The 144,179-nt window shown below is 50.7% G+C and overlaps 1 protein-coding gene across 2 annotated transcripts; it reads right to left on the reverse strand.

The window, feature by feature from the left end:
- Positions 1-362: 362 nt before the first annotated feature.
- On the reverse strand, positions 363-96,167 carry NRBP1 (nuclear receptor binding protein 1). 2 transcript variants are annotated; one of them, XM_077291986.1, is made up of 19 exons: positions 95,958-96,093; positions 94,239-94,462; positions 89,924-90,046; positions 86,889-86,990; positions 84,573-84,662; positions 84,433-84,473; positions 20,317-20,411; positions 16,273-16,296; positions 12,245-12,328; positions 12,060-12,118; positions 11,826-11,924; positions 11,452-11,584; positions 8,851-8,953; positions 8,728-8,778; positions 8,377-8,512; positions 8,246-8,299; positions 1,667-1,730; positions 1,536-1,591; positions 363-1,461 (listed from the first exon to the last, which is right to left on the reverse strand). In XM_077291986.1, exons 2-19 carry the CDS (start codon positions 94,428-94,430, stop codon positions 1,363-1,365), a joined length of 1,605 nt encoding a protein of 534 aa, XP_077148101.1. In that variant the 5' UTR covers positions 94,431-94,462; positions 95,958-96,093; the 3' UTR covers positions 363-1,362. The 2 variants fall into 2 exon arrangements, with proteins under 2 accessions (XP_077148101.1, XP_077148102.1); XM_077291987.1 differs by lacking the exon at positions 16,273-16,296 and having other exon boundaries at positions 95,958-96,167.
- Between the last annotated feature and the right edge of the window lie 48,012 nt (positions 96,168-144,179).

Raw genomic sequence — 144,179 nt, forward strand, 5'->3', positions numbered from 1 at the left:
GGTCATTTTCAGTTGCCGGCAACACCTTGTATATTAATTTGGAAATCACTGGGTTAACCGTGAAGGATCAATTTAAATCCTCCCTCAACACCGTCTACTCCACCACTGCGCAGAACGCCGTCTCCTCCACCACGGCGCAGAACGCCGTCTCCTCCATCACTGCGCAGAACGCCGTCTCCTCCACCACTGCGCAGAACGCCGTCTCCTCCATCACTGCGCAGAACGCCGTCCCCTCCACCACTGCGCAGAACGCCGTCCCCTCCACCACTGCGCAGAACGCCGTCCCCTCCACCACTGCGCAGAACGCCGTCCCCTCCACCACTGCGTGGATTTTCATGAAAACTCTGACAATTTTCAGCAGGTAAATAGAACAAATGTCAACTTTATTTACAGGGAAAACAAAAAAATAAAAAGTTATTAGTTACACATAAAAATGACGACACAAAGAAATACAGGTTAGGTTGATAGTGTGCAAAGCTCTAGAGCGCCGTCTCCATCGCACGGCTAGGCTGGGGTCCAGCAGCGGTCGCCGTCGTGTACCCTCCCTGCACTAGGACCGCCGCTCTGACAGTGGACACTGATGACCCCAGAGACGACACCACATAATACGATCCGTGTCCTCCCATGGAGAGGTCTCCGACCTCCGCCAGTCACCAGCGTCCTTAGCGGTACGACGCTGGACCCGCCACGGCTGTAAACACTACACATGAAGCTCGAGCACTAGGAGGCTGCAGCCAGTGACAGCGGCTGCATGAAAAGCATGACAAGGCAGGAAGCCATGGTCCCCCGTCCTCTGCTGCGCAGCAAAATATGATTGTCCCACCACCCACAGAGAGCAGACAGCAGAGTGCGGCTAACCCTCCAGAACATGGCACTTCCCCATCAGATACATTACTCACACACCGCCAAATCCGCAAGGACGGCCATTCTGTGTGACTAACAGACAACTACTGCGTAAACCGTGTCTAGCCTGGACATGCCAGAGAGCTCAGTCGCACCACTCTCGACCTCTGCAACCAGCCCAAGCAGTCCAAGGAGCTTAACCAAACTGACATCTGCCAAGTTTGTCCTAAAACTGCAGAAATGCCGCTGTGACACTCTGTGTGTGGCCACGATAGCCCCATGTCTGTGACCAGTCCACCATTGATCTCTGCGTCCATCCAGAAGAGTCCAGAGCCGGCAACCAGATGAGCTGCTGTGTCTGGCTAGGACAGTCCAGAGACGTCTACATTGGGGTTTGGCATCTTCCTGCATCCCGTACTGTTCCTGGCTGCAGGGAGGTGGAAATGTTGACAGAGGAGGACGATATTCCTGCTGCAGCGCGGTTTGCGTAGCTGTCCAGCCGGCTGATACTACTAATTGCTATGATGACACCGTAACAGCCATCGCATTCCCATTCCGAGCAAAGAAGAATTTACTGAAGGCTTCTTCAAGTAGACCGGCGAGTCGGCTCTGGTCGGCCTGAAAAATGAAGACAAGATTAGCACCGGGGGCGTTGCACAGTCCTGTACGGACTCCATAGACGGGGCCCTCACCTCACTGACAAAGCCCAGCTGCACCAGCTCCATGGCCAGGTCTGGGATGTGCTCATCTAAAAAGAAATGCGAAAATCATGATCACAGTGGCCAACCCTACAGAACAACCCTGCCCTCAGCTCCATACTCACTAGGTAACACGTCACAGCTCAAGTGTCTATTCAGCTTATCCTCCAGCTTCAGTAGCAACGTCACCTGAGGAGCAAAACCAGATATCACCGACTATAAAAGAAGATGGAGGAGGTAGTGGACAAAGCAGAGGGCGAGAGGAAGGAAGGTCTGCAGAGGACAACAGGTGGCGTGCAAGGAGGCAAGAGCCAGGAGGAGGACGAGAAGAGCCGGGAGGCTGGACACAGTGTGAGAGGAGGGAAGGTCTGCAGAGAAGATGGAAGAGGAAAGGTCTGCAGCGAAGATGGAGGAGGAAGGGGACAAAGCAGAGGGCGAGAGGAAGGAAGGTCTGCAGAGAAGATGGAGGAGGAAGCAGACAAAGCAGAGGGTGAGAGGAAGGAAGGTCTGCAGAGGACAACAGGTGGCGTGAAAGGAGGCAAGAGCCAGGAGGAGGACAAGAAGAGTCGGGAGGCTGAACACCGTGTGAGAGGAGGGAAGGTCTGCAGAGAAGATGGAGGAGGAAGCGGACAGAACTGTGGGCGAGAGGAGGAAAGGTCTGCAGAGGAGAACAGGTGGCGTGAAAGGAGGCAAGAGCCAGGAGGATGACGAGAAGAGCCGGGAGGCTGGACACAGTGTGAGAGGAGGGAAGGTCTGCAGAGAAGATGGAGGAGGAAGAGGACAAAGCAGAGGGTGAGAGGAGGGAAGGTCTGCAGAGAAGATGGAGGAGGAAGCGGACAGATCAGAGGGCGAGAGGAAGGAAGGCCTGCAGAGGAGAACAGGTGGCGTGAAAGGAGGCAAGAGCCAGGAGGAGGACGAGAAGAGCCAGGAGTCTGAACACAGTGTGAGAGGAGGGAAGGTCTGCAGAGAAGATGGAGGAGGTAGTGGACAAAGCAGAGGGCGAGAGGAAGGAAGGTCTGCAGAGGACAACAGGTGGCGTGAAAGGAGGCAAGAGCCAGGAGGAGGACGAGAAGAGCCGGGAGGCTGGACACAGTGTGAGAGGAGGGAAGGTCTGCAGAGAAGATGGAAGAGGAAAGGTCTGCAGCGAAGATGAAGGAGGAAGGGGACAAAGCAGAGGGCGAGAGGAAGGAAGGTCTGCAGAGAAGATGGAGGAGGAAGCAGACAAAGCAGAGGGTGAGAGGAAGGAAGGTCTGCAGAGGACAACAGGTGGCGTGAAAGGAGGCAAGAGCTAGGAGGAGGACGAGAAGAGCCCAGAGGCTGGACAAAGTGTGAGAGGAGGGAAGGTCTGCAGAGAAGATGGAGGAGGAAGCGGACAAAGCAGAGGGCGAGAGGAAGGAAGGTCTGCAGAGGAGAACAGGTGGCGTGAAAGGAGGCAAGAGCCAGGAGGACGAGAAGAGCCGGGAGGCTGGACACAGTGTGAGAGGAGGGAAGGTCCGCAGAGAAGATGGAAGAGGAAACGTCTGCAGAGAAGATGGAGGAGGTAGTGGACAAAGCAGAGGGCAAGAGGAAGGAAGGTCTGCAGAGGACAACAGGTGGCGTGAAAGGAGGCAAGAGCCAGGAGGAAGACGAGAAGAGCCGGGAGGCTGGACACAGTGTGAGAGGAGGGAAGGTCTGCAGAGAAGATGGAAGAGGAAAGGTCTGCAGAGAAGATGGAGGAGGAAGGGGACAAAGCAGAGGGCGAGAGGAAGGAAGGTCTGCAGAGGACAACAGGTGGCGTGAAAGGAGGCAAGAGCCAGGAGGAGGACGAGAAGAGCCAGGAGTCTGGACACAGTGTGAGAGGAGGGAAGGTCTGCAGAGAAGATGGAAGAGGAAACGTCTGCAGAGAAGATGGAGGAGGTAGTGGACAAAGCAGAGGGCGAGAGGAAGGAAGGTCTGCAGAGGACAACAGGTGGCGTGAAAGGAGGCAAGAGCCAGGAGGAGGACGAGAAGAGCCAGGAGTCTGGACACAGTGTGAGAGGAGGGAAGGTCTGCAGAGAAGATGGAGGAGGAAGAGGACAAAGCAGAGGGCGAGAGGAAGGAAGGTCTGCAGAGGAGAACAGGTGGCGTGAAAGAAGGCAAGAGCCAGGAGGAGGACGAGAAGAGCCGGGAGGCTGGACACAGTGTGAGAGGAGGGAAGGTCTGCAGAGAAGATGGAGGAGGAAGCGGACAAAGCAGAGGGTGAGAGGAAGGAAGGTCTGCAGATGAGAACAGGTGGCGTGAAAGGAGGCAAGAGCCAGGAGGAGGACGAGAAGAGCCGGGAGGCTGGACACAGTGTAAGAGGAGGGAAGGTCTGCAGAGAAGATGGAAGAGGAAAGGTCTGCAGTGAAGATGGAGGAGGAAGGGGACAAAGCAGAGGGTGAGAGGAAGGAAGGTCTGCAGAGAAGATGGAGGAGGAAGCAGACAAAGCAGAGGGCGAGAGGAAGGAAGGTCTGCAGAGGACAACAGGTGGCGTGAAAGGAGGCAAGAGCCAGGAGGAGGACGAGAAGAGCCGGGAGGCTGGACACAGTGTGAGAGGAGGGAAGGTCCGCAGAGAAGATGGAAGAGGAAACGTCTGCAGAGAAGATGGAGGAGGTAGTGGACAAAGCAGAGGGCAAGAGGAAGGAAGGTCTGCAGAGGACAACAGGTGGCGTGAAAGGAGGCAAGAGCCAGGAGGAAGACGAGAAGAGCCGGGAGGCTGGACACAGTGTCAGAGGAGGGAAGGTCTGCAGAGAAGATGGAAGAGGAAAGGTCTGCAGAGAAGATGGAGGAGGAAGGGGACAAAGCAGAGGGCGAGAGGAAGGAAGGTCTGCAGAGGACAACAGGTGGCGTGAAAGAAGGCAAGAGCCAGGAGGAGGAAGAGAAGAGCCGGGAGGCTGGACACAGTGTAAGAGGAGGGAAGGTCTGCAGAGAAGATGGAGGAGGAAAGGTCTGCAGAGATGATGGAGGAGGAAGCGGACAAAACAGAGGGCGAGAGGAAGGAAGGTCTGCAGAGGAGAACAGGTGGCGTGAAAGGAGGCAAGAGCCAGGAGGAGGACGAGAAGAGCAGGGAGGTTGGACACCGTGTGAGAGGAGGGAAGGTCTGCAGAGAAGATGGAGGAGGAAGCGGACAAAGCAGAGGGCGAGAGGAAGGAAGGTCTGCAGAGGAGAACAGGTGGCGTGAAAGGAGGCAAGAGCCAGGAGGAGGACGAGAAGAGCCGGGAGGCTGGACACAGTGTGAGAGGAGGGAAGGTCCGCAGAGAAGATGGAAGAGGAAACGTCTGCAGAGAAGATGGAGGAGGTAGTGGACAAAGCAGAGGGCAAGAGGAAGGAAGGTCTGCAGAGGACAACAGGTGGCGTGAAAGGAGGCAAGAGCCAGGAGGAAGACGAGAAGAGCCGGGAGGCTGGACACAGTGTGAGAGGAGGGAAGGTCTGCAGAGAAGATGGAAGAGGAAAGGTCTGCAGAGAAGATGGAGGAGGAAGTGGGAAGAATTGTGGGTGAGAGGAGGAAAGGTCTGCAGAGGAGCTCCAGGATGAAGCAGGCAGAACACAGAATGAGAAGAAGAAAGGTCTGCAGAGGAGAAGAACAGGTGAGGTGAAAGGAGGCAAGAGCCAGGAGGAGGAGGTGAAGAGCAGGCGGGAAGGTCTACGGAGATGACTGGCAAACAAAATATGGTGGAAAAGTGTGGAGAGTGGGGGCAGTAATATATAGAAGAGTAGATAATCTCTGGAGGGTGAGGGCAGTAGTATATAGGGGTGTAAACATCTGTGGAGGGTGAGGGCAGTAGTATATAGGGGTGTAGACATCTGTGGAGGGTGAGGGCAGTAGTATATAGGGGTGTAGACATCTGTGGAGGGTGAGGGCAGTAGTATATAGGGGTGTAGACATCTGTGGAGGGTGAGGGCAGTAGTATATAGGGGTGTAAACGTCTGTGGAGGGTGAAGGCAGTAGTATATAGGGGTGTAAACATCTGTGGAGGGTGAGGGCAGTAGTATATAGGGGTGTAGACATCTGTGGAGGGTGAGGGCAGTAGTATATAGGGGTGTAAACGTCTGTGGAGGGTGAGGGCAGTAGTATATAGGGGTGTAAACATCTGTGGAGGGTGAGGGCAGTAGTATGTAGGGGTGTAGACGTCGCCTGTGAAGGCCATGGTGGGGGCAGTAGTATGTAGGGGTGTAGACATCTGTGGAGGGTGAGGGCAGTAGTATGTAGGGGTGTAGACATCGCCTGTGAAGGCCATGGTGGGGGCAGTAGTATATAGGGGTGTAAACGTCTGTGGAGAGTGAGGGCAGCAGTATGTAGGGGTGTAGACATCGCCTGTGAAGGCCATGGTGGGGGCAGTAGTATATAGGGGTGTAGACATCGCCTGTAGAGGGTGGGGGCAGTAGTATATAGGGGTGTAGACATCTGTGGAGGGTGAGGGCAGTAGTATGTAGGGGTGTAGACATCGCCTGTGAAGGCCATGGTGGGGGCAGTAGTATATAGGGGTGTAAACATCTGTGGAGGGTGAGGGCAGCAGTATGTAGGGGTGTAGACATCGCCTGTGAAGGCCATGGTGGGGGCAGTAGTATGTAGGGGTGTAGACCGCCTGTGAAGGCCATGGTGGGGGCAGTAGTATATAGGGGTGTAGACATCGGTGGAGGGTGAGGGCAGTAGTATGTAGGGGTGTAGACATCTGTGGAGGGTGAGGGCAGTAGTATGTAGGGGTGTAGACATCGCCTGTGAAGGCCATGGTGGGGGCAGTAGTATGTAGGGGTGTAGACCGCCTGTGAAGGCCATGGTGGGGGCAGTAGTATGTAGGGGTGTAGACCGCCTGTGAAGGCCATGGTGGGGGCAGTAGTATGTAGGGGTGTAGACATCGCCTGTAGAGGGTGGGGGCAGTAGTATATAGGGGTGTAGACATCGCCTGTGAAGGCCATGGTGGGGGCAGTAGTATGTAGGGGTGTAGACATCGCCTGTGAAGGCCATGGTGGGGGCAGTAGTATATAGGGGTGTAGACATCGCCTGTAGAGGGTGGGGGCAGTAGTATATAGGGGTGTAGACATCGCCTGTGAAGGCCATGGTGGGGGCAGTAGTATGTAGGGGTGTAGACATCGCCTGTGAAGGCCATGGTGGGGGCAGTAGTATGTAGGGGTGTAGACCGCCTGTGAAGGCCATGGTGGGGGCAGTAGTATGTAGGGGTGTAGACCGCCTGTGAAGGCCATGGTGGGGGCAGTAGTATGTAGGGGTGTAGACATCGCCTGTGAAGGCCATGGTGGGGGCAGTAGTATGTAGGGGTGTAGACATCGCCTGTGAAGGCCATGGTGGGGGCAGTAGTATGTAGGGGTGTAGACCGCCTGTGAAGGCCATGGTGAGGGCAGTAGTATGTAGGGGTGTAGACATCGCCTGTGAAGGCCATGGTGGGGGCAGTAGTATGTAGGGGTGTAGACCGCCTGTGAAGGCCATGGTGAGGGCAGTAGTATGTAGGGGTGTAGACATCGCCTGTGAAGGCCATGGTGGGGGCAGTAGTATGTAGGGGTGTAGACATCGCCTGTGAAGGCCATGGTGGGGGCAGTAGTATGTAGGGGTGTAGACCGCCTGTGAAGGCCATGGTGAGGGCAGTAGTATGTAGGGGTGTAGACATCGCCTGTGAAGGCCATGGTGGGGGCAGTAGTATATAGGGGTGTAGACATCGCCTGTGAAGGCCATGGTGGGGGCAGTAGTATATAGGGGTGTAGACATCGCCTGTAGAGGGTGGGGGCAGTAGTATATAGGGGTGTAGACATCGCCTGTAGAGGGTGAGGGCAGTAGTATGTAGGGGTGTAGACCGCCTGTGAAGGCCATGGTGGGGACAGCAGTATGTAGGGGTGTAGACCGCCTGTGAAGGCCATGGTGGGGGCAGTAGTATGTAGGGGTGTAGACATCGCCTGTGAAGGCCATGGTGGGGGCAGTAGTATATAGGGGTGTAGACATCGCCTGTAGAGGGTGGGGGCAGTAGTATATAGGGGTGTAGACATCGCCTGTGAAGGCCATGGTGGGGGCAGTAGTATGTAGGGGTGTAGACATCGCCTGTGAAGGCCATGGTGGGGGCAGTAGTATATAGGGGTGTAGACCGCCTGTGAAGGCCATGGTGGGGGCAGTAGTATGTAGGGGTGTAGACCGCCTGTGAAGGCCATGGTGGGGGCAGTAGTATGTAGGGGTGTAGACCGCCTGTGAAGGCCATGGTGGGGGCAGTAGTATGTAGGGGTGTAGACCGCCTGTGAAGGCCATGGTGGGGGCAGTAGTATGTAGGGGTGTAGACATCGCCTGTGAAGGCCATGGTGGGGGCAGTAGTATGTAGGGGTGTAGACCGCCTGTGAAGGCCATGGTGGGGGCAGTAGTATGTAGGGGTGTAGACCGCCTGTGAAGGCCATGGTGGGGGCAGTAGTATGTAGGGGTGTAGACATCGCCTGTGAAGGCCATGGTGGGGGCAGTAGTATGTAGGGGTGTAGACCGCCTGTGAAGGCCATGGTGGGGGCAGTAGTATGTAGGGGTGTAGACATCGCCTGTGAAGGCCATGGTGGGGGCAGTAGTATATAGGGGTGTAGACATCGGTGGAGGGTGAGGGCAGTAGTATGTAGGGGTGTAGACATCGCCTGTGAAGGCCATGGTGGGGGCAGTAGTATGTAGGGGTGTAGACCGCCTGTGAAGGCCATGGTGGGGGTAGTAGTTGCACTGCACACAGTCTTACATGGGTCTTGGCTCCTTCGTCCACAGACTCGATGTTGCACTGCATCTGCACCACCTGCACAGCACAACGATAGAGTGTCAGCTCTGAGGATCACGCCAACCACCGCTCTAACTATGAAACCTACAACTCGCCTTCCGTGTCTCCAACTCAGCCGGTTCGGGAGTTGGGGTCTTCACAGAGGGAGGAACGACGGGGGATTTAACCACTTCCTGTTGTGGCTGCTGAGGTCGAGGAATTCCAAATGCGGTCAGGGGGTAAATGCCATTTCTACAGGACAGGAAATAAATCTGTGACCCACTACAACTCCCAGCCGACTCTCCCCTGATCTCCGTCAGCATAGCTTTCTCTGGCTGCGACGGACTACGACACCCAGCTGGCCTATGGCTAATACTCTTGCATTCCTACCTAAGGTGTGATCCCAGCTGTGGTGGACTACAACACCCAGCTAACCCCCGATCTTCTCTGAGCGATTAACTTCTCACCTGACATCTTCTAGAAACTTGTCCAGCTCCAGAGCCGGGGACTGAGAGAACCTGAGGAACAGAGAGAAGTGACACCCAGTGGACGGGAGGATGGAAGCAGGCATCATGGCTGACAATACTCACATCATCTGCACACCAACACGGTCACAGTGATTGATTTCAGCCAAGACGGCGCTCATATCCCGGTTCTTCGTCATTTCTTCTAAGGCGTTTTCAGGTATCATGTCTGTAGGAGGAGAAGACACTGCAGACCCGAACACCAGGAAAAAGGCCAGGCACAGGGCAAACGAGCAAGCCACAACTCAGAGAGCATGAGGGAAGACGAGCGAGTCATGGTAGAAGGGGGAACAGGGAAGACGAGTGAGCCACGACCAAGTAGGCGGGAAGACGAGTGAGCCATGGTAGAAGGGGGAACAGGGAAGACGAGTGAGCCGCAACCAAGACGGCGAAGGGGAGGGAAGACGAGTGAGCCACGACCAAGACGCGGGAAGACGAGTGAGCCACGGTAGAAGGGGAAACAGGGAAGACGAGCGAGCCACGGTAGAAGGGGAAACAGGGAAGACGAGTGAGCCACGACCAAGACGGCGGGAAGACGAGTGAGCCATGGTAGAAGGGGAAACAGGGAAGACAAGCAAGCCGCAACCAAGACGGCGAAGGGGAGGGAAGACGAGCGAGCCACAGCCAAGACGGCGGGAAGACGAATGAGCCACGGTAGAAGGGGAAACAGGGAAGACGAGCGAGCCACGGTAGAAGGGGAAACGGAAGACGAGTGAGCCACGACCAAGACGGAAAAAGGGGAGGGAAGACGAGCGAGCCACGGTAGAAGGGGAAACAGGGAAGACGAGCGAGCCACGGTAGAAGGGGAAACGGAAGACGAGTGAGCAGCGACCAAGACGGAAAAAGGGGAGGGAAGACGAGCGAGCCACGGTAGAAGGGGAAACAGGGAAGACGAGCGAGCCACGGTAGAAGGGGAAACGGAAGACGAGTGAGCCACGACCAAGACGGCGGGAAGACGAGTGAGCCATGGTAGAAGGGGAAACAGGGAAGACGAGCGAGCCGCAACCAAGACGGCGAAGGGGAGGGAAGACGAGTGAGCCACGACCAAGACGGCGGGAAGACGAGTGAGCCACGGTAGAAGGGGAAACAGGGAAGACGAGCGAGCCACGGTAGAAGGGGAAACAGGGAAGACGAGTGAGCAGCGACCAAGACGGCGAAGGGGAGGGAAGACGAGCGAGCCACGGTAGAAGGGGAAACAGGGAAGACGAGTGAGCAGCGACCAAGACGGCGAAGGGGAGGGAAGACGAGAGAGCCACGGTAGAAGGGGAAACAGGGAAGACGAGCAAGCCACGGTAGAAGGGGAAACAGGGAAGACGAGTGAGCAGCGACCAAGACGGCGAAGGGGAGGGAAGACGAGTGAGCCACGGTCCAAGGGGAAACAGGGAAGACGAGTGAGCCGCAACCAAGACGGCGAAGGGGAGGGAAGAAGAGTGAGCCACGGTAGAAGGGGAAACAGGGAAGACGAGTGAACCATGACTAAGACACGGCTAAGGGGAGGGAAGATTAATGAGCCATAGTAGAAGAGGGAACAGGGAAGATGAGCGAGCCATGACTAGAAGGGAAAAAAGAAAATCAAGAGACAGCTTACAAGGAAGTGAGAGAAGACGAGCGAGCCACGAGTAAGAAAGGTCTAAGGGGAGGGAAGACGAGCGAGCCATGGCAGAAGGGGTAACAGGGAAGACGAGTGAGTCACGACAGACTGAGGGGGAGAAAAGACGAGTAAGCTACAAATCACAAAGGAGTTAGAGAAGACGAGCGAGCCATGACTAAGACAGGGCTAAGGGGAGGGAAGATGAGTAAGCCATGGTAGAAGGGGAAATGAGTGAGCCACGACTAAGACAGGTTTAAGGGGAGGGAAGACGAGCGAGACACGGTAGAAAGGGGAACATGGTAGACAAGTGAGCCATGGTAGAAGGGGAAACAGGGAAGATGAGTGAGCCACGACTCATAGGGGGAAGAAAAGCTCACAGCTCACATGGCGGTGGTGGGGGGACGACGAGTGAGCCACGGCTCGCATGAGGGTTGGGGGGATGGAGGGAGGATAGTTGAGCCATGACACACATGGGGGGAGGGAAGATGAGCAAGCCTATAAGGCAAGGGGGGGTGGGGGGGAGGTGGCGAAAGAAAATGAGCGATCCACGAGTCAGGGGAAGGGAAGACAAGTGATTCAAGACTCAGACAAAAAAGACGAGCGATCCTTGTTGGACAGGTGTAGGGCCTAGGTAGATGAACATACCGTGGCTCAGATGGAAGGAAACAAGCGAGTCCTGGCTGACAGGGGGAGGGAAGGCAAACAAGCCATGACACATGGGGGAAGGGAGGGGAAGATGAGCGATCCATGAAGGATGGGAGTAGTGCGGCCATGGTTCAGATGGAGGGGGTATATAGAGAAGCTGAGCGAGCCACAGCTCAGATGATGGTGGGGGTGCAGAGGAAGAGTCACAGCAACCACAGCACAGATGGGGAAATGAGACAAAGGACCGCTGGTTAAGACAGGACGCAGTGGAGGAGACACACGTGTCACAGTTCAGACAGTGGTAAGGGGAAGGAGACGCAGGAACCACAGCTCAGACGGGGCTCGGGGGAAAAGGCACAGGAACCACGGCTCAGACAGAGGAGTGTGTGAGGAGACGTACAGGCCACGATTCAGGGTGGCAGTCTACTCACGCTGATGAGCCACAATACAATGAGCTGCCAGTAGCTTCAGAGACGGCACCTCAAACAGAGCCTGGTGGAAGAGTAGCTCCCGGGCAGTGGGACGTTTACTTGGGTCCATCTCCAAACACTTCTGGATGAATTCCTACCATAAAGTGACACGTAGATGAGGTCACAATGCCAAGAAGGCACCTTGTAGATATCACAACATGCAGACAGCTGGGGACGTCATCTTCCAGTTACCATACAACCAGCACATGGAGGAATGGCGTACTGTCACCAGAGCCGGCGGCTGTCCCAGTGAACACCCCAACAATCCCTACAGACCTCCAAATTCATCATAAGACCATGCACGGGAACATGTGGACACTCATGGGGATACTCACCCTCTGTAGGGGGTCCTCCAAAGATTGGATCGCATTGTTTATAGCCTCCTGGGGGACGAACGACGACTCTCCATTTCCTTGGATCTCTAGAACTGCCATCTGCAGACACAAAGGTCACAGTTACGAGTAGCACCGTACACACACAGTATCAGTGTCAGTGGAAATTATATCTACAGCAACACCTATCAGACTGCTCAGGATACCAGCAACTCTGCCCCCCAGCCATCATCTCACCTCCAGGGCACACATCCCGAATGAGTAGATGTCCACAGCGGTTGTCACATTTGTCACTTCTGTAACAGAAGAGACATCAGTCACAATGCTGAATATGACCTCATCGACCTGACATCCCAGAACCGGACTGAGCCCCAAACTCCCACCACAATATCACATGCTGAGCTTGCCCAATGACCAGTTACCTCCATATTCAGGTGCAAAAAAGTGCAGGTTCTTCTGCTCCTCCCGACAGGTCTTCACGTGGTTGTTGATTGTGTCTGGTGCCACTGGAAAAAGGAATAAAAGATCTCAAACACCACCCACAACTAGCAGCACAGAAGAAACGCAAAGGCATCGAGGAATGAGAACCCAGAAGAGTCAGCCCGGGAGACCGATATCATCACTGCCCCCTCGCAGCCATCAGGCAACTAATCACAGTCCACAAACATACACTACCCTACCAGAGGGTAAAAATCACTGAACAGCAAGGTAACCAAAGGGGAACTACAAGTAGCTAAGCATCACAGCTGACAAGAAGACCATAAGGTCACTGTGTGGCTACAGGACACACAGGAAGTCCGAGATAGCAAACTGAAGACATGTGAAGACCACTTGTGTCCATTGTGATCATGAGGCGACCAGGTGGGGTCACCACAGAGACGTGAGGCCCTAAATGGTGAGTGACGTTTTCTATAGATTACACGTGGTCACTAAAGGGCCACAGATATGAAGCCCTTAATGGTCACTGACGTCACCCAAAGACAACTCATGCTCATTATGGCCATGATAAACTGCTGGTTGATCATCATACATGTGCAGGTCCTGTAGGCAATCACTGTGGGATCACCGCCTGCTGATAATTGGCATTGTAAAGTTACAGAAAATCTTGTGTCTGGGATAAAGTCAGACCATGGGGCATCCGCATCTCCGAGCAGAAGCCTTCCCCAGTAACCACCTTGGAGCAGAATTCAAATATGAAAAAAGGACAATAGTGGAATGCGATGACGAGAGGTGACCGCCACGTAGCATTAATGTCCTGCCTGTTGGAGCAGACACGTGTGAATGACACGGGCTGCGCCTCGTAATGCTGAGAGGAGGTGACCAGAGAAAGGAATGAGAAATCCTGAGCAAACCCAAGAGCGAAGAGATTCTGGATCAACGTAATACTCAACGAACAAGTGTATGTGACCAGCAGAGAAGCACTGACGGCACAGCACCGGTGAGGCGATACCAGGCAGTAGGTGCTGTTGCCCCCTACATCATGAAGGTCAGCAACAGCTTCACAGTCAAACCTCATTATCCATAATCAAAGGTCTTCTGGAATCCAAACTAGGTCTACTCAGAAGTCAAAGTCACTGAAGAATTCACACCCCAACCTGGAGAACAAAATAATGGGGTAAGAAAACCTCCACAGGAGAACCAACCACTACTCCAATCATCAGGAGACCAATGTCTGGAGCATCTCAACCTGAGCAACCCTAAAATACAAACTCGATGAGCTGATGCTTCCCTTCCATGTCTCCTAACAGTTGTCGCTCTGGAGGCCTGACCACCATCCATCCATTGAAGGTGCCAGTGCAAAATATGGAGGCCACAGCAATTCCCCATGTGCACTGTGTGATACAAACAAGTCCCAGCATATAGCTGCAATCAATCATTCACCCCACTGTACATGCGGGTTATCAGTAACATTTCTAAACTTTCTGCAAAGAAACAATGAACAACAATGTAAATCTCTGATCACCAGTAATATAACAGAGGGTTCTCCAAATTCACCACAAATGCCAGCATTACTGACTGATGAGGCCTCAAGATTATTCATCTTTTCACGAACGACCCTTTTGGCTACGCATCACATTGGCAGCAGGTTACAACAGCCAGATTCCTAAGGAATTTCAGTCCAGTCCTTGTAGACAGATCACTAATATTAAAGGTTTTGCTGCAGCTACCTTCTTCACATCTCAAAGATTTACTATGGGATTCGAGTCAGACGACCGATGGCCCCTCCAGAATCTTCCAGGACTTCTCCCATGCCTTAGTGGACTGGGAGGTGCTGGGATCATTGTCTTGTTGGAAGGCCTAATGATGCCTGAGCTTCAGCTTCACACAGAAGGCAAAACATTCTCGTAGGATTTTACTGTAGACATCGCCGAGCCTCCATCATACTTCACTGTAGACATCACAGAGTCCCCACCGTGCTTCACTGTAGTCATTAATAAGCCCCCGCCCTGTTTCACTGTAGACAGAGTCCCCACCGTGCTTCACTGTAGACAGAGTCCTCACTGTGCTTTACTGTAGTCATTAATAAGCCTCCGCCGTGCTTCACAGTAGACAGAGTCCTCACTGTGCTTTACTGTAGACATCAAAGAGTCCCCACCGTGCTTCACTGTAGACATTAATAAGCCCCCGCCTTGTTTCACTGTAGACAGAGTCCCCACTGTGCTTCACTGTAGACAGAGACCTCACTGTGCTTTACTGTAGTCATTAATAAGCCCCCGCTGTGTTTCACTGTAGACATCAGAGTCCTCGCCATGCTTCACTGTAGACAGAGTCCTCACTGTGCTTTACTGTAGACATCAGAGTCCCCACCGTGCTTCACTGTAGACCAGGGGGAGACCTCGAGGGCCTCAAACCATGCGTGTTTTCAAGATTTCCTTCTCATTGCACAAGGTGCTGGAATCATTCTGTGCAGGTGATTAAATGATCACCTGTGCAATACAAGGAAATCCTGAAAACATGACCTGTTTGCAGCCCTTGAGGAATGCAGTTTGACACCCCTGCTGTAGACATCACAGAGTCCCCACCATGCTTCACTGTAGTCATTAATTAGCCCCCACCGTGCTTCACTCCTCATCTTGGCATGCTTAGCATGTCAATCTCCGCAAGGAGAAACGATACTTACTGTAGACATCACAGAGTCCCAGCCATGCTTTACAAGACATCACCGATTCCCAACCGTGCTTCTTTGTGGACATCACCGCGCCCCTTTCATGCTTCACTGTAGTCATTACCAAGACTCTGACGTGCTTCTCTGTAGAAATCACCGAGCCCAACCATATGTCTGGAAATTTCCGGTGATTTGTTAACAGAACAGAATCCCAGAACTTCTGTGGTTGTGTCTCGGATTTGAGCACTTTGGAGGTGACTTTTCCTGAGCTTTTGGGTGTATGTTTTGGTATTCACTGCCACAAAATCTTCTCCAGGTCTTCAGAAGTCCCTGGAGTGTTTTTGAGCACCTGCAGGAATCTGGTGGCAACCAATGACAGCTTTCTGTCTATCACATCCAGGTAGTCTAGCCGGTGTTCCTGCGGCTTTGTGCAAGGAGCTCTTCTCTTACAAGCTGGGATTTTCAGCGAGCTGGAGATGATTACCCATGAGGAGGAGAGTAAGGTTCCACAAGCTGGTGCCTGGCGATGCTTCACGTCAGCAGGTCCCACCAGTGGTCTGCTAAGTACTAATCAGGCTGGTCATGAAGGGGGAAATCATGGTGAGACTGCCGCAGTCAGTAAAGAGGCAATCCATGGAGATTTGTGACCAGCGATTTACATTATTTGTGTTTTATTTCAAACAGCAGAAAGATTGTACATTTTAGTAATAAACCGAAATGACAACGTGACTGACTGCAGCCGTGGATGGTGGGATTTACCCCTCACTGGCGTTGACTTTTCAGAAACAATCAATGATATTCGGACATGGTAGCCGTCTGGACGTCGTTTACTGCAGAATCTGCTCTGCTAATGTGCAGCCATGAGGTGACCACCATTACCTGAGAGCGAGCCTCCAGCAGGGTCCGCAGAGATCTCACCCCCCACCCATCCATTCCCCAGCACAGAGCATCGATAAGCAAGCAGCGGAGGGTGAGCATCAGAGCCCCCCACCCACAATCCCTGCAGAGGAGGTGGAAATGCAATGAAGATGAGAAAGGGTTAAAGAGAAGCCATCTATGGGGACATGCACACATGGAGGGGCTCCTACATGCTACGGAGCTACAAAACTCAGCAGCAAACAAACCCGGAAAGGCGGCCGAGCTCCTGACCGGCCAAGCCAGAGAGAGGAAAAGGGTATGCGGCCTCGTACAAGCGATCCCACCGCCCGGAGCTGCAATCACCCATGTAACCAGGATGGTCAGGAGGGAAGCCGCACTCCAGGTGGTCACATGGGCGAGTGCCACAAGCTGAACACAGATACAATGCAACAACAGAAACATCACAGAGCTGAAGAGTCGTCTCACCATTAGCAAAAATCCTATGAAAGACTGGTGTGGAGACAGAGCGGCCGAAGCAGGAGATAAAACGAGACAAGTCAATGAGTGGATGGAACGGCTGGGGGTGGAGGGAGCACGTCATAAATACAGGAGGTGGGACATGCACCGCCGCGCTCACACCAACCCGCCAGCCACGGGGTACCGCTGCACCCACGCACACACACGGGACCGCTGCACCCGTGCACACACACGGGACCGCTGCACCCGTGCACACACACATGGGACCGCTGGGACCGCTGCACCCGCGCGCACACACATGGGACCGCTGCACCCGCGCACACACATGGGACCGCTGCACCCGCGCACACACATGGGACCGCTGCACCCGCGCACACACACGGGACCGCTGCACCCGCGCACACACACGGTACCGCTGCACCCGCGCACACACACGGGACCGCTGCACCCGTGCACACACACGGGACCGCTGCACCCGTGCACACACATGGGACCGCTGCACCCGCGCACACACATGGGACCGCTGCATCCGCGCGCACACACATGGGACCGCTGCACCCGCGCACACACACATGGGACCGCTGCACCCGCGCACACACACATGGGACCGCTGCACCCGCGCACACACACATGGGACCGCTGCACCCGCGCACACACATGGGACCGCTGCACCCGCGCGCACACACATGGGACCGCTGCACCCGCGCGCACACACATGGGACCGCTGCACCCGCGCGCACACACATGGGACCGCTGCACCCGCGCACACACATGGGACCGCTGCACCCGCGCACACACATGGGACCGCTGCACCCGCGCACACACATGGGACCGCTGCACCCGCGCACACACATGGGACCGCTGCACCCGCGCACACACATGGGACCGCTGCACCCGCGCACACACATGGGACCGCTGCACCCGCGCACACACGGGGATCGCTGTACCTGTACAAACACACTGGGCCCGGGGACCGCTGCACCCGCGCGCACACACACGGGACCACTGCACCCGCACGCACACACACACACACACACACACACACACACGGAACCGCTGCACCCGGGCACACACACTGGGCCCGGGGACCGCTGCACCCGCGCACACACGGGGATCGCTGCACCTGTGCAAAAACACACGGGGACTGCTGCACCCATGCACCTGTACAAACACACTGGACCCGGAGAACGCTGCACCCGTACAAACACACTGGGCCAGGGGACCGCTGCACCCGTACAAACACACTGGGCCCGCTGCACCCGTACAAACACACTGGGACCGCTGCACCCGCACAAACACACTGGGCCAGGGGACCGCTGCACCCGCGCACACACACGGGGACCACTGCACCCGTACAAACACACTGGGACCGCTGCACCCGCACAAACACACTGGGCCCGGGGACCGCTGCACCCGCGCACACACACGGGGACCACTGCACCCGTACAAACACACTGGGACCGCTGCACCCGCACAAACACACTGGGCCCGGGGACCGCTGCACCCGCGCACACACACGGGGACCACTGCACCTGTACAAACACACTGGGACCGCTGCACCCGCGCACGCGCACACACACGGCCCGGGGACCGCTGCACCTGTACAAACACACTGGGCCTAGGGACTGCTGCACCCGTGCACACAAACGGGGACGACGGACCGCTGCACCTGTACAAACAAACTGGGCCCGGGGACCGCTGCACCCGTCCACCTGTACAAACAAACTGGGCCCGGGGACCGCTGCACCCGTCCACCTGTACAAACACACTGGGCCCGGGGACCGCTGCACCCGTCCACCTGTACAAACACACTGGGCCCGGGGACCGCTGCACCCGTCCACCTGTACAAACACACTGGGCTCGGGGACCGCTGCACCCGTCCACCTGTACAAACACACTGGGCCCGGGAACCTCTGCACCCGGGAACCTCTGCACCCATGCGCGCACACACACAGGGACCACGGACCGCTGCACCTGTACAAACACACAAAGGGACCGCCTCATCCATGCACACACTGGGCCAGTGGACCGCTACACCCGTGCACCTGTACAAACACACTGGGCCCGGGGACCGCTGCACCCGTGCACACACACGGGGACCACGGACCGCTGCACCTGTACAAACACACTGGGCCCAGGGACCGCTGTACCTGTGGAAATTTGCTGGGCCCAGAGACTGCTGCACCTGTGCACCCGTCCGAGTACCGCTGCACCTGTGCACGCACACACGGGGCCCGGGGACCGCTGCACCTGTGCACGCACACACGGGGCCGGGGGACCGCTGCACCTGTGAGCACACACACGGGGCCCGGGGACCGCTGCACCTGTGCGCGCACACACACACACACACACACACACGGGGCCCATGGACCGCTGCACCTGGGCACAGAAATGGGAAAAGCTCCACATGTGCAAACATACTGGGCCCAGGGACGACTGCACCTGCGCACGCGCACACACAGGAACCGAGAACCATTGCACTTGTGAACAAATGCACAGGGCAGCTACACTCCTTCCAATCACCCTAGATAACAGCTAACACTCCTCCTTCCAGGAATAGCAGCACTAACTCCTTCCACCAGTAGATGCAGTGGCACACACAACTTCTAATCCTCCCCCCAGGAGCGGCAGCAGCACACACTCCTTCTAATCCTCCCCCGAGGAGCGGCAGCAGCACACACTCCTTCTAATCCTCCCCCGAGGAGCGGCAGCAGCACACACTCCTTCTAATCCTCCCCCCAGGAGCGGCAGCAGCACACACTCCTTCTAATCCTCCCCCCAGGAGCGGCAGCAGCACACACGCCTTCTAATCCTCCCCCGAGGAGCGGCAGCAGCACACACTCCTTCTAATCCTCCCCCCAGGAGCGGCAGCAGCACACACTCCTTCTAATCCTCCCCCCAGGAGCGGCAGCAGCACACACGCCTTCTAATCCTCCCCCGAGGAGCGGCAGCAGCACACACTCCTTCTAATCCTCCCCCCAGGAGCGGCAGCAGCACACACTCCTTCTAATCCTCCCCCGAGGAGCGGCAGCAGCACACACTCCTTCTAATCCTCCCCCGAGGAGCGGCAGCAGCACACACTCCTTCTAATCCTCCCCCCAGGAGCGGCAGCAGCACACACGCCTTCTAATCCTCCCCCGAGGAGCGGCAGCAGCACACACTCCTTCTAATCCTCCCCCCAGGAGCGGCAGCAGCACACACTCCTTCTAATCCTCCCCCGAGGAGCGGCAGCAGCACACACTCCTTCTAATCCTCCCCTGAGGAGCGGCAGCAGAACACACTCCTTCTAATCCTCCCCCCAGGAGCAGCAGCGGCACACACTCCTTCTAATCCTCCCCCCCAGGAGTGACGGCAGCAGCACACACTCCTTCTAATCCCCCCCCCCCCCCCAGGAGTGGCAGCGGCACACACTCCTTCTAATCCTCCCCCCAGGAGCAGCAGCGGCACACACTCCTTCTAATCCTCCCCCCCAGGAGTGACGGCAGCAGCACACACTCCTTCTAATCCCCCCCCCCCCAGGAGTGGCAGCGGCACACACTCCTCCTAATCCTCCCCCCAGGAGCGGCAGCGGCACACACTCCTAATCCTCCCCCCTGGAGCAGCAGCGGCACACACTCCTTCTAATCCTCCCCCCCAGGAGTGACAGCAGCAGCACACACCTTCCCTCCCCCCCAGGAGTGACAGCAGCAGACTCACGTCGCCTCAGCAGTGACGGCAGCACGCACACACTCCAATTTCTGGAAGGCAGCACACACTCCTCCCCTCAGCAGCACACACACACACTCCACTCACTGACAGCAGCACACACACACACACTCCACTTTGACGGCAGCACACTCTGGCAGGTGCGGACATACACGAGGTTGGAGGAGCTCAGGTTAGTGTCTGTGTCCTCAGTGCCCTGCTCTATTTTTTCCTTCTATCTCATCGCCCATTTATTGCAACATACAAGTGTTGTTAATCCCGGCAGCTACAAAGCAGATATTAGTATTACTGCCTGGCAGATGGACAGCAGGTGTGAGCTGCCGCCACCGACAGTGAGCGGAGACTTACCGGAGCCAATCTTGATGAGTCCATTATGCTGAATGAAGATGGTGTCACAGGTCAGATTTCCATGGATGATTGGAGGGTCACACGAGTGGAGGTAACTGTGGGAAAAAAAGAGACACAAAGCTTACCACCTATACACCCTCACAGCTGAGCACAGGGTGGTACACAGCGACTGACACCCCCGACTGTAATAGTATAATACTACACCCAGCACAGGTCACCATCTACTACTATAACCTACACACCCTCACAGCGGAGCACAGGGTGGTACACAGCGACTGACACCGCCGACTGTAATAGTATAATACTACACCCAGCACAGGTCACCATCTACTACTATAACCTATACACCCTCACAGCTGAGCACAGCGTGGTACACAGCGACTGACACCTCCGACTGTAATAGTATAATACTACACCCAGCACAGGTCACCATCTACTACTATAACCTATACACCCTCACAGCTGAGCACAGCGTGGTACACAGCGACTGACACCTCCGACTGTAATAGTATAATACTACACCCAGCACAGGTCACCATCTACTACTATAACCTACACACCCTCACAGCTGAGCACAGGGTGGTACACAGCGACTGACACCCCCGACTGTAATAGTATAATACTACACCCAGCACAGGTCACCATCTACTACTATAACCTACACACCCTCACAGCTGAGCACAGCGTGGTACACAGCGACTGACACCCCCGACTGTAATAGTATAATACTACACCCAGCACAGGTCACCATCTACTACTATAACCTATACACCCTCACAGCTGAGCACAGCGTGGTACACAGCGACTGACACCCCCGACAACAGTATAATACTACACCCAGCACAGGTCACCATCTACTACTATAACCTACACACCCTCACAGCTGAGCACAGGGTGGTACACAGCGACTGACACCCCCGACTGTAATAGTATAATACTACACCCAGCACAGGTCACCATCTACTACTATAACCTACACACCCTCACAGCTGAGCACAGCGTGGTACACAGCGACTGACACCCCCGACTGTAATAGTATAATACTACACCCAGCACAGGTCACCATCTACTACTATAACCTACACACCCTCACAGCTGAGCACAGCGTGGTACACAGCGACTGACACCTCCGACTGTAATAGTATAATACTACACCCAGCACAGGTCACCATCTACTACTATAACCTACACACCCTCACAGCTGAGCACAGCGTGGTACACAGCGACTGACACCCCCGACTGTAATAGTATAATACTACACCCAGCACAGGTCACCATCTACTACTATAACCTACACACCCTCACAGCTGAGCACAGGGTGGTACACAGCGACTGACACCTCCGACTGTAATAGTATAATACTACACCCAGCACAGGTCACCATCTACTACTATAACCTACACACCCTCACAGCTGAGCACAGCGTGGTACACAGCGACTGACACCCCCGACTATAATAGTATAATACTACACCCAGCACAGGTCACCATCTACTACTATAACCTATACACCCTCACAGCTGAGCACAGGGTGGTACACAGCGACTGACACCCCCGACTATAATAGTATAATACTACACCCAGCACAGGTCACCATCTACTACTATAACCTACACACCCTCACATCTGAGCACAGGGTGGTACACAGCGACTGACACCCCCGACTGTAATAGTATAATACTACACCCAGCACAGGTCACCATCTACTACTATAACCTACACACCCTCACAGCTGAGCACAGGGTGGTACACAGCGACTGACATCCCCGACTGTAATAGTATAATACTACACCCAGCACAGGTCACCATCTACTACTATAACCTACACACCCTCACAGCTGAGTACAGGGTGGTACACAGCGACTGACACCCCCGACTGTAATAGTATAATACTACACCCAGCACAGGTCACCATCTACTACTATAACCTACACACCCTCACAGCTGAGCACAGCGTGGTACACAGCGACTGACACCCCCGACTGTAATAGTATAATACTACACCCAGCACAGGTCACCATCTACTACTATAACCTACACACCCTCACAGCTGAGCACAGCGTGGTACACAGCGACTGACACCTCCGACTGTAATAGTATAATACTACACCCAGCACAGATCACCATCTACTACTATAACCTACACACCCTCACAGCTGAGCACAGCGTGGTACACAGCGACTGACACCCCCGACTGTAATAGTATAATACTACACCCAGCACAGATCACCATCTACTACTATAACCTACACACCCTCACAGCTGAGCACAGGGTGGTACACAGCGACTGACACCCCCGACTGTAATAGTATAATACTACACCCAGCACAGGTCACCATCTACTACTATAACCTACACACCCTCACAGCTGAGCACAGGGTGGTACACAGCGACTGACACCCCCGACTGTAATAGTATAATACTACACCCAGCACAGGTCACCATCTACTACTATAACCTACACACCCTCACAGCTGAGCACAGCGTGGTACACAGCGACTGACACCTCCGACTGTAATAGTATAATACTACACCCAGCACAGGTCACCATCTACTACTATAACCTACACACCCTCACAGCTGAGCACAGCGTGGTACACAGCGACTGACACCCCCGACTGTAATAGTATAATACTACACCCAGCACAGGTCACCATCTACTACTATAACCTACACACCCTCACAGCTGAGCACAGCGTGGTACACAGCGACTGACACCCCCGACTGTAATAGTATAATACTACACCCAGCACAGGTCACCATCTACTACTATAACCTACACACCCTCACAGCTGAGCACAGCGTGGTACACAGCGACTGACACCCCCGACTGTAATAGTATAATACTACACCCAGCACAGGTCACCATCTACTACTATAACCTACACACCCTCACAGCTGAGCACAGGGTGGTACACAACGACTGACACCCCCGACTGTAATAGTATAATACTACACCCAGCACAGGTCACCATCTACTACTATAGCCTATACACCCTCACAGCTGAGCACAGGGTGGTACACAGCGACTGACACCCCCGACTGTAATAGTATAATACTACACCCAGCACAGGTCACCATCTACTACTATAACCTACACACCCTCACAGCTGAGCACAGCGTGGTACACAGCGACTGACACCTCCGACTGTAATAGTATAATACTACACCCAGCACAGGTCACCATCTACTACTATAGCCTATACACCCTCACAGCTGAGCACAGCGTGGTACACAGCGACTGACACCCCCGACTGTAATAGTATAATACTGCCCCCAGCACAGGTCACCATCTACTACTATAACCTACACACCCTCACAGCTGAGCACAGCGTGGTACACAGCGACTGACACCCCCGACTGTAATAGTATAATACTACACCCAGCACAGGTCACCATCTACTACTATAACCTACACACCCTCACAGCTGAGCACAGCGTGGTACACAGCGACTGACACCCCCGACTGTAATAGTATAATACTACACCCAGCACAGGTCACCATCTACTACTATAACCTACACACCCTCACAGCTGAGCACAGGGTGGTACACAGCGACTGACACCCCCGACTGTAATAGTATAATACTACACCCAGCACAGGTCACCATCTACTACTATAACCTACACACCCTCACAGCTGAGCACAGCGTGGTACACAGCGACTGACACCTCCGACTAATATTATAATACTACACCCAGCACAGGTCACCATCTACTACTATAACCTACACACCCTCACAGCTGAGCACAGCGTGGTACACAGCGACTGACACCCCCGACTGTAATAGTATAATACTACACCCAGCACAGGTCACCATCTACTACTATAGCCTATACACCCTCACAGCTGAGCACAGGGTGGTACACAGCGACTGACACCCCCGACTGTAATAGTATAATACTACACCCAGCACAGGTCACCATCTACTACTATAACCTACACACCCTCACAGCTGAGCACAGCGTGGTACACAGCGACTGACACCCCCGACTGTAATAGTATAATACTACACCCAGCACAGGTCACCATCTACTACTATAACCTATACACCCTCACAGCTGAGCACAGCGTGGTACACAGCGACTGACACCCCCGACTGTAATAGTATAATACTACACCCAGCACAGGTCACCATCTACTACTATAGCCTACACACCCTCACAGCTGAGCACAGCGTGGTACACAGCGACTGACACCTCCGACTGTAATAGTATAATACTACACCCAGCACAGGTCACCATCTACTACTATAACCTATACACCCTCACAGCTGAGCACAGGGTGGTACACAGGGACTGACACCCCCGACTGTAATAGTATAATACTACACCCAGCACAGGTCACCATCTACTACTATAACCTACACACCCTCACAGCTGAGCACAGGGTGGTACACAGCGACTGACACCCCCGACTGTAATAGTATAATACTACACCCAGCACAGGTCACCATCTACTACTATAACCTATACACCCTCACAGCTGAGCACAGCGTGGTACACAGCGACTGACACCCCCGACTGTAATAGTATAATACTACACCCAGCACAGGTCACCATCTACTACTATAACCTACACACCCTCACAGCTGAGCACAGGGTGGTACACAGCGACTGACACCCCCGACTGTAATAGTATAATACTGCACCCAGCACAGGTCACCATCTACTACTATAACCTACACACCCTCACAGCTGAGCACAGGGTGGTACACAGCGACTGACACCTCCGACTGTAATAGTATAATACTACACCCAGCACAGGTCACCATCTACTACTATAGCCTACACACCCTCACAGCTGAGCACAGGGTGGTACACAGCGACTGACACCTCCGACTGTAATAGTATAATACTACACCCAGCACAGGTCACCATCTACTACTATAACCTATACACCCTCACAGCTGAGTACAGCGTGGTACACAGCGACTGACACCCCCGACTGTAATAGTATAATACTACACCCAGCACAGGTCACCATCTACTACTATAACCTACACACCCTCACAGCTGAGCACAGGGTGGTACACAGCAACCGACACCCCCGACTGTAATAGTATAATACTACACCCAGCACAGGTCACCATCTACTACTATAACCTATACACCCTCACAGCTGAGCACAGGGTGGTACACAGCGACTGACACCCCCGACTGTAATAGTATAATACTACACCCAGCACAAGTCACCATTTACTACTATAACCTACACACCCTCACAGCTGAGCACAGGGTGGTACACAGCGACTGACACCCCCGACTGTAATAGTATAATACTACACCCAGCACAGGTCACCATCTACTACTATAACCTACACACCCTCACAGCTGAGCACAGGGTGGTACACAGCGACTGACACCCCCGACTGTAATAGTATAATACTACACCCAGCACAGGTCACCATCTACTACTATAGCCTATACACCCTCACAGCTGAGCACAGCGTGGTACACAGCGACTGACACTTCCGACTGTAATAGTATAATACTACACCCAGCACAGGTCACCATCTACTACTATAACCTACACACCCTCACAGCTGAGCACAGGGTGGTACACAGCGACTGACACCCCCGACTGTAATAGTATAATACTACACCCAGCACAGGTCACCATCTACTACTATAGCCTATACACCCTCACAGCTGAGTACAGCGTGGTACACAGCGACTGACACCCCCGACTGTAATAGTATAATACTACACCCAGCACAGGTCACCATCTACTACTATAACCTACACACCCTCACAGCTGAGCACAGCGTGGTACACAGCGACTGACACCCCCGACTGTAATAGTATAATACTACACCCAGCACAGGTCACCATCTACTACTATAACCTACACACCCTCACAGCTGAGCACAGCGTGGTACACAGCGACTGACACCCCCGACTGTAATAGTATAATACTACACCCAGCACAGGTCACCATCTACTACTATAACCTACACACCCTCACAACTGAGCACAGGGTAGTAGACCACGACTGACACCCCCGACTGTAATAGTATAATACTACACCCAGCACAGGTCACCATCTACTACTATAACCTACACACCCTCACAGCTGAGCACAGGGTGGTACACAGCGACTGACACCCCCGACTGTAATAGTATAATACTACACCCAGCACAGGTCACCATCTACTACTATAACCTACACACCCTCACAGCTGAGCACAGGGTGGTACACAGCGACTGACACCCCCGACTGTAATAGTATAATACTACACCCAGCACAGATCACCGTCTACTACTATAACCTACACACCCTCACAGCTGAGCACAGGGTGGTACACAGCGACTGACACCCCCGACTGTAATAGTATAATACTACACCCAGCACAGGTCACCATCTACTACTATAACCTACACACCCTCACAGCTGAGCACAGGGTGGTACACAGCGACTGACACCCCCGACTGTAATAGTATAATACTACACCCAGCACAGGTCACCATCTACTACTATAACCTACACACCCTCACAGCTGAGTACAGGGTGGTACACAGCGACTGACACCCCCGACTGTAATAGTATAATACTACACCCAGCACAGGTCACCATCTACTACTATAGCCTATACACCCTCACAGCTGAGCACAGCGTGGTACACAGCGACTGACACTTCCGACTGTAATAGTATAATACTACACCCAGCACAGGTCACCATCTACTACTATAACCTACACACCCTCACAGCTGAGCACAGCGTGGTACACAGCGACTGACACCTCCGACTGTAATAGTATAATACTACACCCAGCACAGGTCACCATCTACTACTATAACCTACACACCCTCACAGCTGAGCACAGGGTGGTACACAGCGACTGACACCCCCGACTGTAATAGTATAATACTACACCCAGCACAGGTCACCATCTACTACTATAACCTATACACCCTCACAGCTGAGCACAGCGTGGTACACAGCGACTGACACCCCCGACTGTAATAGTATAATACTACACCCAGCACAGGTCACCATCTACTACTATAACCTATACACCCTCACAGCTGAGCACAGGGTGGTACACAGCGACTGACACCCCCGACTGTAATAGTATAATACTACACCCAGCACAGGTCACCATCTACTACTATAACCTACACACCCTCACAGCTGAGCACAGCGTGGTACACAGCGACTGACACCCCCGACTGTAATAGTATAATACTACACCCAGCACAGGTCACCATCTACTACTATAACCTACACACCCTCACAGCTGAGCACAGCGTGGTACACAGCGACTGACACCCCCGACTGTAATAGTATAATACTACACCCAGCACAGGTCACCATCTACTACTATAACCTACACACCCTCACAGCTGAGCACAGGGTAGTAGACCACGACTGACACCCCCGACTGTAATAGTATAATACTACACCCAGCACAGGTCACCATCTACTACTATAACCTACACACCCTCACAGCTGAGCACAGCGTGGTACACAGCGACTGACACCTCCGACTGTAATAGTATAATACTACACCCAGCACAGGTCACCATCTACTACTATAACCTACACACCCTCACAGCTGAGCACAGGGTGGTACACAGCGACTGACACCTCCGACTGTAATAGTATAATACTACATCCAGCACAGGTCACCATCTACTACTATAACCTACACACCCTCACAGCTGAGCACAGGGTAGTAGACCACGACTGACACCCCCGACTGTAATAGTATAATACTACACCCAGCACAGGTCACCATCTACTACTATAGCCTATACACCCTTACAGCTGAGCACAGGGTGGTACACAGCGACTGACACCCCCGACTGTAATAGTATAATACTACACCCAGCACAGATCACCATCTACTACTATAACCTATACACCCTCACAGCTGAGCACAGCGTGGTACACAGCGACTGACACCCCCGACTGTAATAGTATAATACTACACCCAGCACAAGTCACCATCTACTACTATAACCTACACACCCTCCCAGCTGAGCACAGCGTGGTACACAGCGACTGACACCTCCGACTGTAATAGTATAATACTACACCCAGCACAGGTCACCATCTACTACTATAACCTACACACCCTCACAGCTGAGCACAGGGTGGTACACAGCGACTGACACCCCCGACTGTAATATTATAATACTACACCCAGCACAGGTCACCATCTACTACTATAGCCTACACACCCTCACAGCTGAGCACAGGGTGGTACACAGCGACCGACACCCCCGACTGTAATAGTATAATACTACACCCAGCACAGGTCACCATCTACTACTATAACCTACACACCCTCACAGCTGAGCACAGGGTGGTACACAGCGACTGACACCCCCGACTGTAATAGTATAATACTACACCCAGCACAGGTCACCATCTACTACTATAACCTACACACCCTCACAGCTGAGCACAGGGTGGTACACAGCGACTGACACCCCCGACTGTAATAGTATAATACTACACCCAGCACAGGTCACCATCTACTACTATAACCTACACACCCTCACAGCTGAGCACAGGGTGGTACACAGCGACTGACACCTCCGACTGTAATAGTATAATACTACACCCAGCACAGGTCACCATCTACTACTATAACCTACACACCCTCACAGCTGAGCACAGGGTGGTACACAGCGACTGACACCCCCGACTGTAATAGTATAATACTACACCCAGCACAGATCACCATCTACTACTATAACCTACACACCCTCACAGCTGAGCACAGCGTGGTACACAGCGACTGACACCCCCGACTGTAATAGTATAATACTACACCCAGCACAGGTCACCATCTACTACTATAACCTACACACCCTCACAGCTGAGCACAGGGTGGTACACAGCGACTGACACCTCCGACTGTAATAGTATAATACTACACCCAGCACAGGTCACCATCTACTACTATAACCTACACACCCTCACAGCTGAGCACAGGGTGGTACACAGCAACTGACACCCCCGACTGTAATATTATAATACTACACCCAGCACAAGTCACCATCTACTACTATAACCTACACACCCTCACAGCTGAGCACAGGGAGGTACACAGCGACTGACACCCCCGACTGTAATAGTATAATACTACACCCAGCACATGTCACCATCTACTACTATAACCTATACACCCTCACAGCTGAGCACAGGGTGGTACACAGCGACTGACACCTCCGACTGTAATAGTATAATACTACACCCAGCACAGGTCACCATCTACTACTATAACCTATACACCCTCACAGCTGAGCACAGCGTGGTACACAGCGACTGACACCCCCGACTGTAATAGTATAATACTGCCCCCAGCACAGGTCACCATCTACTACTATAACCTACACACCCTCACAGCTGAGCACAGGGTGGTACACAGCGACTGACACCCCCGACTGTAATAGTATAATACTACACCCAGCACAGGTCACCATCTACTACTATAACCTACACACCCTCACAGCTGAGTACAGGGTGGTACACAGAGACTGACACCGACTGTAATAGTATAATACTACACCCAGCACAGGTCACCATCTACTACTATAACCTATACACCCTCACAGCTGAGCACAGGGTGGTACACAGCGACTGACACCCCCGACTGTAATAGTATAATACTACACCCAGCACAGGTCACCATCTACTACTATAACCTACACACCCTCACAGCTGAGCACAGCGTGGTACACAGCGACTGACACCCCCGACTGTAGTAGTATAATACTACACCCAGCACAGGTCACCATCTACTACTATAACCTACACACCCTCACAGCTGAGCACAGGGTGGTACACAGCGACTGACACCCCCGACTGTAATAGTATAATACTACACCCAGCACAGGTCACCATCTACTACTATAACCTATACACCCTCACAGCTGAGCACAGGGTGGTACACAGCGACTGACACCCCCGACTGTAATAGTATAATACTACACCCAGCACAGGTCACCATCTACTACTATAACCTACACACCCTCACAGCTGAGCACAGGGTGGTACACAGCGACTGACACCCCCGACTGTAATAGTATAATACTACACCCAGCACAGGTCACCATCTACTACTATAACCTACACACCCTCACAGCTGAGCACAGCGTGGTACACAGCGACTGACACCCCCGACTGTAATAGTATAATACTACACCCAGCACAGGTCACCATCTACTACTATAACCTACACACCCTCACAGCTGAGCACAGGGTGGTACACAGCGACTGACACCCCCGACTGTAATAGTATAATACTACACCCAGCACAGGTCACCATCTACTACTATAACCTACACACCCTCACAGCTGAGCACAGGGTGGTACACAGCGACTGACACCTCCGACTGTAATAGTATAATACTACACCCAGCACAGGTCACCATCTACTACTATAACCTATACACCCTCACAGCTGAGCACAGGGTGGTACACAGCGACTGACACCCCCGACTGTAATAGTATAATACTACACCCAGCACAGGTCACCATCTACTACTATAGCCTACACACCCTCACAGCTGAGCACAGGGTGGTACACAGCGACCGACACCCCCGACTGTAATAGTATAATACTACACCCAGCACAGGTCACCATCTACTACTATAACCTACACACCCTCACAGCTGAGCACAGCGTGGTACACAGCGACTGACACCCCCGACTGTAATAGTATAATACTACACCCAGCACAGGTCACCATCTACTACTATAACCTACACACCCTCACAGCTGAGCACAGGGTGGTACACAGCGACTGACACCCCCGACTGTAATAGTATAATACTACACCCAGCACAGGTCACCATCTACTACTATAACCTACACACCCTCACAGCTGAGCACAGCGTGGTACACAGCGACTGACACCTCCGACTGTAATATTATAATACTACACCCAGCACAGGTCACCATCTACTACTATAACCTACACACCCTCACAGCTGAGCACAGGGTGGTACACAGCGACTGACACCTCCGACTGTAATAGTATAATACTACACCCAGCACAGGTCACCATCTACTACTATAACCTACACACCCTCACAGCTGAGCACAGGGTGGTACACAGAGACTGACACCGACTGTAATAGTATAATACTACACCCAGCACAGGTCACCATCTACTACTATAACCTATACACCCTCACAGCTGAGCACAGGGTGGTACACAGCGACTGACACCCCCGACTGTAATAGTATAATACTACACCCAGCACAGGTCACCATCTACTACTATAGCCTATACACCCTCACAGCTGAGCACAGCGTGGTACACAGCAACTGACACCTCCGACTGTAATATTATAATACTACACCCAGCACAGGTCACCATCTACTACTATAACCTACACACCCTCACAGCTGAGCACAGGGTGGTACACAGCGACTGACACCCCCGACTGTAATATTATAATACTGCCCCCAGCACAGGTCACCATCTACTACTATAACCTATACACCCTCACAGCTGAGCACAGCGTGGTACACAGCGACTGACACCTCCGACTGTAATAGTATAATACTACACCCAGCACAGGTCACCATCTTCTACTATAGCCTATACACCCTCACAGCTGAGCACAGCGTGGTACACAGCAACTGACACCTCCGACTGTAATATTATAATACTACACCCAGCACAGGTCACCATCTACTACTATAACCTACACACCCTCACAGCTGAGCACAGGGTGGTACACAGCGACTGACACCCCCGACTGTAATATTATAATACTGCCCCCAGCACAGGTCACCATCTACTACTATAACCTATACACCCTCACAGCTGAGCACAGGGTGGTACACAGCGACTGACACCCCCGACTGTAATAGTATAATACTACACCCAGCACAGGTCACCATCTACTACTATAGCCTATACACCCTCACAGCTGAGCACAGCGTGGTACACAGCAACTGACACCTCCGACTGTAATATTATAATACTACACCCAGCACAGGTCACCATCTACTACTATAACCTACACACCCTCACAGCTGAGCACAGGGTGGTACACAGCGACTGACACCCCCGACTGTAATATTATAATACTGCCCCCAGCACAGGTCACCATCTACTACTATAACCTATACACCCTCACAGCTGAGCACAGCGTGGTACACAGCGACTGACACCTCCGACTGTAATAGTATAATACTACACCCAGCACAGGTCACCATCTTCTACTATAACCTACACACCCTCACAGCTGAGCACAGCGTGGTACACAGCGACTGACACCCCCGACTGTAATATTATAATACTACACCCAGCACAGGTCACCATCTACTACTATAACCTACACACCCTCACAGCTGAGCACAGGGTGGTACACAGCGACTGACACCCCCGACTGTAATAGTATAATACTACACCCAGCACAGACCACCATCTACTACTATAACCTATACACCCTCACAGCTGAGCACAGCGTGGTACACAGCGACTGACACCCCCGACTGTAATAGTATAATACTACACCCAGCACAGGTCACCATCTACTACTATAACCTACACACCCTCACAGCTGAGCACAGCATGGTACACAGCGACTGACACCTCCGACTGTAATATTATAATACTACACCCAGCACAGGTCACCATCTACTACTATAACCTACACACCCTCACAGCTGAGCACAGGGTGGTACACAGCGACTGACACCCCCGACTGTAATAGTATAATACTGCCCCCAGCACAGGTCACCATCTACTACTATAACCTATACACCCTCACAGCTGAGCACAGGGTGGTACACAGCGACTGACACCCCCGACTGTAATAGTATAATACTACACCCAGCACAGGTCACCATCTACTACTATAGCCTATACACCCTCACAGCTGAGCACAGCGTGGTACACAGCAACTGACACCTCCGACTGTAATATTATAATACTACACCCAGCACAGGTCACCATCTACTACTATAACCTACACACCCTCACAGCTGAGCACAGGGTGGTACACAGCGACTGACACCCCCGACTGTAATATTATAATACTGCCCCCAGCACAGGTCACCATCTACTACTATAACCTATACACCCTCACAGCTGAGCACAGCGTGGTACACAGCGACTGACACCTCCGACTGTAATAGTATAATACTACACCCAGCACAGGTCACCATCTTCTACTATAACCTACACACCCTCACAGCTGAGCACAGCGTGGTACACAGCGACTGACACCCCCGACTGTAATATTACAATACTACACCCAGCACAGGTCACCATCTACTACTATAACCTACACACCCTCACAGCTGAGCACAGGGTGGTACACAGCGACTGACACCCCCGACTGTAATAGTATAATACTACACCCAGCACAGACCACCATCTACTACTATAACCTATACACCCTCACAGCTGAGCACAGCGTGGTACACAGCGACTGACACCCCCGACTGTAATAGTATAATACTACACCCAGCACAGATCACCATCTACTACTATAACCTACACACCCTCACAGCTGAGCACAGGGTGGTACACAGCGACTGACACCCCCGACTGTAATAGTATAATACTACACCCAGCACAGGTCACCATCTACTACTATAACCTATACACCCTCACAGCTGAGCACAGCGTGGTACACAGCGACTGACACCCCCGACTGTAATAGTATAATACTACACCCAGCACAGGTCACCATCTACTACTATAACCTATACACCCTCACAGCTGAGCACAGGGTGGTACACAGCGACTGACACCCCCGACTGTAATAGTATAATACTACACCCAGCACAGGTCACCATCTACTACTATAACCTACACACCCTCACAGCTGAGCACAGCGTGGTACACAGCGACTGACACCCCCGACTGTAATAGTATAATACTACACCCAGCACAGGTCACCATCTACTACTATAACCTATACACCCTCACAGCTGAGCACAGGGTGGTACACAGCGACTGACACCCCCGACTGTAATAGTATAATACTACACCCAGCACAGGTCACCATCTACTACTATAGCCTACACACCCTCACAGCTGAGCACAGGGTGGTACACAGCGACTGACACCTCCGACTGTAATAGTATAATACTACACCCAGCACAGGTCACCATCTACTACTATAACCTATACACCCTCACAGCTGAGCACAGCGTGGTACACAGCGACTGACACCCCCGACTGTAATAGTATAATACTACACCCAGCACAGGTCACCATCTACTACTATAACCTACACACCCTCACAGCTGAGCACAGGGTGGTACACAGCGACTGAAACCCCCGACTGTAATAGTATAATACTACACCCAGCACAGGTCACCATCTACTACTATAACCTACACACCCTCACAGCTGAGCACAGGGTGGTACACAGCGACTGACACCCCCGACTGTAATAGTATAATACTACACCCAGCACAGGTCACCATCTACTACAATAACCTACACACCCTCACAGCTGAGCACAGGGTGGTACACAGCGACTGACACCCCCGACTGTAATAGTATAATACTACACCCAGCACAGGTCACCATCTACTACTATAACCTACACACCCTCACAGCTGAGCACCGGGTGGTACACAGCGACCGACACCTCCGACTGTAATAGTATAATACTACACCCAGCACAGGTCACCATCTACTACTATAGCCTACACACCCTCACAGCTGAGCACAGCGTGGTACACAGCGACCGATACCCCCGACTGTAATAGTATAATACTACACCCAGCACAGGTCACCATCTACTACTATAGCCTACACACCCTCACAGCTGAGCACAGCGTGGTACACAGCGACTGACACCCCCGACTGTAATAGTATAATACTACACCCAGCACAGGTCACCATCTACTACTATAGCCTATACACCCTCACAGCTGAGCACAAAGTGGTACACAGCGACTGACACCTCCGACTGTAATAGTATAATACTACACCCAGCACAAGTCACCATCTACTACTATAACCTATACACCCTCACAGCTGAGCACAGGGTGGTACACAGCGACTGACACCTCCGACTGTAATAGTATAATACTACACCCAGGACAGGTCACCATCTACTACTATAACCTATACACCCTCACAGCTGAGCACAGGGTGGTACACAGCGACCGACACCCCCGACTGTAATAGTATAATACTACACCCAGCACAGGTCACCATCTACTACTATAACCTACACACCCTCACAGCTGAGCACAGGGTGGTACACAGCGACCGACACCCCCGACTGTAATAGTATATTACTACACCCAGCACAGATCACCATCTACTACTATAACCTACACACCCTCACAGCTGAGCACAGGGTGGTACACAGCGACTGACACCCCCGACTGTAATAGTATAATACTACACCCAGCACAGGTCACCATCTACTACTATAACCTACACACCCTCACAGCTGAGCACAGCGTGGTACACAGCGACTGACACCCCCGACTGTAATAGTATAATACTACACCCAGCACAGGTCACCATCTACTACTATAGCCTATACACCCTCACAGCTGAGCACAGCGTGGTACACAGCGACTGACACCCCCGACTGTAATAGTATAATACTACACCCAGCACAGGTCACCATCTACTACTATAGCCTATACACCCTCACAGCTGAGCACAAAGTGGTACACAGCGACTGACACCCCCGACTGTAATAGTATAATACTACACCCAGCACAGGTCACCATCTACTACTATAGCCTATACACCCTCACAGCTGAGCACAAAGTGGTACACAGCGACTGACACCCCCGACTGTAATAGTATAATACTACACCCAGCACAGGTCACCATCTACTACTATAACCTATACACCCTCACAGCTGAGCACAGCGTGGTACACAGCGACTGACACCCCCGACTGTAATAGTATAATACTACACCCAGCACCGGTCACCATCTACTACTATAGCCTATACACCCTCACAGCTGAGCACAGGGTGGTACACAGCGACTGACACCCCCGACTGTAATAGTATAATACTACACCCAGCACAGGTCACCATCTACTACTATAGCCTATACACCCTCACAGCTGAGCACAAAGTGGTACACAGCGACTGACACCTCCGACTGTAATAGTATAATACTACACCCAGCACAAGTCACCATCTACTACTATAACCTACACACCCTCACAGCTGAGCACAGGGTGGTACACAGCGACTGACACCTCCGACTGTAATAGTATAATACTACACCCAGCACAGGTCACCATCTACTACTATAACCTATACACCCTCACAGCTGAGCACAGGGTGGTACACAGCGACTGACACCCCCGACTGTAATAGTATAATACTACACCCAGCACAGGTCACCATCTACTACTATAGCCTATACACCCTCACAGCTGAGCACAAAGTGGTACACAGCGACTGACACCTCCGACTGTAATAGTATAATACTACACCCAGCACAAGTCACCATCTACTACTATAACCTACACACCCTCACAGCTGAGCACAGGGTGGTACACAGCGACTGACACCTCCGACTGTAATAGTATAATACTACACCCAGCACAGGTCACCATCTACTACTATAACCTATACACCCTCACAGCTGAGCACAGGGTGGTACACAGCGACTGACACCCCCGACTGTAATAGTATAATACTACACCTAGCACAGGTCACCATCTACTACTATAACCTATACACCCTCACAGCTGAGCACAGGGTGGTACACAGCGACTGACACCCCCGACTGTAATAGTATAATACTACACCCAGCACAGATCACCATCTACTACTATAACCTACACACCCTCACAGCTGAGCACAGGGTGGTACACAGCGACTGACACCCCCGACTGTAATAGTATAATACTACACCCAGCACAGGTCACCATCTACTACTATAACCTACACACCCTCACAGCTGAGCACAGGGTGGTACACAGCGACTGACACCCCCGACTGTAATAGTATAATACTACACCCAGCACAGGTCACCATCTACTACTATAACCTACACACCCTCACAGCTGAGCACAGGGTGGTACACAGCGACTGACACCCCCGACTGTAATAGTATAATACTACACCCAGCACAGGTCACCATCTACTACTATAACCTACACACCCTCACAGCTGAGCACAGGGTGGTACACAGCGACTGACACCGACTGTAATAGTATAATACTGCACCCAGCACAGGTCACCATCTACTACTATAACCTACACACCCTCACAGCTGAGCACAGCGTGGTACACAGCGACTGACACCTCCGACTGTAATAGTATAATACTACACCCAGAACAGGTCACCATCTACTACTATAACCTACACACCCTCACAGCTGAGCACAGGGTGGTACACAGCGACTGACACCCCCGACTGTAATAGTATAATACTACACCCAGCACAGGTCACCATCTACTACTATAGCCTATACACCCTCACAGCTGAGCACAGGGTGGTACACAGCGACTGACACCCCCGACTGTAATAGTATAATACTACACCCAGCACAGGTCACCATCTACTACTATAACCTACACACCCTCACAGCTGAGCACAGCGTGGTACACAGCGACTGACACCCCCGACTGTAATAGTATAATACTACACCCAGCACAGGTCACCATCTACTACTATGGCCTACACACCCTCACAGCTGAGCACAGCGTGGTACACAGCGACTGACACCTCCGACTGTAATATTATAATACTACACCCAGCACAGGTCACCATCTACTACTATAGCCTATACACCCTCACAGCTGAGCACAGCGTGGTACACAGCGACTGACACCTCCGACTGTAATATTATAATACTACACCCAGCACAGATCACCATCTACTACTATAACCTACACACCCTCACAGCTGAGCACAGCGTGGTACACAGCGACTGACACCTCCGACTGTAATAGTATAATACTACACCCAGCACAGATCACCATCTACTACTATAACCTACACACCCTCACAGCTGAGCACAGCGTGGTACACAGCGACTGACACCTCCGACTGTAATATTATAATACTACACCCAGCACAGATCACCATCTACTACTATAACCTACACACTCTCACAGCTGAGCACAGCGTGGTACACAGCGACTGACACCTCCGACTGTAATAGTATAATACTACACCCAGCACAGGTCACCATCTACTACTATAACCTACACACCCTCACAGCTGAGCACAGGGTGGTACACAGCGACTGACACCCCCGACTGTAATAGTATAATACTACACCCAGCACAGGTCACCATCTACTACTATAACCTACACACCCTCACAGCTGAGCACAGGGTGGTACACAGCGACTGACACCCCCGACTGTAATAGTATAATACTACACCCAGCACAGGTCACCATCTACTACTATAGCCTATACACCCTCACAGCTGAGCACAGGGTGGTACACAGCGACTGACACCTCCGACTGTAATATTATAATACTACACCCAGCACAGGTCACCATCTACTACTATAACCTACACACCCTCACAGCTGAGCACAGGGTGGTACACAGCGACTGACACCCCCGACTGTAATAGTATAATACTACACCCAGCACAGGTCACCATCTACTACTATAACCTACACACCCTCACAGCTGAGCACAGCGTGGTACACAGCGACTGACACCCCCGACTGTAATAGTATAATACTACACCCAGCACAAGTCACCATCTACTACTATAACCTACACACCCTCACAGCTGAGCACAGCGTGGTACACAGCGACTGACACCCCCGACTGTAATAGTATAATACTACACCCAGCACAGGTCACCATCTACTACTATAACCTATACACCCTCACAGCTGAGCACAGGGTGGTACACAGCGACTGACACCCCCGACTGTAATAGTATAATACTACACCCAGCACAGGTCACCATCTACTACTATAACCTACACACCCTCACAGCTGAGCACAGCGTGGTACACAGCGACTGACACCGACTGTAATAGTATAATACTACACCCAGCACAGGTCACCATCTACTACTATAGCCTATACACCCTCACAGCTGAGCACAGCGTGGTACACAGCGACTGACACCCGTGACTGTAATAGTATAATACTACACCCAGCACAGGTCACCATCTACTACTATAACCTACACACCCTCACAGCTGAGCACAGCGTGGTACACAGCGACTGACACCCCCGACTGTAATAGTATAATACTACACCCAGCACAGGTCACCATCTACTGCTATAACCTACACACCCTCACAGCTGAGCACAGCGTGATACACAGCGACTGACACCTCCGACTGTAATAGTATAATACTACACCCAGCACAGGTCACCATCTACTACTATAGCCTACACACCCTCACAGCTGAGCACAGCGTGGTACACAGCGACCAACACCCCCGACTGTAATAGTATAATACTACACCCAGCACAGGTCACCATCTACTACTATAACCTATACACCCTCACAGCTGAGCACAGCGTGGTACACAGCGACTGACACCCCCGACTGTAATAGTATAATACTACACCCAGCACAGGTCACCATCTACTACTATAACCTACACACCCTCACAGCTGAGCACAGCGTGGTACACAGCGACTGACACCCCCGACTGTAATAGTATAATACTACACCCAGCACAGGTCACCATCTACTACTATAGCCTATACACCCTCACAGCTGAGCACAACGTGGTACACAGCGACTGACACCCCCGACTGTAATAGTATAATACTACACCGAGCACAGGTCACCATCTACTACTATAACCTACACACCCTCACAGCTGAGCACAGCGTGGTACACAGCGACTGACACCTCCGACTGTAATAGTATAATACTACACCCAGCACAGGTCACCATCTACTACTATAACCTACACACCCTCACAGCTGAGCACAGGGTGGTACACAGCGACTGACACCCCCGACTGTAATAGTATAATACTACACCCAGCACAGGTCACCATCTACTACTATAACCTACACACCCTCACAGCTGAGCACAGGGTGGTACACAGCGACTGACACCTCCGACTGTAATAGAATAATACTACACCCAGCACAGGTCACCATCTACTACTATAGCCTATACACCCTCACAGCTGAGCACAGGGTGGTACACAGCGACTGACACCCCCGACTGTAATAGTATAATACTACACCCAGCACAGGTCACCATCTACTACTATAACCTACACACCCTCACAGCTGAGCACAGCGTGGTACACAGCGACTGACACCCCCGACTGTAATAGTATAATACTGCCCCCAGCACAGGTCACCATCTACTACTATAACCTACACACCCTCACAGCTGAGCACAGGGTGGTACACAGCGACTGACACCCCCGACTGTAATAGTATAATACTACACCCAGCACAGGTCACCATCTACTACTATAACCTACACACCCTCACAGCTGAGCACAGCGTGGTACACAGCGACTGACACCTCCGACTGTAATAGTATAATACTACACCCAGCACAGGTCACCATCTACTACTATAACCTACACACCCTCACAGCTGAGCACAGGGTGGTACACAGCGACTGACACCCCCGACTGTAATAGTATAATACTACACCCAGCACAGGTCACCATCTACTACTATAACCTATACACCCTCACAGCTGAGCACAGCGTGGTACACAGCGACTGACACCCCCGACTGTAATAGTATAATACTGCACCCAGCACAGGTCACCATCTACTACTATAGCCTATACACCCTCACAGCTGAGCACAGGGTGGTACACAGCGACTGACATCCCCGACTGTAATAGTATAATACTACACCCAGCACAGGTCACCATCTACTACTATAACCTACACACCCTCACAGCTGAGCACAGCGTGGTACACAGCGACTGACACCGACTGTAATAGTATAATACTACACCCAGCACAGGTCACCATCTACTACTATAACCTACACACCCTCACAGCTGAGCACAGCGTGGTACACAGCGACTGACACCGACTGTAATAGTATAATACTACACCCAGCACAGGTCACCATCTACTACTATAGCCTATACACCCTCACAGCTGAGCACAGCGTGGTACACAGCGACTGACACCCGTGACTGTAATAGTATAATACTACACCCAGCACAGGTCACCATCTACTACTATAACCTACACACCCTCACAGCTGAGCACAGCGTGGTACACAGCGACTGACACCCCCGACTGTAATAGTATAATACTACACCCAGCACAGGTCACCATCTACTACTATAACCTACACACCCTCACAGCTGAGCACAGGGTGGTACACAGCGACTGACACCCCCGACTGTAATAGTATAATACTACACCCAGCACAGGTCACCATCTACTACTATAACCTATACACCCTCACAGCTGAGCACAGCGTGGTACACAGCGACTGACACCCCCGACTGTAATAGTATAATACTACACCCAGCACAGGTCACCATCTACTACTATAACCTATACACCCTCACAGCTGAGCACAGGGTGGTACACAGCGACTGACACCCCCGACTGTAATAGTATAATACTACACCCAGCACAGGTCACCATCTACTACTATAACCTATACACCCTCACAGCTGAGCACAGGGTGGTACACAGCGACTGACACCCCCGACTAATAGTATAATACTACACCCAGCACAGGTCACCATCTACTACTATAGCCTATACACCCTCACAGCTGAGCACAACGTGGTACACAGCGACTGACACCCCCGACTGTAATAGTATAATACTACACCGAGCACAGGTCACCATCTACTACTATAACCTATACACCCTCACAGCTGAGCACAGCGTGGTACACAGCGACTGACACCTCCGACTGTAATAGTATAATACTACACCCAGCACAGGTCACCATCTACTACTATAACCTACACACCCTCACAGCTGAGCACAGCGTGGTACACAGCGACTGACACCCCCGACTGTAATAGTATAATACTACACCCAGCACAGGTCACCATCTACTACTATAACCTACACACCCTCACAGCTGAGCACAGGGTGGTACACAGCGACTGACACCCCCGACTAATAGTATAATACTACACCCAGCACAGGTCACCATCTACTACTATAGCCTATACACCCTCACAGCTGAGCACAACGTGGTACACAGCGACTGACACCCCCGACTGTAATAGTATAATACTACACCGAGCACAGGTCACCATCTACTACTATAACCTACACACCCTCACAGCTGAGCACAGCGTGGTACACAGCGACTGACACCTCCGACTGTAATAGTATAATACTACACCCAGCACAGGTCACCATCTACTACTATAACCTACACACCCTCACAGCTGAGCACAGCGTGGTACACAGCGACTGACACCCCCGACTGTAATAGTATAATACTACACCCAGCACAGGTCACCATCTACTACTATAGCCTATACACCCTCACAGCTGAGCACAGGGTGGTACACAGCGACTGACACCCCCGACTGTAATAGTATAATACTACACCCAGCACAGGTCACCATCTACTACTATAACCTACACACCCTCACAGCTGAGCACAGCGTGGTACACAGCGACTGACACCTCCGACTGTAATAGTATAATACTACACCCAGCACAGGTCACCATCTACTACTATAACCTATACACCCTCACAGCTGAGCACAGCGTGGTACACAGCGACTGACACCTCCGACTGTAATAGTATAATACTACACCCAGCACAGATCACCATCTACTACTATAGCCTATACACCCTCACAGCTGAGCACAGCGTGGTACACAGCGACTGACACCCCCGACTAATAGTATAATACTACACCCAGCACAGGTCACCATCTACTACTATAACCTACACACCCTCACAGCGTGGTACACAGCGACTGACACCCCCGACTGTAATAGTATAATACTACACCGAGCACAGGTCACCATCTACTACTATAACCTACACACCCTCACAGCTGAGCACAGCGTGGTACACAGCGACTGACACCCCCGACTGTAATAGTATAATACTACACCCAGCACAGGTCACCATCTACTACTATAACCTACACACCCTCACAGCTGAGTACAGGGTGGTACACAGCGACTGACACCTCCGACTGTAATAGTATAATACTACACCCAGCACAGGTCACCATCTACTACTATAACCTATACACCCTCACAGCTGAGCACAGGGTGGTACACAGCGACTGACACCCCCGACTGTAATAGTATAATACTACACCCAGCACAGGTCACCATCTACTACTATAACCTACACACCCTCACAGCTGAGCACAGCGTGGTACACAGCGACTGACACCTCCGACTGTAATAGTATAATACTACACCCAGCACAGATCACCATCTACTACTATAGCCTATACACCCTCACAGCTGAGCACAGCGTGGTACACAGCGACTGACACCTCCGACTGTAATAGTATAATACTACACCCAGCACAGGTCACCATCTACTACTATAACCTACACACCCTCACAGCTGAGCACAGCGTGGTACACAGCGACTGACACCCCCGACTGTAATATTATAATACTACACCCAGCACAGGTCACCATCTACTACTATAACCTACACACCCTCACAGCGTGGTACACAGCGACTGACACCCCCGACTGTAATAGTATAATACTACACCGAGCACAGGTCACCATCTACTACTATAACCTACACACCCTCACAGCGTGGTACACAGCGACTGACACCCCCGACTGTAATAGTATAATACTACACCCAGCACAGGTCACCATCTACTACTATAACCTACACACCCTCACAGCTGGGCACAGCGTGGTACACAGCGACTGACACCCCCGACTGTAATAGTATAATACTATACCCAGCACAGGTCACCATCTACTACTATAACCTACACACCCTCACAGCTGAGCACAGGGTGGTACACAGCGACTGACACCCCCGACTGTAATAGTATAATACTACACCCAGCACAGGTCACCATCTACTACTATAACCTACACACCCTCACAGCTGAGCACAGCGTGGTACACAGCGACTGACACCCCCGACTGTAATAGTATAATACTACACCCAGCACAGGTCACCATCTACTACAATAACCTATACACCCTCACAGCTGAGCACAGCGTGGTACACAGCGACTGACACCTCCGACTGTAATAGTATAATACTACACCCAGCACAGGTCACCATCTACTACAATAACCTATACACCCTCACAGCTGAGCACAGCGTGGTACACAGCGACTGACATCCCCGACTGTAATAGTATAATACTACACCCAGCACAGGTCACCATCTACTACTATAATCTACACACCCTCACAGCTGAGCACAGGGTGGTACACAGCGACTGACACCGCCGACTGTAATAGTATAATACTACACCCAGCACAGGTCACCATCTACTACTATAACCTACACACCCTCACAGCTGAGCACAGCGTGGTACACAGCGACTGACACCCCCGACTGTAATAGTATAATACTACACCCAGCACAGGTCACCATCTACTACTATAACCTACACACCCTCACAGCTGAGCACAGCGTGGTACACAGCGACTGACACCCCCGACTGTAATAGTATAATACTACACCCAGCACAGGTCACCATCTACTACTATAACCTATACACCCTCACAGCTGAGCACAGCGTGGTACACAGCGACTGACACCCCCGACTGTAATAGTATAATACTACACCCAGCACAGGTCACCATCTACTACTATAACCTATACACCCTCACAGCTGAGCACAGGGTGGTACACAGCGACTGACACCCCCGACTGTAATAGTATAATACTACACCCAGCACAGGTCACCATCTACTACTATAACCTACACACCCTCACAGCTGAGCACAGCGTGGTACACAGCGACTGACACCCCCGACTGTAATAGTATAATACTACACCCAGCACAGGTCACCATCTACTACTATAACCTACACACCCTCACAGCTGAGTACAGGGTGGTACACAGCGACTGACACCGCCGACTGTAATAGTATAATACTACACCCAGCACAGGTCACCATCTACTACTATAACCTACACACCCTCACAGCTGAGCACAGGGTGGTACACAGCGACTGACACCCCCGACTGTAATAGTATAATACTACACCCAGCACAGGTCACCATCTTCTACTATAACCTATACACCCTCACAGCTGAGTACAGGGTGGTACACAGCGACTGACACCTCCGACAACAGTATAATACTACACCCAGCACAGGTCACCATCTACTACTATAACCTACACACCCTCACAGCTGAGCACAGGGTGGTACACAGCGACTGACACCTCCGACTGTAATAGTATAATACTACACCCAGCACAGGTCACCATCTACTACTATAACCTACACACCCTCACAGCTGAGCACAGGGTGGTACACAGCGACTGACACCTCCGACTGTAATAGTATAATACTACACCCAGCACAGGTCACCATCTACTACTATAGCCTACACACCCTCACAGCTGAGCACAGCGTGGTACACAGCGACTGACACCTCCGACTGTAATAGTATAATACTACACCCAGCACAGGTCACCATCTACTACTATAACCTATACACCCTCACAGCTGAGCACAGGGTGGTACACAGCGACTGACACCCCCAACTGTAATAGTATAATACTACACCCAGCACAGGTCACCATCTACTACTATAACCTACACACCCTCACAGCTGAGCACAGCGTGGTACACAGCGACTGACACCTCCGACTGTAATAGTATAATACTACACCCAGCACAGATCACCATCTACTACTATAACCTACACACCCTCACAGCTGAGCACAGCGTGGTACACAGCGACTGACACCCCCGACTGTAATAGTATAATACTACACCCAGCACAGGTCACCATCTACTACTATAACCTACACACCCTCACAGCTGAGCACAGGGTGGTACACAGCGACTGACACCCCCGACTGTAATAGTATAATACTACACCCAGCACAGGTCACCATCTACTACTATAACCTACACACCCTCACAGCTGAGCACAGGGTGGTACACAGCGACTGACACCTCCGACTGTAATAGTATAATACTACACCCAGCACAGGTCACCATCTACTACTATAACCTACACACCCTCACAGCTGAGCACAGGGTGGTACACAGCGACTGACACCCCCGACTGTAATAGTATAATACTACACCCAGCACAGGTCACCATCTACTACTATAACCTACACACCCTCACAGCTGAGCACAGCGTGGTACACAGCGACTGACACCCCCGACTGTAATAGTATAATACTACACCCAGCACAGGTCACCATCTACTACTATAACCTATACACCCTCACAGCTGAGCACAGGGTGGTACACAGCGACCGACACCCCCGACTGTAATAGTATAATACTACACCCAGCACAGGTCACCATCTACTACTATAACCTATACACCCTCACAGCTGGGCACAGCGTGGTACACAGCGACTGACACCCCCGACTGTAATAGTATAATACTACACCCAGCACAGGTCACCATCTACTACTATAGCCTATACACCCTCACAGCTGAGCACAGGGTGGTACACAGCGACTGACACCCCCGACTGTAATAGTATAATACTACACCCAGCACAGGTCACCATCTACTACTATAACCTACACACCCTCACAGCTGAGCACAGGGTGGTACACAGCGACTGACACCCCCGACTGTAATAGTATAATACTACACCCAGCACAGGTCACCATCTACTACTATAACCTACACACCCTCACAGCTGAGCACAGCGTGGTACACAGCGACTGACACCCCCGACTGTAATAGTATAATACTACACCCAGCACAGGTCACCATCTACTACTATAACCTACACACCCTCACAGCTGAGCACAGGGTGGTACACAGCGACTGACACCCCCGACTGTAATAGTATAATACTACACCCAGCACAGGTCACCATCTACTACTATAGCCTATACACCCTCACAGCTGAGCACAGCGTGGTACACAGCGACTGACACCTCCGACTGTAATAGTATAATACTACACCCAGCACAGGTCACCATCTACTACAATAACCTATACACCCTCACAGCTGAGCACAGCGTGGTACACAGCGACTGACATCCCCGACTGTAATAGTATAATACTACACCCAGCACAGGTCACCATCTACTACTATAATCTACACACCCTCACAGCTGAGCACAGGGTGGTACACAGCGACTGACACCGCCGACTGTAATAGTATAATACTACACCCAGCACAGGTCACCATCTACTACTATAACCTACACACCCTCACAGCTGAGCACAGCGTGGTACACAGCGACTGACACCCCCGACTGTAATAGTATAATACTACACCCAGCACAGGTCACCATCTACTACTATAACCTACACACCCTCACAGCTGAGCACAGCGTGGTACACAGCGACTGACACCCCCGACTGTAATAGTATAATACTACACCCAGCACAGGTCACCATCTACTACTATAACCTATACACCCTCACAGCTGAGCACAGCGTGGTACACAGCGACTGACACCCCCGACTGTAATAGTATAATACTACACCCAGCACAGGTCACCATCTACTACTATAACCTATACACCCTCACAGCTGAGCACAGGGTGGTACACAGCGACTGACACCCCCGACTGTAATAGTATAATACTACACCCAGCACAGGTCACCATCTACTACTATAACCTACACACCCTCACAGCTGAGCACAGCGTGGTACACAGCGACTGACACCCCCGACTGTAATAGTATAATACTACACCCAGCACAGGTCACCATCTACTACTATAACCTACACACCCTCACAGCTGAGTACAGGGTGGTACACAGCGACTGACACCGCCGACTGTAATAGTATAATACTACACCCAGCACAGGTCACCATCTACTACTATAACCTACACACCCTCACAGCTGAGCACAGGGTGGTACACAGCGACTGACACCCCCGACTGTAATAGTATAATACTACACCCAGCACAGGTCACCATCTTCTACTATAACCTATACACCCTCACAGCTGAGTACAGGGTGGTACACAGCGACTGACACCTCCGACAACAGTATAATACTACACCCAGCACAGGTCACCATCTACTACTATAACCTACACACCCTCACAGCTGAGCACAGGGTGGTACACAGCGACCGACACCCCCGACTGTAATAGTATAATACTACACCCAGCACAGGTCACCATCTACTACTATAACCTATACACCCTCACAGCTGGGCACAGCGTGGTACACAGCGACTGACACCCCCGACTGTAATAGTATAATACTACACCCAGCACAGGTCACCATCTACTACTATAGCCTACACACCCTCACAGCTGAGCACAGGGTGGTACACAGCGACTGACACCCCCGACTGTAATAGTATAATACTACACCCAGCACAGGTCACCATCTACTACTATAACCTACACACCCTCACAGCTGAGCACAGCGTGGTACACAGCGACTGACACCCCCGACTGTAATAGTATAATACTACACCCAGCACAGGTCACCATCTACTACTATAACCTACACACCCTCACAGCTGAGCACAGCGTGGTACACAGCAACTGACACCGACTGTAATAGTATAATACTACACCCAGCACAGGTCACCATCTACTACTATAACCTACACACCCTCACAGCTGAGCACAGGGTGGTACACAGCGACTGACACCCCCGACTGTAATAGTATAATACTACACCCAGCACAGGTCACCATCTACTACTATAACCTACACACCCTCACAGCTGAGCACAGGGTGGTACACAGCGACTGACACCCCCGACTGTAATAGTATAATACTACACCCAGCACAAGTCACCATCTACTACTATAACCTACACACCCTCACAGCTGAGCACAGCGTGGTACACAGCGACTGACACCCCCGACTGTAATAGTATAATACTACACCCAGCACAGGTCACCATCTACTACTATAACCTACACACCCTCACAGCTGAGCACAGGGTGGTACACAGCGACTGACACCTCCGACAACAGTATAATACTACACCCAGCACAGGTCACCATCTACTACTATAACCTACACACCCTCACAGCTGAGCACAGGGTGGTACACAGCGACTGACACCCCCGACTGTAATAGTATAATACTACACCCAGCACAGGTCACCATCTACTACTATAGCCTACACACCCTCACAGCTGAGCACAGGGTGGTACACAGCGACTGACACCTCCGACTGTAATAGTATAATACTACACCCAGCACAGGTCACCATCTACTACTATAACCTACACACCCTCACAGCTGAGCACAGCGTGGTACACAGCGACTGACACCTCCGACTGTAATAGTATAATACTACACCCAGCACAGGTCACCATCTACTACTATAACCTACACACCCTCACAGCTGAGCACAGGGTGGTACACAGCGACTGACACCCCCGACTGTAATAGTATAATACTACACCCAGCACAGGTCACCATCTACTACTATAACCTACACACCCTCACAGCTGAGCACAGGGTGGTACACAGCGACTGACACCCCCGACTGTAATAGTATAATACTACACCAGGCACAGGTCACCATCTACTACTATAACCTATACACCCTCACAGCTGGGCACAGGGTGGTACACAGCGACTGACACCCCCGACTGTAATAGTATAATACTACACCCAGCACAGGTCACCATCTTCTACTATAACCTATACACCCTCACAGCTGAGCACAGGGTGGTACACAGCGACTGACACCGCCGACTGTAATAGTATAATACTACACCCAGCACAGGTCACCATCTACTACTATAACCTACACACCCTCACAGCTGAGCACAGGGTGGTACACAGCGACTGACACCCCCGACTGTAATAGTATAATACTGCACCCAGCACAGGTCACCATCTACTACTATAACCTACACACCCTCACAGCTGAGCACAGCGTGGTACACAGCGACTGACACCCCCGACTGTAATAGTATAATACTACACCCAGCACAGGTCACCATCTACTACTATAACCTACACACCCTCACAGCTGAGCACAGCGTGGTACACAGCGACTGACACCCCCGACTGTAATAGTATAATACTACACCCAGCACAGGTCACCATCTACTACTATAACCTACACACCCTCACAGCTGAGCACAGCGTGGTACACAGCGACTGACACCTCCGACTGTAATAGTATAATACTACACCCAGCACAGGTCACCATCTACTACTATAACCTACACACCCTCACAGCTGAGCACAGGGTGGTACACAGCGACTGACACCCCCGACTGTAATAGTATAATACTACACCCAGCACAGGTCACCATCTACTACTATAACCTACACACCCTCACAGCTGAGCACAGGGTGGTACACAGCGACTGACACCCCCGACTGTAATAGTATAATACTACACCCAGCACAGGTCACCATCTACTACTATAACCTATACACCCTCACAGCTGAGCACAGCGTGGTACACAGCGACCAACACCCCCGACTGTAATAGTATAATACTACACCCAGCACAGGTCACCATCTACTACTATAACCTACACACCCTCACAGCTGAGCACAGCGTGGTACACAGCGACTGACACCGACTGTAATAGTATAATACTACACCCAGCACAGGTCACCATCTACTACTATAGCCTATACACCCTCACAGCTGAGTACAGGGTGGTACACAGCGACTGACACCCCCGACTGTAATAGTATAATACTACACCCAGCACAGGTCACCATCTACTACTATAACCTACACACCCTCACAGCTGAGCACAGGGTGGTACACAGCGACTGACACCGACTGTAATAGTATAATACTACACCCAGCACAGGTCACCATCTACTACTATAACCTACACACCCTCACAGCTGAGCACAGGGTAGTACACAGCAACTGACACCTCCGACTGTAATAGTATAATACTGCACCCAGCACAGGTCACCATCTACTACTATAACCTACACACCCTCACAGCTGAGCACAGCGTGGTACACAGCGACTGACACCCCCGACTGTAATAGTATAATACTACACCCAGCACAGGTCACCATCTACTACTATAACCTACACACCCTCACAGCTGAGCACAGCGTGGTACACAGCGACTGACAGCCCCGACTGTAATAGTATAATACTACACCCAGCACAGGTCACCATCTACTACTATAACCTACACACCCTCACAGCTGAGCACAGGGTAGTACACAGCAACTGACACCTCCGACTGTAATAGTATAATACTGCACCCAGCACAGGTCACCATCTACTACTATAACCTACACACCCTCACAGCTGAGCACAGCGTGGTACACAGCGACTGACACCCCCGACTGTAATAGTATAATACTACACCCAGCACAGGTCACCATCTACTACTATAACCTACACACCCTCACAGCTGAGCACAGCGTGGTACACAGCGACTGACACCCCCGACTGTAATAGTATAATACTACACCCAGCACAGGTCACCATCTACTACTATAACCTACACACCCTCACAGCTGAGCACAGCGTGGTACACAGCGACTGACACCCCCGACTGTAATAGTATAATACTACACCCAGCACAGGTCACCATCTACTACTATAACCTATACACCCTCACAGCTGAGCACAGCGTGGTACACAGCGACTGACACCCCCGACTGTAATAGTATAATACTACACCCAGCACAGGTCACCATCTACTACTATAACCTACACACCCTCACAGCTGAGCACAAAGTGGTACACAGCGACTGACACCCCCGACTGTAATAGTATAATACTACACCCAGCACAGGTCACCATCTACTACTATAACCTACACACCCTCACAGCTGAGCACAGGGTGGTACACAGCGACTGACACCTCCGACTGTAATAGTATAATACTACACCCAGCACAGGTCACCATCTACTACTATAACCTACACACCCTCACAGCTGAGCACAAAGTGGTACACAGCGACTGACACCCCCGACTGTAATAGTATAATACTACACCCAGCACAGGTCACCATCTACTACTATAACCTACACACCCTCACAGCTGAGCACAGCGTGGTACACAGCGACTAACACCCCCGACTGTAATAGTATAATACTACACCCAGCACAGGTCACCATCTACTACTATAACCTACACACCCTCACAGCTGAGCACAGGGTGGTACACAGCGACTGACACCCCCGACTGTAATAGTATAATACTACACCCAGCACAGGTCACCATCTACTACTATAACCTACACACCCTCACAGCTGAGCACAGGGTGGTACACAGCGACTGACATCCCCGACTGTAATAGTATAATACTGCACCCAGCACAGGTCACCATCTACTACTATAACCTACACACCCTCACAGCTGAGCACAGGGTGGTACACAGCGACTGACACCTCCGACTGTAATAGTATAATACTGCCCCCAGCACAGGTCACCATCTACTACTATAACCTACACACCCTCACAGCTGAGCACAGCGTGGTACACAGCGACTGACACCCCCGACTGTAATAGTATAATACTACACCCAGCACAAGTCACCATCTACTACTATAACCTATACACCCTCACAGCTGAGCACAGGGTGGTACACAGCGACTGACACCCCCGACTGTAATAGTATAATACTACACCCAGCACAGGTCACCATCTACTACTATAACCTACACACCCTCACAGCTGAGCACAGCGTGGTACACAGCGACTGACACCCCCGACTGTAATAGTATAATACTACACCCAGCACAGATCACCATCTACTACTATAACCTATACACCCTCACAGCTGAGCACAGCGTGGTACACAGCGACTGACACCTCCGACTGTAATAGTATAATACTACACCCAGCACAGGTCACCATCTACTACTATAACCTACACACCCTCACAGCTGAGCACAGGGTGGTACACAGCGACTGACACCCCCGACTGTAATAGTATAATACTACACCCAGCACAGGTCACCATCTACTACTATAACCTACACACCCTCACAGCTGAGCACAGCGTGGTACACAGCGACTGACACCCCCGACTGTAATAGTATAATACTACACCCAGCACAGGTCACCATCTACTACTATAACCTACACACCCTCACAGCTGAGCACAGGGTGGTACACAGCGACTGACATCCCCGACTGTAATAGTATAATACTACACCCAGCACAGGTCACCATCTACTACTATAACCTACACACCCTCACAGCTGAGCACAGGGTGGTACACAGCGACTGACACCCCCGACTGTAATATTATAATACTACACCCAGCACAGGTCACCATCTACTACTATAACCTATACACCCTCACAGCTGAGCACAGCGTGGTACACAGCGACTGACACCCCCGACTGTAATAGTATAATACTACACCCAGTACAGGTCACCATCTACTACTATAACCTACACACCCTCACAGCTGAGCACAGCGTGGTACACAGCGACTGACACCCCCGACTGTAATAGTATAATACTACACCCAGCACAGGTCACCATCTACTACTATAACCTACACACCCTCACAGCTGAGTACAGCGTGGTACACAGCGACTGACACCTCCGACTGTAATAGTATAATACTACACCCAGCACAGGTCACCATCTACTACTATAACCTACACACCCTCACAGCTGAGCACAGGGTGGTACACAGCGACTGACACCCCCGACTGTAATAGTATAATACTACACCCAGCACAGGTCACCATCTACTACTATAACCTACACACCCTCACAGCTGAGCACAGGCTGGTACACAGCGACTGACACCCCCGACTGTAATAGTATAATACTACACCCAGCACAGGTCACCATCTACTACTATAACCTACACACCCTCACAGCTGAGCACAGGGTGGTACACAGCGACTGACACCCCCGACTGTAATAGTATAATACTACACCCAGCACAGGTCACCATCTACTACTATAACCTACACACCCTCACAGCTGAGCACAGCGTGGTACACAGCGACTGACACCCCCGACTGTAATAGTATAATACTACACCCAGCACAGGTCACCATCTACTACTATAACCTACACACCCTCACAGCTGAGCACAGCGTGGTACACAGCGACCGACACCCCCGACTGTAATAGTATAATACTACACCCAGCACAGGTCACCATCTACTACTATAACCTACACACCCTCACAGCTGAGCACAGGGTGGTACACAGCGACTGACACCCCCGACTGTAATAGTATAATACTACACCCAGCACAGGTCACCATCTACTACTATAACCTACACACCCTCACAGCTGAGCACAGGGTGGTACACAGCGACTGACACCCCCGACTGTAATAGTATAATACTACACCCAGCACAGGTCACCATCTACTACTATAACCTACACACCCTCACAGCTGAGCACAGGGTGGTACACAGCGACTGACACCCCCGACTGTAATAGTATAATACTGCACCCAGCACATGTCACCATCTACTACTATAACCTACACACCCTCACAGCTGAGCACAGGGTGGTACACAGCGACTGACACCTCCGACTGTAATAGTATAATACTACACCCAGCACAGGTCACCATCTACTACTATAACCTACACACCCTCACAGCTGAGCACAGCGTGGTACACAGCGACTGACACCCCCGACTGTAATAGTATAATACTACACCCAGCACAGGTCACCATCTACTACTATAACCTACACACCCTCACAGCTGAGCACAGCGTGGTACACAGCGACTGACACCCCCGACTGTAATAGTATAATACTACACCCAGCACAGGTCACCATCTACTACTATAACCTACACACCCTCACAGCTGAGCACAGCGTGGTACACAGCGACTGACACCCCCAACTGTAATAGTATAATACTACACCCAGCACAGGTCACCATCTACTACTATAACCTATACACCCTCACAGCTGAGCACAGCATGGTACACAGCGACTGACACCCCCGACTGTAATAGTATAATACTACACCCAGCACAAGTCACCATCTACTACTATAACCTACACACCCTCACAGCTGAGCACAGGGTAGTACACAGCGACTGACACCCCCGACTGTAATAGTATAATACTACACCCAGCACAGGTCACCATCTACTACTATAACCTACACACCCTCACAGCTGAGCACAGGGTGGTACACAGCGACCGACACCCCCGACTGTAATAGTATAATACTACACCCAGCACAGGTCACCATCTACTACTATAACCTACACACCCTCACAGCTGAGCACAGGGTGGTACACAGCGACTGACACCCCTGACTGTAATAGTATAATACTACACCCAGCACAGGTCACCATCTACTACTATAACCTATACACCCTCACAGCTGAGCACAGGGTGGTACACAGCGACTGACACCCCCGACTGTAATAGTATAATACTTCACCCAGCACAGGTCACCATCTACTACTATAACCTACACACCCTCACAGCTGAGCACAGGGTGGTACACAGCGACCGACACCCCCGACTGTAATAGTATAATACTACACCCAGCACAGGTCACCATCTACTACTATAACCTACACACCCTCACAGCTGAGCACAGCGTGGTACACAGCGACTGACACCCCCGACTGTAATAGTATAATACTACACCCAGCACAGGTCACCATCTACTACTATAACCTACACACCCTCACAGCTGAGCACAGGGTGGTACACAGCGACTGATACCCCGACTGTAATAGTATAATACTACACCCAGCACAGGTCACCATCTACTACTATAACCTACACACCCTCACAGCTGAGCACAGGGTGGTACACAGCGACTGACACCCCCGACTGTAATAGTATAATACTACACCCAGCACAGGTCACCATCTACTACTATAACCTACACACCCTCACAGCTGAGCACAGCGTGGTACACAGCGACTGACACCCCCGACTGTAATAGTATAATACTACACCCAGCACAGGTCACCATCTACTACTATAGCCTATACACCCTCACAGCTGAGCACAGCATGGTACACAGCGACTGACACCCCCGACTGTAATAGTATAATACTACACCCAGCACAGGTCACCATCTACTACTATAACCTATACACCCTCACAGCTGAGCACTGGGTGGTACACAGCGACTGACACCCCCGACTGTAATAGTATAATACTACACCCAGCACAGGTCACCATCTACTACTATAACCTACACACCCTCACAGCTGAGCACAGGGTGGTACACAGCGACTGACACCCCCGACTGTAATAGTATAATACTACACCCAGCACAGGTCACCATCTACTACTATAACCTACACACCCTCACAGCTGAGCACAGCGTGGTACACAGCGACTGACACCCCCGACTGTAATAGTATAATACTACACCCAGCACAGGTCACCATCTACTACTATAACCTACACACCCTCACAGCTGAGCACAGCGTGGTACACAGCGACTGACACCCCCGACTGTAATAGTATAATACTACACCCAGCACAGGTCACCATCTACTACTATAACCTACACACCCTCACAGCTGAGTACAGGGTGGTACACAGCGACTGACACCTCCGACTGTAATAGTATAATACTACACCCAGCACAGGTCACCATCTACTACTATAACCTACACACCCTCACAGCTGAGCACAGGGTGGTACACAGCAACTGACACCTCCGACTGTAATAGTATAATACTACACCCAGCACAGGTCACCATCTACTACTATAACCTACACACCCTCACAGCTGAGCACAGGGTGGTACACAGCGACTGACACCCCCGACTGTAATAGTATAATACTACACCCAGCACAGGTCACCATCTACTACTATAACCTACACACCCTCACAGCTGAGTACAGGGTGGTACACAGCAACTGACACCTCCGACTGTAATAGTATAATACTACACCCAGCACAGGTCACCATCTACTACTATAACCTACACACCCTCACAGCTGAGCACAGCGTGGTACACAGCGACTGACACCCCCGACTGTAATAGTATAATACTACACCAGGCACAGGTCACCATCTACTACTATAACCTACACACCCTCACAGCTGAGCAAAGGGTGGTACACAGCGACTGACACCCCCGACTGTAATAGTATAATACTACACCCAGCACAGGTCACCATCTACTACTATAACCTATACACCCTCACAGCTGAGCACAGCGTGGTACACAGCGACTGACATCCCCGACTGTAATAGTATAATACTACACCCAGCACAGGTCACCATCTACTACTATAACCTACACACCCTCACAGCTGAGCACAGCGTGGTACACAGCGACTGACATCCCCGACTGTAATAGTATAATACTACACCCAGCACAGGTCACCATCTACTACTATAACCTACACACCCTCACAGCTGAGCACAGCGTGGTACACAGCGACTGACACCCCCGACTGTAATAGTATAATACTACACCCAGCACAGGTCACCATCTACTACTATAACCTATACACCCTCACAGCTGAGCACAGGGTGGTACACAGCGACTGACACCCCCGACTGTAATAGTATAATACTACACCCAGCACAGGTCACCATCTACTACTATAACCTACACACCCTCACAGCTGAGCACAGGGTGGTACACAGCGACTGACACCCCCGACTGTAATAGTATAATACTACACCCAGCACAGGTCACCATCTTCTACTATAACCTATACACCCTCACAGCTGAGCACAGGGTGGTACACAGCGACTGACACCCCCGACTGTAATAGTATAATACTACACCCAGCACAGGTCACCATCTACTACTATAACCTACACACCCTCACAGCTGAGCACAGCGTGGTACACAGCGACTGACACCCCCGACTGTAATAGTATAATACTACACCCAGCACAGGTCACCATCTACTACTATAGCCTACACACCCTCACAGCTGAGCACAGCGTGGTACACAGCGACTGACACCCCCGACTGTAATAGTATAATACTACACCCAGCACAGGTCACCATCTACTACTATAGCCTATACACCCTCACAGCTGAGCACAGCGTGGTACACAGCGACTGACACCCCCGACTGTAATAGTATAATACTACACCCAGCACAGGTCACCATCTACTACTATAACCTACACACCCTCACAGCTGAGTACAGCGTGGTACACAGCGACTGACACCCCCGACTGTAATAGTATAATACTACACCCAGCACAGGTCACCATCTACTACTATAACCTACACACCCTCACAGCTGAGCACAGGGTGGTACACAGCGACTGACACCCCCGACTGTAATAGTATAATACTACACCCAGCACAGGTCACCATCTACTACTATAACCTACACACCCTCACAGCTGAGCACAGCGTGGTACACAGCGACTGACACCGACTGTAATAGTATAATACTACACCCAGCACAGGTCACCATCTACTACTATAACCTATACACCCTCACAGCTGAGCACAGGGTGGTACACAGCGACTGACACCCCCGACTGTAATAGTATAATACTACACCCAGCACAGGTCACCATCTACTACTATAACCTACACACCCTCACAGCTGAGCACAGGGTGGTACACAGCGACTGACACCCCCGACTGTAATAGTATAATACTACACCCAGCACAGGTCACCATCTACTACTATAGCCTATACACCCTCACAGCTGAGCACAGGGTGGTACACAGCGACTGACACCCCCGACTGTAATAGTATAATACTACACCCAGCACAGGTCACCATCTACTACTATAACCTACACACCCTCACAGCTGAGCACAGCGTGGTACACAGCGACTGACACCCCCGACTGTAATAGTATAATACTGCCCCCAGCACAGGTCACCATCTACTACTATAACCTACACACCCTCACAGCTGAGCACAGCGTGGTACACAGCGACTGACACCCCCGACTGTAATAGTATAATACTACACCCAGCACAGGTCACCATCTACTACTATAACCTACACACCCTCACAGCTGAGCACAGGGTGGTACACAGCGACTGACACCTCCGACTGTAATTGTATAATACTACACCCAGCACAGGTCACCATCTACTGCTATAACCTACACACCCTCACAGCTGAGCACAGCGTGGTACACAGCGACTGACACCCCCGACTGTAATAGTATAATACTACACCCAGCACAGGTCACCATCTACTACTATAACCTACACACCCTCACAGCTGAGCACAGGGTGGTACACAGCGACTGACACCCCCGACTGTAATAGTATAATACTACACCCAGCACAGGTCACCATCTACTACTATAACCTACACACCCTCACAGCTGAGCACAGCGTGGTACACAGCGACTGACACCTCCGACTGTAATAGTATAATACTACACCCAGCACAGGTCACCATCTACTACTATAACCTATACACCCTCACAGCTGAGCACAGCGTGGTACACAGCGACTGACATCCCCGACTGTAATAGTATAATACTACACCCAGCACAGGTCACCATCTACTACTATAACCTACACACCCTCACAGCTGAGCACAGCGTGGTACACAGCGACTGACACCTCCGACTGTAATAGTATAATACTACACCCAGCACAGGTCACCATCTACTACTATAACCTACACACCCTCACAGCTGAGCACAGCGTGGTACACAGCGACTGACACCTCCGACTGTAATAGTATAATACTACACCCAGCACAGGTCACCATCTACTACTATAACCTACACACCCTCACAGCTGAGCACAGCGTGGTACACAGCGACTGACACCTCCGACTGTAATAGAATAATACTACACCCAGCACAGGTCACCATCTACTACTATAACCTACACACCCTCACAGCTGAGCACAGCGTGGTACACAGCGACTGACACCTCCGACTGTAATAGTATAATACTACACCCAGCACAGGTCACCATCTACTACTATAGCCTATACACCCTCACAGCTGAGCACAGGGTGGTACACAGCGACTGACACCTCCGACTGTAATAGTATAATACTACACCCAGCACAGGTCACCATCTACTACTATAACCTACACACCCTCACAGCTGAGCACAGGGTGGTACACAGCGACTGACACCCCCGACTGTAATAGTATAATACTACACCCAGCACAGGTCACCATCTACTACTATAGCCTATACACCCTCACAGCTGAGCACAGGGTGGTACACAGCGACTGACACCCCCGACTGTAATAGTATAATACTACACCCAGCACAGATCACCATCTACTACTATAACCTATACACCCTCACAGCTGAGCACAGGGTGGTACACAGCGACTGACACCCCCGACTGTAATAGTATAATACTACACCCAGCACAGGTCACCATCTACTACTATAGCCTATACACCCTCACAGCTGAGCACAGGGTGGTACACAGCGACTGACACCCCCGACTGTAATAGTATAATACTACACCCAGCACAGGTCACCATCTACTACTATAACCTATACACCCTCACAGCTGAGCACAGGGTGGTACACAGCGACTGACACCCCCGACTGTAATAGTATAATACTACACCCAGCACAGGTCACCATCTACTACTATAACCTACACACCCTCACAGCTGAGCACAGGGTGGTACACAGCAACTGACACCTCCGACTGTAATAGTATAATACTACACCCAGCACAGGTCACCATCTACTACTATAACCTACACACCCTCACAGCTGAGCACAGGGTGGTACACAGCGACTGACACCCCCGACTGTAATAGTATAATACTACACCCAGCACAGGTCACCATCTACTACTATAACCTACACACCCTCACAGCTGAGCACAGGGTGGTACACAGCAACTGACACCTCCGACTGTAATAGTATAATACTACACCCAGCACAGGTCACCATCTACTACTATAACCTACACACCCTCACAGCTGAGCACAGGGTGGTACACAGCGACTGACACCCCCGACTGTAATAGTATAATACTACACCCAGCACAGGTCACCATCTACTACTATAACCTACACACCCTCACAGCTGAGCACAGGGTGGTACACAGCGACTGACACCCCCGACTGTAATAGTATAATACTACACCCAGCACAGGTCACCATCTACTACTATAACCTATACACCCTCACAGCTGAGCACAGCGTGGTACACAGCGACTGACACCTCCGACTGTAATAGTATAATACTACACCCAGCACAGGTCACCATCTAGTACTATAGCCTACACACCCTCACAGCTGAGCACAGCGTGGTACACAGCGACTGACACCCCCGACTGTAATAGTATAATACTACACCCAGCACAGGTCACCATCTACTACTATAACCTATACACCCTCACAGCTGAGCACAGCGTGGTACACAGCGACTGACACCTCCGACTGTAATAGTATAATACTACACCCAGCACAGGTCACCATCTACTACTATAACCTACACACCCTCACAGCTGAGCACAGGGTGGTACACAGCGACTGACACCCCCGACTGTAATAGTATAATACTACACCCAGCACAGGTCACCATCTACTACTATAACCTACACACCCTCACAGCTGAGCACAGGGTGGTACACAGCGACTGACACCCCCGACTGTAATAGTATATACTACACCCAGCACAGGTCACCATCTACTACTATAACCTATACACCCTCACAGCTGAGCACAGGGTGGTACACAGCGACTGACACCTCCGACTGTAATAGTATAATACTACACCCAGCACAGGTCACCATCTACTACTATAGCCTACACACCCTCACAGCTGAGCACAGCGTGGTACACAGCGACTGACACCTCCGACTGTAATAGTATAATACTACACCCAGCACAGGTCACCATCTACTACTATAACCTACACACCCTCACAGCTGAGCACAGGGTGGTACACAGCGACTGACACCTCCGACTGTAATAGTATAATACTACACCCAGCACAGGTCACCATCTACTACTATAACCTACACACCCTCACAGCTGAGCACAGGGTGGTACACAGCGACTGACACCCCCGACTGTAATAGTATAATACTACACCCAGCACAGGTCACCATCTACTACTATAACCTACACACCCTCACAGCTGAGCACAGGGTGGTACACAGCGACTGACACCCCCGACTGTAATAGTATAATACTACACCCAGCACAGGTCACCATCTACTACTATAACCTACACACCCTCACAGCTGAGCACAGCGTGGTACACAGCGACTGACACCCCCGACTGTAATAGTATAATACTACACCCAGCACAGGTCACCATCTACTACTATAACCTACACACCCTCACAGCTGAGCACAGCGTGGTACACAGCGACTGACATCCCCGACTGTAATAGTATAATACTGCCCCCAGCACAGGTCACCATCTACTACTATAACCTACACACCCTCACAGCGTGGTACACAGCGACTGACACCCCCGACTGTAATAGTATAATACTGCCCCCAGCACAGGTCACCATCTACTACTATAACCTACACACCCTCACAGCTGAGCACAGCGTGGTACACAGCGACTGACACCCCCGACTGTAATAGTATAATACTACACCCAGCACAGGTCACCATCTACTACTATAACCTACACACCCTCACAGCTGAGCACAGCGTGGTACACAGCGACTGACACCCCCGACTGTAATAGTATAATACTACACCCAGCACAGGTCACCATCTACTACTATAACCTATACACCCTCACAGCTGAGCACAGGGTGGTACACAGCGACTGACACCCCCGACTGTAATAGTATAATACTGCCCCCAGCACAGGTCACCATCTACTACTATAGCCTACACACCCTCACAGCTGAGCACAGCGTGGTACACAGCGACTGACACCCCCGACTGTAATAGTATAATACTGCCCCCAGCACAGGTCACCATCTACTACTATAGCCTACACACCCTCACAGCTGAGCACAGCGTGGTACACAGCGACTGACACCGACTGTAATAGTATAATACTACACCCAGCACAGGTCACCATCTACTACTATAACCTATACACCCTCACAGCTGAGCACAGGGTGGTACACAGCGACTGACATCCCCGACTGTAATAGTATAATACTACACCCAGCACAGGTCACCATCTACTACTATAACCTACACACCCTCACAGCTGAGCACAGGGTGGTACACAGCGACTGACACCTCCGACTGTAATAGTATAATACTGCCCCCAGCACAGGTCACCATCTACTACTATAACCTACACACCCTCACAGCTGAGCACAGCGTGGTACACAGCGACTGACACCCCCGACTGTAATAGTATAATACTACACCCAGCACAGGTCACCATCTACTACTATAACCTATACACCCTCACAGCTGAGCACAGAGTGGTACACAGCGACTGACACCCCCGACTGTAATAGTATAATACTACACCCAGCACAGGTCACCATCTACTACTATAACCTACACACCCTCACAGCTGAGCACAGCGTGGTACACAGCGACTGACACCCCCGACTGTAATAGTATAATACTACACCCAGCACAGGTCACCATCTACTACTATAACCTACACACCCTCACAGCTGAGCACAGCGTGGTACACAGCGACTGACACCCCCGACTGTAATAGTATAATACTACACCCAGCACAGGTCACCATCTACTACTATAACCTACACACCCTCACAGCTGAGCACAGCGTGGTACACAGCGACTGACACCTCCGACAACAGTATAATACTACACCCAGCACAGGTCACCATCTACTACTATAACCTATACACCCTCACAGCTGAGCACAGCGTGGTACACAGCGACTGACATCCCCGACTGTAATAGTATAATACTACACCCAGCACAGGTCACCATCTACTACTATAACCTACACACCCTCACAGCTGAGCACAGCGTGGTACACAGCGACTGACACCCCCGACAGTAATAGTATAATACTACACCCAGCACAGGTCACCATCTACTACTATAACCTATACACCCTCACAGCTGAGCACAGGGTGGTACACAGCGACTGACATCCCCGACTGTAATAGTATAATACTACACCCAGCACAGGTCACCATCTACTACTATAACCTACACACCCTCACAGCTGAGCACAGGGTGGTACACAGCGACTGACACCTCCGACTGTAATAGTATAATACTGCCCCCAGCACAGGTCACCATCTACTACTATAACCTACACACCCTCACAGCTGAGCACAGCGTGGTACACAGCGACTGACACCCCCGACTGTAATAGTATAATACTACACCCAGCACAGGTCACCATCTACTACTATAACCTACACACCCTCACAGCTGAGCACAGGGTGGTACACAGCGACTGACACCCCCGACTGTAATAGTATAATACTACACCCAGCACAGGTCACCATCTACTACTATAGCCTGTCACGATATGGTATGAAATATCATAAGTTAGTTTTCCTGCTAGCATGCGGGGGCTAAACCCCCCTTCTCTCTGGTTCTCTTTCTTTCCCTGTGTTTCTAGCTGTCTGTGTAGAAGAGCTTGCCTTGTGGGGGAGTTTTATTGACGAAAGGTATTTACGACGGGCATAGCTGCAAGAGAAATTTGTGTTAGCAGGAACTGTTAGAGAAACTTCTAGAATGCATGGGATTTCTTTGTTCTGTTTTTGGAAGATATTATGCAAACCGTTTAAGTTACGAACACCAAAATATATCGTCATAATCACACTCGGAGGATCTACGCATCACTCTAAATACGGGCGTCTAACTCCATCTGGTGAAGAAGTAGGGATTTCTCTGTAAATATGTATCCCAGACAGGGCATATTTGATCTCATCGGAATGCCCACGATACTATGAGATGAACGATGGGTATGGTGCGATTATTTTATGTTCTGTAGCGAAGATACGGGCATCAGATATATTTAATGCCCAGTTAGTGAAACCGAAGAGGTAGGAGGAGTTGGAAAACCAAGCCCTTTCTGTGAGGTCACAGACTGTAGGTTTTAAGTGCTGGCAGGCATCCAAGAGAGCAGAGTTGTGAGTTTTTACCTGAAGCGACCAGACTGCGAGTGCCCAATGCACTGGGATAGATGGAAAGCTCCTAGCCTGTTGCCTGCAATGCAATGATCTAAGAACATGTGAGTTATCTTTTCTTCCTTTAATCCTTTTATTTTTCTAATTACCTTGTACATATTTGCAATTGTCTCATTTGTAACATCTTTGTAAAATATTTTATAAACACTGCCTAAAATCATTTATGGGGTATAGTATTTAATACTAGTTCGTTCTTCCTGCTCTAAATACGTACCCTGTCTCTGAAGGGAATTACGCTACTGTTTTTTGGGGTTTGCTCCAGACCCGTTCAATTGGAGCTGGTGGCAGCGACCGTGTGCCGGCTTTTGGGGGGTCACTGTAGCGACTGCGGCTTGATAATTATTGTTCCTGCCTGAGTGGGAGTAGTTATCGCATCGCTGCAGTGTTCCCAATAGCCAGTACATAGCAGGCAGCGTTTCTGGCGACTAATTACCCCAGGTGCAGTACCTAATCTGACCTGAGAGTAAGGGGGGCGCCAGAGAGCTGCAAGTGTTAAGTGGAACTGTAAGCGGGATAGACCCAAATCCCTGCAGTTCATGGTATATTGAAGAGCAGTGGGATACCTAAAATAAGCCCCTGCTGTAAACTAAGAGGTCAATAGCCTCGTGTGTGTTTTTTTCATCACATTGTGGCAGTGGAGGGATACCTAGGATAAGCCCCCTGCACATGTGATAGCCGTCTGTTGGTTTAAAGTCACCCCAATCCGTGACATATTGTGGGCAGCGGCTAAGGGATCTTGACAGTCACGGTGTGAATCGTGACAAGTTGGTGGCAAGGCGGTGGGATATTAGAGCATTAGTGATTTGGTTTGAGCAATCATTCCTCTCACTAAAAACTTGCAGAAAGTTCTTGCGAGAACTCTGCGCAAATAAGTTTGGAGAACGAACTCAGTGTTTATTAGTTGTGAGACAATTGTGTACTGGTGATTATCCCCTCCCTTTTTCTTCATTTTTCTATCCTATCTTTTATTTGGCAACCATGGTTGTGCTGGGAGAAACCTTTTATGAGCAGCAGACCAAAGACACCCTTGTGGCCTTGTGCAAGTCACAGCACATTGACTATGCAAACAAAAACAAAAGCCAACTGGTCGCAGTCCTGATGCAATGGGAAGCCGCTCTAGACCACTCACAGAGCCCAGAAGCCGCAGATGCCAGCACCAGCGAACATGGTGCTGCAGCAGAGGTCCAACCACTGAATGCTCGCCCCGTTAGCAATCCGGGCGAATTGGACCCCCACCTGCAGGCAGCCTTGAAAGAATTCCCCACTGACGACCATGAGGGACGTCGGCAGCTGATTCAGCAATACCGGCAGGAGGCTGAGGCCCGAGCCGAGCGAGAGGCCCAGCGAGCCGAGCGAGAGGCCCAAGCGGAGCGGGAGTACCAGCTGCAGATGGCCCGACTGCAAATGCAGGGGTCGTCCCAGTCCAGTCGTGAGCCCAGCAGCGCTCAGACACCAAAGCCCCGGCCCGACCACTTTCCTGTTATGGAAAAGGATGGGGACTTGGACACTTTTCTGCGGGCCTTTGAGAAGGCCTGCAGACAGTACCAGCTGCCTACACAAGAATGGGCACGGTACCTGACACCAGGGCTGAGAGGAAAAGCTCTGGAGGCGTTTGCTGTTCTCCCTCAAGAACAAGATGGTGACTATGAGGCCATCAAGCAGGCTCTCATAGCTAAGTACCAGCTTACACCCGAGGTGTACCGTAAAAAGTTTCGGACCCTCCTACGTGGCCCACACGACAGTTACAGTGATGTGGTGCATAGACTGGGGACCCACTTTGACCAGTGGACCCAAGGACTGTCAGTGACCACCTTTACACAGCTGCGAGACCTGATGATCAAAGACCAGTTCTTCCGTCTTTGCCCAACTGAAGTGCGACAGTTCGTGATGGACAGAGAACCCAAAGACGTGACGAAAGCAGCGCAGATTGCCGATGCCTATGAGGCCAACCGTAGATCGGAAGTGCGGAAGCCAGTCACCACCAGCTGGAGAGGGGGTAAGCCTGCAGCCAACGCCAGTACCCCTGCCAGCCAACACACCAGAGGTCCTGTCCCCGTGGCCAACAGCACCAGACCTACCACCGAACTTCGCCAGTGTTACCACTGCAGGCAGACTGGACACCTCAGTCACCAATGTCCAGCCAGGCAGAAGAACCCCTCATCCCAGGCCCCAGGGCCTAATGCAGCCGTTCTTTTGGTGGGTGGTGTGGTTGGGAGGGTGTGTGACAACGTACAGCCCGTCACTGTGGGAGGTCGTGTTGCTACAGGCCTCAAGGACACCGGGGCTGAACGAACCCTCATCCGACCCGAACTGGCGGCCCCTGAAGAAATCATTCCGGGGAAAACCCTAACTGTCACTGGGATTGGGGGCATCAGCTGTCCCTTGCCAATGGCCCGGGTTTTTATTAATTGGGGTGCCGGGAGCGGGGTGAAGGAAGTGGGGCTGTCTGATAATTTGCCCACTGATGTTTTGTTGGGGACTGATTTGGGGAGGTTGGTTGCATACTTCGTGGATGACCCTCCTCCCCAATCTACTAATGAGGGTAAAGTTAACCCTGATGATGATGATGATGATGATGATGGGAAATCGCATGTGTTACCTGACCATGCTTTATCTTGTAGTGATGCATCTGTTAACCATTTTTTCCCTAGGATTGATGGTGAAAATGTTGTACCTGTGCCAACTGTATCTGATAATAATGTTTCTGTGAAAGTTGATGTGTCCATAGGTACAGGAGTGCTCAGCCACGTCGCTCTGCGGAGTGAGACGGCTGAGAAACCCCTAGCAGGGGCAAGTGTCGGTGCTACAAGAAATGGGGAGATACATGGGAACCGTGAGCAAGGTGATGCCATGCAATTGACCAGTGCCACCGAGGAAGGTAACTGGCCCATAAGTAGCAATGCTCCTGAGGTAATGGGGGTGGATGGGGAGGTAGAGCCCATAGCAGCGTCGGCTGTTGGGTCTGTAGAAATCCCCGGGGAGACAGCCTACGTAGCTGCTGTCACCCGCAGTCAGAGTGCCCGGAACGCAGATACCTGTCTGCCTTCCGGACCCTCCTCAGTCATCAGTGTGACTGAACCAGAGGTGGACCCAGTGCAGGTCCCAGAGGGCTCCCGTGGGGAAGGGACCCTGACATCGCTTTTGGCTTCCCCTAGCCAGGAGTTTCAGGCCGCTCTGCACACAGATGCGAGCCTAGAGAGTTTGAGACAACTCGCCGGGACGTGCTTCTCCGAGACTGATAAGGAGAAGGTGTTCTGGGAAGGAGGAAGGTTGTACCGGGAGACAGTACCCGGAGAATCACAAAAGGAGTGGTTGAGGGAAAGACAGCTGGTCGTCCCACAGCAATTCCGGGGTGAGTTGTTGCGGATTGCCCATGAGATCCCGCTAGCTGGACACTTGGGTATCAGCAAAACTAAGGCCCGGCTGTCTCAACACTTCTATTGGCCTAAGATGGGGACAGATGTGTCAAACTACTGCCGCTCCTGTGTCACCTGTCAAAGAGTGGGGAAGGCGGGGCCTGCTCTTAAGGCTCCCCTGATCCCTTTGCCAGTGATAGAGGAGCCTTTCCAGAGGATTGCGGTGGACATTGTGGGCCCGCTGGCCGTCTCCAGCAGCTCTGGAAAGCGATTTATTCTTACTGTGGTAGACTACGCTACCCGGTACCCAGAGGCAGTAGCTCTGTCGTCAACTAGGGCAGATAAGGTGGCGGATGCCCTGTTGGCCATCTTTTCACGTGTAGGATTTCCCAGGGAAATGCTTACTGATCGAGGGACCCAATTTATGTCTCACCTAATGGAGGCTCTCTGTAAGAAAATGCAGGTGAAGCACCTGGTATCGAGTGCGTATCACCCACAGACCAATGGCTTGTGTGAACGCTTCAATGGTACCCTCAAACAGATGCTACGCATGCTGGTTGAGACACAAGGGCGCGACTGGGAGCGGTACCTCCCACACCTGCTATTCGCTTACAGAGAGGTTCCGCAGGCCTCGACGGGGTTCTCCCCCTTCGAGCTCCTGTACGGCAGGCGAGTCCGGGGACCCCTTGGGTTGGTAAGAGAATCCTGGGAAGAGGAGCCGAACCCTTCTGAAGTGTCCATAGTGGAGTATGTCATGCGCTTCCGTGACAAGATGCAGACCTTGACGCAGTTGGTGCATGACAACATGACGCAGGCTCAGGCTGATCAGAAGCACTGGTACGACCAAAACGCCCGGGAGCGGACCTACCACGTGGGTCAAAAGGTGTGGGTGCTGGTTCCTGTACCAACGGATAAGCTTCAGGCAGCCTGGGAGGGCCCGTACGTCGTCCACCAACAGCTCAACCCGGTCACCTATGTGGTCACGCTTGACCACACTCGGGGTAGGCGAAAGGCCTTTCACGTCAACATGATGAAGGCTCATCACGAACGTGAACCTTTCGTCCTACCGGTCTGCAGCGCCCCCGAAGAAGGGGAGGAAGACGCCCTCCTGGACATGCTGGCCCAAGCCAAGGCCCGTGGGTCCATTGAGGACGTGGAGGTAAGCGCCTTGCTAGATGAACCACAGCGGTTGCAGTTGCAAACCACACTGGAACCCTTCCGGGTCGTGTTCTCCAACCGGCCTGGAAGGACTGAGTTAGCGGTCCACGAGGTGGACACCGGGAATCACGCCCCACTACGGCGAACACCCTATCGAATCTCTGACCAGGTGCAGCAGATTATGCGCCAGGAGATCGATGAGATGTTACAGCTGGGGGTGATTCGACGGTCAAAGAGCGCGTGGGCCTCACCTGTAGTTCTCGTGCCAAAGAAGGACCGGACCACCCGGTTCTGCGTGGACTACAGGGGGCTCAACGCCATTACAGCCTCTGACGCGCACCCAATGCCGCGCATCGAGGAGCTGCTTGAGAAGTTAGCTGGCGCAGAATACCTGACAATAATGGATCTGAGTCGCGGATACTGGCAGATTCCCCTGAGCCCCGAGGCGCAGGAGAAGTCCGCCTTTATCACACCCTTTGGACTGTACGAGTCCACGGTCATGCCCTTCGGCATGAAGAATGCCCCTGCCACTTTTCAGCGGATGGTCAATCTCCTGCTTCAGGGACTGGAGAAGTACGCCGTGGCATACTTAGATGACATTGCCATCTTCAGTCCCTCCTGGGATGAACACCTGCAGCATCTCGAGGAGGTGCTCGGGCGAATTCACCGAGCAGGACTGACTATCAAGCCGGGAAAGTGCCAGATGGGCATGAGGGAGGTTCACTACCTGGGGCACCGGGTAGGTGGAAACACCCTGAAACCGGAGCCTGACAAAGTGGGCGTGATCGTGAACTGGCCCACTCCCAGGAACAAGAAACAGGTGATGTCCTTCCTGGGCACTGCAGGGTACTATAGGCGCTTCGTGCAGCACTATAGTAGCCTGGCAAAACCTTTGACGGACCTCACCAGGAAGAAGCTACCCCACATCGTCAACTGGACAGATGGCTGTGAGGGGGCCTTCCAGGCGTTGAAAACAGCACTGTGCAACGCCCCTGTGTTGAAAGCAGTCGACAGCAGTCGACCGTTCTTGGTACAGACCGACGCCAGCGAGTTTGGCCTTGGTGCTGTGCTCAGCCAGGTTGACTCGGAGGACCAAGAGCACCCCGTGTTGTACCTGAGCCGGAAACTTTTGCCGAGGGAAGTGGCCTACTCCACCATCGAGAAGGAGTGCCTGGCCATAGTCTGGGCTCTGCAGCGCTTGCAGCCCTACTTGTACGGTCGCACCTTCACGGTGGTGACCGACCACAACCCTCTGCGCTGGCTAAGCACCATGTGTGGAACCAATGGCAGGTTGCTACGCTGGAGCCTTGCCCTTCAGCAATTTGACTTCACCATTAAGCACAGAGCGGGCAAAGAGCATGGTAATGCAGATGGACTTTCCCGTCAGGGTGAACCCACGGACGTGCGCATGGAGGCATACCGAGAGGTCCTGCCGCCGTAGCGCACGCTAAAAGGGGGAGGTGTCACGATATGGTATGAAATATCATAAGTTAGTTTTCCTGCTAGCATGCGGGGGCTAAACCCCCCTTCTCTCTGGTTCTCTTTCTTTCCCTGTGTTTCTAGCTGTCTGTGTAGAAGAGCTTGCCTTGTGGGGGAGTTTTATTGACGAAAGGTATTTACGACGGGCATAGCTGCAAGAGAAATTTGTGTTAGCAGGAACTGTTAGAGAAACTTCTAGAATGCATGGGATTTCTTTGTTCTGTTTTTGGAAGATATTATGCAAACCGTTTAAGTTACGAACACCAAAATATATCGTCATAATCACACTCGGAGGATCTACGCATCACTCTAAATACGGGCGTCTAACTCCATCTGGTGAAGAAGTAGGGATTTCTCTGTAAATATGTATCCCAGACAGGGCATATTTGATCTCATCGGAATGCCCACGATACTATGAGATGAACGATGGGTATGGTGCGATTATTTTATGTTCTGTAGCGAAGATACGGGCATCAGATATATTTAATGCCCAGTTAGTGAAACCGAAGAGGTAGGAGGAGTTGGAAAACCAAGCCCTTTCTGTGAGGTCACAGACTGTAGGTTTTAAGTGCTGGCAGGCATCCAAGAGAGCAGAGTTGTGAGTTTTTACCTGAAGCGACCAGACTGCGAGTGCCCAATGCACTGGGATAGATGGAAAGCTCCTAGCCTGTTGCCTGCAATGCAATGATCTAAGAACATGTGAGTTATCTTTTCTTCCTTTAATCCTTTTATTTTTCTAATTACCTTGTACATATTTGCAATTGTCTCATTTGTAACATCTTTGTAAAATATTTTATAAACACTGCCTAAAATCATTTATGGGGTATAGTATTTAATACTAGTTCGTTCTTCCTGCTCTAAATACGTACCCTGTCTCTGAAGGGAATTACGCTACTGTTTTTTGGGGTTTGCTCCAGACCCGTTCAATTGGAGCTGGTGGCAGCGACCGTGTGCCGGCTTTTGGGGGGTCACTGTAGCGACTGCGGCTTGATAATTATTGTTCCTGCCTGAGTGGGAGTAGTTATCGCATCGCTGCAGTGTTCCCAATAGCCAGTACATAGCAGGCAGCGTTTCTGGCGACTAATTACCCCAGGTGCAGTACCTAATCTGACCTGAGAGTAAGGGGGGCGCCAGAGAGCTGCAAGTGTTAAGTGGAACTGTAAGCGGGATAGACCCAAATCCCTGCAGTTCATGGTATATTGAAGAGCAGTGGGATACCTAAAATAAGCCCCTGCTGTAAACTAAGAGGTCAATAGCCTCGTGTGTGTTTTTTTCATCACATTGTGGCAGTGGAGGGATACCTAGGATAAGCCCCCTGCACATGTGATAGCCGTCTGTTGGTTTAAAGTCACCCCAATCCGTGACATATTGTGGGCAGCGGCTAAGGGATCTTGACAGTCACGGTGTGAATCGTGACATAGCCTATACACCCTCACAGCTGGGCACAGGGTGGTACACAGCGACTGACACCTCCGACTGTAATAGTATAATACTACACCCAGCACAGGTCACCATCTACTACTATAACCTATACACCCTCACAGCTGAGCACAGCGTGGTACACAGCGACTGACACCCCCGACTGTAATAGTATAATACTACACCCAGCACAGGTCACCATCTACTACTATAACCTATACACCCTCACAGCTGAGTACAGCGTGGTACACAGGGACTGACACCCCCGACTGTAATAGTATAATACTACACCCAGCACAGGTCACCATCTACTACTATAACCTACACACCCTCACAGCTGAGCACAGCGTGGTACACAGGGACTGACACCCCCGACTGTAATAGTATAATACTACACCCAGCACAGGTCACCATCTACTACTATAACCTATACACCCTCACAGCTGAGCACAGGGTGGTACACAGCGACTGACACCGACTGTAATAGTATAATACTACACCCAGCACAGGTCACCATCTACTACTATAACCTACACACCCTCACAGCTGAGCACAGCGTGGTACACAGCGACTGACACCCCCGACTGTAATAGTATAATACTACACCCAGCACATGTCACCATCTACTACTATAACCTACACACCCTCACAGCTGAGCACAGGGTGGTACACAGCGACTGACACCCCCGACTGTAATAGTATAATACTACACCCAGCACAGGTCACCATCTACTACTATAACCTACACACCCTCACAGCTGAGTACAGCGTGGTACACAGCGACTGACACCCCCGACTGTAATAGTATAATACTACACCCAGCACAGGTCACCATCTACTACTATAACCTACACACCCTCACAGCTGAGCACAGGGTGGTACACAGCGACTGACACCCCCGACTGTAATAGTATAATACTACACCCAGCACAGGTCACCATCTACTACTATAACCTACACACCCTCACAGCTGAGCACAGCGTGGTACACAGCGACTGACACCCCCGACTGTAATAGTATAATACTACACCCAGCACAGGTCACCATCTACTACTATAACCTACACACCCTCACAGCTGAGCACAGCGTGGTACACAGCGACTGACACCCCCGACTGTAATAGTATAATACTACACCCAGCACAGGTCACCATCTACTACTATAACCTACACACCCTCACAGCTGAGCACAGCGTGGTACACAGCGACTGACACCTCCGACAACAGTATAATACTACACCCAGCACAGGTCACCATCTACTACTATAACCTATACACCCTCACAGCTGAGCACAGCGTGGTACACAGCGACTGACATCCCCGACTGTAATAGTATAATACTACACCCAGCACAGGTCACCATCTACTACTATAACCTACACACCCTCACAGCTGAGCACAGGGTGGTACACAGCGACTGACACCTCCGACAACAGTATAATACTACACCCAGCACAGGTCACCATCTACTACTATAACCTACACACCCTCACAGCTGAGCACAGCGTGGTACACAGCGACTGACACCTCCGACTGTAATAGTATAATACTACACCCAGCACAGGTCACCATCTACTACTATAACCTATACACCCTCACAGCTGAGCACAGCGTGGTACACAGCGACTGACACCTCCGACTGTAATAGTATAATACTACACCCAGCACAGGTCACCATCTACTGCTATAACCTACACACCCTCACAGCTGAGCACAGCGTGGTACACAGCGACTGACACCTCCGACTGTAATAGTATAATACTACACCCAGCACAGGTCACCATCTACTACTATAACCTATACACCCTCACAGCTGAGCACAGCGTGGTACACAGCGACTGACACCTCCGACTGTAATAGTATAATACTACACCCAGCACAGGTCACCATCTACTGCTATAACCTATACACCCTCACAGCTGAGCACAGCGTGGTACACAGCGACTGACACCCCCGACTGTAATAGTATAATACTACACCCAGCACAGGTCACCATCTACTACTATAACCTACACACCCTCACAGCTGAGCACAGGGTGGTACACAGCGACTGACACCCCCGACTGTAATAGTATAATACTACACCCAGCACAGGTCACCATCTACTACTATAACCTACACACCCTCACAGCTGAGCACAGCGTGGTACACAGCGACTGACACCCCCGACTGTAATAGTATAATACTGCCCCCAGCACAGGTCACCATCTACTACTATAACCTACACACCCTCACAGCTGAGCACAGCGTGGTACACAGCGACTGACACCCCCGACTGTAATAGTATAATACTACACCCAGCACAGGTCACCATCTACTACTATAACCTACACACCCTCACAGCTGAGCACAGCGTGGTACACAGCGACTGACACCCCCGACTGTAATAGTATAATACTACACCCAGCACAGGTCACCATCTACTACTATAACCTACACACCCTCACAGCTGAGCACAGGGTGGTACACAGCGACTGACACCTCCGACTGTAATAGTATAATACTACACCCAGCACAGGTCACCATCTACTACTATAACCTACACACCCTCACAGCTGAGCACAGCGTGGTACACAGCGACTGACACCCCCGACTGTAATAGTATAATACTACACCCAGCACAGGTCACCATCTACTACTATAACCTACACACCCTCACAGCTGAGCACAGGGTGGTACACAGCGACTGACACCTCCGACTGTAATAGTATAATACTACACCCAGCACAGGTCACCATCTACTACTATAACCTACACACCCTCACAGCTGAGCACAGCGTGGTACACAGCGACTGACACCTCCGACTGTAATAGTATAATACTACACCCAGCACAGGTCACCATCTACTACTATAACCTACACACCCTCACAGCTGAGCACAGGGTGGTACACAGCGACTGACACCCCCGACTGTAATAGTATAATACTACACCCAGCACAGGTCACCATCTACTACTATAACCTACACACCCTCACAGCTGAGCACAGCGTGGTACACAGCGACTGACACCCCCGACTGTAATAGTATAATACTACACCCAGCACAAGTCACCATCTACTACTATAACCTACACACCCTCACAGCTGAGCACAGCGTGGTACACAGCGACTGACACCCCCGACTGTAATAGTATAATACTACACCCAGCACAGGTCACCATCTACTACTATAACCTACACACCCTCACAGCTGAGCACAGGGTGGTACACAGCGACTGACACCCCCGACTGTAATAGTATAATACTACACCCAGCACAGGTCACCATCTACTACTATAGCCTATACACCCTCACAGCTGAGCACAGCGTGGTACACAGCGACTGACACCCCCGACTGTAATAGTATAATACTGCCCCCAGCACAGGTCACCATCTACTACTATAACCTATACACCCTCACAGCTGAGCACAGCGTGGTACACAGCGACTGACACCCCCGACTGTAATAGTATAATACTACACCCAGCACAGGTCACCATCTACTACTATAGCCTATACACCCTCACAGCTGAGCACAGGGTGGTACACAGCGACTGACACCCCCGACTGTAATAGTATAATACTACACCCAGCACAGGTCACCATCTACTACTATAACCTACACACCCTCACAGCTGAGCACAGCATGGTACACAGCGACTGACACCCCCGACTGTAATAGTATAATACTACACCCAGCACAAGTCACCATCTACTACTATAACCTACACACCCTCACAGCTGAGCACAGCGTGGTACACAGCGACTGACACCCCCGACTGTAATAGTATAATACTACACCCAGCACAGGTCACCATCTACTACTATAACCTACACACCCTCACAGCTGAGCACAGGGTGGTACACAGCGACTGACACCCCCGACTGTAATAGTATAATACTACACCCAGCACAGGTCACCATCTACTACTATAACCTACACACCCTCACAGCTGAGCACAGCGTGGTACACAGCGACTGACACCCCCGACTGTAATAGTATAATACTACACCCAGCACAGGTCACCATCTACTACTATAACCTACACACCCTCACAGCTGAGTACAGGGTGGTACACAGCGACTGACACCCCCGACTGTAATAGTATAATACTACACCCAGCACAGGTCACCATCTACTACTATAACCTACACACCCTCACAGCTGAGCACAGCGTGGTACACAGCGACTGACACCCCCGACTGTAATAGTATAATACTACACCCAGCACAGGTCACCATCTACTACTATAACCTACACACCCTCACAGCTGAGCACAGGGTGGTACACAGCGACTGACACCCCCGACTGTAATAGTATAATACTGCCCCCAGCACAGGTCACCATCTACTACTATAACCTACACACCCTCACAGCTGAGCACAGGGTGGTACACAGCGACTGACACCCCCGACTGTAATAGTATAATACTACACCCAGCACAGGTCACCATCTACTACTATAGCCTACACACCCTCACAGCTGAGCACAGCGTGGTACACAGCGACTGACACCCCCGACTGTAATAGTATAATACTACACCCAGCACAGGTCACTATCTACTACTATAACCTACACACCCTCACAGCTGAGCACAGGGTGGTACACAGCGACTGACACCCCCGACTGTAATAGTATAATACTACACCCAGCACAGGTCACCATCTACTACTATAACCTACACACCCTCACAGCTGAGCACAGCGTGGTACACAGCGACTGACACCCCCGACTGTAATAGTATAATACTACACCCAGCACAGGTCACCATCTACTACTATAACCTACACACCCTCACAGCTGAGCACAGCGTGGTACACAGCGACTGACACCCCCGACTGTAATAGTATAATACTACACCCAGCACAGGTCACCATCTACTACTATAACCTACACACCCTCACAGCTGAGCACAGCGTGGTACACAGCGACTGACACCCCCGACTGTAATAGTATAATACTACACCCAGCACAGGTCACCATCTACTACTATAACCTACACACCCTCACAGCTGAGCACAGCGTGGTACACAGCGACTGACACCCCCGACTGTAATAGTATAATACTACACCCAGCACAGGTCACCATCTACTACTATAACCTACACACCCTCACAGCTGAGCACAGGGTGGTACACAGCGACTGACACCCCCGACTGTAATAGTATAATACTACACCCAGCACAGGTCACCATCTAGTACTATAGCCTACACACCCTCACAGCTGAGCACAGCGTGGTACACAGCGACTGACACCCCCGACTGTAATAGTATAATACTACACCCAGCACAGGTCACCATCTACTACTATAACCTACACACCCTCACAGCTGAGCACAGCGTGGTACACAGCGACTGACACCCCCGACTGTAATAGTATAATACTACACCCAGCACAGGTCACCATCTACTACTATAACCTACACACCCTCACAGCTGAGCACAGCGTGGTACACAGCGACTGACACCCCCGACTGTAATAGTATAATACTACACCCAGCACAGGTCACCATCTACTACTATAACCTATACACCCTCACAGCTGAGCACAGCGTGGTACACAGCGACTGACACCCCCGACTGTAATAGTATAATACTGCCCCCAGCACAGGTCACCATCTACTACTATAGCCTATACACCCTCACAGCTGAGCACAGCGTGGTACACAGCAACTGACACCTCCGACTGTAATATTATAATACTACACCCAGCACAGGTCACCATCTACTACTATAACCTACACACCCTCACAGCTGAGCACAGCGTGGTACACAGCGACTGACACCCCCGACTGTAATAGTATAATACTACACCCAGCACAGGTCACCATCTACTACTATAACCTATACACCCTCACAGCTGAGCACAGCGTGGTACACAGCGACTGACACCCCCGACTGTAATAGTATAATACTACACCCAGCACAGGTCACCATCTACTACTATAACCTATACACCCTCACAGCTGAGCACAGCGTGGTACACAGCGACTGACACCTCCGACTGTAATAGTATAATACTACACCCAGCACAGGTCACCATCTACTACTATAACCTACACACCCTCACAGCTGAGCACAGCGTGGTACACAGCGACTGACACCCCCGACTGTAATAGTATAATACTACACCCAGCACAGGTCACCATCTACTACTATAACCTACACACCCTCACAGCTGAGCACAGCGTGGTACACAGCGACTGACACCCCCGACTGTAATAGTATAATACTACACCCAGCACAGGTCACCATCTACTACTATAACCTATACACCCTCACAGCTGAGCACAGGGTGGTACACAGCGACTGACACCCCCGACTGTAATAGTATAATACTACACCCAGCACAGGTCACCATCTACTACTATAACCTACACACCCTCACAGCTGAGCACAGGGTGGTACACAGCGACTGACACCCCCGACTGTAATAGTATAATACTACACCCAGCACAGGTCACCATCTACTACTATAACCTACACACCCTCACAGCTGAGCACAGGGTGGTACACAGCGACTGACACCCCCGACTGTAATAGTATAATACTACACCCAGCACAGATCACCATCTACTACTATAACCTACACACCCTCACAGCTGAGCACAGGGTGGTACACAGCGACTGACACCCCCGACTGTAATAGTATAATACTACACCCAGCACAGGTCACCATCTACTACTATAGCCTACACACCCTCACAGCTGAGCACAGCGTGGTACACAGCGACTGACACCCCCGACTGTAATAGTATAATACTACACCCAGCACAGGTCACCATCTACTACTATAGCCTATACACCCTCACAGCTGAGCACAGCGTGGTACACAGCGACTGACACCCCCGACTGTAATAGTATAATACTACACCCAGCACAGGTCACCATCTACTACTATAACCTACACACCCTCACAGCTGAGCACAGGGTGGTACACAGCGACTGACACCTCCGACTGTAATAGTATAATACTACACCCAGCACAGGTCACCATCTACTACTATAACCTACACACCCTCACAGCTGAGCACAGGGTGGTACACAGCGACTGACACCCCCGACTGTAATAGTATAATACTACACCCAGCACAGATCACCATCTACTACTATAACCTATACACCCTCACAGCTGAGCACAGCGTGGTACACAGCGACTGACACCCCCGACTGTAATAGTATAATACTACACCCAGCACAGGTCACCATCTACTACTATAACCTACACACCCTCACAGCTGAGCACAGGGTGGTACACAGCGACTGACATCCCCGACTGTAATAGTATAATACTACACCCAGCACAGGTCACCATCTACTACTATAACCTACACACCCTCACAGCTGAGCACAGCGTGGTACACAGCGACTGACACCTCCGACTGTAATAGTATAATACTACACCCAGCACAGGTCACCATCTACTACTATAACCTACACACCCTCACAGCTGAGCACAGCGTGGTACACAGCGACTGACACCCCCGACTGTAATAGTATAATACTGCCCCCAGCACAGGTCACCATCTACTACTATAACCTACACACCCTCACAGCTGAGCACAGCGTGGTACACAGCGACTGACACCCCCGACTGTAATAGTATAATACTACACCCAGCACAGGTCACCATCTACTACTATAACCTACACACCCTCACAGCTGAGCACAGCGTGGTACACAGCGACTGACACCCCCGACTGTAATAGTATAATACTACACCCAGCACAGGTCACCATCTTCTACTATAACCTATACACCCTCACAGCTGAGCACAGCGTGGTACACAGCGACTGACACCCCCGACTGTAATAGTATAATACTACACCCAGCACAGGTCACCATCTACTACTATAACCTACACACCCTCACAGCTGAGCACAGCGTGGTACACAGCGACTGACACCCCCGACTGTAATAGTATAATACTACACCCAGCACAGGTCACCATCTACTACTATAACCTATACACCCTCACAGCTGAGTACAGCGTGGTACACAGCGACTGACACCCCCGACTGTAATAGTATAATACTACACCCAGCACAGGTCACCATCTACTACTATAACCTACACACCCTCACAGCTGAGCACAGCGTGGTACACAGCGACTGACACCCCCGACTGTAATAGTATAATACTACACCCAGCACAGGTCACCATCTACTACTATAGCCTACACACCCTCACAGCTGAGCACAGCGTGGTACACAGCGACTGACACCCCCGACTGTAATAGTATAATACTACACCCAGCACAGGTCACCATCTACTACAATAATCTACACACCCTCACAGCTGAGCACAGGGTGGTACACAGCGACTGACACCTCCGACTGTAATAGTATAATACTACACCCAGCACAGGTCACCATCTACTACTATAACCTACACACCCTCACAGCTGAGCACAGGGTGGTACACAGCGACTGACACCCCCGACTGTAATAGTATAATACTACACCCAGCACAGGTCACCATCTACTACTATAACCTACACACCCTCACAGCTGAGCACAGGGTGGTACACAGCGACTGACACCTCCGACTGTAATATTATAATAGTACACCCAGCACAGGTCACCATCTACTACTATAACCTACACACCCTCACAGCTGAGCACAGCGTGGTACACAGCGACTGACACCTCCGACTGTAATAGTATAATACTACACCCAGCACAGGTCACCATCTACTACTATAACCTACACACCCTCACAGCTGAGCACAGGGTGGTACACAGCGACTGACACCCCCGACTGTAATAGTATAATACTACACCCAGCACAGGTCACCATCTACTACTATAACCTACACACCCTCACAGCTGAGCACAGGGTGGTACACAGCAACTGACACCTCCGACTGTAATATTATAATACTACACCCAGCACAGGTCACCATCTACTACTATAACCTACACACCCTCACAGCTGAGCACAGGGTGGTACACAGCGACTGACACCCCCGACTGTAATATTATAATACTACACCCAGCACAGGTCACCATCTACTACTATAACCTACACACCCTCACAGCTGAGCACAGCGTGGTACACAGCGACTGACACCTCCGACTGTAATAGTATAATACTACACCCAGCACAGGTCACCATCTACTACTATAACCTACACACCCTCACAGCTGAGTACAGCGTGGTACACAGCGACTGACACCCCCGACTGTAATAGTATAATACTACACCCAGCACAGGTCACCATCTACTACTATAATCTATACACCCTCACAGCTGAGCACAGGGTGGTACACAGCGACTGACACCCCCGACTGTAATAGTATAATACTACACCCAGCACAGGTCACCATCTACTACTATAACCTACACACCCTCACAGCTGAGCACAGAGTGGTACACAGCGACTGACACCCCCGACTGTAATAGTATAATACTACACCCAGCACAGGTCACCATCTACTACTATAACCTACACACCCTCACAGCTGAGCACAGCGTGGTACACAGCGACTGACACCCCCGACTGTAATAGTCTAATACTACACCCAGCACAGATCACCATCTACTACTATAACCTATACACCCTCACAGCTGAGTACAGGGTGGTACACAGCGACTGACACCCCCGACTGTAATAGTATAATACTACACCCAGCACAGGTCACCATCTACTACTATAACCTATACACCCTCACAGCTGAGCACAGCGTGGTACACAGCGACTGACACCCCCGACTGTAATAGTATAATACTACACCCAGCACAGGTCACCATCTACTACTATAACCTACACACCCTCACAGCTGAGCACAGGGTGGTACACAGCGACTGACACCCCCGACTGTAATAGTATAATACTACACCCAGCACAGGTCACCATCTACTACTATAACCTATACACCCTCACAGCTGAGCACAGGGTGGTACACAGCGACTGACACCCCCGACTGTAATAGTATAATACTACACCCAGCACAGGTCACCATCTACTACTATAACCTACACACCCTCACAGCTGAGCACAGCGTGGTACACAGCGACTGACACCCCCGACTGTAATAGTATAATACTACACCCAGCACAGGTCACCATCTACTACTATAACCTACACACCCTCACAGCTGAGCACAGCGTGGTACACAGCGACTGACACCTCCGACTGTAATAGTATAATACTACACCCAGCACAGGTCACCATCTACTACTATAGCCTACACACCCTCACAGCTGAGCACAGCGTGGTACACAGCGACTGACACCCCCGACTGTAATAGTATAATACTACACCCAGCACAGGTCACCATCTACTACTATAACCTACACACCCTCACAGCTGAGCACAGGGTGGTACACAGCGACTGACACCCCCGACTGTAATAGTATAATACTACACCCAGCACAGGTCACCATCTACTACTATAACCTACACACCCTCACAGCTGAGCACAGCGTGGTACACAGCGACTGACACCTCCGACTGTAATAGTATAATACTACACCCAGCACAGGTCACCATCTACTACTATAACCTACACACCCTCACAGCTGAGCACAGCGTGGTACACAGCGACTGACACCCCCGACTGTAATAGTATAATACTACACCCAGCACAGGTCACCATCTACTACTATAGCCTACACACCCTCACAGCTGAGCACAGCGTGGTACACAGCGACTGACACCCCCGACTGTAATAGTATAATACTACACCCAGCACAGGTCACCATCTACTACTATAACCTATACACCCTCACAGCTGAGCACAGGGTGGTACACAGCGACTGACACCCCCGACTGTAATAGTATAATACTACACCCAGCACAGGTCACCATCTACTACTATAACCTACACACCCTCACAGCTGAGCACAGGGTGGTACACAGCGACTGACACCCCCGACTGTAATAGTATAATACTACACCCAGCACAGGTCACCATCTACTACTATAACCTACACACCCTCACAGCTGAGCACAGCGTGGTACACAGCGACTGACACCCCCGACTGTAATAGTATAATACTACACCCAGCACAGGTCACCATCTACTACTATAACCTACACACCCTCACAGCTGAGCACAGGGTGGTACACAGCGACTGACACCTCCGACTGTAATAGTATAATACTACACCCAGCACAGGTCACCATCTACTACTATAACCTACACACCCTCACAGCTGAGCACAGAGTGGTACACAGCGACTGACACCCCCGACTGTAATAGTATAATACTTCACCCAGCACAGGTCACCATCTACTACTATAACCTACACACCCTCACAGCTGAGCACAGGGTGGTACACAGCGACTGACACCCCCGACTGTAATAGTATAATACTACACCCAGCACAGGTCACCATCTACTACTATAACCTATACACCCTCACAGCTGGGCACAGCGTGGTACACAGCGACTGACACCCCCGACTGTAATAGTATAATACTACACCCAGCACAGGTCACCATCTACTACTATAACCTACACACCCTCACAGCTGAGCACAGAGTGGTACACAGCGACTGACACCCCCGACTGTAATAGTATAATACTACACCCAGCACAAGTCACCATCTGCCACAATAACCTATACACCATACGTGGACGTATACAGGGACGTGGAGGGGCGCCACCCTATTCGGAGCCCATCTATTGGGCACAGTGGATGCGTGCAGCGAGAGGTGGCTATGGCTGGGGAGGACTTGGCACATTCAGTGCTTGTAACCATGTTCCCTGGCAGATTACTGCCGATCCTGTGACCTCATCCGATGATGACAACACGCCTGACAATAAAGAGTCGGCAGAGTTGTCAGAGTCAGCATCGAGGCCCCGCTCACCTGAGTGCAGACAGGATCTGCGTGCACCATCTCTTCCAGGCCTGTGGACATAAGTACAATCATCAGACATGGCGGACGGAGCAGCAGGGTGCGCCATTACACCGCAGGGTGCGCCATCACACCACAGGGCTCATCCTCACCTTCTCATTCATCGTCTTATGGTTTTTCTTTGTCTTTTTCAGAAATTGTTTGAGGCTCCCGGACGACATGTATTCTGTGATGAAAATCACCTGTCCGGATAAGAGGCGTGAAAATGGTTGTCAGCAAAGATAATGGGGTTGTCAGGAGTCCAGGGACCTGTAATACAGCTGCAGGACGGGCACCAGGATACGTGAGGGCTGTACATAACAGCGACACCTATGGACAGCGCCCCAGAGAGACACATGGTGCCAATGCGTGCACCAAGGAGGTAAACTCACTATACAAGCCAGCAGAGGGGGCAGCAGTGAGGAGCAGAAGTGGGGAGGCAGCAGTGAGGAGCAGAAGTGGGGAGGCAGCAGTGAGGAGCAGAAGTGGGGAGGCAGCAGTGAGGAGCAGAAGTGGGGAGGCAGCAGTGGGGAGCAGAAGTGGGGAGGCAGCAGTGGGGAGGCAGCAGTGAGGAGCAGAAGTGGGGAGGCAGCAGTGGGGAGGCAGCAGTGAGGAGCAGAAGTGGGGAGGCAGCAGTGAGGAGCAGAAGTGGGGGGACAGCAGTGGGGGAGGCAGCAGTGGGGGAGGCAGCAGTGGGGGAGGCAGCAGTGGGGGAGGCAGCAGTGGGGGAGGCAGCAGTGGGGGAGGCAGCAGTGGGGGGCAGCAGCAGTGAGGGGCAGCAGTGAGGAGCAGAAGTGGGGAGGCAGCAGTGAGGAGCAGAAGTGGGGAGGCAGCAGTGAGGAGCAGAAGTGGGGAGGCAGCAGTGAGGAGCAGAAGTGGGGGGACAGCAGTGGGGAGGCAGCAGTGGGGGAGGCAGCAGTGGGGGAGGCAGCAGTGGGGGAGGCAGCAGTGGGGGAGGCAGCAGTGGGGGAGGCAGCAGTGGGGGAGGCAGCAGTGGGGGAGGCAGCAGTGGGGGAGGCAGCAGTGGGGGAGGCAGCAGTGGGGGAGGCAGCAGTGGGGGAGGCAGCAGTGGGGGAGGCAGCAGTGGGGGGCAGCAGCAGTGAGGGGCAGCAGTGAGGAGCAGCAGTGAGGAGCAGAAGTGGGGAGGCAGCAGTGAGGAGCAGAAGTGGGGAGGCAGCAGTGAGGAGCAGAAGTGGGGAGGCAGCAGTGAGGAGCAGAAGTGGGGAGGCAGCAGTGGGGGAGGCAGCAGTGGGGGAGGCAGCAGTGGGGGAGGCAGCAGTGGGGGAGGCAGCAGTGGGGGAGGCAGCAGTGGGGGAGGCAGCAGTGGGGGAGGCAGCAGTGGGGGAGGCAGCAGTGGGGGGCAGCAGCAGTGAGGGGCAGCAGCAGTGAGGGGCAGCAGTGAGGGGCAGCAGTGAGGGGCAGCAGTGAGGGGCAGCAGTGAGGGGCAGCAGTGAGGGGCAGCAGTGGGGGAGGCAGCAGTGAGGGGCAGCAGTGGGGGAGGCAGCAGTGAGGAGGCAGCAGTGAGGGGCAGCAGTGAGGGGCAGCAGTGAGGGAGGCAGCAGTGAGGGAGGCAGCAGTGAGGGAGGCAGCAGTGGGGGAGGCAGCAGTGAGGGGCAGCAGTGAGGGGCAGCAGTGAGGGAGGCAGCAGTGAGGGAGGCAGCAGTGAGGGAGGCAGCAGTGAGGGAGGCAGCAGTGAGGGAGGCAGCAGTGAGGGAGGCAGCAGTGAGGGAGGCAGCAGTGAGGGAGGCAGCAGTGAGGGAGGCAGCAGTGAGGGAGGCAGCAGTGAGGGAGGCAGCAGTGAGGGAGGCAGCAGTGAGGGAGGCAGCAGTGGGGGAGGCAGCAGTGGGGGAGGCAGCAGTGGGGGAGGCAGCAGTGGGGGAGGCAGCAGTGGGGGAGGCAGCAGTGGGGGAGGCAGCAGTGGGGGAGGCAGCAGTGGGGGAGGCAGCAGTGGGGGAGGCAGCAGTGGGGGAGGCAGCAGTGGGGGAGGCAGCAGTGGGGGAGGCAGCAGTGGGGAGGCAGCAGTGGGGAGGCAGCAGTGCAGACATTCATTATAGGGTAACTGAACCTTAAATGTTTTTTTTTCCATGAAAGTTAATTGCCTGCAGATTGGTGGGGTCCAAGTCCTGTAACAGCCACCGATTGCTTAGCAGCCCCCCCTGAAAAGCACGCAGCTCCTGTCTGAGTTCGCACATACAGCGAGGTACGGATTCAATAGAAAGCATAACCTTCGTAGTTATCGAGCATTTGGTGGAAATCTCAGGACCCGGACCACCACAGATCTGCAGGCAACAAATTTAAAATGAAGTTACTCCGCAAATCAAGCTTCGGCTGAGGAGCTGAGGCACATGGTGACCTGTGTGTACAGTGTACATAGGGCGACCCACATTCACACACATCGGGGGACACGCGGACAGATGGCAGGGACTCACCCTCGCTCTGTTCTCCTTCACGTCCGCCCAATACTTGTGGAACTTGACAATGTTGAGATGTTCCAACTGGATGAGATTATCAAACACGGCCTTCACCTTGTCCTGGAAGAGACATCACCAGAGAACACGTCAACCAACCTGAGCCACCCCAACATTACCAGGACCACCTCACCAGAGACACCCACATCATTACTTATACTCATGGTCTGGCTCTTTAAGTATACAGCAGAAATATTCCCAGAAATGAACCAGAAGTGAACAGAAGGTACGACTGACCACTTTTATTAAATGTACTAAATTTCTTTCTCTTCGTCTCACCATGCTGTCTTACGCTTAACAGTTTTGGCTCCATTACTCCTCACTCTCCTTCAATATCTGCATACCCCAGCACCCTCTAACCAAATAATAATCTATTCTTCCCTCTTGCCCCCCCACCTGACCTCCTCCTCAACATCACATCTCTCCTACATAAAACAAGCCGGCCACTCTCTGCTTCTCCTCACCGCTGGCGACATACCTCCCAATCCTGGCCCCCAAGGCTCATACCTCCCATTATTTCCCCCTATCGCTCCAAACCCAATATCAACACCCGAAATCTCGCCCACTTCAAATCCGTGCCCCTGACGCCCACCACCCTGCTCCCTCTCTCTGGATCACTCTGGAATTCCCACTGCATCTGCAATAAACTCCATATGATTCACAACCACTTTACCTCTTGTAATTTTTCCTTCTTAGGCCTCAGCGAAACATGTCTGACACCCTCCGACACCGCCTCCCCTGCTGCACTATGCTATGGCAGCCTCCACTTCACCCACACTCCTCGCCCTGGCAACAGACACTTGTGCACTTGACCCCATCCCATCTCCTCCCCAACCTCACCACCACACTTATCCCATCCTAAACCCATCTCTTCAGCCTATCACTAACTTCTGGTACCTTCCCCTCTGCTTTCAAGCATGCCACAATCACACCTATCCTCAAAAAGCTATCTCTTGACCCAATCGGTATGTCCAGCTATCGCCCCATATCTTTGCTCCCATTTGCTTCCAAACTCCTTGAGCAGCACGTCCATGCTGAACTTTACTATCACTTTGCATCTAACGCACTCTTCAACAACCTACAATCTGGCTTCCATCCCCATTATTCCACACAGTTGACCACTGCCTCCTACTACAGATCCTCTCTTCCTTTGGTGTCAAAGACCTCAACCTATCCTGGATCTCCTCATACCTTTCCAACCGCACGTTTGGAGTTTCCCACTCCCACACTACCTCCTCATCCCATCTTCTCTCTGTTGGAGTCCCCCAAGGCTCTGTTCTAGGACCCCTACTCTTCTCAATCTATATACTTGGTCTGGGACAACTCAAAGTCCTATGGATTCGAGTACCACCTTTATGCTGATGACACTGAGATCTATCTCTCTGGCCCAGACGTCACCTCTCTGCTGTCCAGAATCCCGGTGTGTCTATCAGCCATATCCTCCTTCTCCTCTCGCTTCCACAAACTCAATGTGGACAATTCTGAACTCATCATCTTTCCCCCATCTCATAGATCTTCCTTACCTGCTCTATCACAATCAATGAAATCACACTTTCCCCTGTCCAGGAAATCCGCTGCCTCGGAGTAACCCTGGACTCTGCCCTGTCCTTCAAACCGCACATCCAAGCTCTCGCCACCTCCAGTTCAAAAATATCTCCAGAATCCGTCAATTTCCTCAACCCTCACTCTACCAAAATGCTTGTGCATGCCCTCATCATCTCCTGCCTCGACTACTGCAACATCCTCCTCTGTGGCCTACCTTCTAACATTCTTGCACCCCTCCAGTCCGTCCTTAACTCTGCTGCCCAACTAATTCATTTCTCTCCTCGCTAAACTCCCGCTTCTTCCCTCCACAGGCTCCCAATTTCCCAGCGTATCCAGTTTAAACTACTAACACTGATCTACAAAGCCATCCATAACCTTTCTCCTCCTTATATCTCTGAACTAATCTCCTGATATCTTCCCTCACGTAATCTCCGGTCCTCCCAAGACCTCCTTCTCTCCTCCACACTTATTCGCTCCTCACCCAACCGCCTCCAACACTTCTCCCGAATATCCCCCATCCTCTGGAATTCTTTGCCCCAATACGTCCGACTATCAACCACATTCGGATCCTTCAGACGGAACATGAAAACCCACCTCTTCAGGAAAGCCTACAGCCTGCACTGACCCCGCTCCCTCCTCACCACTACTGAAGCTACCGCCTCACCAACACCGGAGCTCCTGCAACCCTCAACCTACTGTCTCCTTCCCCACCATCCTGTAGAATGTAAGCCGGCAAGGGCAGGGTCCTCGCCCCTCTGTATCAGTCTGTAATTGTTAGTTTGTTTACTGTAAGTGATATCTGTAACTTGTATGTAACCCCTTCTCATGTACAGCACCATGGAATCAACGGTGCTATAGAAATAAATAATAATTACCAGGACCACCCCACCAGAGACCCCACATCATTACAAGGACCACCACACCAGAGACCCCACATCATTACCAGGACCACCCCACCAGAGACCCCACATCATAACCAGGACCACCCCATCATTACCAGGACCACCCCACCAGAGACCCAACATCATTACCAGGGCCACCCCACCAGAGACCCCACATCATTACCAGGACCACTCCACATCATTACCAGGACCACCCCACCAGAGACCCAACATCATTACAAGGACCACCACACCAGAGACCCCACATCATTACAAGGACCACCCCACCAGAGACCCCACATCATAACCAGGACCACCCCATCATTACCAGGACCACCCCACCAGAGACCCAACATCATTACCAGGGCCACCCCACCAGAGACCCCCATCATTACCAGGACCACCCCACATCATTACCAGGACCACGCCACCAGAGACCCCACATCATTACCAGGGCCACCCCACCAGAGACCTCACATCATTACAGGACCACCCCATCATTACCAGGACCACCCCACCAGAGACACCACATCATTTCCACGACCACCCCACTAGAGACCCCGTACCCACCTCCTGCAGCTTGAAGTTCTTCCTTTCAGAGAACTGCACCTCGTTCCAGACCACCTCCACCCCTTCTTCAGTGTCCATGGCGAGGTAGGCGCTGTCGATGCCGGGCACATTTCGCTGGTTCACCTGCAGGGGGCGACACCATTCACACTGTTCAGTTCCTGCCATATGTGAATTGATCTTACTACAGTCAGCAGCTGCTGCCAGAGGGGTGTCCGGCCCCCCAGGCAAGGCGGAGGAAATAGCGTACATCGATGGTGGCACCGTGTGATTGGAGGACGCCGCTGGCAAATGTGCGAGGTGTCCTACTGCCTTACAGATCTCCACCGGTGCCATATACAGAGACGCTCCACAAGAGAGGGGTCCCGAGCCTCTGCAGGAGTAATCAGAGGGGTTCTGGATAACATAGAAGGGAAAACACAAATAATGATGACGCAAGGAGGATCAGCCGCCCCAGACACTGAGCCGCTGCAATACCGGGCCATGAACAGGAGGGGCGCTGTGTCCACAGATAACAGTAGAGCCTTCTAACATAGGCTGTGCCCCTAAAGGGTTACATTTCATACAGCGTCCATAAAGTAATGATAAAGAAGCGCTGCAGCAGCCCGCCGACACCTACGGGGTATAGCCTCCGGCACACAGACGTCAAGGGGATGGAGAAGCGGATGCAGGACAGCAGCACAGAGGACAGAAAACTGCACATCAGAAGCAGAGAAGCGGCCGAGGAGGGAGACGGCCGCTGAGTCAGGAGGCGATGGAGTCGAGCCAGCCACGATCAGCCCGCACCAGTCACATGACACAGGAGAGAGGAGCCATGAGGAGGAGGAGGCCGCAGCCAGGAGGAGACCACAGCCAGGAGGGCTAGGGAGGAGGAGGAGGCCGCAGCCAGGAGCGCAAGGGAGGAGGAGGCTGCGGCCAGGAGGGCTAGGGAGGAGGGAGAGGCCGCCGCAGCCAGGAGGAGGAGGCTGCAGCCAGGAGGGCTAGGGAGAAGGCCGCAGTCAGTAGGAAGAGGCCGCAGCCAGGAGGGGGAGGAGGCAGCCAGGAGGAGGAGGCCACCGCAGCCAGGAAGGCTAGGAAGGAGGGGAAGGCCGCCGCAGCCAGGAAGAGGCTGCAGCCAGGAGAGCTAGGGAGGAGGGGGAGGCCGCAGCCAGGAGGAGGAGGCCGCAGCCAGGAGAGCTAGGGAGGAGGGGGAGGCCGCAGCCAGGAGGAGGAGGCCGCAACTAGGAGGGCTAGGGAGGAGGAGGAGGCCGCCACAGCCCGGAGGAGGCCGCAGCCAGGAGGGCTAGGGAGGAGGGGGGAGGCCGCCACAGCGGGGAGGAGGCCGCAGCCAGGAGAGCTAGGGAGGAGGGGGTAGGCCGCAACCAGGAGGGCTAGGGAGGAGGAGGCCGCCACAGCCAGGAGGGCTAGGGAAGCCGCCACAGCCAGGAGGAGGAGGCCACAGCCGCAGCCAGGAGGGCTAGGGAGGAGGGGGAAGGCCACAGCCGCAGCCAGGAGGGCTAGGGAGGAGGGGGAAGGCCACAGCCGCAGCCAGGAGGGCTAGGGAGGAGGGGGAAGGCCACAGCCGCAGCCAGGAGGGCTAGGGAGGAGGGGGAAGGCCACAGCCGCAGCCAGGAGGGCTAGGGAGGAGGGGGAAGGCCACAGCCGCAGCCAGGAGGGCTAGGGAGGAGGGGGGGAGGCCACAGCCGCAGCCAGGAGAGCTAGAGAGGAGGGGGAGGCCGCAGCCAGGAGGAGGAGGAGGCCGCAACCAGGAGGAGGAGGCCGCCACAGCCAGGAGGGCTAGGGAAGCCGCCACAGCCAAGAGGAGGCTGCAGCCAGGAGGGCTAGGGAGGATGGGGAGGCTGCAGCCAGGAGGAGGGGGGAGGCTGCAGCCGGGAGGGCTAGGGAGGAGGGGGAGGCCGCCACAGCCAGGGGGGCTAGGGAAGCCGCCACAGCCAGGAGAGCTAGGGAGGAGGGGGAGGCCGCAGCCAGGAGGAGGAGGCCGCAACAAGGAGGGCTAGGGAGGAGGAGGAGGCCGCAGCCGGGAGGGCTAGGGAGGAGGGGGAGGCCGCAGCCAGGAGGGCTAGGGAGGAGGGGGAGGCCGCTGCAGCCAGGAGGGCTAGGGAGGAGGGGGAGGCCGCTGCAGCCAGGAGGAGGAGGAGGCTGCGGCCAGGAGAGCTAGGAAGGAGGGGGAGGCCGCCGCAGGCAGGAGGAGGCCGCAGACAGGAGGGCTAAGGAGGAGGGGGAGGCCGCAGCCAGGAGGGCTAGGGAGGAGGAGGCCGCTGCAGCCAGGAGGAGGAGGCTGCGGCGGCCAGAAGGGCTAGGGAGGAGGGGGAGGCCGCCGCAGCCAGGAGGAGGCCGCAGCCAAGAGGGCTAGGGAGGAGGGGGAGGCCGCAGCCAGGAGGATGAGGAGGCCTCAGCCAGGAAAGCTGAGGAGGAGGGGGAGGCCGCAGCCAGGAGGATGAGGAGGAGGCCGCAGCCAGGAGGATGAGGAGGAGGCCGCAGCCAGGAGGATGAGGAGGAGGCCGCAGCCAAGAGGAGGAGGCCGCAGCCAAGAGGAGGAGGCCGCAGCCAAGAGGAGGAGGCCGCAGCCAAGAGGAGGAGGCCGCAGCCAAGAGGATGAGGCCGCAGCCAAGAGGATGAGGCCGCAGCCAAGAGGATGAGGCCGCAGCCAAGAGGATGAGGCCGCAGCCAAGAGGATGAGGCCGCAGCCAAGAGGATGAGGCCGCAGCCAAGAGGATGAGGCCGCAGCCAAGAGGATGAGGCCGCAGCCAGGAGGATGAGGCCGCAGCCAGGAGGATGAGGAGGAGGCCGCAGCCAGGAGGATGAGGAGGAGGCCGCAGCCAGGAGGATGAGGAGGAGGCCGCAGCCAGGAGGATGAGGAGGAGGCCGCAGCCAGGAGGATGAGGAGGAGGCCGCAGCCAGGAGGATGAGGAGGAGGCCGCAGCCAGGAGGATGAGGAGGAGGCCGCAGCCAGGAGGATGAGGAGGAGGCCGCAGCCAGGAGGATGAGGAGGAGGCCGCAGCCAGGAGGATGAGGAGGAGGCCGCAGCCAGGAGGATGAGGAGGAGGCCGCAGCCAGGAGGATGAGGAGGAGGCCGCAGCCAGGAGGGCTAGGGAGGAGGAGGAGGCCGCCGCAGCCAGGAGGAGGCGGCTGCAGCCAGGAGAGCTAGGGAGGAGGAGGGGGCCGCCGCAGCCAGGAGGAGGAGGAGGCTGCGGCCAGGAGGGCTAGGGAGGAGGAGAAGGCTGTTGCAGCAAAGAGGGCTAGGGAGGAGGAGGGGGCCGCCGCAGCCAGGAGGAGGAGGAGGCTGCGGCCAGGAGGGCTAGGGAGGAGGGGGAGACCGCCGCAGCCAGGAGGAGAGGAGGCTGCGGCCAGGAGGGCTAGGTAGGAGGGGGAGGCCACCGCCAGGGATGAGGATGACGGCACAGCCGCCAGAGACGAGGAAGACGCAGCCGCCAGGGACAAGAAGGAGGACGACGACGACGCGGCCGCCAGGGACAAGAAGGAGGACGACGACGACGCGGCCGCCAGGGACGAGGAGGAGGACGACGACGCGGCCGCCAGGGACGAGGAGGAGGACGACGACGCGGCCGCCAGGGACGAGGAGGAGGACGACGACGCGGCCGCCAGGGACGAGGAGGAGGACGACGACGCGGCCGCCAGGGACGAGGAGGAGGACGACGACGCGGCCGCCAGGGACGAGGAGGAGGACGACGACGCGGCCGCCAGGGACGAGGAGGAGGACGACGACGCGGCCGCCAGGGACGAGGACGACGACGCGGCCGCCAGGGACGAGGAGGAGGACGACGACGCGGCCGCCAGGGACGAGGAGGAGGACGACGACGCGGCCGCCAGGGACGAGGAGGAGGACGACGACGCGGCCGCCAGGGACGAGGAGGAGGACGACGACGCGGCCGCCAGGGACGAGGAGGAGGACGACGACGCTGCCGCCAGGGACGGGGAGGAGGACGACGACGCGGCCGCCAGGGACGGGGAGGAGGACGACGACGCGGCCACCAGGGACGGGGACGCGGCCGCCAGGGACGAGGAGGAGGACGACGACGCGGCCGCCAGGGACGAGGAGGAGGAGGGCTAGGGAGGAGGGGGAGACCGCCAGGGACGAGGAGGAGGATGACGCAGCTGTCAGGGACGAGGAGGACAAAGGCCAGAAAAAAGGGTAGTGGAAGACCACGTAAGGAGGGTCAGGGAGGAGGGTGCCACCTACAGGAGGGTAAGGGAGGAGATGGCGGAGCATGCTGCCCCGTGCCGGCGGGGGGGGGGGGGGGGGGGGGGGGGGGGAGCACAGACCAGCAGAATGAGAAGAACATAAGATACATGTCACCTCTTCTCGCCTCTTCTGCCAGCGCCCACATGGCGACTCCTCCAGGATCTCGGACTCGTCCTCACTCTCCTCCTCCTCTTCCTCTTGGGCTGGCACAGAAGGGGCACTCACTGGGGGCGACATGGAGACTGCACTGTCCAGTTTGGGGTCGGAGCCTGTACTGGGGGCCGCTTTATTATCCCCTTCAGACATTATGGTGGACTGGAGTCAAAAGAAGAAGGCACCTGAAAATGAGAAGAGGAGAGAAACATAAGAAGACACCAAACCGGGGACCCCTGGGGGAAAGTTACAGAAAGATCAGCACCACGCACGGGGGAGGGGCGGTATAGCATATAATGCACAGGGGGAGGGGCGGTATAGAATACAATGCACAGGGGGAGGGGCGGTATAGCAGATAATGCACAGGGGGAGGGGCGGTATAGCAGATAATGCACAGGGGGAGGGGCGGTATAGCAGATAATGCACAGGGGGAGGGGCGGTATAGCAGATAATGCACAGGGGGAGGGGCGGTATAGCATATAATGCACAGGGGGAGGGGCGGTATAGCATATAATGCACAGGGGGAGGGGCGGTATAGCATATAATGCACAGGGGGAGGGGCGGTATAGCATATAATGCACAGGGGGAGGGGCGGTATAGCATATAATGCACAGGGGGAGGGGCGGTATAGCATATAATGCACAGGGGGAGGGGCGGTATAGCATATAATGCACAGGGGGAGGGGCGGTATAGCATATAATGCACAGGGGGAGGGGCGGTATAGCATATAATGCACAGGGGGAGGGGCGGTATAGCATATAATGCACAGGGGGAGGGGCGGTATAGCATATAATGCACAGGGGGAGGGGCGGTATAGCATATAATGCACAGGGGGAGGGGCGGTATAGCATATAATGCACAGGGGGAGGGGCGGTATAGCATATAATGCACAGGGGGAGGGGCGGTATAGCATATAATGCACAGGGGGAGGGGCGGTATAGCATATAATGCACAGGGGGAGGGGCGGTATAGCATATAATGCACAGGGGGAGGGGCGGTATACTATATAATGCACAGGGGGAGGGGCGGTATACTATATAATGCACAGGGGGAGGGGCGGTATACTATATAATGCACAGGGGGAGGGGCGGTATAGCATATAATGCACAGGGGGAGGGGCGGTATACTATATAATGCACAGGGGGAGGGGCGGTATACTATATAATGTACAGGGGGAGGGGCGGTGTAGCATATAATGTAAAGGGGGAGGGGCGGTATAGTATATAATGCACAGGGGGAGGGGCGGTATAGTATATAATGCACAGGGGGAGGGGCGGTATACTATATAATGCACAGGGGGAGGGGCGGTATACTATATAATGCACAGGGGAGGGGCGGTATAGTATATAATGCACAGGGGGAGGGGCGGTATAGCATATAATGTACAGGGGAGGGGCGGTATACTATATAATGCACAGGGGGAGGGGCGGTATACTATATAATGCACAGGGGAGGGGCGGTATAGTATATAATGCACAGGGGGAGGGGCGGTATAGCATATAATGTACAGGGGAGGGGCGGTATAGCATATAATGTACAGGGGAGGGGCGGTATACTATATAATGTACAGGGGGAGGGGCGGTGTAGCATATAATGTAAAGGGGGAGGGGCGGTATAGTATATAATGCACAGGGGGAGGGGCGGTATAGTATATAATGCACAGGGGGAGGGGCGGTATACCGGGAGTGTGCGGAGGCTGCGCTCGTCCCTCAGGCTCCGGTCTCGGTCCCCGGGTCCCGGCTATATGGTGACAACCTGCGTCAGCTGAAGTACGGCGGCACGGGTGACGTCAGACGCACAGAACGTGTTACGTAGGTACCTGGGTGAGCTGGGCGGGGCCGGGATGTGGGCACGTACTTCCTGGTAGACGTATTGACGTAAGATCTTACTGGGCATACGTCATTACGTCTCAGTACTACGGCGTGCCGTACAGGTCACTTCTCTCCTGTTTCTGCGCTTGTGAAGTGGGCGTTGCTTTCTGCAGAGGGCGTGGTCTGACAGTGCGCGGTTTCTGTCCAAGCAAGAGACTCGTTTACAGCAATGCCAGAAAATGAAGTGTGTGGTGTCCATAGCGACCAGTTTCATCGGCCAATCACAGTGCGGCTGCTTGTTCATATTTTAATTTTATTTTTTTAACTTTAAAGGGGCCGCACACTACTAGGAGAAGCCTCATCCATCCGGGCTCCCCCCCCCCCCCGTATAAGCCCCTCACCCCCCCCCTCACCCCCCCCCGTGTATTATTACATGATGGGGTATGTCACAGGGTCCTACTGCTGGAGAACCCTCCATAGCACGGTCATCTGAAGAGGATTTGTTGCATTGATGGACGGATACAAGTTTGGTTTGCATTATATACCGTACGTTTTTGTAGTAAACTGATGAAGGGCGATACATGACTGAAACAACGGCAGTAAAATGACCTCTATAACACCCGTTGAGCACCAAGTTTATTAGCTCTATATTCCGATTTGGGACCCTACCCGGGCTCCCCCGTGTAACCCCCTCAACCCCGGGCTCCCCCGTGTAACCCCCTCAACCCCGGGCTCCCCCGTGTAACCCCCGGGCTCCCCCGTGTAACCATACCTCCCAACCTTTGAAGATGGGAAAGAGGGACAAAGTTTGCGGCGCGCTTCGCGCGCCGCGGCAAATTTTAGGCCACGCCTCTGACCACACCCATTCATAATTAGTCACACCCATATCCACGTCCCAAGCACACCCATTTAGCACTGCTGATCACACTGTTTCATATACAATAGTTATAAACAAAAAAATATGGCCACACAGTGCTCCATACTGTATAATGACCACACATGATGCCCCATACTGTATAATGGCCACACATGACGCTCCATACTTTATAATGACCTCACATGATGCTCCATACTGTATAATGGCCACACATGACGCTCCATACTTTATAATGAACACACATGATGCTCCATACTGTATAATGGCCACACATGACGCTCCATACTGTATAATGAACACACATGACGCTCCATACTGTATAATGACCGCATGCATACTGTATAATGGCCGCACATGATGCTCCATACTGTATAATGGCCGCACATGATGCTCCATACTGTATAATGGCCGCACATGATGCTCCATACTGTATAATGGCCGCACATGATGCTCCATACTGTATAATGACCGCACATGATGCTCCATACTGTATAATGGCCGCACATGATGCTCCATACTGTATAATGACCGCACATGATGCTCCATACTGTATAATGACCGCACATGATGCTCCATACTGTATAATGGCCGCACATGATGCTCCATACTGTATAATGACCGCACATGATGCTCCATACTGTATAATGGCCGCACATGATGCTCCATACTGTATAATGACCGCACATGATGCTCCATACTGTATAATGACCGCATGCATACTGTATAATGGCCGCACATGATGCTCCATACTGTATAATGACCGCACATGATGCTCCATACTGTATAATGACCGCACATGATGCTCCATACTGTATAATGGCCGCACATGATGCTCCATACTGTATACTGGCTGCACATGATGCTCCATATTGTATAATGACCGCACATGATGTTCCATACTGTATAATGACCGCACATGATGCTCCATACTGTATAATGGCCACACATGATGCTCCATACTGTATACTGGCTGCATATAATGCTCCATACTGTATAATGAACACACATGATGCTCCATACTGTATAATGACCGCACATGATGCTCCATACTGTATAATGGCCGCACATGATGCTCCATACTGTATACTGGCTGCACATGATGCTCCATATTGTATAATGACCGCACATGATGCTCCATACTGTATAATGACCGCATGCATACTGTATAATGGCCGCACATGATGCTCCATACTGTATAATGAACGCACATGATGCTCCATACTGTATAATGACCGCACATGATGCTCCATACTGTATAATGACCGCACATGATGCCCCATATTGTATAATGACAGCACATGATGCTCCATACTGTATACTGGCTGCACATGATGCTCCATATTGTATAATGACCGCACATGATGCTCCATACTGTATAATGAACACACATGATGCTCCATACTGTATAATGGCCACACATGATGCTCCATATTGTATAATGACCGCACATGATGCTCCATACTGTATAATGACCGCACATGATGCTCCATACTGTATACTGGCCGCACATGATGCTCCATACTGTATAATGAACACACATGATGCTCCATACTGTATAATGGCCACACATGATGCTCCATATTGTATAATGACCGCACATGATGCTCCATACTGTATAATGACCGCACATGATGCTCCATACTGTATACTGGCCGCACATGATGCTCCATACTGTATAATGACCGCACATGATGCTCCATACTGTATAATGACCGCACATGATGCTCCATACTGTATACTGGCTGCACATGATGCTCCATACTGTATAATGACTGCACATGATGCTCCATATTGTATAATGACCGCACATGATGCTCCATACTGTATACTGGCTGCACATGATGCTCCATACTGTATAATGAACACACATGATGCTCCATACTGTATAATGACCGCACATGATGCTCCATACTGTATAATGGCCGCACATGATGCTCCATACTGTATAATGACCGCACATGATGCTCCATACTGTATAATGGCCGCACATGATGCTCCATACTGTATAATGACCGCATGCATACTGTATAATGGCCGCACATGATGCTCCATACTGTATAATGACCGCACATGATGCTCCATACTGTATAATGACCGCACATGATGCTCCATACTGTATAATGGCCGCACATGATGCTCCATACTGTATACTGGCTGCACATGATGCTCCATATTGTATAATGACCGCACATGATGCTCCATACTGTATAATGACCGCATGCATACTGTATAATGGCCGCACATGATGCTCCATACTGTATAATGAACGCACATGATGCTCCATACTGTATAATGACCGCACATGATGCTCCATACTGTATAATGACCGCACATGATGCCCCATATTGTATAATGACCGCACATGATGCTCCATACTGTATACTGGCTGCACATGATGCTCCATATTGTATAATGACCGCACATGATGCTCCATACTGTATACTGGCTGCATATGATGCTCCATACTGTATAATGAACACACATGATGCTCCATACTGTATAATGGCCACACATGATGCTCCATATTGTATAATGACCGCACATGATGCTCCATACTGTATAATGACCGCACATGATGCTCCATACTGTATACTGGCCGCACATGATGCTCCATACTGTATAATGACCGCACATGATGCTCCATACTGTATAATGACCGCACATGATGCTCCATACTGTATACTGGCTGCACATGATGCTCCATACTGTATAATGACTGCACATGATGCTCCATATTGTATAATGACCGCACATGATGCTCCATACTGTATAATGACTGCACATGATGCTCCATATTGTATAATGACCACACATGATGCTCCATACTGTATAATGGCCACACATGATGCTCCATATTGTATAATGACTGCACATGATGCTCCATACTGTATACTGGCTGCACATGATGCTCCATACTGTATAATGAACACACATGATGCTCCATACTGTATAATGGCCACACATGATGCTCCATATTGTATAATGACTGCACATGATGCTCCATACTGTATAATGACCGCACATGATGCTCCATACTGTATAATGACCACACATGATGCTCCATATTGTATAATGACCGCACATGATGCTCCATACTGTATACTGGCTGCACATGATGCTCCTTACTGTATACTGGCTGCACATGATGCTCCATATTGTATAATGACCGCACATGATGCTCCATACTGTATAATGACTGCACATGATGCTCCATACTGTATAATGACCCCACATGATGCTCCATACTGTATTATGGCCACAGTTCTCCATACTGTATAATGACATACAGGCACGCAGCTCACACACATGCAGCATCACACACACACAGTATCACACATACACACGCAGCATCACAAACGCAGCTCACAAACGCAGCTTTGACACAAATGCATCACACATGCAGCCATCACACACACACACAGCCATCACACACACACGCAGTCATCACACACACACGCAGCCATCACACACACACGCAGTCATCACACACACACGCAGCCATCACACACACACACAGCCATCACACACACACGCAGTCATCACACACACACGCAGCCATCACACACACACACGCAGCCATCACACAAACACGCAGTCATCACACACACACGCAGTCATCACACACACGCAGCCATCACACACACACACGCAGCCATCACACACGCAGCCATCACACACACACACACACGCAGCCATCACACACACACACACGCAGCCATCACACACATGCAGCCATCACACACACCCAGCCATCACACACACACACACACCCAGCCATCACACACACACACTCAGCCATCACACACACACACACCCAGCCATCACACACACCCAGCCATCACACACACCAGATACCTCATACACACATGACACACACACAAATGCAGCATCACACATCTCACACACACACACACACATCACACACACACACAATCTCCTCTGTGGTGCAGGGGCGGCTGATCTGTCCATGTGCAGCTCTTCAGTTTCTCCGGCTGCTCACAGCTCTGCACTGTCCCGGCACCTCCCCCGTCTCTCCTTCTCTGCCGGGATAGCAGCTAAGAGCAGGAGACGCCAGAGCTCTGTGCACACACCTCAGGTAGTGAGTCGCTGACCTCTCATCTTGATCGCTGCTGGCTCTCTTCCTCAGCGTGGCAGCGCCGCACACACAGGGGGCGGGGGCGGGGGAGGGATCGGTCGGGAGGAGACCCAGCATGTATAAGAAAAAAAAAACAGCCACAAACCTAATCGGGCTCTCTCTACGTCCCGGAAGTGGGCGGGGCTTCACCGGCGGCCGCAAATTCGGGATTTTAAATGCCCGAAGCGGGACAGCGGGACCCCGGTGCCAAAGCGGGACTGTCACGCTGAAATCGGGACGGTTGGGAGGTATGCGTGTAACCCCCTCAACCCCGGGCTCCCCCGTGTAACCCCCTCAACCCCGGGCTCCCCCGTGTAACCCCCGGGCTCCCCCGTGTAACCCCCTCAACCCCGGGCTCCCCCGTGTAACCCCCGGGCTCCCCCGTGTAACCCCCTCAACCCCGGGCTCCCCCGTGTAACCCCCTCAACCCCGGGCTCCCCCGTGTAACCCCCTCAACCCCGGGCTCCCCCGTGTAACCCCCGGGCTCCCCCGTGTAACCCCCTCAACCCCGGGCTCCCCTGTGTAACCCCCGGGCTCCCCCGTGTAACCCCCTCAACCCCGGGCTCCCCCGTGTAACCCCCGGGCTCCCCCGTGTAACCCCCTCAACCCCGGGCTCCCCCGTGTAACCCCCGGGCTCCCCCGTGTAACCCCGTCAACCCCGGGCTCCCCTGTGTAACCCCCGGGCTCCCCCGTGTAACCCCCTCAACCCCGGGCTCCCCCGTGTAACCCCCGGGCTCCCCCGTGTAACCCCCTCAACCCCGGGCTCCCCCGTGTAACCTCAACCCCGGGCTCCCCCGTGTAACCCCCGGGCTCCCCCGTGTAACCCCCTCAACCCCGGGCTCCCCCGTGTAACCTCCTCAACCCCGGGCTCCCCCGTGTAACCCCCGGGCTCCCCATGTAACCTCCTCACCCCCGGGCTCCCCCATGTAACCCCCTCACCCCCGTGCTCCCCTGTGTAACCCCCGGGCTCCCCATGTAACCCCCTCACCCCCGTGTAACCCCCGGGCTCCCCATGTAACCCCCTCACCCCCGTGCTCCCCCGTGTAACCCCCGGGCTCCCCCGTGTAACCCCCGGGCTCCCCATGTAACCCCCTCACCCCCGGGCTCCCCCGTGTAACCCCCGGGCTCCCCATGTAACCCCCGGGCTCCCCCGTGTAACCCCCGGGCTCCCCATGTAACCTCCTCAACCCCGGGCTCCCCCGTGTAACCCCCGGGCTCCCCCATGTAACCTCCTCAACCCCGGGCTCCCCCGTGTAACCCCCGGGCTCCTCATGTAACCTCCTCACCCCCGGGCTCCCCCGTATAACCCCCGGGCTCCCCATGTAACCCCCTCACCCCCGTGCTCCCCCGTGTAACCCCCGGGCTCCCCATGTAACCCCCGGGCTCCCCCGTGTAACCCCCGGGCTCCCCATGTAACCCCCTCACCCCTGGGCTCCCCCGTGTAACCTCCTCACCCCCAGGGCTCCCCCCCATGTAACCCCCCAACCCCTGATGCCCCCCCGTGTAACCCAATAACAGTTGTGCCACATGACATTTCTGCTGACATAGGCTCCTCCAGCAGTATTATCCAGGGTAATCAGACATCAGCATCCCACACAGGATCTATCTGACCAGCCTCACGTCCTCCTCAGGCCCCCTCCTTATATCCAGGGGTAGGCAGGCAGGTTGGACAGTTTTCAGGCCCCCTAGACCTGGGAAGGTGCCTCAGAGATCACCGCACTACAGGGGGTGATTTGTAGAGGGGTCATGAGTGGACAGTCAGGAAGTGTCAGCAGGGGTCATCAAGAGGCATGGGCACATTCAGGCTGCAGATGGTAACTATGGAGTTAGTACAATTATCGGACCTTTTGTAGGGTAATTAAGACTCCAGACATGACGGGGAACACACAGAATGATCCAGAGCAACAAGACAACACTCCGAAAATCAGTAACAGTATAAGCATAGAATGATGCCCCCCACACCATATCATACCATCACAGGGGACATTATTACAGGACGGGGGACATTATTACAGGATGGATATCATCACTACAGGATGGGGGACATTATTACAGGATGAGGACAATATTACAGGACGGGGACATTATTACAGGACAGGGGACATTATTACAGGATGGATATCATCACTACAGGATGGGGGACATTATTACAGGATGAGGACAATATTACAGGACGGGGACATTATTACAGGACAGGAGACATCATTACAGGACAGGGACATTATTACAGGATGGAGGACATTACAGGACGGAGGACATTATTACAGGACAGGGACATTATTAAAGGATGGTGGAACATCATTAACCCCTTCCTGACATGCGTCGTACTAGTACTGCGCTGCGGGAACTGCATTTCTGCCCGGAGCAGTACTAGAATGGCGACACGATCACCGTGGCCTCACGCTGAGCGCCGTGGTGATCTGGTGCAGGTGTCAGCTATATGTGACAGCTGACACCCCGCAGCAATCCCCACGATCCGTGCTAGCACCGATCGTAGGCGTTTAACCCCTCTGATGCTGCTGTCAGTAGTGACAGCGGCTGTCAGGACTCTGAACATTTTTTACCTTTTGTGCATTACTGCCCTTTTCCAAGATGGCGTCTTTGGTCTCATGTGCACTGTGTCTTCCTGCTATAAAACTCCACCCCAGCCTTCAGTCTGTGCTAGAGTATTCTGCCTTGCATCCAGCTCCTGATTACTCCCTGGCCTTGCACCTGCACCTGCTCCTGTGAACCTCTGTGGAGATCCTGCTACTCTGCTCTGAGTTCCTGCTGCATACACCAGTGTTCAGTAATCCTCCTTCATCTGCTGCTCGTGTTTGCTTCCATCTGCATTTGCTGGACATGTAAGCTGCTGCTGCTCTGCAAGAACCTGAGACTATTACCCAGGCCTCCCTGGTTGAGCTAAGATATGATTTGAACTGCCTTATAAGCATATCTATCTGTGTCTGGACTAAGCAAGGACTTATTCGTGTCAAGTATCCTCAAGAATAACTGTGCTTCATGGACTTTCTGCTTGATTGCATTTTCCTCTGAAGTTTCCTATAGACTGCTAAGCTGCGTTTATTATTTGCACCAAGTGTTGTGGACTTGAGTTTCTCTCTGCACCTGTTTGAATCACCGTGTGATAATATAGACTTTACCACTTATAAAACTGTGTCCTGTAGTTGTCTTGTTCCACGCAAAGAGTCTCCTGAGTTATCTCCCATAATTATTACAGCGGCATAGAGAACAATCACACAGGGAGGGGGCTCCCTGCGCTCTCCATCCATGGAGACTCCCGGCTCCAAGATGGCTGCAGAGTCCTTCTGGGTCCTGGAGTGAGGTGGCTTGCGAGCGCCTGCTACAGTGCTATGCAAAGTGTCAGATCAGTGATCTGACTTTATATACTGATGTCCCCCCCGGGACAATGTTATAACGTTAAAAAAATAGAATGTGTAAAAAAAATTTTTTTTTAAATCTCAAAATAAAGAAAATAAATATTTTTCCAATAAATCCATTTATGTAAATAAAAAAAACAAAGTACACATATTTAGTATCGCCGCATCGGTAACGACACGACCTATAAAACTGGCCCACTAGTTAACCCCTTCAGTGAACACCGTAAAAAAAAAAACCAAGGCATAAAACAACGCTTTATCATCATACCGCCGAACAAAAAGTGGAATAAGGCTACTTTCACACTAGTCCGTCGGTACGGGCCGTTGCAAACCATCCGCCCGACGGACAGTGTGTTAATGTAGCACAACGGGGGCAACGGATGCAGTTTTACAACGCATCCGCTGCCCAGTGTGAGTTCCGGGGAGGAGGGGGCAGAGTTTCGGCCACGCATGCGCAGTCGAAAATGGCGGACATGACGCACAAAAAAAGTTACATGGAGCGTAAAATCAAAATCAGCTATAAAAGTAAATCAACCCCCCATTATCACCGCCTTAGGGAAAAATAATAAAATAAAAAAAATGTATTTCCATTTTCCCATTAGGGTTAGGGTTGGGGCTAAAGTTAGGGTTGGGATTAGGGTTTGGATTACGTTTACGGTTGGGGTTAGGGTTGGGATTAGGGTTAGGGGTGTGTTAGGGTGTCAGGAACATGAGGTATTTGATTGTGTATTATCGCACACACTGAACTCTGCTACATCCAAGAGTGGAGGACAGACACCCACTGCAGATTCGACTCCCCCCTTTTCTCTGCCTGCAGCACAGTGGAATTCAAGCCACTCGTTTCCCCCTCCCCCAGGAATGTCTTCGTTTGCCACTGTGAAGCTAAACGTAAAGAGTAGAAAAGCATGACGATTCCTTTGTGCAGCTTCAGTGGTCCAATAAGACCAAATCTATATATATAATTGTCTAAGGGTTTTTCTGTCTGTCTGTCCTGGAAATCCCACGTCTCTGATTGGTCGAGGCCGCCAGGCCTCGACTAATCAGCAACGGGCACAGCATGGCGACGATGATGTCATAAAGGTTGCCTTGACCAATCAGCGACGGGCACAGTCTCTCGTGAATTCTGGAATCATCATTGTCCATATACTACGTGGACATACATATTCTAGAATACCCGATGCGTTAGAATCGGGCCACAGTCTAGTATATCATAACAGGATAGGCACAGAAATAGGCTGCCCATATTTCCGGGAACCGCAAGGACAGGGATCCAGCTGGTGGTGTCAAGGTGAAAATATACTTTCTTATATACCTTTGTACTTTTATATATCATATACTGTGAAACAATAAGTTTTCCCCTGCTAAAGCAAATGTAATTGTATTTAAAGATGGCCGCCAGAGTTCAGTTTCGTTTCAGGTTAGTGTCTGGAGGGATGAAGATTCATTTCTTTAGAAACGAAACTGAAGGAATGTGAAGAAAAGGAGGATCCACCAGAAGATGTTAGAACAAATCAGAAAGACTGAATGCTAGCTTAAACCCCGCCTAATGCACGCCTTCCCCTAACACTCAATATAGTATTGTGTATTTTAGAATAAAGCCAGTTGCTGTGACGGTTACACACGTGTGTGGATCCACGAGCATGCACTAAGATTGAACCAGCTACCTGTCTGACTCATTCTTACCCGGTACCACATGCTTATAGTTTAATTTGGAATGACTGGTGAATGAGGGTTTATTGTCGTTTACGACCCCGACAATTTGGCGCGACCAACGTGGGGCGTGGCCAGCGATCCGAGACCCTCTGGACCCATGCCTGGATGTCTGTGGATGATACCCGTAGTGGCTGACCTCGAGGACTGATCACCCTCCGCACACGGTAAGTGGCGATCATGTACACTGTATATGTCACACTTGCTAGTGTCTCAGCCGTTATTGGTTTGTCTGTGGTCTCTTTGGGTCTGGAGAGCGACCGGTCGAGTGGTGAGATCGAATGTGATCCTGTGCCACGCTCTGAACCAGCAACTGAGAGACGTCGCATCCTGTGCGATCTCTGTACACCACACCTTCTCCACCGGTCATTGTACTCCATTGTACTTCAACCATCCTACCCGTGACTATTGTCCAGTAGTGAAGTGGAGTGAAAGATTGAGCTAGTTGTAGATTGTGGGGCGGCTTAGAGAAAGGGATAGGAGACGCAGCCTCTGTGATATTGTGCTGACAGGTAAATAATAATATTGAGCGCGAGGCTCTTTTCCTAGTACGTCGAACGTGAGGCTCCGTACTGTGGAACACAGTGTTGAATATCGCTGCCAGTGGTTTTACTGCAGAAAATCATAGTATTCTGTGAGTCAAGCTGCGTATCTTAAAGCAGAAGAAGTCTGTGCCCCACAAGTTAGATGAGGATGCCGTGGAAGTCAAGACAATGGTCACGGGAGGGCAAGAGGCAGTCAAGAAGCTTATCTGCGAGTTGTGCGAAGCTTAAAGAACAAAGGATGAAAATAGGTTGATGGAGAGGAAGGATCAGACAATATAGAACCCGTGTTTGGTTATAAAATGCCTTTGAACTGTGATCTTACAGATTGTAAAATGGCCGCCGTGCCACTGATGATGAAAATGCAGTCTCAGTCAGCGCCCTGTAATGGCGGCGGAAAGAGATCTCCAGAAGCGTAGGTGTGTCCTGTTTGTGTTGTGCAGAATCCAACCTGGGTGGAAACCTGCCGTGTGTGTGCGTACGTGCCGTCCTTGGGGCTCCGCCCAGACCACGGAGGATTATAGGAAAGTTTTGTAGAAATTAAGTCTGAAAACTGCTGTAATTTGTGACTTTGTAGAGGATACGGAGCTTTGTATCAGTGCTGTGTAGTGTAGGGGAGGGGCGAAGCAGACCGCTGCGAGATTTCTTTGTCAGTTCTTCTCCTTTCTCCTTATCTGCGCTACGTGCCGGAGAAAGAGGGGGGGGGGCAGGGAGCTGGGCTTCGCTTCTCCCTTTTTGTGCTGAGGAATGCAGTGATTTTTGTCCTTATCTCCGTGTTTCTGGTAGGGAGGGGCAGCAGCAGGTCGCTGCGCTCTTGAGTCTCTCTGTGTTTTCTTAGTGTTGTACGCACTGGTAGATCTGTGAAATATTGTAAATTGAAAGTGAAATCTGGCTGTGCCCCTCAATCCTAAGGCACCAATATATATGTTGGGTTGTCAGAACTTAGTGCGCCTCCATCCTGTAATCCGGCTGCGTGGATCTGTGATGTATGCGGAGTTACTAATTCTCAGTGTAGAGAGGTCTGTTCAAGAAGACCCGGAGTTGTAGCCCCCACCTTTCCCTTGCTAAACGCTGACAGCAATTCCCCGCTCCAAATACAGCCCCCCTTTCACAGCTGCATGGACAGCAGCGCTCCTTATCAGCTCCAGCCCTCCCACTCTACACAAATCCAGTCTCATACTAAAATATCCCTTTTAACCCTGTCTGGGAATCTCCCTCCCCAGCGCCATGCAAATTCTCAGATCAAGAGCTTGTTTTAATTAGAGTAAATGACAGACCCAATAAATATACTCTTATAAAACCTATCCCTGTGGGACCTTTCCCTGAAGTTACTGCTCAGTTCGTAATCTCTTCTATATGTTCGGTAAATTTACTGGGGGCAGATTAATTATTACAGTTCTGCTCCAGGATATAATTCCAAGATGGTCAGATGGTCCTTGTGTTATATAACCCCTATGCAGATGAATATAATGAGATCTGTATCCTACATGCCCTTCCCACAGTTATGATGGTCCTGATAGACCCAGATTCTCCCCCAATAATGCCTGTAGAACCAGTAAAAGTGTTTCTCAAACCTGGTGCCCCTTTTTCTAAAGTCCATCAATACCCTTTGAGATATGATCAGGAGCAGTGTCTCAAGGGGTAAATACAAATGTTATTCGATAATGGTGCCCTGATACCCTGTGTTTCCCCATGGAACATGCCCTTGTTTCCCATTAAGAAAAAGACTCCACCCGGCCAACCCCCTGTGTACCGGCTGGTACAAGATCTACGGGCATTTAATGCAGTTACTGTTCCAGAAACTCCGGTGGTGCCTAAGCCACATACTCTTTTGTCCCAGATATCTCAGGATGCTGCTTGGTTCATAGTTATCGATCTTGCCAATGTCTTCTTCAGCATTCCATTACACCCAGATTGCCAGTTCTGTTTGCATTTATTTATCAGGGATAACAATTGACGTGGACAGTTATGCCAAAGGGGGGCCAGTCATAGTCCAAGAGTGTCAGGCCTACCTTGCCGCTTATGGCCCCTTGCAATCAGGAGAGACTATGGTCCACACCCCACACGATATATATAGTATCCTTAACCAGGTACAATCTAGCCACATGTCCATGACCAGACAGCTGCGACTTCGGTGTGCTATTCTCATGCCTACTAATGTGACTTTGAAAAGGTGCACTGTCCTAAACCCCACTACTCTTCTCCTAGTTCCCCTGGATCCAAAGGGGGGAGGAGTAGGTGACATGAGCAAGGACACACTCTTTTTCTTTTTCTTTTAAGAATGGATCCAGAGGAACAAGATTAGGTTTCCAAACCCCATGATTGTCTAGAATTGATGTCTCAGGAAACGGCTGGTCTCTAGTGTGCCTATTCTAATGCTGATTTTGAGCTTTTTGTAGATGGATCCCATCACCAAGATGACCGAGGATGCTACTGTACCAGATATGCTGTGGTCTCAGAACATGAGGTAATCAAGGCAGAGTCAATGCCAGCTCATATGTCTGCACAAGAAGCAGAGCGTGCAAACTAGCAGAAGGTAAGACTGTAAATATCTACACTGATTCCAGGTATGCTTTTGGCATTGCACACGATTATGGGCCTATCTGGAGAGCCAGGGCTTTCCTGACAGCAAATGGCCACCCCTTTAAACATGCTGAGGCAGTCCAGCAACTTATGAATGCACTACAGCTTCCCACCCAAGCAGGCATCATAAAGGTAAAGGCACATACCAAAGGCACTGATGGACGGACAAAAAGGGTAACGCACTGGCAGACCAGGCTGCCAAGAAAGCAGCAAGCACTCCTGTAGCCTCTCAAGTACATCACCTAGACACCCCACCATCCCCACTTGTGTTGAAAGACATCTTAGCCCGGTTACAAGAACAGGCAAGTAAGGAGGAGAAAAATAGGTGGCAAAAGATAGGGGCTTGCTCTGATACCGTCACTGGGCTATGGGGGAGGGGTGAAAAGGTCTGCCTACCACAGGTACTGTACCCAATGATGGCACAGGTTCTGCACGGGAATGTGCACCACTCGAAGACGGCCACGTGTGACACCCTACAGAAACAATGGATTGCCCCCGGGTTTTCCACCTGCGCAGAAAGGCAGGTACAGAGCTGCATGATATGTGCCACACATAATCAGAGTAGGACAGTGAAAACCCCATCCAAACACACTCCCCGGCCCCTTTAACCAATTCCAGAGACTGCAGATTGATTATATTCAGTTACCCAGGGTAGGGACGTATGAGTATGTGTTGGTCTGCATTGATTTATTTTCAGGTTGGCCAGAAGCCTACCCAGTTGCCAAAGCTACGGCTAAGACAACGGTGAAGAAACTGATGGCTGAGATCATATGCAGGTATGGAGTTCCTGAAGTCATTGAAAGCGATCAGGGCTCCCATTTTACTGGAGAGATCATGTCAGAGGTAATGGCAGCACTGGGGGTAAGTCAAGCATTGCATACTCCATCCGCAGAACAGTGGAAAAGTGGAGAGACTAAATGGAACTTTTAAGCTTAAAATCCAGAAGGCAATGGCAGGGACTGGTAAACCACGGACAGAATGCCTTCCTCTAGCTTTGTTTTCAGTAAGATATACCCCAAACAGGAAGACAGGACTGTCACCGTATGAGATTCTGTTTGGCAGGAGCCCCAATCTTGAATGTTTCTTTCCACAACAGTTGTAGCCCAAGTACCAGGACTTGACTAGCTATGTGCAGGCCTTACATGGACACCTTGCCAAAGTGCATTTAACTGTCTTCAGTTCTCTTCCAGACCCAAACAAGGTTCCTGGACACCATCCCTTTTGTGCCAGGAGACCTGGTGTATGTGAAAAAGTTTGTGCGCAGAGATTGTCTCCAGACGAGATTTGAAGGACTTCACACGGTGATCCTGGTCACCCCCACTGCAGTAAAACTCGAAGGAAAGAGCACCTGGATCCATGCCTCACACTGTAAAAGAGACCGAACCAGTGTTTAGTCACAGAAGTGACTGAAGGGAAATGTTGCTGTTGTTTTTGGTCCTGGGGCTGAGGGCCATCCTCGCCCCTACCTCTTCGGCCCCTATTGTAAATAAGAATTCTGGTCCCATTATTCTCTGGGTAAACCTGACAGCCCCGGTGAATATCTGGCGATTTGATTTCTGTGATGTAGTCAAGTGTCCCGAGACTGAACGGGTGGTAGAGGGAATCATCCAGTTTTATATATGTGTTACCAGAAATGACAACAATAACTGTTATTATTGGTCAGATGCTGCTTGGAATACGGGAGATGATTGGGGATATAAACCTAGTGAAGCCATGTTCCCAAGGATGGGACGGGTAGGAGTCTCCGTGAGAGAATGCATCTAACAGCCCTTCTGCAACCACTTAGGGGCTGTAAATGGGGTAAAAGTTGTCACCCCCTCCTCCTAAATCTCGAAAGCCCCCAATCTGCTGATCTACAGACGTTCGTTGTGGGAAGGCATTATAATTATGTATTTAGTAGTGGATACCATGGGAATTTAGGCCATATACAGCTCCAGGATATTAGTTTCAGACCAACCAAGGACCCTGTTACCAGTACACCTAAAACAGGCCCAGGTGAGCGTTTGCAAAATGTAGTTAATGAAGTGATACCCATTCCAGGTCTCAGTTGGCAAGAGGTTTTCTCCATAGAAACACAAACAGCCCCAAGGAAAAACCTATGGTTAGAATGGGTGAGATACAATGTAAGAGTCCAGAATGTCTCTGTAGGATGTATTGCTTGTGCTGCTGCGAATACACATCTATACACACTGGCATTGCTTTTTCCTGATGACAACACCACCGCCTGTGTCATGAATCTGCTGAAAGGTTTGAAGTCCACTGATTGCCCAGATCATGTCCCATTAATTCATAAGGAACCCAGACTAAAGGTCCCAGGAGAAGTAACCGTATTAGCTGACAATTACACCTGCTATAATTCCCACGACACCACAGGTACACCAGTAGGAATCTCCGAGACAGGTTACTGCAAAGGGAGCAGTTCTTTAGATACTGACTTGCTAATCAAACATACACAATATATGTACACCAAAGATACCTGATGAACCTACCAGAAAGAGGAGAAGTTTTGATCAGCTCCATATGAGTTATGAAGAAGATCCACTAGTATATATTGATGCCATTGGAGTGCCAAGGGGGGTGCCTGACCAGTTACAAAGCCCAGAACCAGATTTATGCCGGCATTGCTTCTATAATCCCACAGATGCAGATTAATAAAAATGTTGAATGGATCAAATATATATATATATTACAATGAACAAAGATTTGTCAATTATAGCTGTGATGCCTTTTAGGGTATAGTTGAGGACTTGGGCCCTAATATTTGTATGACCCGTGCTGCAACCCGACCTAAGAGAATTACACTGAATCCTGTCCAGACAAGATCACATGCAGTGATATAAGAAGCTGACACAGGATTGTGGTTGGTGGATAGTGGGGACATTAACTTTTAGGAGTAGGCTGACAGTAATCCTTTTGGGAAGGAGCTGTAGACCAGCATGTCATGTCACCCCCACCACCAGAGAACCAACCACATCAGGTAGGGTAAGACAGATACAGGAGTATTATCCCTGGAGGCCCACTGACTAGCTAGCTACGCAAAAACAATTGGCTGACCCTGAGAACCAACCTTTCTCATTCTACAGACAAATAATGACCATATGATGGACGTATAAGTGCACCTAGGCAGGCCTAGGTAGTTAGTGAGCACAAAAACAGGTGACGTGCTAGGACGCAAATTAAGACTTTTTGCAGATGTGACAAAAGGAGAGAGTGTAGAGCTATACTTTGGACGGTTACAGCTGAAATGGGAAGACATGGAGTACAGTCCCATAAACCCACTTGATGTTAGAATATTGGTAAATACATTCATTGACGGTATGACCAAAGATATACGAGACGAAATATAGATAGCCAGACCTGAATGGCGAAATGTAGATCCAAAAGACCTGAGGGTTTCTAAAGAAGTTGAACAAATTAGGACAATAAGACGACGTGTCATGTATGCTGGAGTAGACACATCTTTCTTCTCCAGTTGGTTAGGTGGGATCAAGGGATTCCTTCAATAAGTTTGTTTAGTACTGATTGCTCTCCTTATAATTGGATCGATAATCCTCTGCTGTGTTATTCCCTTGTACAAAAAGGTTATTGCCAAAGCAACTCCGACTGGCACCTTTCTCAATCAAGAAGTAGACCCACCAGAGTACGATGGTACTGATCCAGGGGAGATCCCTAAGTATATTCCTCTCAAGAGAGTAGACAAAACCCCCCATTCTCAGATGATGCCAAGAGATCTAGTTTAGGGACAGTGGGAGAACTCCATGTGAGGTTAGTGAAGGGTTCAGCTGCCTGGAGGCCTCTCACTAGGGGAGAGTTTCTGAGGTGTCTGGATGAAGAAATCCACCTCCCCTTTCCCATCACATGGACAGTCTCGAAGGTTCCTTCTTTAAGGGAAAAACTTAGTGTTTAGGGGGGATTGTCAAGGTGAAAATATACTTTCTTATATACCTTTGTACTTTTATATATCATATACTGTGAAACAATAAGTTTTCCCCTGCTAAAGCAAATGTAATTGTATTTAAAGATGGCCGCCAGAGTTCAGTTTCGTTTCAGGTTAGTGTCTGGAGGGATGAAGATTCATTTCTTTAGAAACGAAACTGAAGGAATGTGAAGAAAAGGAGGATCCACCAGAAGATGTTAGAACAAATCAGAAAGACTGAATGCTAGCTTAAACCCCGCCTAATGCACGCCTTCCCCTAACACTCAATATAGTATTGTGTATTTTAGAATAAAGCCAGTTGCTGTGACGGTTTCACACATGTGTGTGGATCCACGAGCATGCACTAAGATTGAACCAGCTACCTGTCTGACTCATTCTTACCCGGTACCACATGCTTATAGTTTAATTTGGAATGACTGGTGAATGAGGGTTTATTGTCGTTTACGACCCCGACAGTGGGATTGAGGAGCCTCCCCGTGAACCGTGACATATTGGTGGCAGAGCGGTGGGATAATAGAGCATTAGTGATCGGCTTTGAGCAATCATTCCTCTCACTAAAAACTTGCACAGTTCTTGCGAGGACTTGGCGCAAAAAAGTTTTTGAGAACAAGCTCAGTGTTTACTAGTCCTGAGACAATAGTGTGTACTTGTGATTACCCCCTCCCTTTCTCTTTGTTTTTCTATCCTATATTTTATTTGGCAATGATGGCCACAAAAGGAGAAGCCTGGTACAACCAGCAGAAGAGGGACACTATTGTTGGAGTATGCACGTACCACTCCCTGGACCCCAGGGCAAAACCAAGGCTCAATTGGTCACGGAACTGGTGCAATTTGAAGCAGACCAAGCCCGGTCTCAGAGACCAGAGGCCGCAGAAGCCAGCACCAGTGAAAATGGTGCTGCAGCAGAGGTCCAACCACTGAATGCCAGCCCTACTTGCAACCAGGGCGGATAGGACCCCCACCTGCTGACGGCCTTGGAACAACTCCCCGCCGACGACCGTGATGAACGTCTGCAGCTGATCCAGCAATACCAAGAGAGCCGAGCTGAGGCAGAGAGAGCTAAGCACCGAGCTGAGCGGGAGGCGGAGAGAGCCGAGCGGCAAGTGGACCGGGAGCACCAGCGGAAGTTAGCCCGACTCCGGGTGCCGAGGTCGTCCCAATCCAGCGGCGAGCCCAACAGCGCTCAGACCCCTAAACCCCGGCCAGAGCACTTTCCTGTGATGGAAAAGGACGGGGACTTGGACACTTTTTTGAGGGCCTTTGAGGAGGCCTGCAGACAGTATCGGCAGCTGGATGACCAATGGGCCCAATACCTGAACCCAGGGCAAAAAGGCAAAGCTCTGGAGGCATTTGCTGCTCTCCCGCCAGACCAAGAAGAAAACTATGAGGCCATCAAGCAGGCCCAGATAGCCAAGTACCAGCTTACACCTGAGGTTTACCGTAGAAAGTTCCGGAACCTCCAAAGTGGCCCACTTTCACACATCCGTTTTTCGCCGTCAGGCTAAATCCGGCGGATCCAGCATAAATTGTAAAAAACTGATGAAATGGATCCGGTTTTTCGCCGTATCCGACAAAAAAACGGATCCGTCGCATCAGTTCTTCATCCGTTTCGAATGGTTTTTATCCGTTTTTAAAAACGCCCATGGAAGGCTCCCAAACATGATTGGCTACTGAAAACCTATATATGCAGTGTTCCTACAGCCCATCTTTGACAGGTTGGAGAGCAAGTTGTTGGAGAGCAAGATGGAAGGCGCTATTGCGAACATTCTGAAGATTACAGTGGATTTTACTGTTGAGGCGAATCATTTGAAAGTGATTGTTCTGGAGAAGGAGCGAGAGAGACAGCAGCGCATCATGCGTCAGCGGCGACAGCGTTTGTGGATCCACCCCATCACTGCACAGAGAATGACGTGGAGAGTCTATTCTACTTTATACATGGAGCTACAAAGAAACCCCGAGAAGTTTTTCCGCTACGTGCGGATGAAAGCGGAGAACTTCGACTTTTTGGTGGAACGGATTGGACACCTCATCGCAAGAAGTGACACTTATTGCCGCTTCTCCGTTTCAACGAGCCACCAAACACCATCATCAGCGAAAAAATAAAAAAGTTATAGTCCTCGGAATAAAGCGATGCAAAAACAAATATTTTTTTATATAAAATAGCTTTTATTGTATAAAAGCGCCAAAACATAAAAAATGATATAAATGAGGCATCGCTGTAATCGTACTGACCCGAAGAATAAAACTGCTTTATCCATTTTACCAAACGCGGAACGGTATAAACGCCTCCCCTAAAAGAAATTCATGAATAGCTGGTTTTTCGTCACTCTGCCTCATCACAACACCTCATCGCAAGAAGTGACACTTATTGCCGGTTCTCCGTTTCACCGGCAGAGCGTCTGATGGTGACTCTTCGGTAAGCCATTTTTATTGTATCTCCTACTCTTAAAACTGACTTATAACTGTAATGTTATTGCTGGTATTTTGTACTAATTTTTCCATTTTATTTTTTACAGATTCCTTGCAACTGGAGAATCCCTTTCGTCACTCCATTTCCAGTTCTGACTTGGGATTTCCACCATATCCGGAATTGTCAAGCACACCTGCCGTGCACTATGGGACTGTCTACATGCGGAATTTATACCACATCCCACAACGGAGAGTTGGCTGGAGGTTGCGGACAAATTCCAACAAATTTGTCAGTTTCCCAATTGCTTGGGTGCAGTGGATGGGAAACATTCGCATGGTCAAACCTGCTGGATCTGAATCAGAATATTTTAACTACAAGAAATATTTCTCCATTGTGCTCATGGCCATCGCAGCGATGAGTACAAATTTATAGCGGTCGATATTGGGACCTATGGCTTCTCCAATGATTCACAAGTGTTTAAAGTGTCTGCAATGGGGCGTCATCTCTATGGAAACAGCTTCCAATTTCCACTACCGCTGCCTGAAACCTCTGGGCCACCAATGCCATTTGTGTTGGAGATGAAGCCTTCCAACTCTCAGAACACCTGCTTAGGCCTTACTCAAGTAGTGGATTGACGTAAACTAAAAGAATCTTTCATTACCGACTAATACGAGCACGGAGAATGGTGGAGTGCGCCTTTTGGATTCTAACAGAAAAATGGCGAGTTCTGTTAACCGCTATCAACCTGAAAACTGACACTGTTGACGAGGTGGTTAAAGCTTGTGTTGTCCTGAACAATTTTGTTATATGCAAGGAACAGATTTCCATTGATGACCACTCTGAAGAAACCACCTTGCATGACTATGAGAACATTACTTTTAGAAGTTCTGTGTCTGTTTCCAGAATGAGGGACAAATTTGCAGAATACTTTATTTCGCCTCAAGGAAGAATACACTGGCATGATGAGAGAGTTTGAAAATTTAGTTTTAGACCTTATTATCAAAAGTATTTCACCTTGTTTTACCTAAACTATAGTACCTGGTTGAGTACACCTTTTTTACATGTACGGTGTTGTACATGTTTTTACCAAATTATTGTACCTGGTTGGGATTTTCCCAATGTTTATTACCTTTTTAACCAAAAGTATTGTACCTGTTTTACCCATAGTATTAAACCTTATAATTTAATAAATGAAACACAAAATTTTGTAAACCAATAAAAGTGCTTTATTTTAACAAAAATTTTAACAAGTTTTCTAAATTTAAAAAGTGTGGGGTGGAAATAATACTGGAGGGGCTGTTAGATTGGGAGACTTCGACAGTGGGAGTGTGGAGAGAAGATGGTGGTGGAGCAGGATCAGGGGGAAAAACAGAAGGTCAAGGGGTGGAGAAAGAAAGAGAACGTGTGGACATGAAACCGGGAGTAGTGGTGGGAATTTGGAAGGTTTGAGGGGTGGAGTGGAGGGATTGGGAGGCAGAAGAGGTGGAGGGTAGAGAAGAGGGTTGTGTTTGGGGCATGATGGGTGGTGTAGGAGACTCGTGGTACTGGGCAGGGAGTGCAGGTTGGGCAGGGAGTGGAGGCACAGATGTGGTAGGGGACTGGTATGGGGCAGGATGCTGGTACGGGGCAGGATGCCGCAAACCCTCCGCCAACCCCTTTCCAATACAAGCATCCTGCCCCGTACCAGCATTCTGCCCATACCAGCATCCTGACACATGTACTTATGCTGGCTAACAGATGTAAATCATTCAGCTGCGGCGTGAAAAACTAAAACTCCGAGCACTAAAAAATACTCGGAGGACCCCCAAGCATGCTCGAGTAACGAGTATATTCGCTCATCACTATACCTGACCCCTTTGGCGCTGCCGCCCAGAACCCACAGGTGTTCTAGAGGTGGCAGCATCAGAGGGGTGGGGTAAAGGAAAAGCTATATCCTCACCAGCAGCATCATGTAACGCAGTCTGCAAGGATGCTCCAGCGCTGGTGGATGGGACCGAGGGTCCAGATATGACAGAAGGCTGGGAAGGTGCAGGGTCTGTCGAAGTGTCCCGCGGCGGCGGACTCCTGAGGGATCACCCCAGAAGGGTTCATCTCTGCAGGGTCCCGAGTGCTGCAGACGGTGCTGTGGAACAAAGAAAAAAAAATTGAAATTAATATATTGATATTGCTTGGCCCTGGCTGAAACAAAAAAAAAGGTTAGACATGTAAACATCTTTAAATGGGGTGGGTAATATTTACCTTCGGCTCACCGTCGGTGACCGGAGGAATGACAGGGCTTGGGCATATTTATATCTGCTCCTCCCGATCCACTCGGGGCCCGCATCTCCTTGTTGAACTCCTTCTTGAAGTGATCCCTGTTTGTCAGCCACCGCATGACAATTCTTTCGCCTGTAAAGTGAAAGCACAATTTGGTTAGTATACAACACATTACATCCAGCAACATAACTGAACTGTGAATACTTACCTGCTTGATTCTGGGCCCGAACATCGAGGTCGTCCCAGTTGTCTACCAGCTGTTCGCAGACTTCCTCCCACAGCCGACGGGTCACACTAAGATCAGCGTGGCGGCGGTCCCCCACCTTCCACAGCGTCTCCCGCTCTTGGACTAGATCGATGAGGAGGTCGATGTTTAGACCGGCCTCCTCACTGTCAGAGTCAGGAGCACGCTGTGAAGCCTGTTAAAAAAAGAAAAAAAACAAAGACATTAGACTCAAATCAACAAAAATAAAGTGGAAAAAAAAAAAGGTACTTACTCGGTGGTGACCGCCACGACGCTCATGCCGACGACCCTGGGAGGCGCTTTGAGGACCTCTGGATCGAGCCCCATAATCAAAAGACTAAAAGAAAATAGGAAAAAAAAATTATGTGCTTTGATGTTGGCTTATGTGTTGTGTGGACTGTGATGATGTGGTTCTGCGATGCATGTAAGAAACTTACCAATTGCGAGTCCGCTCCGGGTATCTCTCCACTCCGTCCGTCTCCTTCTGGAAGCTCCTCTGATGCTGCAGCTTCCTGTTAAGAAGTAAAGCATATTGTTAGTTGAACATCACCATTAAAGGAAAAAGATATATATTTACTAGTGATGAGCGAATATACTCGTTACTCGAGATTTCTCGAGCACGTTTAGGGGTCCTACGAGTATTTTTTAGTGCTCGGAGTTTTAGTTTTTATTGCTGCAGCTGAATGATTTACATCTGTTAGCCAGCATAAGTACATGTGGGGATTCCCTAGCAACCAGGCAACCCCCACATGTACTTATGCTGGCTAACAGATGTAAATCATTCAGCTGCGGCGCTAAAAACGAAAACTCCGAGCACTAAAAAATACTTGGAGAACCCCTGAGCGTGCTCGAGAAATCTCGAGTAACGAGTATATTCGCTCCGTACTAATATTTACCTCACAGCCCTGGCGATGTGAGGGAGGGCTCGCAGAAGAAGACATTGCTGGCTGGCTGTAGCTGTGGCTGTACCTGGAGCTGGAGCTGTGGCTGTACCTGCAGCTTTGCCTGGAGCTGCTGGCTGGTTGTCCTAGAGCAGGTTCAGCTCTGGATCCGGTGGCAGGTTCAGCTCTGGATCCGGTGGCAGGTTCAACTCTGGATCCGGTGGCAGGTTCAACTCTGGCTCCGGTTGCAGGTTTGGCTCTGGCTCCGGTGGCAGGTTCAACTCTGGCTCGGCTCTGGATCCGGTGGCAGGTTCGGCTCTGGATTCGGTGGCAGGTTCAACTCTGGCTCCGGTGGCAGGTTCGGCTCTGGATCCGGTGGCAGGTGCGGCTCTGGATCCGGTGGCAGGTTTGGCTCTGGATCCGGTGGCAGGTTCAGCTCTGGCTCCGGTGGCAGGTTCAACTGTGGCTCCGGTGGCACGTTCGGCTCTGGATCCGGTGGCAGATTCGGCTCTGGATCCGGTGGCAGGTTCGGCTCTGGCTCCGGTGACAGGTTCGGCTCTGGATCCGGTGGCAGGTTCGGCTCTGGATCCGGTGACAGGTTCAGCTCTGGATCCGGTGGCAGTTTGGGCTCTGGCTCCGGTGGCAGGTTTGGCTCTGGCTCCGGTGGCAGGTTCGGCTCTGGATCCGGTGGCAGGTTCAGCTCTGGATCCGGTGGCAGGTTCAGCTCTGGATCTGGTGGCAGGTTCAGCCCTTGAGGTAGGTGTTCTCTTGATGGCTGGTAAATGGATGAGTGAAGGCCTACTAGGCTGGCTTTATATATGTTTCCTAATTGGGGGCTGGCCAATTCTTTCGGGGCATGATCAGTTAAAAAAACGGAATCCGGCACCGGAATCCGTCATTTGCCGGATCTGGCGCTTTCCAGCGCCCATAGGCTTCCATTCTAGCAAAAAGACGAGAAGCCGGAAGCTCCGGATCCGGCGCTATCCGGTTTTTCGCCGCAGACAAAAAACGTAACTTTCAACGTTTTTTCCAGACGCCGGAAATTACATTTTTGCCAGATCCAAGTCTATGAAAAAAAAATGGATCTGGCTGCATCTTTCGCCGGATACAGTTCTTTCTAAATTTGCCGGACTGAGCCTGACGGCGAAAAACGGATGTGTGAAAGTAGCCTTATAGTGATGTGGTGCATGGACTCAGGACCAATTTTAACCCCTCTCAGACCTTAGACGTACTATCCCGTCGAGGTGACGTGGGCCTATCTGACACTCAACGGGATAGTACGTCATAGCGATCGGCCGCGCTCACGGGGGGAGCGCGGCCGGGTGTCAGCTGACTATCGCAGCTGACATCCGGCACTATGTGCCAGGAGCGGTCACGGACCGCCCCCGGCACATTAACCCCCGGAACACTGCGATCAAACATGATCGCAGTGTTCCGGCGGTATAGGGAAGCATCGTGCAGGGAGGGAGCTCCCTGCGTGCTTCCCTGAGACCCCCGGAGCAACGCGATGTGATCGCGTTGCTCCGAGGGTCTCTTACCTCCTCACTGCAGCAGGCCCGGATCCAAAATGGCCGCGGCATCCGAGTCCTGCAGGGAAGTGGCTTCACAGCGCCTGCTCAGAGCAGGCGCAGGGTAGCCAGGAGCTGTGCACGTCAGATCGCCGATCTGACACAGTGCACAGCAAAGTGTCAGATCAGCAATCTTACACTATAACATGACGTCCCCCCTGGGGCAATGTTATAGTGTAAAAAAAAAATATTCACATGTGTAAAAAAAAAAATTAAAAAAAAAAAAATTGTTCCTATAAATACATTTCTTTATCTAAATTAAAAAAAAAAAAACAATAAAAGTACACATATTCCGTATCGACCCGACCTATAAAACTGTCCCACTAGTTAACCCCTTCAGTGAACACCGTAAAAAAAAAAAAAAAAACGAGGCAAAAAACAACGCTTTATTATCATACCGCCAAACAAAAAGTGGAATAACACGCGATCAAAAAGACGGATATAAATAGCCATGGTACCGCTGAAAACGTCATCTTGTCCCGCAAAAACCGAGCTGCAATACAGCATCATCAAAGAAAAAATAAAAAAGTTATAGTCCTCAGAATAAAGCGATGCAAAAATAATAATTTTTTTATATAAAATAGTTTTTATCGTATAAAAGCATCAAAACATAAAAAAAGAAATAAATGAGGTATCACTGTAATCGTACTGACCCGAAGAATAAAACTGCTTCATCCATTTTACCAAATGCGAAACAGTATAAACGCCTCCCCCAAAAGAAATTCATGAAAAGCTGGTTTTTGGTCATTCTGCCTCACAAAAATCGGAATAAAAAGCGATCAAAAAATGTCACGTGCCCGAAAATGTTACCAATAAAAACGTCAACTCGTCCCGCAAAAAAAAAGACCTCACATGACTCTGTGAACCAAATTATGGAAAAATTATAGCTCTCAAAATGTGGTAACGCAAAAAATATTTTTTGCAATAAAAAGCATCTTTCAGTGTGTGACAGCTGCCAATCATAAAAATCCGCTAAAAAACCCGCTATAAAAGTAAATCAAACCCCCCTTCATCACCCCCTGTTATGGTCTGGTGATTAAGGAGCGACATGCTACTAGCTCTGAGCAGGTGGTAACTATACCGACCGCAGTTCCTAATCTTAACACAGACACTAGCAGTAGCCGTGGAATGTTCCTGTCACTCCCTAGACACCTCGTCACAGCCGGAGATCTAGCTACCCCTAAAGGTAGAAACAGGAAAGCTATCTTGCCTCAGAGAAAATCCCCAAAGGATAGGACAGCCCCCCACAAATAATGACTGTGAGAGGAGAAGGAAATTACATACGTAGTATGAAACAAGATTTAGCAAAGGAGGCCACTACTAGCTAGAAAGAATTAGTACAGGACAGAACACTGTGCGGTCAGTAATAAAAACTAGAAAAAGTCCACCGCAGAGAAATGCAAAAATCTCCACACCTGACTAAAGGTGTGGAGGGCAAAATCTGCAGCCCAGAGCTTCCAGCTTAACTGAATAGATCCATACTGATAAGCTGGACAAATGAGCAAAACATAGAAAGTGCTAAACAACAAAGTCCACAACAAGTGAACTGCAAAAAGACAAGCAAGGACTTAGCTTTGCTGAAATGGTCAGCGTGACAGGGAAATCCTCAGAGAGCCATGACTCCAAGCTCAACAATTGACAACTGGCATTGAATTAGGGAAAAGGCCAGACTAATATAGTGTCAGGATGAAAGGATATATCTTTATACACTTTTTGTACTGTTATATTCTTATACTGTGAAACAATAAGTTTACCCCTTGTTTGCAGATGCTAATGTAACTATATTTAAAATGGCTGCCAGTATTCACCTATGCCCTACTTTTTGTCTCTGAGAAACCAAGTATCATTTCTTCTGAAATCGAAACCTAGGATATGTGAAGAGAGGAGGATGTTATGAATCCCAATGGCTAGGGATAGCAAGGGACAAGCAAAGTCATACAAAATAACGGACGAGCTCTAGGGTGATGGAACCTGGGCTGACCGCTGCCCTACGCCTGACAAACGCAACTAGAGATAGCCAGGGAGCGTGCCTACGTTGGTTCTAGACGCCACGCACCAGCCTAAGAGCTAACTAGTACTGCAGAGAAAATAAAGACCTCACTTGCCTCCAGAGGAATGAACCCCAATAGGTATAGTTGCCCCCCACATGTATTGACGGTGAAAATGAGAGGAAGGCACACACATAGAGATGATATATATAGGTTCAGCAAATTGAGGCCCGCTGTAAACTAGGAAGCAGAACGATACAAAAGGGGTCTGAGCGGTCAGCAAAAAACCCTAATCAAAAAACCATCCTGAGATTACAAGAACCCATGTGTCAACTCATGGCACATGGGGAGAACCTCAGTCCACTAGAGCTACCAGCTAGCATAGAGACATAATAAGCAAGCTGGACAAAAAAACCAAACAACTGAAAATCAGCACTTAGCTTATCCTGTAAGATCTGGGAGCAGGTAGGCAGGAACCAAACAGAGCACATCTGAATACATTGATAGCCGGCAAGGGAATGACAGAAAGGCCAGGTAAAATAGGAAACACCCAGCCTCTGATGGACAGGTGGAAACCAAAGGCCGCAACCCACCAACGTCACCCAGTACCAGCAGTAACCACCAGAGGGAGCCCACAAACAGAATCCACAACAGTACCCCCCCCCCTTGAGGAGGGGTCACCGAACCCTCACGAGAACCCACAGGGTGATCAGGATGAGCTCTATGGAAGGCGCGGACCAAATCAGTCGCATGAACATCGGAGGCGACCACCCAGGAATTATCCTCCTGACCATAACCCTTCCACTTAACCAAATACTGGAGTTTGCGTCTGGAAACACGAGAATCCAAGATCTTCTCAACAACATATTCCAATTCTCCCTCCACCAGCACCGGAGCAGGAGGCTCAACCGAAGGAACAACGGGCACCTCATACCTCCGCAACAACGACCGATGGAACACATTATGAATAGCAAACGATGCTGGGAGATCCAAACGAAAAGATACAGGGTTAAGAATCTCCGAGATCCTATAAGGACCGATGAACCGCGGCTTGAACTTAGGAGAAGAGACCTTCATAGGGACAAAACGAGAAGACAACCACACCAAATCCCCAACAAGAAGTCGGGGACCCACGCGGCGACGGCGATTAGCAAACTGCTGAGTCTTCTCCTGAGATAACTTCAAATTGTCCACCACCTGATTCCAAATCTGATGTAGCCTGTCCACCACCACGTCCACTCCAGGACAATCCGAAGACTCCACCTGACCAGAGGAAAAACGAGGATGAAACCCCGAATTACAAAAAAAAGGAGAGACCAACGTGGCAGAACTAGCCCGATTATTAAGAGCAAATTCGGCCAGTGGCAAAAAAGCAACCCAGTCATCTTGATCAGCAGAAACAAAACACCTCAAATAAGTTTCCAAGGTCTGATTAGTTCGCTCCGTCTGGCCATTCGTCTGAGGATGGAATGCAGACGAGAAAGACAAATCAATGCCCATCTTGGCACAAAACGTCCGCCAAAATCTAGACACAAACTGGGATCCCCTGTCAGAAACGATATTCTCCGGAATCCCATGCAAACGAACCACGTTCTGAAAAAATAAAGGGACCAACTCAGAGGAGGAAGGCAACTTAGGCAAGGGCACCAAATGAACCATCTTAGAAAAGCGGTCACACACAACCCAGATAACGGACATTTTCTGTGAAACCGGGAGATCAGAAATAAAATCCATGGAAATGTGCGTCCAAGGCCTCTTCGGGATGGGCAAGGATAACAACAACCCACTGGCCCGAGAACAGCAAGGCTTAGCTCGAGCACACACTTCACAAGACTGCACAAAGGTACGCACATCCCTAGACAAGGAAGGCCACCAAAAGGACCTGGCCACCAAGTCTCTAGTACCAAATATTCCAGGATGACCAGCCAACACAGAAGAATGGACCTCGGAGATGACTCTACTGGTCCAATCATCCGGAACAAACAGTCTTTCTGGTGGACAACGATCCGGTTTATCCACCTGAAACTCCTGCAATGCACGTCGCAAGTCTGGGGATACGGCGGACAATATCACCCCATCCCTAAGGATACCAGTAGGCCCAGAGTCTCCAGGAGAGTCAGGCACAAAACTCCTGGAAAGAGCATCTGCCTTCACATTCTTTGAACCTGGCAGGTATGAAACCACGAAATTGAAACGAGAAAAAAACAACGACCAACGAGCCTGTCTAGGATTCAAACGCCTGGCAGACTCAAGGTAAATGAGATTCTTGTGATCAGTCAAGACCACCACACGATGTTCAGCACCCTCAAGCCAATGACGCCACTCCTCAAATGCCCACTTCATGGCCAAAAGCTCCCGATTACCCACATCATAATTGCGCTCGGTGGGCGAGAATTTTCTAGAGAAGAATGCACATGGCTTCATCACCGAGCCATTAGAACTTCTCTGTGACAAAACCGCCCCCGCTCCAATCTCGGAAGCATCAACCTCAACCTGAAAAGGAAGTGAAACATCTGGTTGACACAACACAGGAGCAGAAGAAAACCGGCGCTTAAGTTCCTGAAAGGCCTCCACGGCCGCAGGAGACCAATCAGCAACATCAGCACCCTTTTTAGTCAAATCAGTCAAAGGTTTAACAATACTGGAAAAATTAGCAATGAACCGACGATAAAAATTAGCAAACCCCAAGAACTTCTGAAGGCTCTTAACAGATGTAGGTTGTGTCCAGTCACAAATCGCCTGAACCTTGACGGGATCCATCTCAATAGTAGAAGGAGAAAAAATGTACCCCAAAAAAGAAATCTTCTGGACTCCGAAGAGACACTTTGAGCCCTTCACAAACAGAGAATTGGCCCGCAGAACCTGAAACACCTTCCTAACCTGTAGAACATGAGACTCCCAGTCATCAGAAAAGACCAAAATATCATCCAAATACACAATCATAAACTTATCCAGATATTCACGGAAAATATTGTGCATAAAGGACTGAAAGACTGACGGAGCATTGGAGAGTCCAAAAGGCATTACCAAATACTCAAATTGACCCTCAGGCGTATTAAATGCGGTTTTCCACTCATCACCCTGTTTTATCCGCACCAGATTATACGCACCGCGAAGATCTATCTTAGTGAACCACCTAGCCCCCTTAATGCGAGCAAACAAATCAGTCAATAATGGCAATGGATACTGATATTTGACTGTAATCTTATTCAGAAGGCGATAATCTATACAAGGCCTCAGGGAACCATCTTTTTTTGCCACGAAAAAAAAAACCTGCTCCCAGAGGGGACGAAGATGGACGAATATGTCCCTTTTCCAAGGACTCCTTAATATAATTCCGCATAGCAGTATGCTCTGGCAGTGACAGATTAAATAAACGACCCTTAGGGAACTTACTGCCAGGAATCAATTCTATAGCACAGTCACACTCTCTATGAGGAGGGAGCGAATTGAGCTTAGGCTCCTCAAAAACATCCCTATAGTCAGACAAAAACGCAGGGACCTCAGAAGGAGTAGATGAAGCGATTGAAATCGGAGGTGCATCATCATGAACCCCCTGACATCCCCAGCTTAGCACAGACATTGTTTTCCAGTCCAGGACAGGATTATGAGTTTGTAACCATGGCAGACCCAGCACTAGTACATCATGTAAATTATACAGTACAAGGAAGCGAATCACCTCCTGATGAACGGGAGTCATGCGCATGGTCACTTGTGTCCAATACTGCGGTTTATTCATAGCCAATGGTGTAGAGTCAATTCCCTTCAGAGGAATAGGAACTTCCAGAGGCTCCAGACTAAAACCGCAGCGTTTAGCAAATGACCAATCCATAAGACTCAGGGCAGCGCCCGAATCCACATAGGCATCGACGGAAATGGAAGACAGTGAAAAAATCAGAGTCACAGACAAAATGAACTTAGGCTGCAGAGTACCAATGGCAAAAGATTTATCAAGCTTTTTTGTGCGTTTAGAGCATGCTGATATAACATGAGCTGAATCACCACAATAAAAACATAATCCATTTTTCCGCCTATAATTTTGCCGTTCACTTCTGGACTGAATTCTATCACATTGCATAGTCTCAGGTGCCCGTTCAGAAGACACCGCCAACTGGTGCACGGGTTTGCGCTCCCGTAAACGCCGATCAATCTGAATGGCCATAGCCATAGACTCATTCAGACCTGTAGGCGTAGGGAACCCCACCATAATATCCTTAATGGCCTCAGAAAGACCATTTCTGAAGTTTGCAGCCAGGGCGCACTCATTCCACTGAGTAAGCACCGACCATTTCCGAAATTTTTGACAATATATTTCCGCTTCATCATGCCCCTGAGAGAGGGCCAACAAAGCCTTTTCAGCCTGAATCTCCAGGTTAGGTTCCTCATAGAGCAATCCCAATGCCAGAAAAAACGCATCCACACTGAGCAATGCAGGATCCCCTGGTGCCAATGCAAATGCCCAATTCTGAGGGTCGCCCCGCAGGAAAGATATTACAATCCTGACCTGTTGAGCAGGGTCTCCAGGGGAGCGAGATTTTAAAGAAAGAAACAATTTACAATTGTTCCTGAAATTCAGGAAGGTAGATCTATCTCCAGCAAAGAACTCTGGAATAGGAATTCTAGGTTCAGACATGGGAGTGTGAACAACAAAATCCTGTATGTTTTGAACTTTTGCCGCGAGATTACTCAGGCTGGAAGCCAAACTCTGGACATCCATGTTAAACAGCTAAGATCAGAGCCATTCAGGGGTTAAGAGGAGGTAAGAAGCAGCTAGACAGCAATTAAGGGCTAGGCAGCAAAACTCTGAAGGGAAAAAAAAAAAATTTCCCTTAAACACTTCTTTTTCTCCTGCCTCAGCCCAAACAATTAACACTTTGTGGGCCGGCTATACTGTCATGAATCCCAATGGCTAGGGATAGCAAGGGACAAGCAAAGTCATACAAAATAACGGACGAGCTCTAGGGTGATGGAACCTGGGCTGACCGCTGCCCTACGCCTGACAAACGCAACTAGAGATAGCCAGGGAGCGTGCCTACGTTGGTTCTAGACGCCACGCACCAGCCTAAGAGCTAACTAATACTGCAGAGAAAATAAAGACCTCACTTGCCTCCAGAGGAATGAACCCCAATAGGTATAGTTGCCCCCCACATGTATTGACGGTGAAAATGAGAGGAAGGCACACACATAGAGATGATATATATAGGTTCAGCAAATTGAGGCCCGCTGTAAACTAGGAAGCAGAACGATACAAAAGGGGTCTGAGCGGTCAGCAAAAAACCCTAATCAAAAAACCATCCTGAGATTACAAGAACCCATGTGTCAACTCATGGCACATGGGGAGAACCTCAGTCCACTAGAGCTACCAGCTAGCATAGAGACATAATAAGCAAGCTGGACAAAAAAACCAAACAACTGAAAATCAGCACTTAGCTTATCCTGTAAGATCTGGGAGCAGGTAGGCAGGAACCAAACAGAGCACATCTGAATACATTGATAGCCGGCAAGGGAATGACAGAAAGGCCAGGTAAAATAGGAAACACCCAGCCTCTGATGGACAGGTGGAAACCAAAGGCCGCAACCCACCAACGTCACCCAGTACCAGCAGTAACCACCAGAGGGAGCCCACAAACAGAATCCACAGCAGGAGGATTCACCAGAAGACGTCAGGACAAATCAGAAAGACCGAATACTAGATATGTACTGCTTAAACCCCGCCTATTGCATTCCTTTTTCCTAAAACAATATAGTACTGCGTATCCGGAAATGAAGTCAGTTGCTGTGATCGTTGCTGACACTTGTAGACGCACGAGCATCAACTGAGATTGAACCAGCTCTTTGTCTGACTCATTCTTACACGGTACCAATGCTCTGCTCATACTCTAATTTGGGATGACTGGTGAATGACGGTTATTGTCGTGACGACCCCGACAATTTGGCGCTTCCAACGTGGGGCGTGGCCAGCGATCCGAGACCCCCTGGACCTATCCCTGGACGTCCGTGGATGACACCCGTAGTGGCTGACCTCGAGGACTGATCACCCTCCAAACACAGTAAGTGGAGATCATATACTCTGTATGTGTCACACTTGCTAGTGTCTCAGCCGTTATTGGTTTGTCTGTGGTCTCCTTGGGTCCGAGGGGTGACTGGTCGAGTGGTGAGACCGAGCGCGATCCTGTGCCACGCTCTGAACCAGCAACTGAGAGATGTCGCATCCTGCGCGTCCTCGTGTACACCATACCTCCTCCACCGGTCATTGTACTCCATTCAACCACCCTACCCGTGACTATTGTCTAGTAGTGAAGTGTAGTGAAAGATTGAGCAAGTTGTAGATTGCGGGGCGGCTTAGTGAAAGGGATAGGAGACGCAGCCTCTGTGATATTGTACTAACAGGTAATTAAGACGTCCCAAGAGGGGGACCACCAGAATTTCAGTACAAATAGGTAATTAAGACGTCCCAAGAGGGGGACCACCAGAATTTCAGTGGAAGGGTCTCATTAGGAGCCCGCCTCCCAACGGTTTAGAATATCGTGACAGGATAGTCTGTAATCACTGTTGTTCAGGTTAGGGACAGGAAGTATCGTGCGTGAGGCTCTTTATTCCTAGTACGTTGAACGCGAGGTTCCGTGCTATAGGACACAGTGTTGATATCGTTGTCAGTGGCCTGCTGCAGCAGGGCATAGTATTCTGTGAGTCATGCTGCATCTCTTAAAGCAGAAGAAGTCTGTGCCCCACAAGTTAAATGAGGATGCTGTGGAAGTCAAGACAATAGTAGAGTCACGGGAGGGCAAGAAGGCAGTCAAGAATGTTGAGAGGTTGTACAAGTATGTAGGATTGCCCTCGTCAGGGAGATTGCAGTCATCTACATGGCACAATCTCATAGAGAACAAAAGGGGCATGTTGAAGGATAAAGGATTGTTAGAACAAGCGCAAGCTCATTTACGAGTTGTGCGAGGCTTAAAGAACGAAGGATGGAAAGAGGTTGATGGACAGGGAGGATCAGAGGAAGGTTTTGTAGAAATTAAGTCTGAGAACTGCTGTATTCCGTTTCTGTGTTTATTTCTAAAATACCCGATGGGAGGGGTCAAACAGCTGCGTTATTGCTTTCTCTGTGTTGAGGAATGCTGTGATTTTTCTTATCTCTGTGTCCCTGGAATGGAGGGGGCACATACTGTAGCTGCTCTCTCTCTCTCTGTATTTTCTTGGTGTAGTACGCGCTGGTAGATCTGTGTTTTGTTTAAAGCGACAATATTGTTTTGAAGTACAAAGAAATATTGTAAATTGAAAGTGAAATCTAGTGCCTAGTTTTAGAAGGAAACTTGTAAGTGATTGTTTGGTTATCAGTGTGATTGAAAGATTGGTAAAAGATTCACCTGTTTCAAGTTGAGTGGTTGATATATAGCAAATTGAGGATCAACAGAGGACGTGAATTCTGATTGTTTTTGGGACGTTGAAAAAAAGGAAAATTGTCTATTACTATGACAAAAAAAAAAAAAACTGGATGTTTTGTGGTGCAAGAAGGGACTGAGAAAGTGACTGAGATTAATGTGTCAGGAAAGCAAAAAATTAAAAAATTTGGACAGGGGGGGGGTCTCCCTGCTAGATAATGTGGTCCCTCCCCAGGAAATTAAGCCTCTACTCCCGACTGTAAGCCCTATGCCCTTTAACCCCAAGGCACCAATATATCCTGGACTGCCGAGAAATTCTATGGGCGTCTTATGGTAGTGTTTAAAGATCTGGGATTCTCATTGTAACAAAAAGCCCATTCTGTATCAGCAGGGAAATTAAAGGTCAAATCAGCAGCCGCAGCGATTCTTACTCGCTCTCTAGCCCCCACCGCAGTACAAGGACGCAGCTCCGTTCCTTATCAGTGACCCATGTAACAGACTTCAGCTCCTGCCCTCCTCCCACCGTACACAAATCCAGTCTCACATTCCAATATCCCTTTTTAACCCTATGTCTGGGAATCTTACTCCCTCTCAAGCCCTGTCATGTCAATTCTCAGATCAAGAGCTTGTTTCAATCGGTGTAGATGGCAGACCCCCAGCCCGGAAAGGCCCCTAGACCTCCTCTTCCCGTGAAACCCTCACACCTACAAGGCCAGACTCTCCAAGAACCTGAAGTTTGGTTCCCCTGTCATTCACGCTACTACATCACACCTCAGGGTTCCCAAGTTCTTTTCTCAGTGGGGTATGGGGACATAATTACCCACCAGGTGGGAGCCATAGTGAACACAGCCAACTCTACCCTGTCACATAGAGGTGGTTTGGCCCAACAGATAGCTAAAAAGGGAGGCCCAGTCATAGCCCAAGAGTGTCAGGCCTACCTTGCCGCTTATGGCCCCTTGCAACCAGGAGACGCTATGTCCACCCAAGGAGGGAATTTACCCTGTGATATAGTGTTACACGCCGCAGGCCCCGTATATGATTACAAGACACCCGAGCACTGCCGTACAGTATTGCAGACTGCCTTGCAGACAGTACTCACCTATGCAGGACATGCTACGGGTGTGCTGACTCAGCTTCATGGAGACAAACAGAGACCTGTTGCTTGTTACAGCGGCCGCCTGGATACAGTGACAAGAGGAAGTCCCTCTTGTGTTCGGGCCGTGTTGTCTGTCCAGCTGTTGCTACACAAGTCTTCAGAGATTGTTTTGGATCACCCACTGACGGTCCATACCCCTCATGATGTACCTAGTATCCTTAACCAAGTACAACCTAGCCACATGTCTATGGCCAGACAGCTGCGACTTCAGTGTGCTATTCTCATGCCTACTAACGTGATTTTGAAAAGGTGCACTGTCCTAAACCCCGCTACTCTTCTCTAGTTCCTATGGATCCAGATGGGGAAAGGGTAGGTGACATGGAAAAGGACACTCCTTTTCTTTCTAGAATGGATCCAGAGGAACAAGATCAGGTTTCCAAACCACATGATTGTCTAGAATTGATGTCTCAGGAAACGGCTGGTCTCTAGTGTGCCTATTCTAATGCTGATTTTGAGCTTTTTGTAGATGGATCCTGTCACCAAGATGACCAAGGACGCTTCTGTACCAGATATGCTGTGGTCTCAGAACATGAGGTAATCAAGGCAGAGTCAATGCCAGCTCATATGTGTGCACAGGAAGCAGAGCAAACTAGCAGAAGGTAAGACTGTAAATATCTACACTGATTCCAGGTATGCTTTTGGCATTGCACACGATTATGTGCTTTCCTGACAGCAAATGGCCACCCCATTAAACATGCTGAGGCAGTCCAGCAACTTATGAATGCACTACAGATTCCCACCCAAGCAGGCATCATAAAGGTAAAGGCACATAGCAAAGGCACTGATGGACGGACAAAGGGTAACGCACTGGCAGACCAGGCTGCCAAGAAAGCAGCAAGCACTCCTGTAGCCTGTAAAGTACATCACCTAGACACCCCACCATCTCCACTTGTGTCAAAAGACATCTTAGCCCGGTTACAAGAACAGGCAAGTAAGGAGGAGAAAAATAGGTGGCAAGAGATAGGGGCTTGCTCTGATACCGTCACTGGACTATGGGGGAGGGGTGAAAAGGTCTGCCTACCACAGGTACTGTACCCAATGATGGCACAGGTTCTGCACGGGAATGTGCACCACTCGAAGACGGCCATGTGTGACACCCTACAGAAACAATGGATTGCCCCCGGGTTTTCCACCTGCGCAGAAAGGCAGGTACAGAGCTGCATGATATGTGCCACACATAATCAGGGTAGGACAGTGAAAACTCCATCCAAGCACACTCCCCGGCCCCTTTACCCATTCCAGAGACTGCAGATTGATTATATTCAGTTGCCTAGGGTAGGGACGTATGAGTATGTGTTGGTCTGCATTGATTTATTTTCAGGTTGGCCAGAAGCCTACCCAGTTGCCAAAGCTACGGCAAAGATAACGGCAAAGAAACTGATGGCTGAGATCATATGCAGGTATGCAGTTCCTGAGGTCATTGAAAGCGATCGGGGCTCCCATTTTACTGGAGAGATCATGTCAGAGGTAATGGCAGCACTGGGGGTAAGTCAAGCATTGCATACTCCATACCATCCGCAGAGCAGTGGAAAAGTGGAGAGACTAAATGGAACTCTTAAGCTTAAAATCCAGAAGGCAATGGCAGAGACTGGTAAACCATGGACAGAATGCCTTCCTCTAGCTTTGTTTTCAGTAAGATATACCCCAAACAGGAAGACAGGACTGTCACCATATGAGATTCTGTTTGGCAGGGGCCCCAATCTTGGATGTTTCTTTCCACAACAGTTGCAGCTCAAGTACCAGGACTTGACTAGGGCCTTACATGGACACCTTGCTAAAGTGCATTTAACTGTCTCCAGTTCTCTTCCAGACCCAGAAAAGGTTCCTGGACACCATCCCTTGAAGCCAGGAGACTGGGTAGTGATAAAGCGGCAGGTCCGAAAGAGCCTGGAACCAAGATTTGACGGACCATACCAAGTGCTCCTGACCACAGCCACAGCTGTCAAGCTCGAAGGAAAACCTAGCTGGATCCACGCCTCACACTGTAAAAGAGACCGAACCAGCGTTTGGTCACAGTAGTGATTGAAGGGAAATGTTGCTGTTGTTTTTGGTCCTGGGACTGAGGGCCATCCTCGCCCCTACCTCTTCGGCCCCTATTGTAAATAAGACTCCTGGTGCCACTATTCTCCGGGTAAACTTAACGACCCCCGTAAATATCTGGCGATTTGATTTCTGTGATGTAGTCAGGTGCCCCGAGACTCAACAGGTGGTAGAGGGAATCATCCAGTTTTATATATGTGTTACCAGAAATGACAACAATAACTGTTATTATTGGACAGATGCTGCCTGGAATACGGGGGATGATTGGGGATATAAATCTAGCGAAGCCATGTTCCCTAAGGATGGGACAGGTAGGAGTCTTCGTGGGAGAATGCATCTAACAGCCCTTCTACAACCACCTAGGGGCTGTAAATGGGGTAGAAACTGTCACCCCCTCCTCCTAAATCTTGAAAGCCCCCAATCTCCTGACTTGCAGATGTTTGTACTGGGAAGGCATTTTCATAATGTATTTAATGGTGGATACTATGGGAATTTAGGCCATATACAGCTCCAGGATATTAGCTTCAGACCAACCAAGGACCCTGTTACCAGTACAGCTAAAATAGGCCTAGATGAGCGTTTGCAAAATGTAGTTAATGAAGTGATCCCCATTCCAGGTCTCAGTTGGCAAGAAGTTTTCTCCATAGAAACACAAACAGCCCCAAGGAAAAACCTGTGGTTAGAATGGGTGACATACAATGTAAGAGTTCAGAATATCTCTGTAGGATGTATTGCTTGTGCTGCTGCGAATACACATCTCTACACACATGCATTGCTTTTTCCTGATGACAACACCACTGCCTGTGTCATGAATCTGTTGAAAGGTTTGAAGTCCACTGATTGCCCAGATTATGTCCCACTGATTCATAAGGAACCCAGACTAAAGGTCCCAGGAGAAGTAACCGTATTAGCTGACAATTACACCTGCTATAATTCCCACGACACCACAGGTACACCAGTAGGGATCTTCGAGACAGGTTTCTGCAAAGAGAACAGTTTTCTAGATACTGACTTGCTAATTAAACATACACAATGTATGTATGACATTTATTGGCTATGTGGAGATGGTAAGCTCCATGCTAGGTTGCCTAATGCCTGGACAGGTCAATGCACCCTTGTTAAACTAGCTATGCAGTTCAAGATTTTACCTTGGGATCCAGAGGTACCTGATGAACCTACCAGAAAGAGGAGAAGCCTTGATCAGCTCCACATGAGTTATGAAGAAGATCCACTAGTATATATTGATGCCATTGGAGTGCCAAGGGGGGTGCCCGACCAGTTTAAAGCTCCGAACCAGATCTATGCTGGCTTTGCTTCTTTGATCCCACAGGTGCAGATTAATAAAAATGTTGATTGGATCAATTACATATATTACAGTGAACAAAGATTTGTCAATTTTAGCCAAGATGCCTTTCAGGGTATAATTGAAGAATTGGGCCCTAACACTAGAATGACTCTCCAAAACCGACTAGCCCTTGATATGATCTTAGCTGAGAAAGGAGGAGTCCGTGGGATGGTAGGAGAAGAATGTTGTACCTATATCCCTCAGAACTCTGGAGTGAATGGAAAAACCTTGATAGCTCTTAAAAAGATAACTGGGTTAGCAGCAGAATTGAAAACTAATGCTGGGGTAGACACATCTTTCTTTTCCGGCTGGTTGGGTGGGCTCAAAGGATTCCTTCAACAAGCTTGTCTGGTACTGATTGCCCTTCTTATAATTGGATCGATAATTCTCTGTTGTGTTATTCCCTTGTATAAAAAGGTTATTGCCAAAGCAATTCTGACTGGCACCTTCCTCAATCAAGAAGTAGACCCACTAGAGTACGATGGTACTGATCCAGGGGAGATCCCTAAGTACGTCCCCCTCAAGAAATTAGACAAAAACCCCTATTCTCAGATGACGCTAAGAGACTTAGTTTAGGGACAGTGGGAGAACTCCATGTGAGGTTAGTGAAGGGTTCAGCTGCCTGGAGGCCTCTCGCAAGGGGAGAGCTTCTGAGGTGTCTGGATGAAGAAATCCACCTCCCCTTTCCCATCACATGGACAGTCTCGAAGGATCTTTCCTGAAGGGAAAAACTTAGTGTTTAGGGGGGATTGTCAGGGTGAAAGGATATATCTTTATACACTTTTTGTACTGTTATATTCTTATACTGTGAAACAATAAGTTTTCCCCTTGTTTGCAGATGCTAATGTAACTATATTTAAAATGGCTGCCAGTATTCACCTATGCCCTACTTTTTGTCTCTGAGAAACCAAGTATCATTTCTTCTGAAATCGAAACCTAGGATATGTGAAGAGAGGAGGATTCACCAGAAGACGTCAGGACAAATCAGAAAGACCGAATACTAGATATGTACTGCTTAAACCCCGCCTATTGCATTCCTTTTTCCTAAAACAATATAGTACTGCGTATCCGGAAATAAAGTCAGTTGCTGTGATCGTTGCTGACACTTGTAGATGCACGAGCATCAACTGAGATTGAACCAGCTCTTTGTCTGACTCATTCTTACCCGGTACCAATGCTCTGCTCATACTCTAATTTGGGATGACTGGTGAATGAGGGTTATTGTCGTGACGACCCCGACAATAGCAGAGCCAGAAAGACGATCAGTGAAAACAGCTGCTGATGCTAAATCCAAGAAGCAGCCATACCACTCAAAACCACAGGAGGGAGCCCAAGAGCAGAACTCACAAAAATGCTACTTATAACTTTTCACAACAGTACCCCCCCCCTTGAGGAGGGGTCACCGAACCCTCACCGGAGCCCCCAGGCCGATCAGGACGAGCCAAATGAAAAGCACGAACCAAATCAGCGGCATGGACATCGGAGGCAACCACCCAAGAATTATCCTCCTGGCCATAACCCTTCCACTTGACAAGATACTGAAGCCTCCGCCTCGAAAAACGAGAATCCAAAATTTTCTCAACCACATGTTCCAACTCCACCTCAACCAACACCGGGGCAGGAGGATCAACAGATGGAACAACGGGTACCACATATCTCCGCAACAAAGATCTATGGAAAACATTGTGGATGGCAAAAGAGGCTGGAAGGGCCAAACGAAAAGACACTGGATTGATAATCTCAGAAATCTTATAAGGACCAATAAACCGAGGCTTAAACTTAGGGGAAGAAACCTTCATAGGAAAACATGACGAGAGGATAACCAGACCAAATCCCCCACACGAAGCTGACGACCAACACACCGATGGCGGTTAGCAAAACGCTGAGCCTTTTCCTGGGACAATGTCAAATTGTCTACCACATGAGTCCAAATCTGCTGCAACCTGTCCATCACAGAATCCACACCAGGACAATCAGAAGGCTCAACCTGCCCTGAAGACAAACGAGGATGGAAACCAAAATTACAAAAGAAAGGCGAAACCAAAGTAGCCGAACTGGCCCGATTAATAAGGGCAAACTCGGCCAATGGCAAGAAAGCCACCCAATCATCCTGATCAGCAGACACAAAGCATCTCAAATAGGCTTCCAAGATTTGATTAGTTCGCTCAGTTTGGCCATTTGTCTGAGGATGGAACGCCGAAGAAAAAGACAAATCAATGCCCATCTTAGCACAAAAGGCCCGCCAAAACCTGGAAACAAACTGGGAACCTCTGTCAGACACAATATTCTCTGGAATGCCATGCAAACGAACCACATGCTGAAAAAATAATGGAACCAAATCAGAGGAGGAAGGCAATTTAGGCAAAGGTACCAAATGGACTATTTTAGAGAACCGGTCACAAACCACCCAGATAACAGACATCCTCTGGGACACAGGAAGATCCGAAATAAAATCCATGGAAATATGCGTCCAAGGCCTCTCCGGGACAGGCAAAGGCAAAAGCAACCCACTAGCGCGGGAACAGCAAGGCTTAGCCCGGGCACAAGTCCCACAGGACTGCACAAAAGAACGCACATCCCGCGACAAGGAAGGCCATCAAAAGGACCTAGCAACCAAATCTCTGGTACCAAAAATCCCAGGATGACCGGCCAACACAGAACAATGGACCTCAGAAATTACCTTAAGGCCCCGTCACACATAGCGATTTACCAACGATCACGACCAGCGATACGACCTGGCCGTGATCGTTGGTAAGTCGCTGTGTGGTCGCTGGGGAGCTGTCACACAGACAACTCTCTCCAGCGACCAACGATCAGGAGAACGACTTCGGCATCGTTGAAACTGTCTTCAACGATGCCGAAGTCCCCCTGCAGCACCCGGGTAACCAGGGTAAACATCGGGTTACTAAGCGCAGGGCCGCGCTTAGTAACCCGATGTTTACCCTGGTTACCAAAAAAAACAAACAGTACATACTCACCATCTGATGTCCGTCAGGTCCCTTGCCGTCTGCTTCCTGCTCTGACTGAGATCCGGACGTACAGTGAGAGCAGAGCGCAGCGGTGACGTCACCGCTGTGCTGTACTTTCACTTTCACTTTGCGGCGCTCAGTCAGTGTGGGAAGCAGACGGCAAGGGACCTGACGGACATCAGATGGTGAGTATGTACTGTTTGTTTTTTTTTACATTTACGCTGGTAACCAGGGTAAACATCGGGTTACTAAGCGCGGCCCTGCGCTTAGTAACCCGATGTTTACCCTGGTTACCAGTGAAGACATCGCTGGATCGGTGTCACACACACCGATTCAGCGATATCAGCGGGACCTCAACGACGAAAAAACGGTCCAGGCCATTCCGACACGACCAGCGATCTCACAGCAGGGGCCAGGTCGCTGGTACGTGTCACACATAGCGAGATCGCTACTGAGGTCGCTGTTGCGACTCAGCAGCGATCTCGCTAGCGATCTCGCTATGTGTGACGGGGCCTTTACTTGTCCATCTATCAGGAACAAACAGCTTCCCCACAGGACAGCGGTCAGGTTTATCAGCCTGAAATTCCTGAAGCGCCCGCCGCAAATCAGGGGAGATGGCAGACAGAATCACCCCTTCCCTAAGAATGCCAACCGGCTCAAGGACTCCAGGAGAATCAGGCAAAAAACTCCTAGAGAGGGCATCCGCCTTAACATTCTTAGATCCTTGAAGATATGAGACCACAAAATCAAAACGGGAGAAAAACAGGGACCACCGAGCCTGTCTAGGGTTCAGCCGCTTGGCCGACTCGAGGTAAATCAGATTCTTATGATCGGTCAAGACCACAATGCGGTGCTTGGCTCCCTCAAGCCAATGTCGCCACTCCTCAAATGCCCACTTCATAGCCAACAACTCCCGATTGCCGACATCATAATTGCGTTCCGCAGGCGAAAACTTTCGGGAAAAGAAGGCACATGGCTTCATCAAGGAACCATCAGAATTCCTCTGTGACAAAACGGCCCCTGCCCCAATCTCAGAAGCGTCAACCTCAACCTGAAAAGGAAGGGAAACATCCGGCTGACGCAAGGCAGGGGCAGAAGTAAATCGGCGTTTAAGCTCCTGAAAGGCCTTAACAGCCTCAGAGGACCAATTAGTCACATCAGCGCCTTTCTTCGTCAAATCGGTCAGGGGTTTAACCACACTAGAGAAGTTGGCAATGAAACGGCGATAAAAATTAGCAAAGCCCAAAAATTTCTGAAGGCTCTTCACAAATGTGGGTTGAATCCAGTCATGACTGGCTTGGACCTTAACAGGATCCATTTCTATAGACGAAGGAGACAAAATAAACCCCAAAAAAGAGACCTTCTGAACTCCAAATAGGCACTTAGACCCCTTCACAAATAGAGCATTATCACGAAGGATCTGGAATACCATCCTGACCTGCTTCACATGAGACTCCCAATCATTGGAAAAAATCAAAATATCATCCAAATACACAATCAAGAATTTGTCAAGATAATTGCGGAAAATATCATGCATAAAGGACTGAAATACAGAAGGAGCATTAGAGAGCCCGAAAGGCATCACCAGGTATTCAAAATGGCCTTCGGGCGTATTAAATGCAGTTTTCCATTCGTCACCCTGTTTAATACGCACAAGATTATATGCCCCTCGAAGGTCAATCTTGGTAAACCAACTAGCCCCCTTAATCCGAGCAAACAAATCAGAGAGCAAAGGTAAAGGGTATTGGAATTTGACCGTGATCTTATTAAGAAGGTGATAATCAATACAAAAAGATGACAATGAGCAAATCAGGGTCACAGACAGGAGAAACTTAGGCTGCACAGTACTAATGGTAACAGATCTAGCGACCCTCTTAATACGCTTAGGGCAATCAGAAATAGCATGAGCAGAATCCCCACAGTAAAAACACAGCCCATTCTGACGTCTGTACCCCCTCTGTTCCGCTCTAGTCAAAATCCTATCACATTGCATGGGCTCAGGACTCTGCTCAGAGTATGCTGCCATATGGTGCACCACTTTCCGTTCGCGCAGGCGCCGATCAATCTGAATGGCCAGAGACATAGACTCGCTCAAACCAACAGGCGTGGGGAACCCCACCATAACATCTTTAAGGGCTTCAGAAAGACACAGGGCCAACAGTGTTTTCTCAGCATGCTCTACAGAGTTAGGTTCGTCATACAATAATCCGAGCGATTGAAAAAATGCATCTACATTAAGCAATGCCGGATCCCCTGACTCAAGGGAGAATGCCCAGTCCTGAGGGTCACCACGCAGCAGAGAAATAACTATTTTTACTTGCTGAATGGGGTCACCAGAGGAACGGGGTTTCAGAGCAAAAAAAAATTTGCAGTTATTTTTAAAGTTCAAAAACTTAGTTCTATCCCCGTAAAACAAATCCGGAGTAGGAATTCTAGGCTCTAAGGCCGGAGTCTGAACAACATAATCTTGAATACTCTGTACTCTTGCAGCAAGCTGATCCACACGAGAAAACAACCCCTGAACATCCATGCCCGCATCCAAATCCTGAATCACCCAGAGATTAAGAGGAAGGAAAAAGACAAAACAGACTAAAGAAAAAAAAAATGGCTCAGAACTCTTTTTCTTTTCCTTCTTTTGAGATGCATTCAGCTCATTTTTGGCCAGTTGTACTGTTACTGTTGTGAATTCCGCTCTTGGGCTCCCTCCGGTGGTTATAAGTAGCATTTTTGTGAATTCTGCTCTTGGGCTCCCTCCTGTGGTTTTGAGTGGTATGGCTGCTTCTTGGATTTAGCATCAGCAGCTGTTCTCACTGATCGTCTTTTTGGCTCGGCTATATTAGTCTGGCCTTATCCCTAATTCAATGGCCAGTTGTACTGTTATGGTCTGGTGATTAAGGAGCGACATGCGTGCGACTAGCTCTGAGCAGGTGGTAACTATACCGGCCGCAGTTCCTAATCTTAACACAGACACTAGCAGTAGCCGTGGGATGTTCCTGTCACTCCCTAGACACCTCGTCACAGCCGGAGATCTAGCTACCCCTAAAGGTAGAAACAGGAAAGTGTTATGACCCCAATGGCAGAGGGTCTCAGGAATCAATACCAAGTCTGCAAACACAAAAAAACAGCTCATAGGGCAGTGGTAACTGGGCTGACCATATATCTAATCCTAGCACCACAAATAGAAGTAGCCGGGGAACGTGCCTACGTTGGTTCTAGACGTCTCGCGCCAGCCGGAGAACTAACTAACCCTAGAAGGGAAAAGAAAGACCTTTCTTGCCTCTAGAGAAAAGACCCCAAAAGTAAGATACAAGCCCCCAACAAATAATAACGGTGAGGTAAGAGGAAAAGACAAACATAAGAATGAGCTAGGTATTTAGCAAAGAGAGGCCCACTAGCTAATAGCAGAATAAGTAAGATGACTTATATGGTCAGCAAAAACCCTATTAAAATATCCACGCTGGATATTCAAGAACCCCCGAACCGTCTAACGGCCGGGGGGAGAACACCAGCCCCCTAGAGCTTCCAGCAAGGTCAGAAATCACATTTAGTACAAGCTGGACAACAATAGTAGCAAGCAAGTAACTCAAAAAACAAAGAAGCAAGACTTAGCTTAATTTTGCAAGAGCCAGGACCAGCAGACAGGAGCAACAGAAGGATCTGATTACAACGATGCCAGGCACTGGACTAAGGATCCAGGAAGTTAATATAGCGACACCCCTGGACTAACGACCCAGGTGAGTGCCAAACAGAAAAAAGACAATCCCAGAGTCATACCACTAGTGACCACAAGAGGGAGCCAAAAAGTCTAATTCACAACAGTACCCCCCCCCCTTAAGGAGGGGTCACCGAACCCTCACCAAGACCACCAGGGCGATCAGGATTAGCAGCGTGAAAGGCACGAACTAAATCGGCCGCATGCACATCAGAGGCAACCACCCAGGAATTATCCTCCTGACCATAGCCCTTCCACTTGACCAGATACTGAAGCCTCCGCCTGGAGAGACGAGAATCCAAGATCTTCTCCACCACGTACTCCAACTCGCCCTCAACCAACACCGGAGCAGGAGGCTCAACAGAAGGAACCACAGGTACAACGTACCGCCGCAACAAAGACCTATGGAACACGTTGTGAATGGCAAACGACACAGGAAGATCCAAGCGAAAGGACACAGGATTAAGGATTTCCAATATCTTGTAAGGACCGATGAAGCGAGGCTTAAATTTAGGAGAGGAGACCTTCATAGGAACAAATCGAGAAGACAGCCATACCAAATCCCCAACACGAAGTCGGGGACCCACACCGCGGCGGCGGTTGGCAAAACGCTGAGCCTTCTCTTGTGACAACTTTAAGTTGTCCACCACATGATTCCAGATCTGCTGCAACCTATCCACCACAGAATCTACCCCAGGACAGTCAGAAGGCTCCACATGTCCCGAGGAAAAACGAGGATGGAAACCAGAGTTGCAGAAAAATGGCGAAACCAATGTAGCGGAACTTGTTGTGAATTTGCTTTTTGCTCCCTCTAGTGGTTACTAGTTTTTTGACTCTGGTTTTTCTGTCATTCCTTTTATCCGCACCTGGGTCGTTAGTTAGGGGTGTTGCTATATAAGCTCCCTAGACCTTCAGTTCAATGCCTGGCAACGTAGTTATCAGAGCTAGTCTGCTGTGCTCTTGTCTACTGATCCTGGTTCCAGTTATATCAGCTAAGTCTGCCTTTTGCTTTTTGCTATTTGTTTTGGTTTTGTATTTTTGTCCAGCTTGTTCCAAATCTATATCCTGACCTTTGCTGGAAGCTCTAGGGGGCTGGTGTTCTCCCCCCGGACCGTTAGACGGTTCGGGGGTTCTTGAATTTCCAGTGTGGATTTTGATAGGGTTTTTGTTGACCATATAAGTTACCTTTCTTTATTCTGCTATCAGTAAGCGGGCCTCTCTGTGCTAAACCTGGTTCATTTCTGTGTTTGTCATTTCCTCTTACCTCACCGTTATTATTTGTGGGGGGCTTCTATCCAGCTTTGGGGTCCCCTTCTCTGGAGGCAAGAAAGGTCTTTTGTTTTCCTCTACTAGGGGTAGCTAGATTCTCCGGCTGGAGCGTGTCATCTAGAATCAACGTAGGAATGATCCCCGGCTACTTCTAGTGTTGGCGTTAGGAGTAGATATATGGTCAACCCAGTTACCACTGCCCTATGAGCTGGATTTTTGTATTCTGCAGACTTCCACGTACCTCTGAGACCCTCGCCATTGGGGTCATAACAGTTTGCCAGGCCAGTATTAAATGTTTAATGCGTTGCAGAAGAGGGATTATAAGAAAGAAGATTCTGAGTTTTTTTTTTTTTTTTCTTTCTTCTTCCCCTTTACCTCAGAGTGGCTATGCTTGCTGCAGACATGAATGTCCAGACCTTGATTACAAGTGTGGACCAGCTGGCTACTCGTGTGCAGGGCATACAAGACTATGTTATCAGAAATTCTAGGTCAGAACCTAAAATACCGATTCCTGAACTGTTTTCCGGAGACAGGTTTAAGTTTAGGAATTTCGTGAATAATTGTAAATTGTTTTTGTCCCTGAGACCCTGTTCATCCGGAGATTCTGCTCAGCAAGTAAAAATTGTTATTTCGTTCTTACGGGGCGACCCTCAGGATTGGGCTTTTTCGCTGGCGCCAGGAGATCCGGCATTGGCTGATCTTGATGCGTTTTTTCTGGCGCTCGGTTTACTTTATGAGGAACCCAATCTTGAGATTCAGGCAGAAAAGGCCTTGCTGGCTATGTCTCAGGGGCAGGACGAGGCTGAAGTGTATTGCCAAAAATTTCGGAAATGGTCCGTGCTGACACATTGGAACGAGTGTGCACTGGCCGCTAATTTTAGAAATGGCCTATCTGAAGCCATTAAGAATGTTATGGTGGGTTTTCCCATTCCCACAGGTCTCAATGATACTATGGCACTGGCTATTCAAATTGACCGGCGGTTGCGGGAGCGCAAAACCGCAAATTCCCTCATGGTGTTGTCTGAACAGACACCTAATTCGGTGCAATGTGATAGAAAAACCGCAAATTCCCTCATGGTGTTGTCTGAACAGACACCTGATTTAATGCAATGTGATAGAATCCTGACTAGAAATGAGCGGAAAATTCATAGACGCCGGAATGGCTTGTGCTACTACTGTGGTGATTCTACACATGTTATCTCAGCATGCTCTAAACGTATAGCTAAGGTTGTTAGTCCTGTCACCGTTGGTAATTTGCAACCTAAATTTATTCTGTCTGTAACTTTGATTTGCTCACTGTCATCTTATCCTGTCATGGCGTTTGTAGATTCAGGTGCTGCCCTGAGTCTCATGGATCTCTCATTTGCTAAGCGCTGTGGATTTACTCTTGAACCATTAGAAAATCCTATTCCTCTTAGGGGTATTGATGCTACGCCATTGGCAGCAAATAAGCCGCAGTATTGGACACAGGTTATCATGTGCATGACTCCTGAACACCGCGAGGTGATACGTTTCCTGGTTTTACATAAAATGCATGATTTGGTTGTTTTAGGGCTGCCATGGTTACAGACCCATAATCCAGTCCTGGACTGGAAGGCTATGTCAGTCTCAAGTTGGGGCTGTCGTGGTATTCATGGGGATTCCCTGCCTGTGTCTATTGCTTCTTCTACGCCTTCGGAAGTTCCGGAGTATTTGTCTGATTATCAG

This window comes from Ranitomeya variabilis, chromosome 2, assembly GCF_051348905.1.
Source record: "Ranitomeya variabilis isolate aRanVar5 chromosome 2, aRanVar5.hap1, whole genome shotgun sequence".
NCBI classification, from domain to species: Eukaryota; Metazoa; Chordata; class Amphibia; order Anura; family Dendrobatidae; genus Ranitomeya; species Ranitomeya variabilis.

What these genes read in the sequence shown, in the direction of transcription:
- NRBP1 (XM_077291986.1), bottom strand. Translation starts at nt 94,430, where the DNA reads ATGTCTGAAGGGGATAATAAAGCGGCCCCCAGTACAGGCTCCGACCCC. An exon ending in AGAACTTCAAGCTGCAGGAG is followed by an intron (nt 86,991 to 89,923) that starts GTGGGTACGGGG and finishes TGTCTCTTCCAG; the next exon opens with GACAAGGTGAAGGCCGTGTT. An exon ending in ATAAGACGATGAATGAGAAG is followed by an intron (nt 84,474 to 84,572) that starts GTGAGGATGAGC and finishes TTATGTCCACAG; the next exon opens with GCCTGGAAGAGATGGTGCAC.